This window comes from Gymnodraco acuticeps, unplaced genomic scaffold (genome assembly GCF_902827175.1).
Source record: "Gymnodraco acuticeps unplaced genomic scaffold, fGymAcu1.1, whole genome shotgun sequence".
Classification (NCBI taxonomy): domain Eukaryota; kingdom Metazoa; phylum Chordata; class Actinopteri; order Perciformes; family Bathydraconidae; genus Gymnodraco; species Gymnodraco acuticeps.
The window spans coordinates 1,079,111-1,201,006 of NW_022992351.1; the positions used below are offsets into that span (position 1 = coordinate 1,079,111).

The 121,896-nt window shown below is 41.7% G+C and overlaps 4 protein-coding genes and 1 long non-coding RNA gene across 10 annotated transcripts; 1 reads left to right on the forward strand and 4 right to left on the reverse strand.

The window, feature by feature from the left end:
* Nucleotides 1-2,338: 2,338 nt before the first annotated feature.
* hoxc12a (homeobox C12a) lies at nucleotides 2,339-4,450 on the reverse strand. The gene is given in 4 exon segments (XM_034209510.1): nucleotides 2,339-2,494; nucleotides 2,496-2,537; nucleotides 2,540-2,593; nucleotides 3,820-4,450. Coding segments are annotated over 4 exon segments (861 nt in total). The 5' UTR covers nucleotides 4,429-4,450.
* Nucleotides 4,451-11,351: 6,901 nt separating this feature from the next.
* hoxc13a (homeobox C13a) lies at nucleotides 11,352-15,475 on the reverse strand. The gene is made up of 2 exons (XM_034209364.1): nucleotides 14,669-15,475; nucleotides 11,352-12,433 (listed from the first exon to the last, which is right to left on the reverse strand). Exons 1-2 carry the CDS (start codon nucleotides 15,330-15,332, stop codon nucleotides 12,177-12,179), a joined length of 921 nt encoding a protein of 306 aa, XP_034065255.1. The 5' UTR covers nucleotides 15,333-15,475; the 3' UTR covers nucleotides 11,352-12,176.
* Nucleotides 15,476-28,199: 12,724 nt separating this feature from the next.
* LOC117541972 lies at nucleotides 28,200-70,168 on the reverse strand. The gene is made up of 3 exons (XR_004568360.1): nucleotides 69,947-70,168; nucleotides 29,237-29,318; nucleotides 28,200-29,068 (listed from the first exon to the last, which is right to left on the reverse strand). It is a non-coding gene; the product is annotated as an uncharacterized LOC117541972 (long non-coding RNA).
* calcoco1a (calcium binding and coiled-coil domain 1a) lies at nucleotides 64,192-79,364 on the forward strand. Of its 2 annotated transcripts, none has more exons than XM_034209360.1 (15): nucleotides 64,192-64,385; nucleotides 65,589-65,742; nucleotides 65,830-65,932; nucleotides 70,473-70,675; nucleotides 70,820-71,032; nucleotides 71,323-71,471; nucleotides 71,568-71,637; nucleotides 71,752-71,907; nucleotides 72,330-72,584; nucleotides 73,231-73,356; nucleotides 73,832-73,927; nucleotides 74,811-74,898; nucleotides 75,070-75,383; nucleotides 75,586-75,677; nucleotides 77,310-79,364. In XM_034209360.1, the coding sequence occupies exons 2-15, from the start codon at nucleotides 65,611-65,613 to the stop codon at nucleotides 77,335-77,337; spliced, it is 2,025 nt and encodes a 674-aa protein (XP_034065251.1). In that variant the 5' UTR covers nucleotides 64,192-64,385; nucleotides 65,589-65,610; the 3' UTR covers nucleotides 77,338-79,364. The 2 variants fall into 2 exon arrangements, with proteins under 2 accessions (XP_034065251.1, XP_034065252.1); XM_034209361.1 differs by having other exon boundaries at nucleotides 75,070-75,317.
* A 3,110-nt stretch (nucleotides 79,365-82,474) lies between these two features.
* On the reverse strand, nucleotides 82,475-120,946 carry rarga (retinoic acid receptor gamma a). Of its 5 annotated transcripts, XM_034208973.1 has the most exons (9): nucleotides 120,749-120,946; nucleotides 113,348-113,714; nucleotides 89,072-89,220; nucleotides 88,540-88,681; nucleotides 87,395-87,582; nucleotides 86,796-86,972; nucleotides 85,660-85,864; nucleotides 85,313-85,471; nucleotides 82,475-85,150 (listed from the first exon to the last, which is right to left on the reverse strand). In XM_034208973.1, the coding sequence occupies exons 2-9, from the start codon at nucleotides 113,514-113,516 to the stop codon at nucleotides 84,795-84,797; spliced, it is 1,545 nt and encodes a 514-aa protein (XP_034064864.1). In that variant the 5' UTR covers nucleotides 113,517-113,714; nucleotides 120,749-120,946; the 3' UTR covers nucleotides 82,475-84,794. The 5 variants fall into 5 exon arrangements, with proteins under 5 accessions (XP_034064864.1, XP_034064865.1, XP_034064866.1 ...); XM_034208974.1 differs by lacking the exon at nucleotides 120,749-120,946 and having other exon boundaries at nucleotides 87,395-87,558; XM_034208975.1 differs by lacking the exons at nucleotides 113,348-113,714; nucleotides 120,749-120,946 and adding an exon at nucleotides 102,138-102,732.
* Between the last annotated feature and the right edge of the window lie 950 nt (nucleotides 120,947-121,896).

Here is a 121,896-nt window from a genome sequence, read left to right on the forward strand (position 1 = left end):
AGGCTTGTAGCATATGATAGCAGTGACATTGATTATGTTGAACTTCAAGGGAAACGCCTTCAAAAGACTTAAGAACATGTGAAAATAAACATGTTGCTTAAACCAATGTAGTTGTATAAAGTAGTAATAATATCCAATGCAAGACGGGGTTCAATATGCACCTGGCCGCCATTTTGCATGTACAAATATTATAGCCTACCTTTGTATTCGAGCATAGAACAAGACCAACCTGTGTGGGCTCCTATTGATTGTAGTTCAAAGCGTGTACAATTATGTGCCAACAAAACACCCTCTCAAATACTTCCAAATGTCCCATTAATATTAATTTCATTGCGTTGGACACATGTAGCCTGTTTTTAAACTGTGTTACAGGTCACTAATAAAATAATCCCACCAGTCAGCACTCAGAAAACGGATTTTTAAAGCAGGTCATTCACAGAGGCAACCTAATGACAGACTGAGGAACACCAATAAACGTTTCAATATTCTGTTTATTGAAGACCTTACGCATATACATTCATATCATTATTACTTTTACAAGACAATGTAGCAATCCTTACAAGCGCAAAGAAGGGAATGCAATGAGGGACGAAATGAAAGAACGACAAACAACTACTACACTGAAAAGGGGTTTGTTTAAATGCCATGTATAGTGACACTTCGTCCATACTATTTCTTATATCAATTTTATCATAGAATAATAGTATGATATACTAGGCCTACATTTCCAATCCTTACAACCACAATGAGGTTATATGGAATGCGATGTAAAAGACGATCAAAAACATAAAGCACTATTACATAGCGATAAGGGATCCTCAGGCTGGATGCAACTAGTAACATATGTAATTTAATTTTACAAAGTTATACACGAGTACAAGTTAATGAAAGAGACAACATTGAGCACATTGCAAGGAGCAAACACAAAGGCCTAAGCCCTCCGTCCTTTCATCTTAATAATAATAAACATTATCATAATACATTCTTTGTAGACATTTGTGTCAAAAATGTTTAAGGTTTTGTTCGATCTTGGATTGTTTTCAGGAAAAAAAAAAGGTATAAAAAAGTCACCTACAGAAAAAGTGGTCCGCAGAACATGACTTATAGCTATTTCACATCAATAACATGCTCATAATACATTTCACTGTTATATCTTACTCGTTATACATTACAGATGATGCACTGCATTCGCCCAATATTAAGAGAGCACACACGTAGACCTATGATTAACTTTTTCTAAATGTCTAAATATTTATTTTTATAATGAGCACCAAGTTTCAGAAATGCTCTCTCGGGCTTAAAAACGTATCCCAACCCCAGTGCCCACTATGCGGTTTCCTTGTTTAACCGAGTTGGCCTAAAATGTACTGCTGAACATTTCCAATACAGATCCTGGCGGGTTTAATGTTTAATACGCTATTTTAACGGACAAAATGGACATAGACTTTTAATAGCAGCTCAAAGCCGTATTTAAACGATGACCTCACTCAACTAAAGAAATACAATCCATGCAGGATTCTGGGATTGTTGTTAATACAAGGTAATACAAGGATGAACAAATACCTTTAAACTTGTTAGCACATGAGCAAAGTCATGGCAATTCATGTTTCAATGCGCAGTCATGACGATATTGATACGGATTACATTGTGGTTTCAGCCCTCCCTCTTCTAATGCAGACTTGCAGACTTCCTGCCCGTGACCGCGAACGTGCACAAAGCCTGGAGAAAACTATAGGAGGGAGATAAGGATTATGTTCCTCTTACCCAACACATTGTGGCAGTGGAAGTATTAAGCAACCGGGAGGGAGATTTTAATTATAAATTCATAACCTCAGAGAAATTATTGCGCGGATGCAACTGGGCTTCTCTGTCTTTCTGGCTACACTGTTATTTCTAGGCCTATTTTTATTTTATTTTACCAAGTGGCCTCCCTTCCTCCTAATTTCTCTGACAAAAAAAGTAACAGAAAGGATGTTTTCATAATTTGTCATCCAAAACGGAGCTATTGCCCCGACAGCATATTTCTCATGGTTTGCATGTGACTAATCTCTTGACCAATCAGGACACGCAAGAGATGTATACAATAACACATTCTCACATATTTGTGTGCGATTATACCAGACATGAAGGCAGTCTCATGACATGTAGATTATAGCTTTGATATTGGCTGTTTGTGGATTTACGCAGCCCGCACCTTTGAGAAGAAATAATATCAGAACATTTCGTAATAATTGTTTGCAATCTAAAAGATGGATGAGTGCATGCATTGAAATAAGACCTAAGGGGGCGTATAAAGGCTTGGCTTTTACTGCCTATCGATTCTCCTTCTGCCGCATCTCTAAAAGTAGGCCAAGGCTTGCTCCCTCATCATGAGTCTCTTCTTCTTCATCCTGCGGTTCTGGAACCAGAATCTTCAACGTTGTTGGTCGGGGTGAGGTTCAGACAGGTCGGAGAGCTTCCCTCCGCCGCTGGCACTGGTGATGAACTCATTCATGCATGAACTCAGCCTTCAGCTCAGCTAGCTGAAGTTTGGAATACACGGTTGCGCTTCTTTCTTCTGGTCCGAGTGTGCAATCGGGTACCATGGGGCAACCTGGAGGAGAGGGGGAGGAGGAGGGGGAGGAGGAGGATGAGGAGGAGGATGGAGGAGGAGGAGGTACGTAGTGAGTTATAGGGAGTCTGTCTTATTTTCTACGTGTGTTCGTTACGGCATGTCGTCTTAGTTCGTAGCTGCTCCTAGCTTCTATCTGTTTTGCTGTGTACTCTCTTCTTGCCGTCTGGAGGAGCAGGAGGAGGAGGAGGAGACGGTTAAGTCACCACAGTTGCAAAATCACGGTCACCTCCAAGGTTACCAGGAGCCTATGGGGGCGTCAGTTGTCCAAGCTTGGGTAACAGCCATACTTTGCAAGTGAATTGAACATTAACTTGAGCAGTAAGCTGGAGGGCAATATAACAAAGATATCTATAGGTCTGATTACATTATGGAGATAAAGCAATTCCTAAATATTTCTCAGGGAGCGCAAATGTAGACAGTGTGATCCCTGCCAAATATCCCAGATGTAGGGATATTATGATTCAGAGAACTGACGCCCCTGGAAGCTGTCACTTCCACAAAGCCAAACTGGATTTGTTTTGTTCTCTGCCTTGACATATCTGACATATCAAATGCATCAGTGCAACCAGATCTGGCCCAATTCTATGCATTTTGTTTAACATAGGAGACTTTAGTGCATTTTTCAGCTCTCTATTTAGAGAGTAAGAGTATATAACGACTTGTGTCTCAATACTTTGTATTGTAGTTAAAGTAGCATTAACCTGATAATTAAGCCTGCTTGCAAACACCCCTACATATTTGCGAGTTTCAGAGCATATTAAATGACTCTTGTGTACACAGCGACATATATTAATTCTGTTTACGAGTCATTAAAAAGAAAACTCTCTCTACTTAATGCAGTCAACCAAAGCGCAGCTCCTCTTTAAATCACAGCGCTAATTTGTTTATATAAAGTATAACAATTTACCAACCATGTATATGTCTGAATCACATTTTTTTCGTTTAAGGGATGGACATGCAATGAACGGACAGATCATGTATTCATAAACTGGTGGGCACTATGGTTTGGTGAGGTTATCTGTAACTGTATACAACCACATGGTGTGTGAGGCATTTTAGGGTAACCCCTAGCGGTGTTTGCACACCACGCAAGTACCCTGCAGACTAATCATGCTGCAAATTGTGCATCAAGATAACGAGATCTAATCACGACGTATACGCAAGTGTGAGATATGTGCAAGTCTCTAATACATATTGTGAACAACAAAAAAGGATCACCCACCTCCGCCTGCAGCTATGTTGCCTGAATGGCTTCCCGGTGACACCAGGGTCTGTGTGTCGGTGGATGGAGGCTTGCTGCCCTCGTTTAGCAGAGAGGAGCTGGAGTCGGATTCCAGTGACTGACAGGATGGCGGATCTTGTGTGAGCTGCTCGGTCCCATAATCGTATTTGGAGAAGGCGGCTGTGTTGCCAATTCCACTGTGCATCCCGTGGTCAGATGTTAATGATGATGTGTCTCTCGTCCTATCCTCTCGTTTGAGGCTGCTGCCACCTGAACAGGTCTCCCTGTTCCCGTTGCCGTTGTTGTTATAATAACATTTGCCATCTTCTGGTCTGCTGATTTCACACGACCGATTGAAAGAGGGGTTGATAGAAACGGGGCTGCCAAAGTAGGATTGAGAGTATCCATTGCACGGCTCCGAAGGATTCCACGGGAGGGAGCAAACATTGTCCCTTCTCGGGTAGGAGAGCGACGGTAGCCCCGCCAGTTGTCCCCCTGAGGCTCTAAAATTCGGAAAGTAAAATGTGTCTCCAGTGTGGATGTTTACCAAAGGTCCCACAAACCCTGGATTAAGGAGATTATGCTCGCCCATTTCCGCGGGCCCGACCAACAGCTTCTAGTTTATTGCAATCTGACATTTAACATAGTTAAACCTGGAGGGGCTCCTGATTGGTCCGCCCCAAACCACGTGTCCAGTCGAACTCCTGCTACACATGGTACCACCCACTCGGTCCTTCTCAGACAAAACAAAACATTAACTTCTGTAATACAGAGGTTTATATGCTTTTTAAAAATACTATAAACCTTTTATTAAAAATGTAGGATCTTGTTTTTCTGCACTTGAATCACGCTGAGTCCAAAAGGAGCCCAGGCTGCTTCTCCCTTTTCACTCGTGGAACTGTCCATGGCCTCGTTTAATATCTTTATAAACTGGCAACAGTTTTTAAAATGCTATTGCTTATGAAAACTATTTTTCTTGAAGGAGAGGGTGCATGTGACATCTTGTTTTCTATCAAATTATGGTTGAATCCCATGTCATATAAACCTGTGATGTCCCAATTTTACAAGCTTGTTTTAAGAAAAGACTGATGCTCATTGCCGCACTCTACTCATATTTACAGAAACGGGGTCAGCAGGTTGAAGCCACTGGCTCTGTAAAAGTGAAGGATATTCTACAAGGTTACTTTAAGAGGGTATATTTCACATAATATTCCCTAGTACACCTCACATGAACAACTTTAACAGATACCTCCAATAAACGTTCACAGCCAAACTCTGGTGGGATTGTTATACCTCTCACAATTCTTTTATATGAATTTTACAAGCTATCAGAGGGCACGTAACTGATTCAATCAGTCGAGAGTCTCCTGCTTTATATCTGGCTAATTAGTTGATTTGTAGATGCAGCTCTGAAGACACTAAACAAATATATTACACTGTAGTCACGCCCTTGTTCTGACAAAAAGGCCTATTTTTACCAGACTTTTTTTTTCAGGGACAACAGCACACTTTGTTTGCAGAAAACTTCTCCGTGATGTGCAAAGGATTCAGGCATGTTGCCAACAGCTGGCGCAAGAATTTCTAATGTGGTTTTTGGTCATCAAACTGCCCAACCATCCTCCTCAAACATATCCCTATGTCTGACCCTTGCCTTTTGCATTCCTCCCTCTGGTCTACAGACTTTGCATGAAATGAAAACAATCTTGTTTTTTTTCACCCAATCTTTATAACTTTCTATTATGTTATATCACTCCATATTTTGCTATGCCGTCCCTCTCATTTTAAATTCATTATTTAACACATCCCTCCTCTTGACTGCATAAGAAAGACAATATCAATGTATCGATCTCAAAAGTTTCCACAACTCAGCAGTGCAGGGCTGCTTATGTCTCAATTATGGAAATAAAAAAAAGATCGTCAAAGATATCAATGCACGGTTTCCCAAATATAACCATGCACACTTATAAACGAATATGCCGCCTTCAATCCACCCAAGTTCACGACACAGTCACGGTGGGTTGAACTTGATATTGAACTCAAATACTCCATTTAAATAAATGAAAGAAGAAAAATTACAATAAACAAAAATAAACCTATTAGTTTGTGGCAGGTTAAAGTAAGTGCTATCAGCACGAGTTAGGCATACGAGTATATTCCAATATGCTCACCTGGCTATTTCACTCGTTTAAAAAGCACATATCATATTCATGAACATGAAACTCTGACAATAAAATAATTGAGAAGTTTCCAAGTACTAAAATTAAACAAGCTGTTTAAATTAAATATTAATGGATAGTGTGGAGTTAGGTATTAAAAAATGTACAGGGTTACAGCTGCTTGCACATGCGTGCTGACGGGCGCTGCGTGCAAATTCGCCAATGAAGTGTTATGTGAGTACATTCATTTAAACATGGGTTTGTGAACGATTTGCAAGTCAGCCGATATTTGATAGCTGCACCCGTCACCAGTGACCATGTATCCTAGTTTACCCAAAGGCACCGAACCTTGCTCCAGCCTTAAATAGAAAGACAAATATCAAATGTTTAAACTGGAGAAGCTCTCAGGGATCCATTGCGGCTTCTTTCTGTCTCTTTGACTCATTGCCTCTCATATCACTTCACATTCTTGCATCTAGAGCCTCGCAATGCAGTAACAACAATCCAATATAATATGTTATGCTTTATTACGAGGAGCAATGGGGTGTCGTGGCAACACTTGTCGTGATATTATAACGGCAACTACAGCAAAGCATTGCAGTGTGATGTTTACAACAAAATGACCCGGATGCTCATCCAGTAACGTGAAGGCTTAAATCGCCACTTTACCTCGGAGAAAGAGGCCATGTGTTGCGCCTCCTTGCCTCGTCTCCCCACGCCTCCGATCCAGTCCCACAGATCCGCATTTCACATCCAAACAACTGATCGTCTGTTCAGTGCGTCTTTAGCTCAGCTAGCGATTATGTCATGTGGTATTGTGGTATCATTTAGCAAAATCAAAACCTGCTTCTTTAAAAAAAAATAGTTTTGTAAAGCGAGCACTGTCAAGGTCACTGTCTAGTACACCGTCTGCTCTATATTGAAATTACCCTCCTGGAATCCACTGGTCCTGTCCAGACAGGGCAATAGCCTAAACAAAGGGCTTTTCTTTCCCTATTCTCTCTTTGATTCTCTGCAGGCAGGTTGCCACAGTTATGGCCTTGTGCGACCCTTTTAAAGCTTCCTTCAAGGAAAACACACCGCCCAGGGAAGCTTAAAGAAGCCACAAAAGTGGTACCGTTTAAGTTGAAAGGGTTGGCTGATCTTTTTTATTTGTTTACTACAGACAATATTTCATTCGGCTTTGTGTCATCATTCATTCTCTAACAAAGTTCAGGAAAAAACATAAATGAAAATGAAAATAATAACTATACTGTTTATAATAAAAATAATATACATTTCTTAAATGTCAAAGAAACAATTCAAATATAATAAATGAAAATAGCCCCTCACTTTGTACACTTTCTATGTCTACATGACAATGTTTATAGGCTATGCTAAATATACATAGCAAACTATAGCATTAGTAAAAACCTTTGCGTAATTTGAATTTGACGGTTCTTAAGTAAGAACACGTTATGCCATGAGCAGCGACAAGATTTGCCAACATATTTAATTTACTTTATTAAAAACAATTTTGCAATTCCAGAATGAAAAATGTGTGTGTGTGTGTGTGTGTGTGTGTGTGTGTGTGTGTGTGTGTGTGTGTGTGTGTGTGTGTGTGTGTGTGTGTGTGTGTGTGTGTGTGTGTGTGTGTGTGTGTGTGAGCGTGTGTGAGCGTGTGTGAGCGTGTGTGTGAGCGTGTGTGCGAACTGTTGTCCGTCAGATTGGATACGTTTTATAACCCTTTCACTGTCACTTTTCAAATTACAGTGTTTTCAATTGTGTTAATTATACGTGTATGACCTAAAGCCAGCTATACGCAAAGACATCAAGGAAAAAATCAAAACATAAATAAATCAAATTTGAAATCGTTGTAATCTGTGTTCCCTATCTCCGACATTTGATCCCACAATATCGGATATATTTCCACAGACCACCCATTATATATAAAAACAATGCCTTGATTGCTATAATGTACAATTAAATATAAATAAACAACTAGTTTCAAAACAGCTGAAAACATTTTAGGACTCGTGTTTCAGTTGTAATTTATGTATTTTATGTATCATACACCAAGCAGGCCTTACTGTAACCGATGTAAAACACTTTCAGAAATTATTAGCATTGTCAACTCCATATTTTATTTAAAAATATATATTATCAAAGGCACTGGGAGAAAAGAAATCCACCACTGAGCTTAATGAGTCGTAACAATGCAACAACAAATCAACGAAACGACAACATCCCCAATTGAGAGACTGTTGCAGCACTTCCTGATAGTTTCCCCTGGTCACCACCAGAGGTTATCAGCCCCCCGTCTCATGCGTCTGCTCACAGCGGCCATAACGCCTCCACACACACAGCCAAAAGCAATACAACTCTTCATACATTTTACATTTCAAGGTACAAATCAGCAGCTGAAGATGCGTCCAAAGAGTCTAAAAAGTTTTGTTAATCTTGTGTTTGTATTTGAAAAGATGCTGTCCAGTTTAGCATGAATTCCGTGTTTTCTAGTAACTGTTAATCCCGGGAAAGTAGACCATTTCCTTATTTTAGGTGACAGGATAAACCATTAAAACATTACTTTCTGGAAACTGGTTATTGCAGTGCTGGGATAACGGAATATAATTCTATATTTCCTTTTACCATTGAATATAGAACTATTTTAAAGATGCGTATTTGGATATTTTTGTGATAACCCGTTGTGAAATGTTACAATTCTAAATACCTTTCAAATTTAAATGTAATATCCATTCAAATTTAAAATGAAATGTGACATTGTAATTATAAATGAAAGATCATTTGCATATTCTTACAGTTTTATCTCATTGTTTAAGATTATTAATGTTATGTGACGTAGGTCATGTTGGACGCCATAAACACAATTATAATGTATGCTCTAATATCGTTAAATGTCAGGAGTTAAATTGTAATTAAAGCTGGTTTATTTTATTTTTCTCAACTATCACCGCATCGCGCTCTTTACTTTGACAAAAGTAATCACTTGTAACATGAAATACAAAATATTGCTCTAAATTAATTGTGTTTGTTCTATGAACAACGAATTGTGTAAGCTAAACAGCCTAAACAGCCAAAACTATCCACGTAGGCCTACCGCCAGTAGGAAGAAAACGGCCATACCTTTAATCGTTATATTGTGGGCGACGTCGTATTATAATTTCCTCTCGCTGTGCAGACAGTATGGCTGCTTGCTGTGGGATTACTGGTGTTGGTGTGAGACGTCAAAAGTCCTACCTGTCCTCCGTGGTCAATAACACACACCTCACGATGTGTGCATGAAACCATTGGCGGTTCCAGAGTGCATGGGCCACAGCAATAACTTTTTGGCAGACTTCTGCAGAAAACACAGAAAAAGAACAGAGCCCAAATGTTAATGCAATGCTCTGAGAGATGGTCAGAAATGCAGGTCAGAGGATATCGCTACCCTTCCCCTTTGTTATGTATTTATGGCATGTCATTAAGCTTGGCTGTCTAGACAGGGAAATAACACCTTGTTTGCCTACAAACAAACAAACCGCCAACGTTGGTGTCCAGCCCCCTATTTATTATTCACAATCTGCTGTGATGTCAAGGTCAAAGTGACTGCATAGTCATGGTCAAGGGTAAATCAGGAGACCCAGAACTTTCCACAATGATTGAAAACCCAGAAAGCAGACAAACAGAAACTTGAAGTCCGACGGCTTGGATTCTAATCAACAACCGCAGAACATCCGAAGAGCTGGACAAAGTGATAGGCCTGCCAAATACTGACCTATAGAACAAATTCAACTACAAAAACACCAGCACACTTACATATATATTGCAAATGATACTGTATGATGTTTTCGAAAAAAGCTACAACATTAGACCTGTAGTATGGCTAGGCCTCAGACGTGATTCATTTTGACAAAAGCACAGGGGCCGTATTTATTTGTATTTACATCTAACCTTAAGACCAATCTGCGTTTATTAGGAATGGAAACAAATTATCATAGACTTGAGATAGATAGTCCTATAGTCGGTTAAAATGAACCATCTTGAATTTGAATCTCATTTTTAAATGTAGGCACATTTTCCCACATAGGCCTATATTTATTTTTTAACTTAAGTAACCCAACTTGCCTTTAGGACTATAAGGTCTCAATACTCAATAACACTGGTCGCATGCATTCAAAAACACGTCCCGCAACCACAAACACACACAATCTGCAAATATTAAATACACTATATCTCTAAACCAAACTAGAAGCTCAATCTGCAGTGCTGCTTCGGACCGATATGTGTACTCAATGTGCTTGATCGTACATGTATTTCCGTTATTAGGTGTTTAGATTATTACAAATAAGGGGTTCATAACATTATAAAATGCATCTTCAAGTTCATTGCTAAACTTACCTGCTTTTTAACAGTGATAACAGGGTCTAACTTACATCCAAATACGTGCGGGTGATGCTACACCAAACAGGCATTGTGATTCAAAATGTATGAAAATGCTTTGCCATTTTAAATTGAGCATTCATTGTTTATAAATGCAAAAAGCAGAATCAGCTAAATATGTGTGGGCCTTAAAGCGGACAGGTAAGTGCAAGGAGAAGTCCACGTGGAACTCGTGTATTGTGCGGGAACAATTCTCGTAATTTGAACAAATAAATTGTACCTATGGAATATCAGAATATATGAAAATAATATTGTGCGGTCACAAGTTACACGTTTCCGTGATAGCGGACAAACCCGTCTCTTTTAATTGTGGTTTGTTTGTGATGATTCTGAAAACTGCAAAGTACCGCAGGTAAAACACCTCTGCCATTCACTTGGATAAAATACGTTTGGATGTCAGGGAGGATAGATTCGGACAAACAACACGAGTTTCTCTCAGCCACCGACTGTGTTCCTCTTAACTGATTATTTTTGAAAGATCCAACCCTACAAGTCTTCATATATAATATCTGGAATATAAGTTTAAATATTATGATCCATTTTGTATATTGCAATGTGAGAAATGCCGCCATGCTGTCCACCAACGACGCGCAATTACTACATCGTCTACTTTCGCCATTAACAACACTCCGTGCCAATAAGTCTTAATCAAGCACTCTGCAGCATAAAATCCGCACCCACCCATCCGCTGCTGATGTTATGAACCTGAAGAGCAAAGACGACATTGCTTCGAGCTTCTGCTGCTTAATGACACCAGTGTAACTTGAAACGAGAGGAAACGCTGCAAGGATGGTTGATTGACTTGAATATTTAAGCATTTTCATAATCATCATTTATTTATGAAACACGTTACCAGTACGTAGGCTAATTCAACACCACAATACAGTTCACATACTGCACGAAAGTAGAAATAGACAGGCTTCGTACACGGCGTGTGATCAACTAATGCTACACTAACATTAAACAAAGACAAAAAAGTAATAAAACGATTGTGCATTTATGTGTAATACTCACTGACTTTTTAATGGTTTACAATCATTCCAGTTGCATGACAGAATCCTTCACTGACAAAGGAAAAACATACAGGTCTTGGGATATTCCAGTTACAGTTCCGCCATACAAGATAATATGAATTAAATAAAAAGGCATTGCACTATACAGATTAACAACATAGGAGCCTTTGTTTTATCACAGGCTTATTAAATGATTCCCCCGCACGAGAAACATAGCGTTTAAAATTAAGTAATATTTTTAAAAGAAAATCATTCTCTCTTTCGAAAGTCCTCTTTGTGAGATTTTTGTTGAAGAAGTCTCAAAGTCAGCGCGTCATTGCTCCACAAATTATGTCCATGTGGCGATTATCTTTCTAAAATGACAGCAAAAAGTCTCCTCTGTTCTCATATGCTCATCGCAAGTTTAGAAATCAGTCCTTTTTTGAGATTTGGCTTGAAGAAAAAAGAGAAGAAGAATAACACGCAATACTTGTCTTTGAAATACAGATATCGTTTTAAATATTATATATTTATATATGTACATTCATATAAAACAAATGTGAAATGGATTTTCAATATTTTCACAGTTTTTAGAGCATGTACTCTAACTTGAAAACAGGGGACGTGGTAGCATGGTCGATGGAGATGATGGAAGTTAAATAAAAAAGCACTGCCAAAAATGTTCTTCAGCCACGATTTTATATGCAAGAGGTAAATATATGGCATGATGTTGGAAGGTATGAGTTGCAGTTTCAAGAAGGTCGATGATCTTATCAAGTGGTGTGCATGTGATTGCTTTTGGATTTACTGACAAATTTCTTCTCCTTGACTCGCCGGTTTTGGAACCAGATGGTAACTTGACGCTCAGAGAGGTTGGTGCCGGCCGAGATGCGCCTTCTCTTGTCTTTGGTGATGAACTTGCTGGCTGCATACTCTTTCTCAAGCTCCTTCAGCTGCATCTTGGTGTAAGGGACACGTTTTTTACGCCCGCGGCGGTAACTGCTGACCTCAGGCTGCAATGGCACAACATCTAGAGAAAGAGGGAAAATGCCAGGCAAAATGTTAATGTTGCGCAAAAACACCGCAATGTGCAACTTCACAAAATCAGCAGAAATTGTATTTGACAAAACTGGTCTATTTCTGAACAAACAGGGTTGATATATAATTACTGACTTTAACTGATAATAAATAGGAAACTAGTTGCACGGTAATTCAATTTTCAAGGTCGAAACTCGAAGGTGTGTGTGTGTGTGCGCGCACGTGTGCGCGCGCGTGTATGTGCGTGTGTGTGTGTGTGTGTGTGTGTGTGTGTGTGTGTGTGTGTGTGTGTGTGTGTGTGTTTTGGGGGGAAGGTGGAGGGGGTCATAACCAAAATGCAGTCAGGATCTCAGGTGTACTGCACCTGACATGTAAGAGGACAATTATAGAATCGTGGCATAGTTCACTATGTACAATATACTCTTTTGTTGCAGTGTTGAGCAAGCCTATATTTTCGTACATGTACAATCAGTATCATGTTATAGCCACTACCATTGTCCTTCGTTTCAAATGAAAAGTGATCAATGTTGTTCCTTAGGTGCATGTCGATACTTAATCTACTATTAACTATCTACTACACAACCATCCTTGTAAACGCTATCTTAGGTCAGTCTCTCACATGTGTAATTGAACTGGTACGATTGTGCAAATATAAACTGCAATAAGTCTCAATATGGGTGCATTTCGCACTAAAAAACGTTTTGAAAATAGAAATCACAGACCATAATGCATTTAAAATGTGTTCTCTGAATTGTCCTTTAAAAAATAGATACATACAGAGATATTTTTGTTCCACTATGTGTTTTAGAAAGCCCCAAAACCGTCTGGCAGTGGCAACGGTTTTTGTTCAGGTAAAGTTCTAGGATTACACCCTTTCGCCAAGACTGGAGTTTAGTGCAAGACAGCCAATGAAAAACATGACAGGACAAGCATGGCAATACCTTGTGAAATAGTGGCAAGCTGTGACTCATTAGGCTTTTTAACCCATGTCATTTTAAATTCAAGAGTTGTGGATATTTCACCAGTTTGTGTGAATACAACATTATGGAAGTTCTTAATTTGGTAAATCATAATTCAAACATTATCTTCAAGATATTCTTATTGTTCTTAAATATTTAGTTATAAGTACGTTAAGGATATCTGGGTTACCGTTTTATTATCTTAAAGCAAAAATAGTGTAGGCCTATGTCTGTTTTTGTGTATGTGGTTTGTGAAGCAATACAGAAATACATGGACAGCGCGCTCTTGTGTTTTTGTGCATGTGTGCGCGCGCATTTGACTGCGTGCTCGTGCTTTCGTGGCTTGCTCTTGTGTATTTTCAGGGCAAATGTCGTGTGATAGAGCCAGTAGAGGTCTGAGAACTTCCCTGTTGGAAATAAAAATTCCCACAGATTTCACATACTTAATAAACCCTTGTGGTAAAGGAAGCAGTGTAGTAAAACTCTGTAAACTGCATACTGACCGGGCCTGTGTGTCTATTAGCATATATCGTGCATGTATGAAAGTAAGCAAGGCAAAAGGAGAGCTTGAATATCAAATATTAACTGATCAGTGGTTGTGAAGTACTAAAAAACGGATGTCCTTGCAATGCAAATATTGAATAAATGAATCCTTATACAAGCAGAGGACTAAACAGGTCGCTGAGATGTATTGGCACCACCCAAACACTGTAGCTTATAGTCACTATATTGTCAAACAGGGGGCAAAGGTATGCACTGTTGTACCTTCATTTTCTACGTGACTGAAACTATATTCATCATATGACTTCCGAAGAATTAGAATACAGGCTGTTGAAAGGAAATGCTCCGTTTATAGATGTATTATAAAAAGGGGCCATTCAACTGACATTTCCTTTAACTCACAATTATGATTTTTACGCACAGTTCTAGTAGAATGCATATTCGTTTAATGTTAAATGTAAGAATAACATTACCTCTCTAACAGAGTAGGCATGGACATATGATAACTGACATACGACTTGACAGCTGTATTTGTATTCAGCAAACGTATAGTTTCCAGGGAGGTATTTCATAAGTAGATATTGGCCCTTTTACGCAGTAAAATAGATAAACTAAGCAATAACATCAAAGCGAAAAAAAAAGTCTAACTACATTTAAATGGCTATTTGGACGTGATGACACGTGTATTAAAAGCATACACGCGGTGGGACTAACGTGAATAACAGCCTAAAGACAGCTTTAAATAACTTAACTGAATTTGTACATACCTGGAAAGGGTGATTTCCAAAGATGAGATGACTGCGTTTGTTCTTTGGAGCAGTACACCTGCCCATCCCAGCCATTGGAGAGAGCCCAGTGTTGGTAACCATCCATGGGGATCAGGGCGTCGTGCCTTGGTTCGGGATGGGCACTGATACCGGGCACCACTGACACGTCGAGATATCCAGGGACAGCCTGATATGAGCTGGCGAAACTCGGGTAGAAGGCAAACTCTTTTGCCCTGGTGGACAGTTCTTCCGTGGGCAGCGCTGTGCTGGTCTCGGCATATTTATCTGCGGGATGGTACGAGCAGGGCTTCTGCTGCAAGTTCACGTTGTGCGAATGAGACAATCTACAGCCGTAATATGGGTTTCCAAACGGATAACCGTAGCTCAAAGATGCACTGGATGACGTTTGAGGAGCGGGACACTGACGGCCGGCGTCTGGAGAAGAAATATCCGAGTAGACGGAGCCCTGGTGGGTCGCTATGGAGCCAGAATGTCGTCCCAGCGCGGGGTGCGACATTAGGTCCCTGCAGTGGGTCGCAGGGCAATTACCGCTCAGTCCCTCCATTGTTTGGCTTTTATTCTGGTTGTTTTCATTCGGGCTTTTTTCATAAACGTACATCAAGGTGTCCGCCCAGCGTGGATGCAGAACCAGCGAAGTCGTCATATCAGGGGCTGCCGATGCTTTTTAAAAGTCGACTACTCCAAGACGGACACCTCATTTCCAACTACATTTTACACCAAGCGCATGCGCACACAAGACCCCCGTGTGTCCACTTCATTAAGAATCTGGCACGTGATACGCTAACAAGTCCTACGAGATCGGGCTTGCGAGTTGGGGCAGAACAGCCCTTTAAAGACCACTGCCGTTTTTTCCTACAGAATATCGAGACATATCATTGGTTTAAATCACCTAGACCCACACCCTTAAAGGGGAGTATATGGACACTTTTAAGATCGAGGCAAACGAAAACAACCTGTGAATTTTAGCCGACTCCGAAGACTGCCAGATAATATGATAACATATGAGACATGTTAGTTGTTACATGGAAAGGAGAACAAATAATATATTTCAATTGAATCGCTCAACTGAAATATGCGTTTGTGCAGGCATTTTGTGTTTCACTCGTGACAGGGATATGTTCGGCTGAGCTTAAATTTCACTATTTCATGTTATACATATAACGTGATTTAATCTGAAATGCATGCAATGTAGTCAATTGGATGTATATTATATAACAAAGTATTTAAAATTAATAAATGCAGTGCTCTCAACGCATATGTATCCTTCCAATCTTATCCAAACTCCTTTTTGAAGGACGCATTTCCTTTAAACCCGTATTACACTTCCATGGGTCAACTATTAACATCCTGAGATGAGATTATGTGACTAGTTGTGGATTATTACTTTTCCAAAAGGACTAATATTTATGTTTTCTACTAATCTTGCCTTTCAGAGGTTGATATTGTGTAGCCTAAATATAGCGGAATAAAACTCTTGCAAGTGTAACCATTCAGTCAATCAGAAATAAAATCTACTTTTCTACAGGGTGTATGCGTGTGTTTATGTGGTATAACCAGAACTACGACTTTGACAAAGATAACTGTGTTGAATGGTTGTCGTTCCACCTTAGCATTAACAGCCACAGGACGAGGTGAAAGCTCAGGTAAAATACTGTCATTTTTATTACCGTTCAGTAGCCTACACAGTATCTTCCATGTGAAGGGATAATTACAGTAATCAGCTACGATGAATCATATATTCTTCTAGTTTATACAGGTTACATCTACATGTGAGCGAAGACATTTTCAGTAGTATTCTCGATTAGGCCCTAAAGATTTTTCAGCGACAACGTGACCAATTTAAATGAGGATTAAACGACTTCATGTGATGTTTCTGTATCACTAAGCTATTCATTCATAACATTGAGTAAGAGGACGCTCTAAAGCGAGAATAAGAACAATGGTCGCTTTCAGCAGGAGTATATTTATAGATATCACTCAAAAACACTTTAATTGAAATGCGGACCTGTTTTCCATAAACTCCTCTTTTATGCACGCGTCGTCCTTTAAATTTGAAAATCTGGTTATTGGTCTATTTTGAATCCAAAATATATTTGTAGTTCATCTAATTTCCGGGCGTTGTATCACAATAGTATATCCATCTCCTTTTACAATAAACACTCCTAAGCTATTATTTAAACTGTATTTTTAATTGAAATTATTAGATTGCACAGACCCAGTTGTCCGTCAAATTGAGTTTTAGCGATGCCTATCCTATGAGTCACTCATAAAGCAGGCTATAAGCTGCCCTGCGAAGGGTTTATCAACGTTATTGCACTGCTGAGTTTCCTTGGGAATAATCAGGCCACCGTTTAGTATGTGTGTACCAAGGAAGCTAGACCCCTGTCCCCCCTCGGACAGAGACTATAGTTCTTTTGTCTCAAGGAAATTACAACTAAGAAGGGCTCATCCGAACGGCAGCTGCACGGAAGTCCAAGGTCAAGGTAAAAAAAACGCAGACAAACAGGGTCGTAATCAGAGTCTAGACAGACAAGAATGAACTTCACACTAGAGTATGCATGCAAACTAGCTGTTATTTAGAGACCCTTACTCTAAAATATCTTCTGTGTGTGAAGAGAGAGAGAGAACTCTAAATAATGCCTTGTGGGTTGATTTTTGTCCAAGGATCAGGAATTTGACAGCTTTTGTGCTGCAGGAAACCGTGGCTCTTTCAAAACAAAAATGTTCAATGAAAGCTCAGACCTCAACACAAAGTTCCATCATCGTTTACCAGTTTTTAAAATGATAGTAGGTCTATATTATGTTTAGTTTGTTGCATTTTTTCATTCAGCTTAACTTCCACATCAAGACAAAGTGCCTGTGGTCATAGTTTCCACCCGTGGGATATACGGACCATGAAGTTTTGGTCAAACAGGCGGCATAGTCTTAGTTATAAAGTTGTTAAATACAAATAAATACCAGGATTTGATTAAGTCAATTGTAATGTTGCAATGATCATAAATGACACGTCAAACGTCTTTAGGAATCTCCAAATCTAAGATTGAAAAGATGGATAAAAAAATACATTCTCATAAATTATGTTTTACGAAAGAGAAATACAATTACAAGAAAGTACTATCCACTATAAAAGAGACAACTAAATAATTCACAACGAAACATTTTCTATTTTGCAATAACTAATAGACTATAATTATTCGCGTTGGAGCCAGCAAATTAATGATTAGCCAAATCTTAAATATTTAAGCGTCTGGCGCATTTCCACATTAGGCCAACAGCAAAATGAGCACTGCAGCGGCCAAATCTAAAACCAAATATATTCATGCGGCGCTATTATCGAATACACATCCTGCTAAAAGAAATTCACAACTAATTCTAATACATCCAACTAACTACTGCTAACGTTAATTATTTTCTTCATTAACATGTTCAAGTCACACAGGTGCATTCTTAAAGGATGTTTTTCTTTTCCAATTTTCACATTCCAGGGCTGTTTTGTATTTTAATGTTACCACCTATATACTGCCTATCAGGATGGTAATTAATAATGCACCTAATCGCCTATTGTACTTTTAAAGGCAGCCAATGGATATGTAAGATTATATTTTCTAACCATCTAAACTATTTATTGATGCAGCGTTGGATGTTGGGTGGTGCCTTTGATGTGTATGAATTAAAATAGTATGATGCGTAAACCGAAATGTTATTAATTAGAAATAATTAGTTGGGTTTAAATTTAAATGTAACTGTATACAAATTCCTAACACTCAAACAAGTAGCCATGGGCGAAAGGACACATAATATTCGCGTGCAGCCGTCAGTATTATTTAACCACATTCGAAAATCCAAGTCCACTAAAATGAACCAAAATCCAAGACAGGAAGGAAAATAACTGCACACTGTTACCCTGCGTAATTAAAGGAAAAATACATCACCGACAGGTTTCACATAATTAAAAAACACTGCTGCAGTGTCAGTTTGTGCATTAGAAGTGTTTAAAACGTCAATATGTTTGCTGGTTATTACAACTATTCATACAGTGCTCTGGTAAAACTTTACTGGAAAAGGATATGCTTTTAACGAATGTGTTCACATTTCACTGTTTTACGCTCTTAAAAAGCGTAAAACAAATCTACCAAAATGATTACTTTTTCGCTGCAGTTTCACTTATTTCAGGAATTGTTAATTGAAACCACTACCAATATCTCCACAACCAGCCATGATGTGCTGCTGTAAATATCTTGACAACCAGACATCATGTCCTTCCAGACAGGCCCTGTCAGACTGAGAGAGCCCGTCTGAGGCGGAGGTTTGTGGGGGAGGGGAGAGCACCCATCCCCATACAAATACTGTCTACCTGCGGCTTCCGCTCTCAGGAACTGACTGCATATGCACATGAGTGAGCCGATGGATTTTATGTACTCAAAATATGCTCTTCTATACACACACAACGTGTATACAAGTAGCATCTGCACAAGCCTATGCTCCACCCTATTGCAATCATTCAAAAATAGTTCCTCTTTTCCACATTACTACAAAAAGACTCCAATGGAAACTATTCAACATTGTCATTTCTTTGCCTTAATTTAAGGGAAACCTTTTGGCTACACTTTCTGCTGTGAGAGCCCTCCATCAAAAGGACTCCGTGTTTTGTTAAACGCCGCTAAAAAGCAATACTATCACTTGTCAAACATTGTCTCACCGGTCTTGAGAATGATGCAAATCCCTGGGCATAAAACAGTCTTTGAAGAGGCGAAGTAGCGATCCAAGAATGTGTTGACAGCTTGCAGGTAGACTCTGCGCCATGCATGCTGAAATCAGGCTGCGTTTATGTTTACGAGTTTTCAGCCAGCTTCAGGCTTAGCTATGAGAACTGTTTTTTATAATAATCAAAGTACACCAAGTGGTAACATTGACAGTGGACAAAGTGAACCAAAGAAAACAAACAAATATATTATCACAGCAGTATAAAGGCCAAGTGTATTTTCAAAATGAGGATTGGAAGATTTAAGTGAATGAACATGTCACATTCAATGGAATAAACGTTGGACCCATTAAGTGTCTGAATTAATTAAATGGACAAACATCTGACTGTAGTGCATACATAAATTTCATAATAAATCAAGGCTGATTTGAAAGTTGCGCATGACTCATGTGCGCATGGTCTGGCGTAACATGTATTTTGCATTTTGGTTCATGTCCTGCAACACTTTCCACAGCAAAATATCAACTTTCGCTTCTTCATACTTCACGTGGCGTCTGTGTGCGTGTGTGTTTTAAAAACAATTGGCTTGTTGTCCAGCACGATGGAGGGAGAGCAGAGCAGTCCACTGTCATGAAAACATTCCTCCAAAACTAAACAGCATCTGAATCTGGTGTTTTCCCTCCGCCTGGCTTTAATTTCCGATTAGAAATGTTCATAATTGCATAAAGCAAGACCACTTGCCTTCTATGCCAGCCGTCAGGGTATACGATGTTGGCAATAACATACTAAAATGTTGTCTACAATATACATAGAGCAGTGCAGTGTTGATGCGTAACAAACAGGAAGAAATGGCTTCAACCATGCACAGAGAGACATTTCAACACAATCGTTATGCGTAAATAGAGTACTAGGGACAGTTCTGTTTTCCATTTCGGCTAGCCACAATCCTAACGTATTTTCTAGTTGTCACTTTACTCACAGAATCTCACTGCATCTGCAGGAACGCATTTCCAACTCAGGACTGACACAAGCATGCACCATATTGGACTATTATACAACAGAAACTAGAGCAAGGCAGCCCTCAAGTTAAACAAAAAACATCTATTGCAACTGTGCCACTGGTTGAAAGCTGTGTTTGCAAACCACACCGACATTATCTTAAGTATTCGTGAAACGACACAAAAAGTATCGAGTTTTAGCGTATGGAGGGAGTAGCCCCCCTCACACTCATTTTACACCAACACTTTCTTATATCACTCTTCTTAATGTCATCGAAGATATGCAGTGCCGCACATTTATCAAAGTAGATGCTTTAAATTAAGACATTAGGACTCCTTTAAAATTCAGGAGATTTCTGGATTGTTTCTGTATGATAATCATTACGAGGTAAATACATATTTTCTTATTTACCACTGATTATATTAGTCTATATACTAGCTGTTGAAAGCCATGCATGAAATAGATTAGCTTCAATACTGTTTAAGGCTAATTAATGTTGGATTAACTTTGGATTTGACTCGTTTAACCTCATCCAAAGCAGGTAGACTAGAGGATTGCTATGGCTAAACCGCAAAATGAAGCAGGCAGGCGGAGTCGCGCCCACAGGACGGAGGGCAGGCTGGCACCGCTGCAGCAGGCCAGACTGGATCTACGAAATACAAAACAGGCTTTACAGCTTTTATATTCAGTGCACTTATCATATTGTTATTACACCGTCAGTTAGTCGTTACTCGATGCGCACTGCCAGATTTGTACCAAATTTGAGAGCAAAATATCTATGTGCGTGTCTGGTGGAGTATAAAGTGGAATATCACAATTTCGAGTAATATTAAATTACAAGCTAGTACTAGAATAGAAGTGCGGATCACTGGCAAGCATTTTACTCTCTCACCCTTGCAATTAAAGCTTACGTAAATAAATGATTGACTTTAAGATGAGTCTTATTACAATTTTTAGACAGCAATAGACAATTTTAAACAAATACATATATGTTTGTATCCTAACATGAAGTTGGACATGCGCGACTGCATGAGATAATATGCACTAAAGGACTGTGCATACAATGTTCATATTCTAATGTTTTGAGGTTGATACCTTATTACAATATATGTACCTTTAATAACATTTTAGGCCCTAGCAACAATTGAACAACTCATATCTTGACAATATTGTGGGCCTCAGCATACCCGGTCTAATATCTTATCAATAAAGAACGTGGCTTCTTATTGTTTAATTAAATGGGGTCACGTTAACACGTCACGTTATCCTTCTACAATTAATCATAACGCAGAGGATTATTCTTGCTGCAGTTCGGTTGGTAAACTGGTGAGAAGCAGACAAAAATAAAACCACAGTTGGACACGTCTCGTCGGAAGTCCAAGTTCAAGTTAAGAGAGGCGGTCGCTCCATCCGTCCAGACAGCAAAACAAAAGACCCACACGTCCATCGTTAATCATCTCACTTCTTCTCTCACAGAAAAAACAACCCTTTCAAAAATTTCAGCGCATATTTCAGACAATGTGCAGGCTTGCCTAAACGGTACAATCATGCGTTGATGTGCATTTTAAAAGGTTTTGGGCTTCAATGGAAAACTTCTTGTGATGAGGATGCATTTCTAGAATTAGTTTGAAAGTTATTTATGGCATAACATGTGTATTTTAAATGTGATTATCAGTTATACATTGATAAAAACAGGGTCATTTAGACCATGTGAATTTTGAAGGTCACCCCAGTTTCCATGCGTGAGGAAAAAAATTCCCCTAGAAAATACAATCTGTATCACAATAATCTTCTTCTAGGATATCTTCCTAAATCTCACAGCTTAAGTTTGGGTCATACTTCAACGCCACTTAATGTGAATTACAGCCTGTAACACAGTGCAGCTTTCAAATGTTCACAAATAGAAAATGTGTCAAAATGCTGAGGACACGCGCTTTGCATCGTGTGAGCTTAACACATCGCTATATCTCCAACTGAAAAACTCTTTGGACAATGAAGTTAAATTATAAACTTGTTTTATTATAGTATTAAGTACAAAGGGCAAATACTATACGTTTAAATCATGCCTGAAAAATGATAGTGTATGCATGTGAACGAACTTCAATTGCAGCATTACAATTCTTTCTCTATAATGACTACAATTAAAATAGCACATTTCTCGACTCGTTCCTGAAATCACATTGTAGATGTATGGCAGGCACATTTACACCTTATTTTATCTTTAAAAAAAGAAAAAAATGCGTTAATGTTCTTTACATTTAATCAGGCCAAATTAAATTTACGTAAAGATTCTAAGGAATCAGTAAGATATATTACTTTCTTTACACTATCCTTAATAGTTGTTAATAGTGCAACACCTATACGAGCTGTTTTGCTGTTTAAAACGTAAATCATGAAGCTTATATATTTGGTTTAGGAAAATGGTTTATTTATATATCCGACGCTGTTAAGACCACTCTGCTCAAGGACCTCCGAGAAATGTACAGAAAGTGAGTTTAAGGACAACAACTTCCTCATCCTGCAGTGAATGGAGACCCTAAAGTCAACACGTTTTGCAGGGGGGAAATGCAACAAATAGCTAATATGAGAATCTTCGAGAACACACTCTGGTGCAAAGAACAGCACTATAGGCCACATCAATGTTTGGAGCTTTTAGCAAAGCAGCCATGTTATGATTTAAGAGATTATCGATGTTTTTGGTAAGTAGACATTTCCAATCAAACGGATCAGAAGAGCTGCTACTGGAACTTGCAGACCGTGCCTTAGCCAACAAAGTATACCATGGTGAAACAAATACAACTCTGGGGCGATGGGGCTCTAATGTCTATGTTGTAAACTGACAGTGAAGCTAAGCAAAGCTGAATTCAGTCAGATGAACATTTTATTTTAGACAGAGTCCAGAAACAGAAGTAACGGCATGTGTTCTACTCTATTTAGCGAAGAAGTTTAGAGATGGCTGCGCTATTAAGTTGATAATGTAGGTCTAGTCCACATTGGAGGGTTATTACAAACAATAACAAACAGTTTGACATAGCTCCAGTACTTTGTGTGTGAAATGTGATATTTCTCAGTGCACCTATACCTGCAATCAAACACATGTGGTACTTACGCAACGATTGGCTCAAACCTCTAAGACCACGTCACCCGCAGGATGTAAAACCAAATATTTGTATTCATGCATGTTCAAACATTTGCCAACTGCTGTCCTCACATCGGCCCATTGATGTCGTTTTCACGCGATATTTCCATCAGAAAAGGTATTGATGTGAACTTAAGTATTGCAAAGAAGTCAAGCTTAATATGAAATACAATACATGTAATGATGTGAAAATAGCATTAAGTGAATCCTAATATAATGAACACATTTTAGAACACTTATTAAAAAAATACAATATTATTAATTGTGTACAAAGTTTCAGCATATGTTAGAGGTATCATTTCTGGATTTAAAGTAGATTTGCTCAAGTGTAAATTACTTCCAAGTCTAAAATCCCTCCCATGGTCTTTTTGGACCTATTACATAAACACGAGTTCTTGTCCTGAGGACTGAGTTTTGGGCTTAAAAAGCGAAAGCAAACATAGACCTACATTCTTCCGTATTTTTCAAATATCTCATTTAAAAGTCGCCCGGTTCACTACTGTTACGCAAAAAACAAAGTAGCCCAAAGCAACCAGAGCTCGAGTTAAATGAAAGGCCGAGAGGAAAACCAAAGTGGGATTATGGTGAAGTTTGTGTGTCGCCTGCTCTCTGGTGAGTCACAGCTCATTCTGCTCTGGATGTCTTTTGGTCTAAATGAACGGAGATTGATAGGCCAACGAGGCGCGTTTATACACGGACTATAATTAGTGCAGGTTCACTTGTGCCAGTGAATTGCAAACATTATGAAGATGAGCAAGGCGAAGTTCAAGTTCAAAGTTGCTGCTCAGACAGAGCAGGGTGAGCAGAGGACTCCCCTCACCTCTCTCACCTCGGCCATAAATCGAAAACAGTAGCCGTTTGCATACACGGGGTCCAAATCCAATTCTAATGAAAAAATAGCCGAGACTCCGATTCAACCTGTGAGCCAACAACGAAACATAAACTGTGAATAGTCTTATCAACCTCTCCAGAGCGAGTTCCAGTTACTGACAAATCACCAGGCATCTTTTTTTTCAATTGACTCCCCATGAACCAGCTTTACTTTAATCTATAAATAATAATGTTAAAGCAGTTGTCTGTCCACAGATCGGGCTCTTTATTAACACTGCGCGAAGATGCGTATCTGGTCTTGTGTTTATTTAATTGTGAATGACACATCAACTATATCATGTGAGATTTCCTTTACTCGGGAAAAACGTAAGCAACAAAGCATTGGTTTATAAATCCGATTAATTTATATTTGTATATCTAAGTGTTGGTAGGCCAACCCAAACTGTTGTGTGTTGTTGATCACCGGAAGAAAGGGATGTGAAACTGCGGCTTGACTGTAGATTTTCCTCTGAATTATTCATACTAATTAATTATTAATATTCATATGGATCTGGACACACATCTGCCACACATCAATGCAAGAAAGACACAAATTCAGTATTTTTTTGTTGTTATTTGAAGCATAACAATTAATAGAAATACTCCAGATTTCCAAACCGGTCCCGGCTGTTCCGTGTTTTCTATTTTGTTAGTGCTTTTGAAAAGCTTTGCAGGGTTTTTCTCTGCATATTATTCTATAAAGAACACTTTAGTACAAACCAGCACTTTTATTAACATATTCAGAGGAGTAATAGGGCGATGAAAAACCTCATTCTCTCATTTTTTTCTTCCTGCGTGGGATTTTATGGAAAAGCCAACAAAACTCCAAAACTTCAGACCCTGACTTGTGATAGGCTAATGTACCACCAGAAAAGTGCATCGGCGCTTCAGAGATTTAATTAATGTTCTATATAATTGCATAATTAACGATTGAAGGGGCTGTAAATATTCCGCATCGGTAAAATATAAAATGCGTTAGAGGGTTTTACATGGGTACAAATTAATAAGCAACATCGAGCAATCCTGACCGGACTGAACAAGACAACAAAAACGCCTTTATTAAATAAAGTCAGATATATCAATATAATATAATATATAATAATAATAATAATATAATCAGTACATTTCTAGTGGCATAATACCAATCAAAATAATACAAAAGATGAATACTCATCATCAAATTTCTACAGTAGCCTATATTTACACAACATTACACAATTTGAGGAAAAGTTTGCATTATTGACCGTTTAGACATGCTTACATAATAACAGTGCATCTTTTAACGGGAGATATGTTGCCATGTTAAAAAAAAAAATGTTTTTACATCATACAAACAATGTTTCATATACTCGATAAATCCTTCTTAATGTGAGAGGTTGTTATAGTTGTACATTTTACCATATTAATATCCTAAATGGCTAGGTGTATATTTTCAGATTAAAGGGTAATTCAATATAATATTTTTGCATTTTTGCAGCAAATAACATATCTAAATGAGAGCAGCTGCATAATTTGATTCAAATCATCTATTCAGGGGTCTTATTAACATTTAAACATTACATTGACAAAGTAAACACTGTCACAAAATGGAGAGCAAATACAGAACCTTAAGTAGATCAAATGTTTTAATAAATCATAACCTTTTTCAAATGAATACTGGTGGTCCACAAAACACCTCCCTGGCACAACTCCCATGACCGTTGTGGGATCCGGGAAATATCCAAGTAGAAATATTTGCTCATGACCCTGCTTAAGGTCACAATTAACACAAAAAGACCATTTAACTTTTGCAGAATTGGGCCAAGAATCTGGGTAAATCCATTCCAAGAACTGGTAGTTGGGGGGGGGGGGGCAGTTTTAAGCTCGAGCCAGATGTGACCCGCAGGCTGCTAAATGAGCATCACTGTTTTAAAGCAATTATGCTGCAGTTTGAAGCATTACTTCTCACTGCAGTTAAAACGATGTCTTATATCTATAACAGCATTTATTAAAAACACTATTAAGTTGTGTTGAGAATTGTGAGTGCACATGAAGAACCTCTCTGCTGCACCCAGACCCAGTATCATTTCTGTAGTTTTACATTTTTTATTTACTTTGTTGGGAGTGCTGTATACCTGGCTAAAGTTATAAAGCTATACAAGTAATCAAAGGAGTCATTTTTTCATTTATGTAATTCGTTTTAGCTGCAAAGTTATAATATAACAATCGAATATCATTTAGAAAATAAACTAGTTGAGGCATTACATTTTATCAATATTTTTAGAGACAAATCTTGACCAAAATATGATGTGATGTAAACATGTCACCATGTTTCTCATAAAAAGGTAATCATTGTTCTGTTTTGCCTTGAGCCTTAACGTTATGTCTCCTGCTAATGAAAGACAGCAAACTCATGAAAGATATCACATAGGATTCAGTTCAATAGTGAGCATTAGTTAATTTGTTGGAGAAATACTGTTTTTTGTCGCAGATCTGGACTTTGTTCCTGCATCATCTAATTAATGCAACACGCGAAACTGAATGAGGAAACCTATGCGAGACAAACAAATATTTGAAAAATGTTTCTTTAGTGTTGAAAATAGTTTCCCTGATCTGGCATACTGGACGCAACATCTGTAAAAAACTAAACCCTAGGTGCCTCTAGCTGCATCCAAACACTCTCCAGCACCATCATCATTAAAGACGTATAGCAGAAAATGTGAAATTAACTTGAAGTTTTAGCATAGGATTAGAGCAGCAATTATATATCACAAAAGAAAACAGTCTATGAAGACTAGTTTTTGTATTTAATGAATCAATTCCGCACGAGAGAACTGATTTGTGAATGTAGGTCAACTGTTCACAGGAACATCTGTTTTGTTGCAAACTATTTACTATTTTACTTCTTGTTAAATCAAACATTTTCAGAACTTTTATAAGTAAAAGAGAGGATAATTATTGTTGTTAACTGTTGATATCAGATTTTAATTCAATAAATTGATGACCGTCTCTTTGACGTGTGTTGCATAAGCATTACAGCACATTGAAGTAATTTATTCGAAAGACAACTAATGGGATCTGCATAGATTCTCAGTCCTCTCTTTTCAGACTACGCTCTCGTGCAAACGCATCGACTTGACTCAAAGCAGTTTTATGGAGAGTGATGGATACTCTGGGCAGAAAGATTTTGTTTGTGTTTATTTATGCATACTTAGGCCACTGAGCGAGGAAATGTCACTTTTATAACTCATTCCCATAGTGCTTGTGGGTATAATAACCGCAAGAGAGGAGCTTTTCCAACACCGGATATCTACCAATTGGAAAAAGTCTCACAGTCTCAATGTCTCTGAACATGTGCGATTTTCAAGCCGAGCAGACCAAAACACCACTTCTTACAAGTTAGGACCAAACAATAGTTTTTACCCATGATTACTTTCGTCTGTTATATTTTAAGAAGATCAAAAATAAGTAATTGTACTAATGAGTTCAAGAAAAAGAGGAATTATTTTACACTTTAGACAAAAACATTTGTATATGTCTTGTTCATTTCCATCCTTCCCATGTTTCATGAAACTACTATATCTCAATCTTTATTTATTTATAAAGCACATTTAAAACAACTCAGTTGACCAAAGCGCTGTACAGGGAATAAATATAATATAAAATAACACAATGGGAGTAAAATAACAAAACAATGATTAAAAACATGATAAAAGCACAATAACTAGAAACATATAAAAACACATACAAATGTTCAAGGTTCTTTATTTGTCATACAAACATAGCGAGTAGTTATGTCGATGAAAATCTTAGGTCACAGGTTTCTCCAACAGTGCAACACAATAATACAGAAAAATATAGTGCAAGTATATGTTATGTTCAACTAGTGTTAAAAGCCAGTGCAAAGAGGTGCGTTTTTGGCTGAGTGTACTTTGTACATGATTTATACAAAATCCTTTTTTAAATAATTGTTTTATTATATTACAGTAGGAGTATATATTTTTCGAGTCTATGTCTGTTATTCGCTGCTATAATTTATTTTTCAAGATCATTCATGTTACATCTCATGTTTTCTTATGATTTGGAAATTATAGTCTATCAGAAGTTGGGGGAAATGAACTTCTAGTTGCATTTCACTAGACAAATTACATCAAACTTTTAGGTACTACGAGCCACGCTGAGTCAGGCTTACTGACAACAACTTTCAAGTGGCTACAGCATGCAGGTTTTACATCCATTTTATGGCTAGAAGGCAAATAAATCCTGAATGATTTCCCCTTCTCTTCACCTTTCCTCCTAATCCTTACTCCAATGCTTTGGATTCTTCTCTCTAATAGATGCAGATGCTTCAAGCTTGCAAGTCTGCCTTGTTAGCCACAGATTTTCTGGGCTGTGGAGTTTAAGGGGGGGATTTAAAGACATAGCTTTTACTACTAAAAGAATACCCCAAAAGTAGAATTCTAGCCACAAAGTGTTTCTAAATCCAGGACCCTGACTTCAGAAACTGTGCAAAAACTCAAAATGTTTAAATTAAGAGGCTTATGCTTTATGTTAGTGTCTGGAATTAAACAAATCAACAATTTATTTCCACTAAAAAAAGAGATGTGAACATGAACACATACATACAAAACTAGAAGTTATCCAAATTACGCACACTGAGACCTTAACAAACTTCTTTTTTTTCCTGAGACTTACCATGTAGTTACACCAGGAGCAGCATGTTTCATTCATGTGATTGAACAGAGGGAAAAAAACACATCAAAAATGAATGAGAACATCTGCATTAATCCGAAAGAACTATCACTGGATTGAAAATAACTTAATGGTTATAATTTAAAGTAATTTCAGAGGCAGTTACCTGCAGGAGCTGATGGGAGACTACACACATGGCGTTCCAGATGCCCATGACTGGCCTTGGACTTCAGCAATAACATCAGCAGCTAGGAGACAAAATCAAGAAATTATTCAATGAGTACAGATTTATATATTTAGATTCTTGAACTACTGGGACCCAAAAAAAAGGAAGACAGATATGAACATATGTGTTTGTTTGGCCTAAGCAGAATTCATTTGCAACAATGCAAAGAAAAGGGGCAACCTCAGCAACTGTAAAACAACAACTAAATAAAGCAAATTAAAATATTTTAATACAAACAAATCATGTAACACGCTAGAGGCACCTAGGGTTTAGTTTTTTTAAAGATGTTGAGTCCAGTATGCCAGATTAGAGAAACTATTTTTAACACTAAAGAAACATTTTCAAATACTTGTTTGGCTCGCATAGGTTTCCTCATTCAGTTTTGCGTGTTGCATTCATTAGATGATGCAGGAACAAAGTCCAGATCTGCGACAAAAAACAGTATTTCTCCAACAATTTAACTACAATATAAAGTAAGTAACTTAGAGCAGTACAACTAAAACAAACACACAAAAAATACTAAACAGATGACAGCCAATCGGCAGCGTCTTCACTTATGGTATATGTACATTCTTCTGGCTTATTCACTCGCTGCTCATGGGCATTTCCACTGTGTGGGTACAAACCAACAATATAAGGTTTCTGCTGCAGCAGGACTGATGCCTGAAGGTGCCCGTCTGCAACAGAGCCTTTACAGACTCATCTGTGATTTGGATTTTCTTTTTTTCACTCTTTAGATGCTGTGCTGACATTTATCTAACAAACAGGAACCTCAACATGATCGCCCCTTTTTCCTGCGCCATCAGTGCTGCAGTAAAGCCAATCTATTAAACGCGGTTTAAGCGTGCCGTGCCCAGCCCGTTTTTGGTTGCGTTTCCACTAGGGGTAGTTCCGGCTAGCGGGTACTTTTTCAGTTTTCTAACTCTCCAAAATCGAGGTTCTTTCCGGGCCAACAACCGGCCTGAGTATGCTAACTAGTGAGAGAATCGCTGGCAACTACAACAAAATGAACATTTTTACCGTGATTTAATTGTAATACACGTTTCAAAATGATGCCGAAGTAACAACATACTGATACCGGTTAGTAAACACTCCATGAATTAATGCTTTGACAAGTCTGCAGACAAGACAGCAGGCGAAAAACCTTTTAAAATGCATGTTTTCTGAATGGAGATCGGCTAAGCTAACGCAGTATATGCTCCGACCGTCCACACTCACAACAACGGCCTATACAGACATAAATAAAGCAGCGACTGTATTCTCCATGACACAGACAGTCTGTGGTTTGTACTTGTTTAACTTTTGTCTAGTTTCTGAACAGATATGAGGAGCTGTGAGCTCTGAGGGCTAACAGCTAACGGCTGATGTTGGTTTTGTGTTTCGCATTGAAGATGACGTCACGGCTCCGCCTACACTGCGTTCTATTTTGTCCCTACTGACCGCCAGAGGCTGTGCTTTAGCACTGGATATGTCCATTGCGCGCATGCGCAGCTCGAGTACCAATAACAACAGTCACCTGTGACCCACGTGACACCGGCTATATCAGCCTGTGTCGTCAGAGGATCTGTTCCTTTCATCTTCTCGCTGCGCGAGAGTACCGTGGCTACATTTTTGTAGCCTACAGCGTTCAGGTTTGAACGTTTGATCTGAGGGATTGCTCTGCAAGCAGCTGGCCGCGTGCAGCTTTGCGACTGACAGTCGGAGCTACGGGTCGTTAACGCGTCCTCCAGGTGCTGTGGCCGGCTGTGCAGAGTCTCGACAGACAGGTTTGGGTCAACTTGTTGCTGGTGATGGCTGTGTCACCGCACCCTCTCCCAGCCAAGTTGTCCTGATTGCCGTCTTGTTTTTTGTTTGGCTTAGACTTTCTGGTGACGAGTGTTCCCGCTTCCTCTCCTATAAAGTTGCCCTTATGCTCTTTTGAAAGTTCTGCTTGTGGCGTTGCGCCCGAGCTATCATTAGCATTTGAGTCCCAGCTAATTATCTGGTCTTAACATTTGTGTTCTGACTTGGTCGCTTGATTGTTAGCATAGGGTTTTGATTGCAGTAGCGCTATATCGTTGTATTACTGCTCCTAGTACTAGACTCCTAGCACTAGGATGATATGCAGAGAACAATATTCACTGAGTGTGCTGTGTGCTCTGCATGTGCGTTTACTACTGTAACCATGGCCTACGGTTCTTGCGGGCTGTTCTCTCTCTTAGAAGCTAATTATCTGGTCTTAACATTTGTGTTCTGACTTGGTTGCTTGGTTGTTAGCAGCAGCCGCTTGGCTAACACCTTGCATGTACTGTTAAGCTTCATTATTTAACTCAGCCGGTGAGGGCAGTGCTCTCGCTCCCGCTCCCGGTAACGCATGGTTTTGATTGCAGTAGCGCTATATCGTTGTATGTACTGCTCCTAGTACTAGACTCCTAGCACTAGGATGATGTGCAGAGAACAATCTTCACTGTGTGTGCTGTGTGCTCTGCATGTGTGGCCATTAAAGAGGATTTCATCCTCCCAATATTATATTATCTAGTGGGCAGCCGTTTGGCTGACACTTTTAGGCACCGGCTACTGTAACTACGGCTCTATGCTGTGTAAGTACTGGCCATAGTTACTACTGTAACTACGGTTCTAAGCCATGTAAGTACTGGCCATAGTTACTACTGTAGCTACGGTTCCAAACCGTGTAAGTACTGGCCAGAGTTACTACTGTAACTACGGCTCTATGCCGTGTGAGCACTGGCCATGGTTACTGCTGTAACTACGGCTCTGTGCTGTTCTCTTCTTTAGAAGCTAGTTATCTGGTCTTAAACATGTGTGTTATTTGACTTGATCTCGCTTGATCGTTAGCAGCAGCCGCTCGGCTAACGTCTTGCGTGTACTGTTAAGCTTCTTTATTTTACCCAGCTAGGTGAAGGCAGTGCTCTCGCTCCCGCTCCCTCTGCCGGTAATGCGGGTGTAGCTACATCCCTTTTTCTGTTCGGCGAGTAGCAGCACCGCTCTACTCTTCCCGTTCAGCAGGTAGCTGGTGAAGGCTGTGTTCCCGCACCCGCTCCCGGTTACGCTGCATCTGGCATTCGTCTCTAACTCAACCAGTGAAGGCAGTGTTCTCGCCCCCCCTCCTGGTAGACGCTGAACTGCCTTGTTTTTCCGTTAAGCAGGTAGCTGGTGAAGGCTGTGTTCCCGCACCCACTCCCGGTTACGCTGCATCTGGCATTCGTCTCTAACTCAACCAGTGACGTATTTATTAATCCAGCCAGGTGAAGGCAGTGCTCTCGCTCCCGCTCCCTCTGCCGGTAACGTGGGTGTAATTACATCCCTCTTTCTGTTCAGCGAGTAGCAGCAACGCTCTACTCTTTCCATTAAGCAGGTAGCTGGTGAAGGCTGTGTTCCCGCACCCGCTCCCGGCTACGCTGCATCTGGCTACCTACATAATGGCTCATTCATGTAGCGCCTGTATGGCTTCTCTTGAGCCCGAAGACGGCCACGACGGCTGCCCCCTCTTGCCTCGGCCGCAACATTCGAGCATCTGAAGGAGGTTCTCATGGTAAACGCCTGCATGAGCTGTAGCTGTATGCCTCAGGCGCTCAGAGTGGCTAGAATCACTGTTGGCTGCTGCCAGACGTTCCACCTCAGACATCTCTCCTTGTCACATCCTCCTCCAGATCAGTTCGGCCGTTCCCGGAGACTTGAGGGAGCGATGGCTATGGGTGCTCCCCCCAATAGGAGGACTAGAAACAGGCTGTCCTCTAAAGTGGATCAGCTAGCTGCCGATATGTGCATGATGAAGTCGCCTCTTGGCCCTTCAGCCTGGGCCCGGTATAGGGGCTGCTAGCGTGCCGCCTGCCCCTCCTTCGGTTGACGCCCCTCCTTCGGTTGTCGCACCTCTGTATGAGGACGCCTTGTCGCTAACGGCTTCGGGCTAAAACTCTTCAATGAAGAGATGGAGGACGAGGTCCGGCTCGAGGAAGCTTCCCTCTCCTCTGCTCAGGGTTCTCTGCAGGGCATAGAGGACGACTCCATGGCGGCCACTATTCGTACGGCCCTGGCGCACTTGCAGATTCCGGTTCTGCAGGCCGACTTGGCTCAGGCTAGCGCCTTCGGTCGTATCGGGAACTCCCTCTCCCATCTAATGCTGGCTGTCTCCACCTCTCTGCAGAGCCTTCTTTGCTGGGCCTCAGTGATGCATCACTGCAGGCCTTTGCCCTAATGGCTAGGGAATTGGGACGAGTTATGTCCTTTCTGGTTCCGACTCGTCGCCAGGTTTGGCTGGCCCAGTCACCACTAACGGAGGCATATAGGAGAGTCCTCCGTAGCGTACCAGTCGAGCCAGGGGAGCTGTTTGGGTCAGCTGCCCTGGAGGCACTGGAGCGTGCTGCCCAAGCTAGGCAGACCAGGCAGCAGCTCTCGGGTCTTCGCAGACCTGTGCCCACTCCCAGCAGGCCCAGGGGCCGCTCTAGCAGCCGCCAGATTAAAGGGGTGGTCTGCAGAGGTCCCAGCGGCCCACTTAACCGCCTTCCAGACGGCCTCGTGCCCCAGAGCCTTACCGGCGCGCCCCAAGGGGCTCCAGGGGCTGGGGGGGGCTGGGCCCTGAAGTCCCGGGGCCGGTCGTCGGCTGCTTTCCCAGCAGCAGCTCAGTTACTGGACTGTCTGTACTTCCGGCCCTTGGGTGGTTTTCACCTGAACCCAGGGGTACGGACCGCAGCTCCGGCCCCTAGCCTTTGGCTGGATCGAAATGACAATCGTCAGCGATCCGGCAGAGGCCCTAGCTCTGGCCCAAGAGTTGTCCGTCCTTCTGTCCAAGGACGCAATCGAGCCAGTAGATCCTCTGCTTAGCCCAGGGGGTTCTACTCGGCGTACTTTCTCGTGAGCAAGAAAGTCGGCGGATTTCGCCCGATCTTGGACCTCAGAGGAATCAACAGATTCCTGAAGGTGCTGCCATTCTATATGCTGACCACAGCACATGGACAGGTGGAGTGGTTCTCAACCGTGGACTTGAGGGATGCCTACTTCCGCGTGGGCCGGGCAAGATGGTGCCTTATATTCAGTTCCTCCGGCCCTTGGGCAGACTGGCGGCTGCCGCGGCCGCTGGGCCCTGAGGCCTGCTGTCGTTGCGCCCCATGCAGATGTGGCTGAACAGCCTTCACTTGGACGCCAAGGGGCACAGGGAAGTCAGGGTGTCTCAGCGTTGCCTCCACTCTCTGTCACGCTGGAGGGGCCTATTTCCTGATGGGTGTGCCCATGGGCGCCATCCCATCCCGCCAGGAGACCATCACCATAGGTGCATGTCTCTCAGGGTGGGGTGCAGTGCGGCAGGGCAGGACCGTTCAGGGTCAGCGGTCTGCCCAGGAGGGTGCGCGCCATGTCAACGTGCTAGAGCTTCGGGCTGTGCAGCTTGCACTCACGCACTTTCTACCCCAACTGGGGGGCAAGAATGTGCGTGTTCCTTGGGACAGCATGTACGTTGTTGCTCAGACAACAGTCCCTTCTAGTTAGTGGACGTTCTCACTCCACTCTGAATTTATGTGGCTGCTTTTTCTGCCCAACATGTTCGGGTCTGCGGCGCCACGGCAGGGTGCCACAGGTCGGTGTCCCTCTTTATGAGAGGGGCTTTACGGCAGCGTCCCCCTAGCACCCCGAGGGCTCCGGCTTGGGACCTGCCCCTGCTGCCGGATGCCCTATCATCTCCTCCCTTCGAGCCCCTGGCCCAGGTGGGGCTTAGGTGGCTGCCCACGAAGGCAGCATTTCTGCTTGCCATAGCCTCAGGGAAGCGAGTTGGGGAGTTGCATGTCCTCTCCATAAACGATACATGCCCGAGGTGGGACTCTCAGGTGTTGCCCTTTGGGCAAATGTGGCATTCCTGCCCAGGGTCCTTCCACAAACCCACTTCAATCAGCCTGCCCAGCTGGCATGCTTTGACATTCAGGAGTACGGCATGTCGAAGTTGCTGTGCCCTGGGGGTGCCCAAAGGGCGTATATCGAGGCTACTGCCTGTATACGGCAGTAGGAGCAACTCTTGATTTTGCCATGGCGGCACTAAAGGAGGTTATGCCCTCTAACCAGTGGCTGCCCCACTGGGTATTCGATACCATCTCACAGGCTTACGGGGCCAGTGGCCGCCCCCCTGCCATCGGGCTGAGATGCCACTCTACAAGGAGCATCTCAACATCTTGGGCTGCCCTGAGGGTGGTGCCCCTGGAGACCATCTGCGCCGCGGCGTCATGGGCGTCTTCCGGCACATTCTCCAGTTGTCATCAGGTTAATGTCGCCACTCCCCATTCTTTGGGCGTGGTCCTTTTGCTGAGCTCCGCTGCTTCCAGTGGTGAGCAAGGGCTTGGATTCTTCATGACATGGTTGGTATAGGTCATCCAGTGCTAAAGCACCGCCTCTGGCGGTCAGTAGGGACGAAATAGAACGATAGTTACGGCTGTAACTACGGTTCTATGAGTCCCGGATGACCGCCAGAGTTTCCTGTCACTCAGAATTATTGTGTGCTCGCGAGAAGATTCTGGGAACAGATCCTCTGACGACACCGGCTGATATAGCCGGTGTCACGTGGGTCACAGGTGACTTTGTTGTTATTGGTACTCGAGCTGCGCATGCGCGCGATGGACATATCCAGTGCTAAAACACCGCCTCTGGCGGTCATCCGGGACTCATAGAACCGTAGTTACAGCCGTAACTATCGTTACTATAGATCAGTGACCACCAACTGGCGGCCCGCGGGCCACATCCGGCCCGCCAGACATTCTCATCCGGCCCGCACGACGGGGGTGACTGTGGCGTTGGCGGAGTGGTTACTGCGTTCGCCCCCCACCCATTTTTTTTGTGTACAACGTCTCGTGAGTAAGGTGCAGTACCGGAGTCCAACAGAGAGGCAGCAGCTGCAGGACAGTAGACTGCGTACTGCGAAACCTTCCCTGCCTTGAAGAAGACGTGATCCTTCGTTGTGAAGTGTCTGCTTTGTGCTCTCCGCACCACAGCAGTAGTCCCGCTGCGACAGAGTCCAACAGAGAGGCAGGAGCTGCGGGACAGTAGCCTAGAAGCAGGGTTGGGTTGTAACGGAATATATGTAACGGCGTTACGTAATCAGAATACAAAAATCAAGTAGGCTAACTGTATTCAGCTGCCGTTACATTTGAAAAACGAGTAATCTGATTACAGTTACTTTCGTAAACCTGAAGTGAATACATTTTGGAATACTTATTGGAATTATTGGTGGAAAAGTTTCCTCACAAAATGTAATCTTCATTACCGGCAGAACTGTGTGCACACTGCACAGCGCTGCAGCATGTCTGTGAGCGAGAGAGAGATGCAGCGTCGGTGAGGCCCCACCCCCGCACGCAGATGAGAGAGAGATCTCTTTTAAAATATATTGAAAGTTAGAAACGGAGATGGTTGGATAAAATGTGCAAGATAACGTTTATGTAGCATTTATTTATTGTCGAAATTATGACATTTCATAACGGGATCAAATCAAAGTGAATGGCCTGCTGCTGCTGAATGCATGGGGCAAGTGACTGTAAAAAGTTATTACATCGTTTCAGATAATAATAATGATAATTCATTCTATTTAGGGGTGCCTTTCAAAGCACCCAAGGACACCTTACAATTCATAACATATTCCAAGGAAAGGTTTTAAGACAGTACAAAGAATGCAATCCGGGTGATGTTTTTTATGTGGGGTGCAGATGAGAGGGAGCTGTCCAGAATGAGTGACACCAAGATGTTGTGTTTGAGTTCTTGATAAGCCATTAAAACAGTAAAATAAGTGTCTCCTGTGCACCAAAACATACCCATCTGTTATGGAAAAAGAAAGTATTCCAAAAGTATTCTAAAAGTAATCTGAATACGTAACTGTATTCTGATTACTTTCAGAGTATGTATTCAGTAACTGATTACATTTACAAAGTAACCCTCCCAACCCTGCCTAGAAGTGATCCTTCGTTAGCGTGAAGAGTCTGCTAAGCTCTATGCAGTCCACACTAACTGAGCGTGCTCCACTAGCACCCCCCCCCCCCCCCTCCCTTTCTGGGCTATATAAAAATCGCTGGCCCGCGATAGTGTCTATTGGACACATTTTGGCCCTTGGACAAATGTAGTTGTAGGTGATCCCTGCTATAGATACTACCCCAGTTCCTAAACTGTAATGGAAATGCAGCATAAAGTGAGCCTGGCCTACCAAGGCTCAACTATACCGTACTAAGCCGTGCGAGGCCCTGCAGTGGAAATGCGCCATTAGTAAACAGCACTTTGGTACAGATTGAAATATCTCAACAGTTATCAGATGGAGTACTATGACATTTGAAAATAGATCCACGGTATTTATAGGAGCCCATCAATCACTCTTGTGTTAGTCTGAGTTTTCATATAGCCCCAAGTTTTGAATTATCCACTGAAACATCTCAACATGCTACTCAGACAATGAATTCCAATAAATGTTAGCTCACGTTTGCTTTAAACAACTCTGCAGATAGTGGTCCATAAATATTATTAGAGAGCATTGTAATAAATTAATGTAAGCGGTAGAAGTCTATATTTGTCTATTATTATGGTCAATACATCTCCACTAATACTACCCACAAACCAAGAGGAGTTTGTCAGCTTGGCATTTAAATGTTTTCCAAACGGACACCACTATCATTCCCAATTTCCAATATACTGCAAGAACATGTGCTTGGTGATAATCCTTTTTATTGGCATTGGAAGTGTTTAAAAAAAACTTGGCTCCACTTTGGTTACCACATCTATCCCATAAAAATAATCAAACATTAAGATAATTTGCATATCAACAGTTTTCAGTTTTCACCACACTTTAGGATTTACTAAATAAAGTAAAGACACTTGGCAAGAAGCGCTGCAACTTTATTAATCTATTAGTCTTTAAACATAACACATCTGCATCTTTATTATGCATTAAGTATTGGAGTCACTTTTCAAGTTAAAATATGTACATGTTGTTTCCTTTCACTTGTTAAGTAAACTCAATTCTTCTGTTTAACCTGTTAAGCACTGAGCCTGTTTTTCAGGTCTCAGGCTCGAAAATTACATTTCCAGAACAAATGACCATAACTATACTTCTAAAAGGGGAAAATGAATAATCTTTTTTCTCAAAGTAATGATAAACCTGTGAGTTGGATGTAGAAAAGTCAGAATCAATATAGATGTTTTTTATTTTAAAGAAAATTCAGATTGAACATAGTAAAAAACTGTAAATTAGTGTGCGTCCAAAAATTATTTTTACTTATAGTGAAAACTACCCTTGCATGATGGTAAGGTAGACTAAAAGCTTTAGGAATCCAAAGTACAACATATAATAAGTACCCTGTATCAAGATTGATGCAAAACAAGTGACATTTGACCTTTTTAGAGAGGTTTAGCTAAAACAAACTCCACCTCTGAGGTGATTTGGGTGGAAATGGCCGTTTTTACCGTTTCTCTGGAACCCATTGGTAGATTTTGGTGATTTACATCTCTTTTTGACCGTTAGAGCCAATAGAATCGAAGGGGAATTTCCACATACACACACATGGTAAAAAAAAAAGAAGGTGGGTGCTTTGCACATGCAGGTTTGCATCAGAGCGAACCTGCTGAAGTTAATCCATAGGCAGGGCCGGCCCTAGACTTTTGGGGGCCCTAAGCGAGCTTTGGCTTGGGGGGCCCCTCACTCTAGCGCGTTCTCACTACACACAACACTGAACCAACTTTTGTCTTATGATGTTAGCATAAGCACACATATTGTATAAATAAGCATGTAAACACGTGGACCTAACCTCCTCTAGGGGGGTCCGGGGAAGATTTTTTTTTTTTAAATGTGGATTTAGCAACATGTAGTTCATGTAGTTCTCCATGTCCACTTGTTGCTGATGGTTGTGGTAGAGGAGCTGTAGATGTTGCACTAACATCTGTAGCAGCAGCGGTGGGGCTATGGCTTCATCGTTATCAGGAAATGATCGTATAGGACGTACACACAGAGCTGTTTGGCCCCCCCAGAGCATTCCGTCCGCAGATCTATTCACCTTGGGACCCGTTATCGTTTTAGGGGTCCGTTTCCGCGGTTCCGTTACGGCCTTGTGTGAACGAACGGGCTATACGAAAGAGAAAAGTAGCGGATACAACCCGTTCCGTTCCCGTGTAAACAGCATAGAGCAAATCTTTAACTCTCTGACCATTTCAGTATTTTGCGCTTTTAACTAAAGATTAATGCATTGAAACAATTACTTGATCAGCATTTTATGGTCCCCACATCGAGGCTAGCACAAGCCTTTTAGATGTTAATTATACACAATTATACAACTTCAATACACTTACAATCTTCTGTCTGGCATTTTTTGTAATTAAAGTCTTTATGCAGCCTTAACAAAAACTCATTTTCATAAACAGTGCTGCTTCAAATGATCACAGCAGACAGCCTTTTGTATCTGATTCTACAGGAAAGGCGAGAGCCCCACTGTTGGAGTAATACTTTGTAATGGTATTAGGAGGGCTATAAAAGTGTCGGAGCCCTGTAAACAGGCAATAAGAGAGTGAGCCATGGTCTGTTGCTTTTGCAGGCATCAATCACTAAGTAATGTATATGAAGTCTGAAAAAAACTGCTGGGCAATTGGCATAATGTGATAGGACTACTTTGTTTGGTATTACTAAACAATAAAACTCTTATTCGCATAAATGCACAAGCATATGTGTAGATAACTATGACCCAGAAAACAAGACATCCCTACAAATACTGATATGAAATTCGGAAGGAAACCGTGTTATCGAGAATTCTTGCAATTCCTTTGCCTTACGCAACACATTTATGAAACATCAAAACTGATCAAACAAACAATATTGTTATATCTAAAGATTCACCGTTTCTTGTTTGACTTGCAACAATTTGGATTTGAAATGAGAAAAAAGCAATTACATTGATTGAAGTATATCTAGCTGTGTTTCCGGTGATCTATCACAAGGAAATACAGTATAGAGATATATAACGATAGAGATAGATATAACAATATTTAAGCTGCAGGGGAGAATTCAGAAGTGATACGAGATAAGAGCGCATGGATGGGGATGATAAGAACACCCAAACCGGGACCTTGTACACATTATGCCAACTGAAATTGAAAACTGAATTTAACTAATTATGCTACTACTTAAATGATCCTTTGCAATCACTGATATTGGATTTTCTTCTCTCATTGTAAATAATTAGATAACTGTTTCTTAACTTCCATGTCAAACACTTTGGTTTATTACTAAATATCTGCAACATTAATGAAATTCCCATCAGCCTCAGTTGTTTTTGTGTTGCCAATTAATAAAGGTTACCGTGCTTCCATACTAACTGATATGGTTAACATGCTAAATGTTATTCCTGCTTAACATCAGCATGTTACCATAGTCATTGTGAGCATGCTGTTGTGAGCATGCTGTGCCTCAGTACAGCCTTACAGATCTGCTAGTGTGGCTGTGGACTCTTTGTGTTGTTAATGAATGAGGCAACATCAGACCTGTTTATTGGGCAAAGGAGATACTGGAATTATGAGTAGAAGCACTTTACTATTCCGTAGCGGTGGTGCTAGCTCCAGTTGTGTAAATGATTTGTGTGCTCCACGCACCTCTGACTCAGTGATGCAGAGGGTGGGTTGGCTGACTCAGTTTCAGAAGTTATGGAGGACAAGACATTTCTTGAAAGGTTTCAGACCACCCAAAACATGAATATATCTGAAAACAGGTGCTTGGGCTGCTGAAGAAGAGAAGGAACATTTTCCAAACTACCCATGCAACATAAAAGGTACATACTTCTAGCTACAGTGTGTCACATTCCCTTTGTGTCTCCTGACTAAAAAACATACTAAATAACATAAGGTGGTCTCAGATTGGTGGGCCATCTCTTTTCTAAAGATGGTAAACAATGGATCTTTGAATAAGTCTTTGAATTGCAATAAAGTGAAATACAATAAAATCAAATGTCCAATGATCCCTTTCAGACACTTTCTATCAGCTTTGTTCATTTCTGCTTCTCTGATGCATGCTTTTGAAATGAGACAAACTTTTCTATTGTATCTATTGAGTTTCCTTACATTTTTTAACTGAAAAGCAAGTGTACTAAAGGAAATACTTTGATTATTTTCCCACATTATTTTTTAAAGGCTAGTTTTACTTGAGTATCATTATAACTGTTTTAACTGTAAGGTCATAATAGACAGCTTTAGTTTGAGTACAGAGTTGAAAAAAAAAGCTGTAACTAAAATGTTCTTCCAACGCTGTTTCCGACCATATACCAAACCCACAGTGGAAGATCTGAGTAAACGTAAGGGCACATTAAGTTCAAGGAATCTGCAATACAGCAAAGCAGGGCGATCATGAGCTTTACTGTATGTACACACAAAATGACTTTAAAATAATGTTTTTGATGTAGTTCAGCTGAAATGGCAGTGAATAAGCTGTCTTTTGTTAGTTTTAGTCACCAGTCTAGCATCAGAATATCTAATTAGTTGTAGCCTCTTAATATATCTTTAGGAAAACCAGTGAATAAAAAGCATAATATATATAAAATGCAAGACAAGAAGATTTTAATCAGATTCCCTGCATCTTGATGGCGTAGGAATGGCCGTGTAGGTGGAGCTTAGAGCTAAAAGCTAATGTCAGCATGGCAACAATGTTAATGACGCTACACTGATGTACAGCAGCCATAATGTGATCCATGTTCCCTTTCTTAGTCAGGATGCTAGCATGTTTAACCAGCCGTAAACAGTAACCTATGGATTGTGCAGAATTCCATCGTAAGAGTAAACGTGAATAGCCTCAATGAGTGGCTTAAAAAGCCATCTAGCTTGAAATCATGGAAAAGTAGAGTACAATTTTATAAATAAAGGAATTATTATGTACCAAAGCACAGACTCACACAATGTTGCTATTTTTAGCAGCCACAAAGGCGATGTGTATGGGCTCAGAACAGTCTCATAATACACACATGCACACAGAAGGATTCACACTTATATTTCATGATCCGCAAAAGGATTCACACTTGTATTTCCGGATCCACACTTGTGTTTGTCAATGCACAAAAAAAATGTCATAACACAATTTCCCGATTTTGGATCAACAAAGTACATCTTATACTAACAGAACTACACCATAAATGTGTACAGCGCCCATAAAATATGGCGCACCCCCCCCCCCCAAAATCATGTTGAACTGCCCCAGCTCCAGTAAAAACCAGGGGTTTATGTGAAATTGTTCTTTTTTTTAAATAATGGTTTTAGTGTGCAATTATAGGTTTTAATTTTGTATTTGTGTTAATTTAAAATAAATCAAACTCCCAAAAAACGTATACAGCTTCTGTGTGCTTTTATTAACATTGGAATTTACTGTGTAAGCGGCCGCAGGGGGGAGAGCTTTAGAGAGCTCTCTCCTGAAAGACTGAGAGGCTCTGATAACCTCAGCTTGAGGTAAAGGCACACCTTTATATGCTCATTATAGTTATAAAAAAATAAGAGAATAGATGAAAAACAGGTATAAAATACTATATGACAGTACAACAACAAAAAAGGGGAGTGATTTGTAAAATATCCATAAAGAAAAAATAAATCTGCTTACAGTTCTGTTTCATATGGATGTTGAGAGATGTATCCATAGATCTCCTAATGTTGCTCTCAAAGTGCACCAGATTGATGCTTTTAACTTCAATATTAAAAAAATAAATCTTCCCGGGGGTGCATGCCCCCGGACCCCCTAGACTCGAGGATGTTAGGTCCACCCCCCACTTAAATCATGTTCACATGGATAGGATACTAAATACAGTTGCACACATCTTGTGTCCATATCTTTCTGTTTTGGTGGTCATGCCACAACCGTGCATTCACGAGTCATAGTCAGTGTCTGCATTTGGGGGGGGGCGCTAAAATATTGCCTAGGGCAGCAAATTGGTCAGGGCCGGCCCTGTCAATGCACACACAAATGTGTTCCGTTTCATATACATGTAAATAAAATCCAACTACAGAATTTTTTTTACATATGTATTTTTGATCCTCACATATTTGTTTTCCGTTTAAATCCCCTGAACCTGCAAACACAAACCGCTTTCTGTGCATGGATCGCTGTGCATTCGTGTATGGGTTTTTTTAGACTCCCCTGATGGTCACCCGATTCGTACTTGTAATTTTTTCTATCTATAGCCAATCAGATGTCTCCTTCATTCTAAGCCAATCACATGAGCGCGCCCCCACGAGGGTATGATTTCTTGCGTTCATGACACTTCATGTAGGCCTACGCATTTTGCGCTGTCCGGTCAGCTTGCTAAACAGAGGGCGGAGCATCAAGTGATTATGCAGAGCTGCGTGTCTCCGTCAGACTCAGCAGCTGATCTGATCTCTCTCTCCTCCGGTTATACTTCACTCGCGTTTATGTCCATATCGATCAGATCCAGCTCTCCTGATCGGCCTTTATAGAGAGCACCGATCAAACTATTAAGAGTGAATATCGGCCGATAATGACCGGCCGATAATGACCGGCGGGGCTTCCCCCGTTGACAGTTCACTGTCTAGCACTGGCTTCGTAGTGCACTGATCGTGGGGAGATTCCCAGTCGATCGCGCGATGTGTCTAAAAATAGAACAACAACATTCTGTTTTATCGTTAATGTCCTGTAACATAATCTTCCTGTGCCAGAATAATGCACTTGAACGCATCAAAGCTTTGTGATTGGCCAGCGTGACCCCGTGTCGGGGCGTGGCTGGTGGGCAGTGGGCACTAGTTCGCTGACGTTGTCCGTGTCAACAGGAGTGACAGTCCGCACACACACAAGACCGCAATTACGTCAGAAGCAAAACAAAACAAAATATATAATGTTCACTCCGAGTGGGAGGATGATTATTTTTGTATCTATTCCAATTCAAAGTCCATCTGTCTCATCTGCAATGCGAGCGTGGCTTTATCGAAGAAGGGTAATTTAGGAGCGGCATTTCAAAACAGTGCACAAACGCTACGAGACGGAATTCCCTCCTAATTCTGCCCTACGCTCCAAAAGGGGAGGGGCCTGAAAGGACAGCTAAATGCACAGCAGTCCATTTTCACCAGGCCCAACAACAAGAGCAAGGCTGCTACCATAGCATCTTATCGTGTCAGTCACGTTCTTGCGAAACACATGAAGTCTTTCAAAGACGGCGAAGTTGTGAAAGAAGCATTCCTGGAGGCTGCCAACTCGCTTTTGGGGGACAGTAAAAATAACAGTAGCATTTCAACAGGTTTTTGATATAATAAAAACTCAAGTTAGATACCGTTATTAATCAGCTGTAAGTTTTAGTTTGTTTGAACTTATTCATTATAATTATTGTACAAAATGGTATAAAAATGCAAACATTCAGATATGTTCTGTTTAAATTGATTATAGTCTATTATCAATTCAGGTTAATAAACTAGTGTTGCTTGCATCCTATTTTAAAAAGGCATTTCTTTTTATACTCTACTAAAATGCTACAAAAAAGGGTTTGATTCTATTAATTTTGTCTTTTTTATTGCACTTTGGCAGCAGATTCCTGTGTAGCTTCAGATCCGAGTTGTCTTTAGTAAGCCTAATTTATACTTTTGTAGCAACACTATTTTTATATAATGGCAAATAAAGTGTTCAGAGTCTTTTTTTTTCTTCCTGTGTCATATGTGGCAGCACTGTTCAATGTTTCTTGAAAACATTACCCACTGTAGTGTGACGTGTGAATAAACTCCAACTCTGTATCAACAACACTGTTGTGTAACTTCAGTTAAATACTTGTATGTGTGTAGATTAGAAAGAGGTAAGATAAAGGATCTGCAGTATTTTATGAAGTATTAATCGTACAAAGGTCAGTTTTATACAAGTAGAAGTGTGTATTCACCTGGTAGTAGGCTGTCAGTAATGGCTACGCCTCTATTTGGACTGGTAGATCTCGGCAGACTGGCAACTTTGAAAGTAGCTCTCGGTTAAAAAAAGGTTGGGCACCCCTGGATTAGGCTAAACTAACCTGTAGCTGCTCCCTCCACACTCACAACAACTTCATACAGACATAAATAAATCAGCTGTATTCGCCATACAGGAAACACACATTTAAAACGGTTTTGCCTGCCGTTTTTGTGTACACAAGCATTCATCAATGGTTCGGAAAGTGGCGCTGTACCTTAATAATATAAAGGCTTGTATTTGCGTGCATTTCCTGTTCGGAAAGTGGCAATGTACTGTGGACTATTATGTACTAATGACTAATGTCATGTAATTAGTCTAATGGACTAATGTAGCCTACTAGTGGAGGTGTCCTGAGATTAGCGCCTGCAGGCAGGCTCCATGGACCTGTCAGCTCCGGACAGCGCAAAATGCGTACATGAAGCGCTACGTCATGAACGCAAGAAATCTACCCTCGTGGGGGCGCGCTCATGTGATTGGCTTAGAATTGAGGAGACATCTGATTGGCTATAGATAGAAAAAATTACAAGTACGAATCGGGTGACCGTCAGGGGAGTCTCAAAAGACCCACACACGAATGCACAGCGATCCGTGCACAGGAAGCGGTTTGTGTTTGCAGGTTCAGAGGTTTTAAACGGAAAACACATATGTGAGGATCAAAAATACACATGTAAAACTTTTTTCTGTATTTGGATTTTATTTACATGTATATGAAACGGAACACATTTGTGTGTGCATTGACAAACACAAGTGTGGATCCGGAAATACAAGTGTGAATCCTTCTGTGTGCATGTGTGTATTATGAGACTGTTCTGAGCCCATAGGTGTCGGTATTGTTTTCAGTTTGTGAGTCATAGTGGCAAAATGTGGTCCTGGAAGCACCTCCTGTAAACTGAACTACCACCGCAGCCTTGTTGAGTACTTTGCCAGGTGTTTATAATTCAGTGTGTGGAAAGATGTTATCACCGTGAAAGCGTCCCAACGATGCAAGAAGCAGTCCCGAAACTACACAGGCTTGTAGTTCAGATCAAAATGAAGGCCGAGTTTTAAAGAAGGGCATTGTCCCAGCAAGGGGGGGGGGGGGGGGGGGGGGGGGGGGGGGGGGGGGGGGGGGTGGGGGGGGGGGCGCAAGGGGGCATTGCCATCCTTTACTAAAATAAATGTTCTCTAAAAAAAAGAGTCTCCCATCTGTGATACATAAAAGTATTTGTTCCTTAACATAATGTAATGTTAACCAAGCCGTTAACAGTTTATGTTTTTGTAATTTGAGGCGTAGAGTTCAAAGCATAATACTACAAACTACACTTGTTTTGGCCAGGACAATAGTGACATGAACATTTTCAAATTATCTCATGGCTCTCCATCAAAAATCATCAAGACATTTCACTAAAAGCCAAAGATGTCAGTTTGATGGTGGTTCTAGACATTAACAAAAATCACTAAATTCACAAGGAGTCGCAAGGACTCAGAATTTCACAGTAAACAACTTGATAGTGGTTAACATACAGTACTTCAGTCTGGACCAATGGACAGACAGAGCCGTCACTAGAGCCATGCCACTTGTATTGACAAAACTCTAGAGCTCCACACTGCATGTGAAGGATTCACTTATTCACCTTGTAACAAAAGAAAAGTGTGTGGGAGAGAAACTCCCTCTGGAGCGGACTTTGGGATTTTAACCTTTGCAAACCATTTACATATACAATACATTACAGGAGAGGGAAAACCCCGTAAAGCATCATAGTAGGGACCCTTTAAGAGGAAGAGTTCAACATTTTGGGAAACTTACCGACTTGCTTATTTATAGCTTGCCAGAGATCGATGAGAATTCAATGTCATTTTCACTCTCGTTTGGTTAATTGGCAGGTTAGCAGAGGATTTTTTAAAATGATAAATGCATCTAAAATCATATTTAGTCTGCCACATCACAGGTACAACTATTACATCTGAAAACTTTTATTTTTATTGTAATGGATGTCACAGAGAAGTAAAATGTGGGTTGGAGTAAGTCTTTCAAAAAGATCCCGACAAACGCAACAATTTGCCAAAAGACCATCATATCGCCATATGGGCCAAATAACAGTAGTGCCAGTACTTCAAATGCATGTATACATCCAAGCAAGACTACATTATAGAAACAAATCAAGACGTACGCACACAAAGCAAGATGCCCATAAATGCACACAAGAGGACTCAACCGCAGTGACAATCATAAACCAAGAATAATGATTTAAATGGTTTGCAGTACAGATAGCAAGACATAATGAGATCAAAGAAACAGATATGGAATGAATGAACTCCCTATTTTAAGGCCAGTTTGCAAAAATATACATTGGCTAGCTATGTAATTTAAATGCTACATTTATGAAAATGGCCACTCTCAATTTTGAGAAGTGATGCCGTTGCAGAGGGGAGGAATCCCAAAAACAACAACATAATGCAACAAAATACATTATGATCCAATTTCCATGGAATTTATTAGATGGAAAGGTTACGTTTTGGAATTAAAATATGCTTTTTAGTTTTGTTTATTCAGATCAAATGAGACTTCTTAAACCAAAACAAATAAATGTTCTCTGTTCGTACTAGCTTAGGTCTTTAGTTGTATCTTTCTAAATGAAAAGTGCTTATTTTATGTATGTCTATTTATTTCTATAATACAAATGAATCGAGCAATTGGTGGCATATGTGCAACTGAAACACAACACTGATTAACATTTCAAACTTAAAGCATCACATTCATTGCCTACTGGGTGCTTTTCCCTCAGGTTTGGGATCAAGAAAGTATAAATTATCTTATTTCTCTTATAAGTTTCTGTATATTTAAATGTCTACGGAGAAGCACAATATTGTCTTCTTCTGCAGTGATTGAGCAAATGCTAAGGAGTCCATTTGATTGACGCATACATGGAGTATAACTTGGAATATGTGTTTTATACGTGTTCTCATTTCAAATTAGGTGTAACAAAAACTATTATACAAAGCTTGGGCTCCAAAGTTGGCTATATTATGAGTATTTATAGATATTTCATGAGCCATAGCTTTTCACAGTTTTTTCATCACATCGTAACTCAAAAATAAAGGTCTTCTTTACTAGACCTTTTACAATCAATAAACAGTTTTTTTAATCTTGTTTAACAGTCACTTTCTGTCAGTTTTTGTATAAAGAAGTCAGGCTGTAAATTTAAGAATTAAATGTACTCAAATCGTTTGTTTTAACTTTCGGTGGGAGGTTGTCTGTTTATTTATGATTGGAGTTGGCACGGTTCCTTAAATAGTCTAAGACTGCAGAAGCTGTGACTCTGATTCACTTTCTGTGGTGCATCGCTCCCGACTGCCACTGCTGTACCTCTACAGTTAACCACATACGGTCATTTGACAAGGTCTTTAATTCCCTTCATCTAAGCAGTTTTCCCTCTACTTCTCTGTTTTCCATGTCTGCATGAGCACACACCCATGTCTGGAGCCTTAGTGTGTCCCTGTGAATAATTACACAAGTATATGCATATATCATTGTCATAAAATCCTTGCAAAAGGAAAAAAGTATTATTTATAATCAGACCACAAAACCCTTTGCTCTGCATCAAAAGGAAGGTGGAGTATAGCGTGGCTTTTGGGACTTATTTGGTCATGTGGGTGGAGTTCAAACTGCACTACAGAAAAGGAGCCATCTTTTCTCGTCCTCTTCTAACCAAATGGAAAAACTATCCCTCTGCACAACATGGCTCCTCCTTTCCTGCCTTCCTTAACAAAGTTTCCATATCAATTATTCATAAATGTTTCCCGTCTTATTGTGACATGAAGGAGTTCAACCTCACATTCCATTAGGGCAATGACAGATACTACTTAATTACACTTAACATGTTTTCAGTTACATATGCGGATGTCCCTCTTTTTCACTTAAGCCTTTAACTCTACGTCTCCACCACCACGTAGTATTTCAGATCCACATAAAAGCCATTAGGTGGCCTCTCCTCAAATAGCCAAAAGCATTTGTCCCTATTCATTTATGTGTAGATATTGAATGGGTTCCATGCAAGGACTGTACTTATAGGTTATAGGGCAAAATATTTTGCAAAATGTCAGAAAGTGTACAAGTTTCCACCAAATTGTACATTTAAAAAGTCCTTATCTAAAGTATTGTGGATCCCATGAACATGGTAATTTAAAGCTTGAAAATGTTACTGTTTTTCAGTTCTGATGGATTTAAGTGATGTGATTACATCTAGGAAATGTTTTATCTCTCAGCAGCTAATGTTTTGTGAATCGGAGATGCTTGTCTTAATCCTTTTTCCACATGTTAAGCTTTGCTTAGGTACTGACATCTGGGCATTTATAGTGCTGGCAAGTACTGACTGCTGGCTGAGGTTGAACATACTTCAAGCCATACCTTAGAGGGCTAAGCAGGGGTTTGCTCAAACAGACGGATATTACAGCTCTAATTTGAGCTAAACACAAGCCAAAGGTTTCCCAGTTTGAAGTAAACTGGTTGAGATAACAACCATGTAGTTATTGTGCAGAGGTCTTAGTATGGTCTTTGAAGGAATTGCTTTAACTGTCAAAATGTAGAAATATCCTTGTAGTCAGCAAAAAGACTATGTGGATTCAGCCATACATTAGAGATGCTTGTGTCACTTTGTCATCAGAGGGAAAACTATATTTGTGTTACTTCAAATTCAAACTTGGTATAGATACAAAAGAAACCCTGTATTACACAGTGCAGTTGAAAAGAACGTACTTCTGATGAATACTAACTATCCAAGCTCATACTAAGAGCAAGTCATATCATTGTTGGTTTAAATAATTCATCAGAATTGTGGCATTGGCTTTGCATCTTATTTTAAGGTGTAACTTAAATATCAGGAGATGAAATAAAAAAAACAAGTATTTGTCAGGGGTACAAAAAAGTCGGTGAGTAAGGGAAGACTTTGTGTGACTCATTTGTGTAATTTGCTTATATTGCGTCAAGCTTCTGTATTCCACCACATTGAAAAAATAAATCCTAAATGTTGAATAAACTTTGACGCAGACAAAACCATCATTTTAACAAAGATGTATGTTCGCTCTAGCTTTTTGTCGGATATAAAAACCCTCTTAATGGCACGACATTCATGCATAGCCTCTACTGTTTTCTTTATTGTGGTGTCAATCACTGTGTCATCCCCACAAGTGTATAATATAACAATAAATATGTTTATGGCAAGACATAACATTTGAATGTATACATGGCCAACACACAAATAAATGGGTATGCCAGTTGACTACCATATGCAACTAATTATGAAGTATTTTCTTGTGTGTTTTAACAAGAAAGTGAGGGAGGAGAGGAGAGATGAAGGGGGACACAACAGTTAATCTTTCGCTGTTATTTTACTTGGCAGTAGTTTCAATGTCTAACATGTGCATTCTTACAGCAAAAAAGAAAATAGAAAGTAAAAAAGAAGCAGAACGATGTGCACGCAACTTAGTTACTGTGATATTAAATAACTCGGCATGCAAAAAAGATGATGCAGTGCAGGAACCTCCACATATTCTTTCATTTCCATATACTGTTTTATAATTACCCTGACAGCTTTCCAAATCTTACTCTGCCTCAATGAGAACACTTTGTTCCTGTGTTTAATCACTGGTAACTGGCAGCGAGAGACGACTGTGGTTGTGAAATGCAGCCAAACATTTCAGGGAATGCACCAGTGAGGAATAAAGGCTTTAGACACTCTCCTTATTTTACATGTTAACTTCAACGGTATTCAGATTCCTTTGTGCAACAAATAACCAGTCAATCATTAATGAGATTACAAACTCAATTTTGAGACTTCTTTGGTGGCTGATTGAGTTGTCCTTGGTCCAAAGAAACAAAAAGACCTAAGGGTTAGCAATAAATCAATGCAGACCTCGTTTCCCCTGGGCTATTCAGCCACTTGGGGTGTAAAACACTCAAAGGCAATGAACACTTGAAAGTCTGGAGCTACGGCCAGTTTCTGCCCAGCAATTATCCTGTCGCCGTGCCTCCTAAACACTGCATACCAGATATGTTTGGGCCTCTTCAGCAACAATTCCAGTTATGGAGACACAGATACTAATGACACCATATTTTCAGAGCTGCAGAGACAGAAGGCCTCTGGCCATCACTTCTCAAACACATGCCACACAGCCTGCACCACCCACACCACACAGACCTGTTATTGATGACCATTGACGGCTCCTCTTCACTTGACTCAGGGTGGCCGCCATAGGCAACAAAGCAGTAAATACAACTTGTCTACTAGGTAATGCAACTTATTCGTGACTGCTTATCATTTACTTACACGTGTCTTGTTAGTGAGGATAGATATCCTATAAAGATGTGTTTCTATTTTGACACATTAGCTCTTGTTTTATTACTGTTGTGCTGTCTAACACTTTGTGTTTCCTTTTTGGGATGCTGCCCAGTAAGGAGCAGACTGACAAGCACCTGTCACATGGATTGATGTGTCCAGCTGGTGAGCGAGAGGTGGGCTAAGAGACACAGGAGCAGCACACATTAAATGCTATGGCCGAGACCAGAGGGGTGTGGTTCAGGCCCAAGCAGAAGGTTTGAAGGTGATAGAAATATGAGGTAAGATGGAAGGGTGGAAAAGAGGGAGGGGAAAATCAATGAGGGAGAAGGTGACAGGAAGTGACTCTACCTTGGATACCTTCAAGGTGACTCAGTACGACAGAACATTCCCAAGGGTTTACTACTGCAAAGAGAGACAGTCAGGGAGGGAGAATTTCAAGGTGCAAAAGCTCTTTGCAGATGTCCAAATACACAGTAAATCACTCTAAGGACCTGAGGGTGCTCAAATGCTTTTTGACTGAATCTGTCTCCCAGCCCAGCGGCTCCAGAATGACTAAAACATTAACAGGAGTCTTCAGGGTAGGGGTAGCAGCAGCAGTCCACCCATCCCCCACTAGCGCATGCACAATCCCAAGGCTGTGCAAACATAAGGCCAAACCAAAATGGCCTCCATTCAGATGTCCAAATGCACGTTTTGTTTGAAACCAAAGGATTGCTCAACGAGAAGATAGGCTAGTACACAAACTAGCTATTTAGCCGTGTGTCCCCATACGAGTGAGTCATAAAGTTGCCCCTGGCATTTGAGTAGAGAAGTCTGTGTGTCGAGTTACAGGTGTTCTTTTTAACACGGTTGCTCGAAGAAAAAAAAGGTTTATGACTTTTCTTCTATGGAGGGCTGAGGAAACAGAAGTGACATTGGGCTTGAAAAACAAGTTTAAGCCTGGGATATAATCAACTTTATAGCACAATAACAGATAGACCTGCACAGCATGCTATGCAACCATACTTTTGCAATGAAAATACTTTTCTGCAAACACCCGTTGAGCTAAAGAAGCACATTTTTAATCACACGGACAGTCAAAGTGCTGAGAAGCAGGAAACAAATTACTTGTGAATAAAAACAAACAGCAACATTTTATTTAACTATGTCCTATTATAAAACACATAAGGAAGCATTACAAGAAATATAAATAAGGTTGCTTTCAAAACTTCATCATTAGTGGCCTGGAATCATTACTTGGTTTTACTTTCCTTGGTTTTGAATAAAAGGAAAAAAACAAAAACTATTGTGTGAATGTTCAGGCAGAAGTTTAGTACAGCAGCATTATCCTTTGCAATAACATTAATGTATCTATTTCGTATTGCTCATAAATGGGCTGTGTAGAGAAATAAATGAAATTATTTTAACAGTTTTATGGGCACAAAATTACAACTCCACATTTTGAATTCATTGAACTGTAACTGGCAAGCTTACTTGGGAGAGTGAATAAATGTTCTTTTTATGTACGCCGTTTAAACTTTTTAAATGCTTTAACATTAATATGTAATAGTCTTAACATTTCCTTTTTCACCAGACATCGTCCTATAGATAAGAACTTTTCGCTCCATTCCTCATTTTGCCTCCTCTGACCTCCAAAATAGAAAATGACTGACATGATTTAATGCTAATGAAGAGAACATTAATGGGGGATATAAACCAGTGAGTGCTTATAATTACAGCAGAGCTTAACAGAACTATATTCACGACTCAAAATAATAATTCAAATAGCAGCAATAATCTCAACAATGATTCATACAACATTACACAGATATGCTTAATTAGCAACTTGCTTTATCTTCTGATAGAATGACAGAAAGAGCAATCTTGCCACAAAGGGAGAAAAGGAGATCTGCAGAGGCAGGACTCTCTCACTCTCTGCTGCCTTTGTGTGTGTGCTCGACTGCCCCCTGGCAGATGCAGCTGTCATTGAAAACTAACATTTCACCAGAAAGAAAACCACTCCCTACAACAGAAAACCAGAGAAAAATGCTGCTGCGCCTTCTCATTTCTGCCATCTGCATTGTTCGGAGTTTGCTCCTAGAGACAACGCAATTGACCGATGATCCAAGAAAAATGCAGGGAAGCACCCTAACACTTTACTCAAATAAAAAACATTGAGCTTCCAAACATTAGTAACCCAATGGTAGTCAGAGCTTTGTAAAAGTGTACGCTTAAATGAAGGCCAGTATGTGGCAGCTCCCTCTTTAAAAAAAACTACACATTTAGGCTGAATGAATGACAAATTAAATTAATGCAATTTATGGCAAATTTCCAGATTTTTGGTCTTGTGTAATAAAACATCAAGGTGATCCACTGCTGAGCGTAGCATTTCCTTTACATTCTGACTTTTCTAGCAATGGCTCACCAGATTTTGGCTGGTTTGCAGTTACACAGTTTACATTAGAGAACAGTATTAATATGAGCAAAGGACCACTGTGTATAAACTTTGTGGAGAAAAGAGCATTTCCACACATTTAGCAGCAACACAAATAGATAGCAATAAGTAACATTCCACGGGTAAAAAAGAAAAAGACACCCATCAACACATATGTAAAGCAAAGTATGAGAATGGTAAGGGTAATGCCGTATAACTGCCTCAAATGCATGGGAACACAGCACTTCCTCACGGATATCATGTCTAGTTTTTAAACATTAACAGAGGGTAGAAAGCCTAACCGCAATTGGACAGTATATTTTTGTAACAGTCCATTTTACATAAACCCTGCATGTTCACTGGTGCAGTAGCTTTAATGCAGTAAGGTTAGATGTGTTGTTAAACTACCCTCTGTCACAAACACATGCTGTGTGACTGAACTGCAGAGCAGCCCACCAAAACTGACGTGAGGATTGGATGCTGCATTACAGTACCTCAGTCTAACTACGGGTGGCAGCACAGCCCCTACACAAGACTTCGCTAACTTTGATCAACATTAACTACCAGGACCACAGAGTAACTTCGGCAAACAAAGCTGGCGTTGTGGCAGTCCCAAATGAACATTATAACATAATTTACTCATCAGAACTATTACGACTAGCTCTGTATACTTAATCAATTGTCCACCACTGCCACCATTTTCATGTGAGAAATACAACGTTGCCACTTTTCACTTATTAAGGGCTGCTTTGTGCTCAGTAACACCTTCCCCTGATAAATGGACACAGGGCAGGATATACTGGAGGGGCCACTGCAGATGAACATACATCACTGCAACCATTTTGCAGTGCTTATAGTCTGCTCAGTGCAGAATGACATCAGTCAACCAAGACTGGAGCCGAGGCAGAGCCTGTAAGGCTATTCAAATTAATTAACAAATGACCTTAGATTAAAGGGGGAGTCACAGATCAGACAATGAGGGCATTTATCAATTCAATAGGCAAGGCTATTCTCACATAATGCATTTATCTCATTCCTCCATGCTACAAGCTAACACTCCTTTGCACTGAACAAGACACTCACACACACTGCATTATAGTAAAAGCTAAAAATAAACAGCTATGTGGTATACACAATTTACGCTTGCCTCGCAGCCACTTTAATGAATCTGCCTTGTATTCAAATGCCTTTGGATAAAACAAATTATCACCGGTTGTTTTTCTATTTGGGGAGGAAAATGCCACAATAAAGAAGCAACCAGGAATCATGTCACAGTGCTGGCTGATAAAGTGTGAATTAAGCATCAGCCCAAATGGTATTTTCTTTTATTTCAAGTACAGACTATATCTGAACCATCTCACAGAGACGAGTCAATCTCAAGGTTTGCTAATACAGTCCCATGGACAGGGGATAAATCCATGGTATGCAACAAAAATCGGATCAATAAAGAAAGCATGTAAACAAACCACAGTGGAAATGAAGTTGAGATGGATGGAGAGTGGGTTAGTGAGGGTGGCCAGCATGTGGCTGGGGACTGAAAAAGGGAATTAAAAAAGGGCAGAAAGTCAGGGAGGGGCATCAGGTGGGGGAGCAATGGGAGTGCAAATAAGGAGAGAGAGATGCACGGCCATGAAGGATAAAAATAAACAGTGAAAAAGGGAACGAGTGGGTGAGGGAGATGAGGGAAGCGAGAAAATGAGGGAGAGAGAAAAACGGTAGTTTAGAAGTGATTTATGCTAGTTGTATAATTTTCTACAACACCCCCAACCCACCCCCACCTTCCCCAATGGCTCTCCTTTCCTTCTCAATATCCAACCCTCCCACCAGGGTGTGCTCCTCCTCACTGTCACACCAAGGAACAGTCCCTGGCCACACCAACCAGTGATTAAGATTCTGCCGTGATGCGACTGCAGCACTTCGCAAATGGAAGACTGGACATAATTTCCCTAAAATGCTGTTTTTTATCACCTATTTCCCCTTCATCAGCTTGCCGCACACGATTGATAGCTGATGGCACCTCTGACAACTTAACGTTTTTATGGCTAGATTTATGGGCGATCTGCTCCTCTCCTTTTACAGCTCAAACTCTGTAAAAATGCTTATTTCTCAGATAAGGAGAGGGAGGGTGTGTGTCTATGTGTATGAAATGGTATCACACCCAACTAAATGTATGTATGAGAGAGAAGGGCCCCCCTCACTGCATTGCAGTCCAGACCTTTGCTAGGCTGCCAGGGCTTTATAGCAACTGAGACTGAAATGACCTCTGCATAGCACCATGGATTAAATAATACTTTTCACTCCTTGGATCGTATTCCACCAAAATGTCACTATCTCCTTAGGATCAAACATTTGCCATCATCGTCTTTTTAGGAAACACTAAACGGATAGTCCTCTCCAGGAATACAATGTGTAATAGATTTCTATACTCTCCCCTACAGATATAGGCATAATTTCAATTTGTTTTTACAATAGAGAAAAAAAGACACATAGGCATAAGGGATCGACAACAAAAATAACTTCAATTTCAGCTGCGAAACATGTTTATGCCTTTCCTTTATAGAAAATAAATGTCCTGTATATGCATGCTGGTTGATTATGTGAAATAATTGTAAAGCTATAGAATAAGAGCTCATTATCACTCTCAGGATAAGACAAGTTTAGCTAATTGCAGTGACACTAAGATAGTTGAGCTTTACTGGCAGTGAACACCTGGGTGAACACTACCTCTGGGAGTATTTGTTGTCATGTGTGTCTGCACATGTTGATGCAAGTACGAGCTTTTCAGTGTATTAGGGGGCTTCTGGACTAGCTGGTCTGCAAATGTGGCCACTGCAGGTTCTCCTCCCTCCCTGGTCAGATTTACAGCCAGGACGGACTCCCAGTTAGCTTCTCCCCTCCTACACTGATGATCCTGGCAGATCCCAGACAGACGCCCCAGGGGACTGGTGTGTGACAGGGAATGGGGGAGGGGAGTGAAGGAAGGGAGGAGAACGAGAGATATGTGAAGATTAGGTAGGAGAGAGAAGGGTAGAGAGAGAGAAGGAACCCGTCTGATGAGATCAGTGATTCATAGACACCCAGGAGGACACACCCTGGAACGGGGTAATACCACACATGTTTTAACTGGGCTGGCCCATAATTCATTAGGGTTACCAAGGCTACAAGAAGCACCTAAGAAGAGAGGCCCCAGAAATCATCTCTGCATGTTGTTAGATGCAGCCCGTATAGGGGATGGGGGTTGGGATTAATATTCAGGGCTACAGTATGTTCATCTCTCAGTGGAAAAACCAATCTGTTGAGTAGGGAAAACCAGCCCATTTGATGTCTGCATATTTCCACTCCATGTTGCTCTGAATTTACCCAGAGTCTTTAAGTCTTGGTTCCGTGTCTGCATCTGAGGGTGTCAGTGGAAATGTTATGACGTAAAATACCGTATGTAACTGGAAAAAGTACAGCTATAATGTGCTTAAATACAGAATTCCTCCCGGCGCAATAAACCCAGTATGGTGCTTACCTCTTCCAAAATGTTAAAAGTATTAAATGTTGCAAGTCCCATTGTGCCCCATGCTTTATAAAGGAGATAAATATAGTAATCACTGTGCACCATATAAAAATAAGGCTGGTCCTGATTACCAAGTAAAAGGGAATTACACACCATCATCTTTGTTTATAAAGGTCTTCTAATAAAGCAGACTTAGTAAATCACATCTCTTTTTAAATGTAAAGCTACCACACCAAATCTCCAGACTATTTATCTGCACAAATAGATACTGAGTTAGTAAAGAACGGCTCCCTAATAATATTCTCTTAATTCTTAAAAATATTAAGTCCACAATGGATTTAACACCTTAAACAAGTCATCCTACTGTGGGATCCATGTTACCGAGAGTTTCCCCCAGGTCTTTCGTTTCTTCAATAAAAGGTTTTGTATATGTCTGGATTAAGGCCATTTTCAAGGATCTGACGATACACATCATATTACAGGGTTAGGATTCATTATATTGATATATATATATATATATACGTTTTTGTTTTAGGAAAACTACAATAGTATATAGAAATAGAAATAAAAATGTGGGATCTGCATTTGCGTTTATCCCAGTCCCTTTAACAGTATATCAATATTTTCTTACACCATTAGTTGGAATTACACCAAAGCACATTATAGTGAAGTGGTGGATTCATGAGTAAAACTGTGAAGTACTTCACCTAAATTCAGAGTGGGTGTGATACGAGTGCATAGGAGTGTGAACAAAACACTGTACTTCAGCAACACCCATTCAAAGCCTTTTCCCATGAGGCCCAAAACAGCCTTCCGCTCAGAACTTAATTATTCAGATTATTCCCTGTGATAGCTGTAGCTTTCTGTCTTGAGTTTTAGGAAGCAATTAACAGGTATGGTAAGTCAGTAAGCACAGGTCAACACATAAATGCCCCACATTTGAGATAAATGTATCATTTATGTATCATGCTTTGGTTCACTCATCAAATTAATTCCTCATGTTCATTTACCTAAAACAGGATAACGCACTAAAAGATGGCGATAGTGAACGAGGCCATTAAAACATTACTCGTCACCTGGGAGGTCCTGTATGACTATACTGCTCTGAGGTTTATCATCACCTGTTTTCTACCACAGCACTGCTGACATAATACTGTGAAATTCTGAACATATGTGAAGTACTGAAACAAATTGAGAAATACCAGGTAACAACATGACCTCAGTGCAGTCATAAAGAACTCTTCATCATCTAAATACAATTTAATAGACGCCTATTAATCATATAATGTAAAGCATGGTCTCTTCTAAAAGTCCACAAACTGGGTTATCCATTGAAAAATGGTCCCTTTTTGATTAAGCAATCACATTGCAAGCTCACGCTGGCCAGTTTTCATAAATCACTTCAAACATACATGGCATTTGATTAGAACCCATTAGCAATGAGCAACAGTGTGTGTATGATGTGTATGTGGGGAGGCATGCGCATGCTTCTCATCTCACATTTTCCATGGCCTGCTCTTTAGGATGTTCCTCATTAGTGGGAATATTAATGCGACCAGAAAGGGGGAAGAGAGGAAGAAAAATGTATAAGGAATTTGGAAGAGCTTTTTAAAGGGGCCATTTCATCAGAATCGTTATTTTTTGCGGTTCTCTGAAGGCTCGTAACTGACGGTCTATGAAGAGAGACATGCCGCAGTGGGGCTTAATTTAAAACCAGAAAGGTCACTGTGCTAAGAAAGGTCCTCAGCTCAGCCAAAAATATAAAATGTGGAGGAGAAAGAGAAAGCAGTGGGGGAGGAGGAGTGGGCCAAGAAAGAAAGCAATATGAAAGAACATCAGAGGGTGCCGATTGGGAAGGGGGGGCCCAGGCGGGAGGAAATACGTTCAAGTAATTTGGAAAGACAGTGTTATGGAAGAGTGTACCAAAATACTGAGGAAAGAGTAAAACAGAGAGGATAATGAACTGAGTTGCATTGAACTGGAACGAGCCGAGCATCAAAACAGATGCAAGAGGTTTTTTGTTTACTTTAATGGTGTTTTTGCAAGTAATTTGTTATAATGGCCAACAATTTCAGGGGAAAACACTGCATCCATACACAGTGAAGGATTGCCAATCTGTCCAACAATCTGTGTTGGCATAAACACAACCCTCCCTGAGCCTTTGCAGAATTGTGCTTGGTACTGGACCAGAGTACTAATGGTCAGATGGGAAATTAGCTTTGCCATATGCAACTCAGCACAAAATAGGTTCAACTTTGAAAACAAACAACAATTCCCCAGATCGGTCGGTTTATACAGTGACAGTTGATTTGGCTGAGAAATGTGTGTCATGTGTTGGACTTGGACTTGTTAACAATAGTAAAACGTTCAACAATGAAGTTGCCCTCCCGCAACTTTACCTTACATTCCACAAACGAACATCCCTGTCTTAAATCATTTGTTTATCTATCAGCTCACTTTAATTGTCCGCTGGGTTTTTGACTGCACCACATTACATAAAAGCACACAGGAGCCTCATGGCAGCAGCACGACAGCCTCTGATGTAAAGCCTCACGCTTTGCACAGATAAGACGGGTTCAATTTTAATGTTGCTAGCACACCGAGACGCACCAGGCTCACTTGTAAAACAGAATGCCCCCTTTGCTTGTAAACGCAGCAGCCCAGGAGGAGGGGAGAGATGGGGGTTGGGCCGGCTGAGGTGGGGCTGAATTAAAAAGGAGGAGAGGAATTCCACTTGTCCAACTCCTGCAATCCATCCAGTGGATCAATTTCTTCACTCAAATTCCCAATCCATTCCCCATCTCTTTTAAAAACGAATACCCAATTCCAATCACAGCTGCAGTAAAGCATATCTTGTAAAAGGTCATAGTGTGACCTCTGAGTTCTCTAAATTGGATGCTGGTTGGCCCACTTTCCTTTGAAATACTGCACAGCCTGAAATAAAAAAAAACGGCCATGTTCACAATCACACCACCAGTGGGACCTGCATCCTGCCCATCAGTAGGTTCATGTTCATTTTGATGTGAAGTGTCACGGCACAGGCAGTTTAACAAGATATTGGTTGTCTGTGTTGAAGGGAAACAGGAACCAGAACTCAAACCTAAAGTAGAGCGTGGGGACCCAGGGATGATTTTGGGATAGGTATATCTGTGTGTGCTTGCCATAGGCAGCAGTCATATAGTGGAGCATATCTCCTGCAGCCAGCCAAGGGAACTGATCAGATGGACGATCAAACACTAATCATTCCCTCACGGCCCATACCGAGTAAAGCTGTCATTAATTTTGCGGAATTACATCAAATCTGAGACATTCTTTATGTGGCCCACGGCCTGTAGACAGTTATACGACAGGGACTGCTGCGCTAAGCAGATGGGGCAGCTTGGCCGTGCATACTAAATACCACCGTCCCCCATTTCTCCATCTCCGCCCTCCCAACACTCTGCTCTCCTTCCAGGCACTCTGCTCCCACTCCCTCTTTCTTTGTTTTCTACCCTTCTAATGCCTTTCCTTGACTGGATAGTCACACAGCCCTCACTGCTTACATCACTCACTACGATGATGGGTAATATTTAACTCAAAAGTGCTCAGATTGGTTTAAACAATATATCCATCATGGGAAAATTCATATCTAAAAGCTCTGTTTACACACTAGACACATTACACTTTAATTTATCATGATGAGAAAATAAATTGTTTACCGACATAAATCTTTTATGTTTGTCTCTTGGAGGTTGACAACTTTAACAGTTTACTTGCCTACACACAACAGAAGGTCATAATCCCATTTGAGGTTTCCTTGGCAACTGATTACTGCTGAAGGCAAGTTACAATTTATGACTAGTGACACATACCTGCCATTCCCTTTGAATGAGACATGTGGTAAGCTATATTCAGACAGACCACCTCAGGTAATAAAACTGCAGTAGCACTCAGGGCTATACCATTTTCTTATATTGAGAGGAATTCCATGCCAGGCTGTGCGGAGTAGTACTGCAACAGATAAAGAAACAGCCTGCAGAAGCTTTTGCCAGAACAGTTGTAGTGGGTTTTTCCAAGTAATGCATAAAAGTGTTGCTATTAGTCCAGCTTACAGTTTCCAAACTAAAAGTATGCATCCATATGGTGTGTGTGTGTGTGTGTGTGTGTTCTTGTGTGTCTGTGTGTGTTTGTGTGAATGTGTGTGTTTGCCTGTGTGTGTCTGTTGGGGTGGGGGGTTATGACAGACAGAGGGGCCATAACAGCAGGCAGCTAGGTCAAGATCAAGCAGTTTCATGGACAATCCACTTTGAGTCTAGTCTCTATTAGGGTGAAGCCTCACATTCCTTCAGCACAGCCATCTTCTAACAACTTCAAAGTCAAGGCTAACTGAAGTCTGCCTGCCATACCGTTTTCTAAAATGACAGTGGCAAAAATAACACCAAACAATTAGCATAACAGGAGCAAGAAGAAGACAAAGTAGTGAATCATTATATCGGTGTTTAATAGTGATGCAACTGGTTAACTGAAATAAAAGAAAGAGCAAGACACTTATAATAAATATTTTCCCACAAAACTAAAATGAAGAGTATTCTTTTACATGTCCTCACATTCTAGCCCTAAACACACATGCAAACAGTTGTCACTGGTCTGAATAAGCTATAGTCATTGCGGTACAAGCTATTTAATTATCCTATTGCATAGAGAGCCACTACTTCCAGCACCGCTTTGCTCACACAGGCTCAGCACACTATTAATCCACTTAAATACAATTTATAGGGTCTCAACATCGACTGTCCGTCAGCATAAAATTACATGAAGCGTCCTTATAGTGTCTTCAACAGACCAAATTAGCCAAACTGGACTTACTAATTGAGAAGAGTAAAGTACTATGTGACTGGATGGACTCATCAATGAGCAGAGATAAATAAAAAGGCTAGGGGAAAAACATCAATAACTTCAGTAATTTAGGATGACCATTATTGAAACTGTGGTTACTGAGGCATTATAACCTTAAATCTTAAATACTCATTTAAATGTCCACCTCTATGATGTTGGTTCCTGCAGCCAACTGACTCCTATTGAGTTCACTGCAACAGAGATGTGTGTTGACTCTCTTTATCAACATGTTTGATTTAAATAATTTGAAATATAATGTGTGTGTGATTAAAAAGCCATTATTTATAGTCAATACAAACTTTTAAAAATAGTTCCAAGACAATCAATTAAACAAATAACTGTAGTAGTATATCACTAAAGGGCTTTGCAGGGATATTTCCCTCATTCTGGGCTACCCACTTTTACTTTTGCTGTGCGGTTGCAATATTTGCAAAACCTTAGACTCCTCCAGAAGCCTGTGGGACAGTATGAGGAGGCTGAAGATCATGCACTGTGTGTTATAGATGCTAAGAAATATATGCTGCAGCCTGAATGTAAAGCATAGGATTATCAAGATGGTATACTGCCATCTGCTGTCCGGAGCCCAACCAGCAACTGCTGAATATTGTACCCCCACATGTTACGAGGCAATGTCTCTCCAAACCCATTGCCAAATTGTGACTTTCTTCTTTGAAAAAATGACTGAACATGACTAATACCTGAAGACCCCATCAAATGCAGAACATAGTTTTGTACAAGATGATAATTTAAGGTTATACACGTAATCAGTGGTGTTAAGTAACTAAGTACATTTACTCATTACTGTACTTGAGTCCAATTTTGAGGTATTTGTACTTTACTTGAGTATTTCCATTTCATGCTACTTCGTACTCAGGTAAATATTGTACTTTTACTCCACTACATTTATGTAGTAAGTTAAGTTACTTTGCAGATTAGTGATAAACAATATGATCAACACTTAAATTAGATTTGAGTTACATCTATACATTATCATTCAACCCAGCAGTAAATAAAGGGATTCAAATGAGTTCCACCTTTACAAGCTTTATAAACATATGAATACATCAGTAACTATAATTAAAACATATCATATATATATGTATTTATATATATATATATATGATTGCGAAACGGGCCAGTCTCAATAATAAGTACTTTTAGAAATGTAAGTATATTTAGATGCCAATACTTTTATAATTTTACATGTACAGGACTTTTACCTATAGCAGAGTATTCCTACACTTTGGTTCTACTATTATTTAAGTACAAGATTAGACTTTTTGAACCTCTGCAGGCAACTATGAAAAACCTTCATAATTCACTTTTACAGAACATCGATTCATATGTTTAGCAAAAAATTAAAAATTAAAACATTACATTAAATACCAGTCGCAGAGAACATAGTATCTTACTGTGATTCAAATTAAATAGCCTTATAGTTGAATAGGAAATTTGCGAAATAATAAAGTTAACATTCAAAAGATTCTCTGTAATATATGAGATATAGCCTAAGGTTGCAACAACAATAACAACAACAACAACAACAATTACAACAGAAATGTAAAGGATCAGCTTGCTCTCTCTCATACTGCTCGCATCCGTTTAGCTGCATCAACCGCTAATCGTTGTTTTCCTCCTCGCAAACCGGAGATACTAATTCCCATTGGTCAGTATGCACAACTCTGTCAGACAGCCAGTGGCTCTCTGAGCTTTGACAAGCGATGAGAAAAACAACGACAGTCGATGAGAAGCATCATATTACGTCCAGTGCGACCTCTACTGTTCTGCTCTGAGCCTGGGAAATGTAGTTTAAATTCGGTGTTTCAACGTACATATAGCAACATGATGAACAACAGCTCCCATAATTCGGCAGTGGAAGTGAAGCTGTCATGCTTGTGTTTTGCTTTGGTTTTTTTGTTATTGTTTCGGGTTATTGGAGCAACTGAGCCTGAAGAGGAAAGTGCGTGTGTATCGCTCATGTTTTTGTTGTTGTTTATCCCACATTGTGACTCCTGTATCTAATAGAGAGACGGCTCGTCTAGACTGTTTACAGAGACGCGAGGGCGATAAAGGTAAGCAGGATAACCGGCCGAGACGGTGGAGCCATAATGTGCGCAGATGTCTTTGTAGTTAACAAAGCCTGTTATTGTCTTGCCTGACGTGCACGCACAGCCCACTAACTAATGATACGTCGATAATAATTGCGAGTAGGCCTCCAGGTTCAGATCCACCTTTAGCTGCTTTGTTGACATGTTTGTCTTCCTATGTTTTCATCGACGTGCACGGACACTGTTTTCACTACATGTGCTGCTACTGTTGGGCCTCAAGCCTCGTGCCCTGTAATGTGAACCCTCCGAAAGCTAGTGTATATTTTTGTCACCGATCCATGTTTTTTGAAGACATCTGCAAAACGTTTTTTTAAACAATATAAGTTGTTTTCCTTATTGCAAAGTTTAGGAAGATGCATTACAAAAATAGAAACTGTACACCTCTATAGTTATTTTTGGCTTATACAATACAACACAGCTTACTTTAAGTACTTTAAAGCCTCCACACCAAAATGATGTACAGAGAAACAATTAAATGAATAAAATACAAAAATCTAACAGCTCAGTTCCCAAACCATACAAATAAGTGAAAAACTAAATTAACAAGAATACAAATTGATGTAACACGAGAGAGAAATATAAAAAATGGGAAAGGTACAGTTAATCTACAACTGCAGCATATGTACACTTTAGGCCCAAATAGTGCCTTTAGAATCCCCTCTCAAATTTAATTTATTTGCAATTGTTGTCACCTGAATGTCTGTCAGGATGACCGGGCGCATGCAATAGTTACTCACACTCAACATATGGTGGATTGAACACCCCACACAATACTAAATGAATAAATAATGCCTTCTCTGAGCCACAAGTGGTTTAATGGTTAACTGCAAGCAGGAATTCCTCAAAAGTGCATTTGCCAGTGAAATTTGAGCCCTATACAAGCTGAAGGTTCTAGACACCTTGTCCTTCATGCTTACACGTGCACGGTGTACAATAGCAAATTATGTTGACGATGACTGAAATAACCCTTGTGACAAACATGTAATGTCATGTTGCTCAACAGCAGTGCTGTCACTGAGGTTACGTTCTAATGTTCTCTCCTCAAGTTGGCACAAATTAAGGATATCCACTTACACAAAATAAACATTCACAGACTACAGGCTCTGTCTTGTTTGTCTTCCTAACAACATTGAACATTGTGGTTTTTTTCCTGCATGTGAAAAATAGCCTGCCTTCCTTTAGTGTTGCCATGGAAAACACTTGGCAGGTCGAGTTCAGAAACGTGGGCTGCAGTTACTTCCCTCAGAGCAGAGTCGATTGCCACTACACACTGAGCTCACAGCACAACTGGGCCAGCAATGACTGGATAGGACTCTTCAAGGTACAGTTATCCTAAAGACTGTCAGAAAAATAATGTGGATGAAGAGTATTTAATGGCAAATAACATTGTGCATATTTTGCTCCTCAGGTGGGATGGCTGTCAGTGAAGGACTACCACACCTTTGTTTGGGCACTGGCCCCGGCTGACTATCAAGAGGGCATGGATGTCAACTGCTGTGTGCACTTCCAGGGTACTCATTACCTTTTTTTCTAATTGTATTTTATTTCCCATAGTTAGCCAGAATCTATACTGGTACAGTGTTTAGATCCGCATATAAAACCTTCACTAGGAGATTGATGTTTCTGTAAATTGAATTTCTCTCTAAGTCACAAAAGGCTAGCTTCTACTCTATGGAGTGGAAGAAAATGTTATTTGTACCTTAAAAGAGTGTTTCCACTGAACTTATCCTAAACAGAAGACAAATATCCCTCAACTTGGACTCTAACATGGGACGAGGCTGTATCATGGTTACAATACTGAGTTATTATGAGGATGATAAGCACAATGCCTCTGTTGAAGCCTGCTCTAACTACTACTAAATACTGAAGAAAACTCTTTGTACCGTTTATCAAAGGCAGCTGATAAGCCCATTCAGCGAGGGCCAGATGTGCAGCGGGTGCAGCATTGACAGCATTTTCACTAAGTTAAGCGTACTGCCAAGAGCAGAGGGAGAAAAGTATAAATAAACTTCAGATGTTTCCTTATCATCAGCATTGTGACCTAAGCCGGTGCTTTAAGATATAATACAGCTCATAAACTTTGCTGTATGTCATTCTTCCTTTTCTGTTTTCCATCAGGCCCTTTTACTGTACACATTTTGTAAAATGGCAAAGTCTAGATCATTCTAAACATGAAGCCTGTGTTAGATAAGGATACTATTATCTTAGCTTTATGGCCTGGAGGAAATCAAGCTGGCTGGCTCCTTACATTATGCAAATAAATATTCGTGCTTCAGAGCAAAATTAAAAATAGTATAATTTTTTTCTGATAAAAAAACAGACAACAAATGACGAGGCACCTTAAGTAAAAGCAAGTTAAAAAGATATTGGTTTTATCTTGCTTTACAGAGCAAGATAAAAAGAGCACTATCAACAAAGTAGTGCAGAAATAGACAAGAACAATAAAAAACTGAAATATTTGTGCTTCACAAAGAATAATTAAAAACAGCACAGAATAAACAGTAAAGTAACAAGAATAGAACATATTAAATCAAATAGAAAATTACATGTTTAAATAGAAAATGCAATGTTAAAAAATAAAGTAAAGTCAATGTTATAAATACATGGTACACAAGCTATAACAAATAGTATTAAACAAATTATTGAAAACAAATGACAAGGCACCTTAAGTAAAAGCCAGTTAAAAAAGATATTGGTCTTAATGTCTTAGCAAAACTAAAGTGAATCAAGAAAGAAGTTATTTAGTAGCCTCATCAAAGCTGGTAAACCTAATAGGCCTACTTTCTGAGAGAAACAGGAAGCATTCATTAAAAGAATGTTTACGTTTTCTTTCTTAATTAACGATTATCTTCCATATTCCAAATGTTTTTGATCAACCTTAAATAAATAGCTAAACCTTGTTGTCGTTTAATGAAGAATCGGCTAGTTGTAAAATAGAGCTATAGATAATAGTGCACATAACTTTTTTAGTGAGTTACTCAGATGAGTACCAGGAGACAGCGTTTGGTACTCACCCCACACGAAGCGTGGTCCTCCTCAGTGTCTCCTTCACTGTCCTCTATTTACACTTCTTGCGTGATAGATGATGAAGATGCACCTCCCTGTCTCTTTTTAAGCCTCCGATTTGCTTTCTCCAAAACTTGTTGCCAAAACTGTGAAGTCCTTGCATTTCCTGATGCCAAGTTGGAGGATCAAATACTAAGAAATTATCACATGACTTGAAGTCAGTTAGTCTACTGATATCCAAGCAACAGAGCTTCATTTAGCATGATACTTGTGTGGGTTGTACATGAAACCACTTGGTAATATATAAAAATGTATATGTTGAAGCCTGTTATGATCAATTGTGAGTTAAAACTTTATCTAAAAAGTAAAGCTGATGATGGATTACTGTGGTGGAGTTAAAATAACAATAGCCTATTTCTTTTTGAAATGTGATGGAGTAAAAGGATAGTAACTGTGATTATTCATGTTAAGTAGCCCACAAGTAACTAAAACAATTGCAAGTGCAATAAGAAGCTACAGGAACGTTAATCTACGTCGGTAATATTAACTTTATTTAATACAACATTTACGGTACAAGATTTACATCATACAGCCCATGTAGTGTAATATTTTACAAATGATGAATTACAGCAAACATGTGCAATATATCCATTATTACAGCTCCGTGGCAGTAAGGCGATATGGGTCCGTTCTTATTGTGCATCCATGGGTAAAGAGAAACTCATGTAGTACTGAACACGTAACATGAACGTGCCGGGCAGCGCGGTCCCGTGGGTTAGATGCACGTTCATAATGCCGAGGGAAATAACTCTCAGAATAACGTTATTAGCACATTTTTACAACTTGAGGAACGAATGTTTTTAATAAGGGCTATACAAACGTTCATACTGGGTAGTTTATTTAGTTTTAAAAAAATTATCCAACGAGTTACAGACCACTCTTTCCCAATGTAAGTCAATGGGAAAAAGTGTTTCTGGGCCCAGCAACCTAAAGGAAGTGTAGTACCGCCGTTTGACCAGCACGAATATTCTCATCAGACTCCGGCGCACTTCCTGGGGGCTTGGTTACAGTAGGTAACTTCAGTTTTGTTTAGATGTTTTGAGGTAGCAAAGGCGCGTAGTGACACAAGTGACGTTACGCAATTCAAAGATTTTTGCCGCGCATGCGTATCTGCGTACCAGTTATGTGCACCCCCCTGGCTATAGACCAGTGTTTCTCAAACTTTATCATACCAAGGACCACTTAACCAATAAAAAAAACACTCGCGGACCACCTAACTCCACAAATATCCAAAATCACATCGTTTTTCTAGAACAGATTACAAATCGCCTGAAAATGGTACAAACAAGTGAAACTCACGGCCCGTACACACAGCAGCTTTTGGCGATTTGTCCACCGCTTCCAGCGCGTCTCCGCCCATTGACTTTGAATGGGGATGACGTCACTTTCCCTCGCTTGTCGCCGAACTGCATTGTGGGGGGGCGAGGCGAAGATTTCCAGGATTTCCAGGATGTTCAGGATTCCAATGTTGAACAATGTTCAACTTTTGAGGCTGAGCTGGAAGCGACAGCCAATCAGATCCGTGTATGCAAATCTGACAGTTCAAGCGCTAGCCAATCAAACCGCGTGCAAGCTGGGAGAACCAGACCCGCAGTTCATTTCTATATTCCTAACAAAAATGGAGGAGAACTTAGTTATTGCGGTAGCAAATCACCCGGTTCTTTATGACCAGTCCCTATTTACTTACCGGGATACAAACCGGAGGAACCAGGCATGGAGGGAGGAGGCAGAGACAGTGGGGGAAACTGGTAGGTTTTCGCTTGTTTGGGGATTTTATATCCAGTTTACTTCGTTGCTAGTTTACTTCATTGCTAGCAAGCATAGACAGTATCATTAGCCAGCATGGAATGTAGCATAAAATAGCACCATAGACATTAATCTCATAAATGTTTAAAGAAATAGTGGAGAAGAACCGGGGTTTTTTGCTTTGTATGTCGGGGGCGGGAGATTCATGTGATTGGTTGTTGGTCGCGAAATCCCCAAGCTTTCAGACACGCCCAGCTCCAAGATTTTCAAGATTTTTGAAAAGCTGCTGTGTGGACGTACCGTTATTAAGCTTGTTCCATTGCGGAGATATTCCCGGGAGAGTGCGGAAAACTGAAAATAAGTAATTAATTAATTTCAAATGTGAAATGTTACCAATATACTCACGGACCACCAGTGGTCCGCGGACCACACTTTGAGAAGCACTGCTAGACAAACATCCTGTGTAGGCCGCTCCTCAGATTACCTGTCCTCACAGAGACTTGTTTTACTAACTTTATGAAAGATTAAACTTTATATTCTCATCTAAATTAACAGACAGAATAAACTCTCATCTGACGAAATGTTAGTACTTTGATGACAACACCTGAAACAGCCCTCAAACGGGACAGATTAATTTACCTGCATAGGAAAAGCTATCTGCGTTCATTAAGTATAATAAAGGTAAAAGAAAATAAAATAAAATGAAAACGTACTCAAGGCAAGGTAGACTTCTTGAAGATATATCAGGATGGACAAAGTATTTTCCAAGTCGGTGATCAATAACAAACCATCGGTTCATTCTAAAGGAGCCCGCTAAAGTGTTTGCGAGCGTTGTGAATCAAATGTTTTGCTCTACGCCATTTATTTTGGCGCTCACCTGGTCTAATTGACGGAATGCTGCCGCTCGTGGTGGGAAGCTGTATTGCAGCAATCTGCTCATGAATCAATGTGGCGATACAATACATTTTTTTCTTTTTAAATTGCATTAGTAAATGATTTGTTTTATGCATATACATTTACATTTAAAATCTAAACCCTTTAAATCATGGTATACTATTTTTCATAAAGACTGTTATTATAAAGGAGATTTGCTCTCCCAAAATAAGAGGGAGTTAAATTATCTAGCCATCTAAAATGCATTAAGCCTCCTATGAATATCATAATGGTAAAAAAAACTAAAAAACACTGAAAACTGAAATGTAACATCTCATGTCTCATCTTTTTACTACCACTTCTTAGCCTCCTACCTACCCAAGACCAGCTCCCAAGATTATGAGTTTGTATACATCGACGCAAAGGGGGAAGTTTGCTCCCGCAGCTCCACATTTAGTTTCTGCGCTCCAAAGCCCCTTGAGGATCTGGTGACCTTTGAGGAGGAGCCCCATGGTGAGGAAGGAGGCACAGGCATGCTGCTGGTAGTGCCCAGGGCTGAACTGCTGCAGGTGAGCATAACAATAATAGAATATATTTACAAAATAAGGTAGCAAAGTATTTTTGTTTTGCTAAATTAATGAGTGATGATAAAACAAATATGCTGGAACATTTAATTTTTTATTTCCCATCCGCTTCCTTCTGTCTCTCGTCAGAGTCGACTGCAGGAATGTTTGCGAGAGCGCGCTGAACTGCTGCAGGCGCAGGAAGCAGAAAACAAGCACAGGGAGAAAGAGATGGAAGATTACAAGAGGGCCAGGGAGGCCTGGGACAGACGACGCAGAGGGCTGGAGAGTGAAACCGCCAGGCTGAAGGACGAGCTGAAGCAGAGTCAAGGGATGCTAGAGGAGATGGAGACGGAGCACAATGTATGTATAGAGCTAGGCAAATGACGAGGGAAAGAAAATTTACTTATGACCGATTCGCTTTTGGACGTTTCCATATTTTTCTTCTGTATCTGTGCCTTTATTCTCAAAGCATGTCTTTGCTCAAACGATGTCATGTCTTTTTCAATTTTAAGTACTAATGTAATTTAATAAAATGCCTGGGCTGTTATATTAAAATATAAAATTTAATATATTTTTATATGGGTTGCCTAGTGTATGTCATAATAAAATACAATTCCTCGTAAAAATTAAAAATGCCTCCGGTCTGTTAGGAGAAGCAGGCTTTTGGAGAATCACTAGCCCAGGAGAAAAGTGCTTTATTGGATGCGAGGGAGGCGAGCAAAGTGAGAATCAAAGAGCTGGAGGAGGATATGAAAACCCTGACACAGAGAGCCGTGGAAAGAGAGACAGAGTTGGAAAGGTATGACGTTTTTTTCCGCTTTGTCGCTTCTACATTAAGTTTTATGTGGGTTTCATGAGTACTTTTGATCATCAGTAACCAACTCTATGTGTGCAGGATGAAGGAAAGAGTAAAGAGGGCAGGAGCTCAGAAAAATGAAGAGGATAGTGAGAAAAAGAGCCTGCAGGTAATTTCAATGCAGATGAATATTGCTGTACATCATAATAAAAGCGGTGTCTTAGTTGTTCTTTCTTAAACATCGCACTCTCTTTCCCCATCTGTGTCATGTTTTTCCTATAAGACCAAGCTTGAACAGACAGAAGGTGAACTCCGAAGTCTGTCGAAGGAGTTTCAGGTGCTGAGGACTTCGCTGGCTCAGAGAGACACGAGTGTTCTGCAGCTCCAAAACAGCATCACCACCCTCACCCAGAAACTCACCACTGCACACAGGAAAGAGGTTGGAAATGAGGGTTGACAATAATATACGGTTTGATCATTAAAGCTGGAATCGGCAAATTTGTATGCGAGGGGCATTAAATGTCTTTGTGTTCACAAGACAAGAATAATGCTTCACTGATGTTCAAAATACATGTTGTCCTTTTTTAATGCATCACCTCCTTTAAGCACCGGCAAACCAAATGTATCTTAACACATGGGCTCAATTACCTATTATACCTCAACTTATACATGGGTGCATTTCCTAATTAACACACATAGCTTTAAATAATAATGAAAGCACATCCTAAAGTTTTACCAGACATACTTGAAGAACTACTTTGGCTTGTCATATTCTGTATTAGTTATAACCCCAACTGGCATTATTTGGGAAATCATCTTCAGATATGTAGCCAACATGCTTTCTTTTCCCGTTATTTCCAGGCAGAGAACGAGGCAACACTGAAGGAGATGTGGAGCCTGCGGGAGCGTCTGAACATGAGCGAGCGCGCTGCAGAGGGCTTAAAGAGTGATCTAAATGCCATGGTGGCCCAGAGGGATCATGGGCAGGCGGAATTGCATCAGGCTCGTCTGCAGGCTGCACAGCTCACACTTCAGCTTGCTGATTCCAGTCTGGCCATGAGAGAGGGAAGAGCCCGCTGGACCCAGGAGAGGCAGCATCTCCAGCGCATTGCAGAGGTACATATAGCTGCTAGAATAAAGTGCAGATTTTAAATCATTTGTGATGGGGTAGAGTTAAAGTTTGAATGTAACTTCAATAGCAATGTTTTAACACAAAATATTATGTATTTAAGATCTATATGTTCCTGTAGTGACTTTTTAACCTTATCTATACTTAAGCCACTGAGGGATAGGAACGGGAGAACTTAGTTCTGACGCATGTTCCAGATGATAAAATAATGTCCATACGAGTGTATATCCTTGATTATCCTTTATTTTGTGTTCCATATATTCACCATATTGATTGTATCCATATTGCCTTTCTGTTACCATTCAGATGAACAATATGCCTGCCTGTCATGCTCTGATACATACAGGTTAACACAGCTCATATCAACACAGCTTCTGCCGACATGCTCAAAAACAGTTTACTTCTGTCCCACACACCTGAATCGCATCACCCATTGATTACATATATATACACTCACAAGTGAATGCTCCATCTTGTGTTCAATGTTGGAACTGCATGATACATTCAACATGCAGATAAAGTATTATCCAAAATACATTATGGTTCCAACAGTTCCTTAGCTCATACATGTTCCAGTGAACCAATGAAGAATGTTATATACTGAGAAAGTGTATGTGTGCTCATCCCTGACAGAAGAACCACGAGAGTCTGGAGAAATACAATGCTGAGATGCAGAAGATGGAGGAGAGGCTGCAGGACGAGAGGATGGAGAGAGTGAAGCTGGAGGTCGAGCTCGGCAGGGAAAAGGATTGCAACCGGGTGGGCAGACCACTCGGAACTTACTGCATTCAGGGTTCCTTGTAATATCTGGACGGAATGGCTGTAGGGGTTCCTGTACACTTTGGCACTTTTAGGACTGTGTTTTATTTTGTCTGTGGGTGAATGTCCTTTTTGTCTGTAACTTTATTTTGTATTGCTGCTGTTTCTTAACCATGTTTCTCTTTAGCATCAAAACCTGTGTCTCAATAGATTACTTGTATAAATAAAGGTTATATAGCTAATATTTAAAACACTTTTATTTTGTGTGTTTGCAATAAACACAACGACATTTACAATTAAACAGTAAGATATTCTTATATAGTTAATTTCTAAGTACAGAAAACGTAAGCTATTCTTTATATATATATATATGTGTGTGTACTGTGTATATACTTTGTTTGCTACACAGTTGTATTTTGTAGAAGAGTATTTGTTTTTTCTGACATACCCTGTCCTGTGTTCTCTGTCCTTGCAGGTTCAGCTGGGGGAAACCCGCAGGGAGCTCCAGGAGCTGAAGGCCAGCCTGAGGGTCGCCCAGAAAGAGAAGGAGCAGATACTTGCAGAGAAACAGGTCAGAAACTCACTTTAATTAAACATAGGGGACAACTTAAAGCTGAAGCCTACCGAATATGTCCAAAAAGGAGAAGCTATACTGTTTTGAAAACACGTGCCTGTATAGTGTCACAGTTACTAACTATATGTGTGCTGTTCATTATCAGCTGACAAGGTCTCAAGGCCAATAAATGGCTATGGTATGGTATAGATTAACAAATAAAGTGTAACAGTTTTATCCTAATCAGCCCATAACTGCAGTACTTTAGTCATTATTAGCTTTAAAGTTAAGTTACAATTTGTACCTCTCTCCAGCTTGAGTGCATCTATAAATACGTTTTTATTCCCTAAATGCTCGTTATTATTAATGTATTCATATCCTAAAGCTTACCGATGTAACATATATGCAAGTATAGGGATTGTGAATGTCCCAGGTGTTGGGAATCTTCGTCTGTTGTTGTCTTCTTGGTTGTTATTGTGCAATATAAATGGTTTATAGCGTAATATAAATCAGTGGATTTCAGAGCAGTCAGTGCTGACGCTGTTAAAGTGCCTGCAGAGTTTTTGTTGGATAACCACCATCACAATAGCCCGCAACTGGCAGAGTAGATAGTCAATGTTTTTAAAATCAGTGTCCAGCTTAATTTTAACATCCGCCACATGGGAGCGAAGCGGCCAATCTGTGGCACATGATAAATCAAACTAATGTTTAAATGTTTATTGAACAGAGATAATGATATTTATATAATAACAAGTGTTGCGGCTGTGCATTTGTTACCATTTTATGTGGCTTTGGCTGGAAGAAGTGGAACATCATGAGGGTTACGAGGGTGATGGCTGCTGAAGCCACGATGAAAGTCCTGCCCGGGCGTGTGATATGATGGCTGTATTTTCCACTACAGGAGTTGATGGAGTACATCTGTCAGCTGGAGCAGAAGATGGGAACAATGGTCAGAGCCAAGTGGAGTGCTGCCCCGATTGCCTCTACAGGTGAATGGAGCCACACATTAATCTACTATATGCCCTGTAGATAAAAGTGTAAACCATCATATAACAGCAGCGCTAAATATTCCTCCGAACAGCCTCTGTAGTGGGGGCGACAGGAGCAGTGCTTTGAGGAAAACTGAACACTTTTTCTTTGTCAATTTCTCTATCTGGCAGGGCGGCCTGGTAGTGCATTATCCGACTCTGAGGACGAAAACCCAGAGGCTCTGCAGCCCCTCCGCCCAGCAAGACCTCTGGGTCACTACAGGTTGTGTGAGCAGGGCCAGTCAAACTTCCTGCTCCTTGCCCCCCCTCCTTCCTCCCCAAGGGAGGCAGAGAGTTGTGCGGTGGTCATCAACCAGCCAGCCCCGCTCTCCTCGCCACACCAGGTCGACGCTGACACTTTGCCGCACAGCTCTGATTCGGTGAGACACGCTATTCGAGCCATTCAGCGTCAACATAGTGTAATTGCATGCGATACTGAAAATGAGGTATGTCTTCATGCTGATAGGCGTGCACACCAGTTAATAATGGGCAGTGAATCGTTTGATACGGACATTATCTCCTCAGAGCAATTAGGCCACTAGTGTGCCAGGAATTAGACTGTAATATCTGCTCTGTGTGCGTGTGCGTGTGTGTGTGTTTGTCTTTGTGTGTGTTTGCTATGTGTGTGTATTGCTCTCTGGTGTAAAGGAGGAGGAAGCTGATACACTTCAGTGCGGAAGGCTCAGCTCTGAAGAGGAAAGAGCACTTTTGCTGCCAGAGCACACTGCCACTGTTATCAGGTAAAACACACACACACACACACACACACACACACACACACACACACACACACACACACACACACACACACACACACACACACAGGGAGCATTACCAATTGGTATATACTGTAGGTATTGCTATTAAAAGCTTTAGGGAGAAAGTTATTTTCGCCTGTGCTTAATATAAATGATTTAGTACGGTACAGTTTTAAGGTAATTGTGCTTTACTATTACTATTAGAGGGCATTGCCTGAAGCTTCCACTTAGCGTGTTAAAGATTGTCAAGTGTTGTTAATCAATCCCTATTCACTTGTGACCCTTTTACAAACAAGCAGTGTTTTGCTGAGTTCTTTAGTAATTGTTTTAATGTCTATAGTTGTCTCTGAGCCTTTACTAGTAATGGAATATTTGTGTCTTGTTTAATTGGTGTTGAAATCTAAATGTAGGTTTTAAGTGCTTCCACCAGAGCTACTTATAACACTGTGACACATGCAAGAATCAAATGTTGCTAGAAATGTTAAAGCTTCTACAAATAAAAAAATATATTTAGATGGGCACATTCATATGAGACTAGTTTTAGATAAACAGGTTGTACTGTAGGTAACGCACATCCCAAAAACTTTAAAGGTGCTACGTTAAAAAAATCTAACTATGGCATGAATCAGACAAAAGATGAAGCTTCCAGAAATTTAAATTTGACAAACATTTGATCAAACAGACCAAGATATCAGTTAGATCATAAAATATCACAATCAAAATAGCTAGCTCATAATACAGTATGCATATCTTTTTACCTAATAAATAAACTTGCCTTCCCTTGAAATATATTCTAGGATTTAGGTTAGATTAATGCAGGGTAAGGCAAGTGACGACAACACAATTCAGCACAGCTGAAGATTTGATGTTCAAAGATGGGGCTCTGCATTACTGCCTGCATGTTAAAAGGACATTTTCTTTAAAGGCCAAACAAGACAACACATTTCTTCTTGTCATACTGGCTGGTCTTAAACTCTAGCAATGCATCATATTTTATGAGCTCATGACTTGATTTGTGTGTACAACCTTACTCTGCAGAGCAATTAGTGAACACAGCAGCCAGATAACTGCAGTCTGGCAAAAAGTGTCATATTTCTTTCTTAAATGCAGAGAAGTAAAAGCCCAAAGTATTTAAAAGAGAAAGGAATGAAGTAACTGTACTCGTGCATAGCACCTGAGTGCAGAGTTTACCCTTCAGGTCTCAAAGATAAATGGTTTCAGGCGCACACAGTGAATTCAAAGCTTACTAATGCACCCAGATACATGTGACCAATTATTTATGGTGACAGGGTGAGTATGGCTGGAAGATGGAAGTTTTGAATATGTGGTCGTAAAAGAAGTTGAGTCAGGGTGAGGCGGGGGGAGACTGTGTGAGACAGAGCTGTGATGTGGGAGGGGCGAGATGGGAGGACAAGGGGACAGATAAGTTGACAGCAAGCTGTAGGAATGATTTACCTGAGGGTTGTACTGCAGTCACGGGCCAATTTTCAGCATCATTAAAGCTCTCTCTCTCCCATTCACCCGCTCCTTCAGTCTAACCTCCTTTTTCAACCAGAACGTGTGTTTTCTTTCACCTTTTCACACACGCACACTCTGCTTTGTCTCATCCTGCAGTGATCTGGCCGACACCTCGCTGTGGTAACCAGTGGACACTAAGCCAAGGCGGACGATCAAAAAGAGAAAAAGGGTTTTTATTTGAGTTAATGTGGTTCCACATTACTTCCACTAACAAGCACATATACAGCTCACTCACTACACACACAAAATGTTAATATGCAATTATTGTATCTGCAGTGAACCTTGAGTTTCCCCTCTTAGACTGTTGTGTTATCGCCCTTGCTGTTAGTTGTTAGGAATGACATAATGCTCGTGGTGGCAGGTCAACACCGTGTTTATGACGGACATAAGGCTGGTGCACAGTATGAAACGGCGTGCTTTTGGGCTCAGGCGTTTGAGAGTTTGCAGGCTGTAGCAGAATGATTTCTGTTGAATCATTGCTATGTTGAGGGCTTTACGATGGATGTTATGTCGTTTTTATGACTTTTGTGATTAGGAGTCATGACAGGCACTGTAATTATGATGTTTTGTGTGGGCCCGGCTCCTCTTGAAATCATGGCAAAACTCTCTTCCAGCATTAAATTCTCCACAGCAGCTTTGAACGCTATTCACGGCAGCATAAAGTTATGATACAGCATCGTGCCAGAATTATATTGCAGTAATGTAGGTTCATGGCATCATATTTCTCCTCCATTTACCCAGAAGTAAGATTTTATATGCACTTTCTTGTACGCCGTAGAAGTTGATTGTTTTCATGCAGATGCAGTTAAGGAGATATAGTGATGCAGACGCGCTGTCGGGTGGAGATGCATTTGAAATAGAAAGCCTATTGAACAGATTGTGTTTAAAGTCTATTAAATAGATGCCAGATGCAACTTTCTACTTCAGTACCTTTATTTCACCATTATTATAATATTAATGCTCATAAGCTCTTTACCATTTATCAGCTGCTGTTTTTACTTTGTAATGATCTTGGATTCCGTAATTATTTTAATTAAATGCTAATTTACTAGCTGGCCGTTTAGATATTTAGTGTTTGTATTGTACAGAAATCATGCAGTTCTAAATTTGTGCCTAGAATAATTTTTAAAATAATCAAAGAAAAAAAGCTTTATCGATCCCGACATCATGACATGGTGTTGGTATATTTCCCCTAGCCCTATGGCAATATACTGCCTAATAAAAATCGCTGCATACCTTTTAATCAATACTGTATACATTTTTCATGATTTTTCTATTTATAATTAACTTGGGCTATGCTGCAATGAAACTATGCAGGTTTAGTTTGACAAAGTCTTTCACGCAACTCTGTGCAATGTGTGAAAAAGTTTTCCATGCTTGGCTAAAAATATTTGCTAGACACTTTGATGCTTGATGATTTCATCAGCTAAATTTGCACCCTATTTTTACTATAGAAGAGTTTTTAGATGAAAAGTAGATTTACGGATACTTTATATGTCAGTCGTGTGTCCTTTCATCATTATCTTAATCATTACCATTGTGTGTTGTGTTTACGTATATTTTATTTACACATTCTATTCTTACATTCTGCTTTTAAAAACGTACTTTGACTATAAAGATTTGAGTTATATTGTTTCGAGATATTGGTGCTAATGAAAGGGAATGAAACCGGCATGTTGAGTTTAAAGTGGAGGAAATTAATTGATTGATTAAACAGGATTATGAAAGTACTCGAAAGGAGTTAATGTCTGTCCAACCTCTCACTTACCTTGTGTCACTGCGTACTCTGGTGTTGCAGTACATGTTGATTCTCCTTGTAAAGAAGTGGGAATGTTTTAAGGAGCCTGGTATTCTTTCCCAGAAGATTGCACACTACACTACATGTATCCTCCATAGTCCTTGTTTGTGGTTGTAATCTGACTTTATGTTTTAGGGAAGTTATTCTTTTGTTATCCCACTGAGAGTTTAAGGGACGAGTGCTCTTCATCGGGACACGTCTCCGGTTGCAATAAAGCTCCAGTGGTTATGGTTTGTTTTGAAGTTTTGTGTGTGAAGGTTATCCCACATGTACATCGCTGTGTATTTTCTTATCAGTCATGTACCGGGGTTTGGGTGGGGTTACGTATAATAAAGAGGTTTATGTATCCATTATCGTGTCTAATGTGTCTTTTTCTGGCCAAAGATCATAGCAATATTTGGATCCTCACATGACATTTCACTGGTAATTAACTATGCCATTTCTTTTCACACAGCTATATAACCTATATTCCCCTTTGGCTCATTGCCTGTTTCAGATATATTTCTCATTCTGGAATTTCTCTCCATTCACCTTTGGCTCTCCCTCACTCTCCCCTCAGGCAAGAGCTCCTCATCGTCTTCATCCTTGTGCGTGAACACTCCTCCGGCACCACACTCCCTCCATCTTAAGTCTGGGGTGACGATAGCTAATTATAAAATCAATGATGCCGGGCTGCCTAGTTTACAGCCCCCTAAAACCTTAACTGGGAAATCACTGTGGGATTGATGACTCCCTCACTCTTTATCTCTTTTAATTAGAAATGTAAAAGATATGAAGACCCAGAGGCCAGAACACATCTCCGAGTTTTTATGACTCTGACACCCGCCTTCCACAGCTCTCGCTTCCCTTTCCCAATTCACTCCTTCCTCTACCTGGCCTTGTTTATTCCCTCCTCCTCCCTTCTGTCCCACCCTCCATTCACACTCTTGTCACAGATACCTTTACCCGTTTCTTCATCACGTTCTCCATTACCCTTCCTTTAAGATCGCCCGCCTCCCTTTCTGTTCGCACATTGAAAGGTGTTATAATTGATGGTCTTTGCACTTGAAAACGTTTGTCACCTTCCCTTCACCTCTTCTTTCTTCCCTTGACTGATTCCCAAGCCTCCATGGATTTGCTGCATATGTAACACATGAGGAAGATGTCCTTTTTGTCCGTTCTGACCCAGGTAGGGGACAAATAATGTGCTGTGTGGCCCCACTTCCAACTCCATGCATCCTGCACATGACACGTACGCCTCTCTGTCTCGTATATAGCTTTAGGTCCACGTAGAAAGACCCCACAGGTTTTTTTTTTATCACAGCAAACCCAGGGCACATGCACCTCCACTCTCTGCTTTTATCACACCCTGAGCCCAGGCTCTCCCCCCCTAACTGCTGCCAGGAGCACTTGGGTTCAGTGAGCTTTATCCTCCCGATCACTCTCTGAGGAGCGAACCTCTCCTGCTCCATTATCTCTCCTGCGTGTTGACAAAGGTACCGCTGCAGTTTGCTTATGTTCAGAGCAAACTCAGCAAATGTGCTCTCTCTATGTTTAAATATTCAAATGAAACTATTTGGTATGCCACACTCATGACCTACTTCATAGATTCTTTACTATTTTATTTGAATAATTGATGTCCTGAGGCTACAAGTATATTACATGAGAGATTTTTACCCTTTTATTTATTCATTCAACAGTTATACCTTCTTTTCCAGAGGCCTTTCATTACATATTTTCATTTTTTTTTTAAGTTCTAGGGAATAAGACTTCCTTACTCATGTAATTGGTTAATCCAGAATCATTGATGTGGAAGAGTGAGTATATAGAAATCTGGCCTGGCTCCTTTAAATTCCCTCAAGCACACCCAAACCCTCCCTTGGGTTCCCATGGCAACACCGTCCAGGAGCTCAGTATATGGGGCCATTTGATTGTTCCTTGTAAAATAGTGTATAATGTATGGACCTTATTTTAATTCCAGTCTGCCGTTATTGATCTGTCTTTAATGATAGTTAATTAAAGCAATCATATAATTGATAGATTCTCATCTCTGTGTATCACCCTCCTCTGATTCTCTCTCTCTATTCATAAAATCAAGGTGAGGCAAAGTATCCCACACTGATTCGTGTGATGAAGAAAAAAAAGAAGCTGTTCAGTATCAGTGGTCTTTTACAGAGAGGGTTCCTGTTCTTTATCAGGATGCCAGGAGAGCTGCTCTTATCAGTGACTGATGCACTTGTGGTAATAAATGTTGGGACAAACGTATAACTCTAGATTTGTTGTGACATTTATAAGGAAATTGCTTATTTTATTAATGTGCTTGTTTTAAATGAGTTAACTTTGAGTTGAGTTACCAAACTCAATTCAGTTTTGGATCTCTTTTCTTTGAGATCTAATATGGCATGAGTCCAATACATATTGCGGCCATGTTTGACCATGAACATGTAAGTGTTTATCTGGAAGCATCACTTTCATTTTCCTTAACAGAAGTTCAATATAGACATGACTAATATCTTGGGTTTATCTAACGATTTTCCAAAATATCAATTCATCTGCCAGCTATCTTCTTGATTAATGGCTTAGTCTATGAAACATAATTAATTGTGGAAACTCAGTTGCACAGTAGGAGAGTATCTTCAAATCTCTTATCTAAAAGTCGAAAAACAATATATATTACCTTTACAATAAGATGGAAAGAAAACATAATTTCTACTTGAAAATTAATTTTTAATTGACAACTTGTGTGCTATTTTTCATTCCTTTTCATGTTTCTTTAAATGAGATACAATAATTATATCTGATCTTTTTGTTTTCATTTGTTGTGTCGTATAAGGATTTTCTGATTAGTCCACCTTTTCTCAGTTCTATAAATAAATCAAAACAGAATGATTTACATTGAAATTGAAAAACTATATGTTCTTTACCTCCTATAGTTTACCTCCAACTGCAGAGTGAACAGACCTTTATCTGATGTCCTTGTTCAGCAGCAGGCTGTAATTTATTGGCCTCTGCACCCACATCCCCCCGTGACCCATCAGGCCCTGCTTTCATCCTGCATGCACGGTGAACACTGCTGCATGCAGAGCTCCCTGCAGTCATGGTGCAAGAGCTCCCTCTACTGATACATCTGGTACTGCATGGTTATACTGACTCAAAGCTACTAATTTACTGTGATTGCATTCATATCACCTGGTTAAATAAAGGCTACATATTTGTTCCCTTGCATGAGTGACAATTCTGGTGTCACTTCTGATGTAACAGATTATTTTAATGCATGAAAATAGACTACACTTTACTTACAACCAACAATAAAACGTGATGATTAAGGTTGCATAATCTGGATGCTTCAATGCGTGCATCAGAAAACTCTATGTATGTTTATGAGCTATGAAATATTATATATGCATTATAATGCACTTTGATTACCCTCTTATAAACAATGTTACCAATATTTCTGCAGAGAAATGTAATTAACAAAGTCCAGTAATCTCGCAAAAGTAGTTTATTGTGCCTTACTGTTTATATGGCTTTTCTTTGTATGACAAGAGTTGACATAAACAGAGGGTAGACAACACCTTGGCCATGTTGAAAAACAAAAAACATGAAACAACATCATCTCAATGTTCTGCCTGAATTACCATCATTGACATCATGACAGGTTAGCAGAGAGAGAGAGAGAGAGAAAGAGAGAGAGAGAGAGGAGAGAGAGAGGAGAGAGAGAGAGAGAGAGAGAGAGAGAGAGAGAGAGAGAGGAGAGAGAGAGAGAGAGAAGAGAGAGAAAAGGGATGAGGTCATCACAAAAGATCTTCTGTGGGACAGCACCGTGCTGAAGACATTCACACAATGACTCACAACATGTTAAAGCATTCACACACGCACGCACGCAGACATACACACACTGAGGAGACCTGCACATATTCAGAAAATGGGATCTCTCACTGCTACAGAAAGAATGTTCATATTGCTTCAAAGAGAGACAGAAAAAACCCTCTGCGCTGTAAAGCAGCCAAGCTCCCACAGCTGATCGCCTACTGAGACATTTTGGCAATAAAGAAAGGATACATGAGAACTCGTAATCCTCCATAGCTTCTTTAAAAAGAGTTGACGATATACACAAGAAGACAAGATGATATAATGGCTTTTGGGATGAGAAGGCAGTTTGTTTGCATGGAAGCCAGCGCGAGCACCGGCGGGGCAGTGATGATGACCATGATGATTCGTCCCCCTCTGGGAGAGTCACGCTGGCATCCATGCTGTTGCTCAGACTAGTCACCTTCAATGTAATGAGGGGTTGAGCTGATCAAAACAGAGTCAAGAATACACACATAAATATTGCCTTTTTCTAGCTTGCTGAAAGCAGCTAGGGTTTGGTCCTTACTGAAAAGCCCTGAGTCTGATTCCAAAATGTCTTCCATAAAGATTCCTGCTTTTTTTGTCTTGCATATGTTTTTGTTCGTTGTGTTGATGCATGATGTTGCTACTGGATGTTTTTTTCTCCGTGCTGTAAGTGTGCATTCTTCTATTGACATCATTGGGGAGTGCTCTAAGTTTGATTGTATTCTGTGTGTTGATGTTGTCATCAGTTTGGACATGCTAATGGAAATATTGTAAGCTCACAGACAGTTCACTCTCAGTGGACAGGATGTGCCTTTCATTGAATTGAGGCTCACAAAAGTGCTACATATACGGTCTAATGTAAACCTCTGATGATGCCAGGTCGGCGCATCTGCTACAGCTGAGGGTAGAGCCAACGGAGTGTGTGTATGCTTGTGTGTGTGTGTGATATCAGGGTGTGTTAGTGCATGTTTGAATGAGCGTGCTGCTGTGAGGATTGCTGGATCAAGGCTGGTGTCCCTGCCAGTACTCAAACTCATGCTCCAAAGATGACTTTTCCTAACTTTGGCACAAAATTATTTCAGCATTGACAGCACAAGTCGGCTACAATGAGAGCTTAATATAATAATGCCAATTCCCTGATAACAGAAACTGATTAAGTCGCTGCAAAATAACAATAGTCCTCTGGGTTGATTATCATTGACATCCACATTGAGCCATAGTGCCCCCAAAAGCCCCAGCTAAGCATATGTAGCTGATGAGGAAGACCCAGCCAGTTCAGATTACCCTTCTTTCCTTAAGAATATCTTCTCAGGAAAGCTCTTCAAAGAAAACAATGTCTAAAAGGATTCATATATAAAAAACCAAATAACAAACAAAGGCAAAAATATAATGGTATATAGATATGTATGGACTTATTCATAAATTGAAACAAATAAGAAAAGTAAAACTGAAAACAATATTCAAAAGCAATAACCACAAAAACAAAGGTTAGCATACTCGATTTGGTTTTGCCCTGTACTCTTGTTGTCTTTTCAGAAATGTGCTCGTTGTAATCCATTGGAATCAACTGCTCAGTTCTGGTGTCTGGTTTGGCCGTTCCCCTATTCAGATACAAACTACAATAGTGGGAAAAAAACGGCGTTAAGCTTTCTCAAAGAGATTCTGTTCTTATTGTCACGTTAACTTCCCTCTCGGCCAGGAGTTCATATGGTCTACTGTCATCTCTCCTTTGCTTTATTTTCTGTAGTTCAGTTGTCATGGACCATGAGGCCTGAGTTAGAAGTGTCTGTACACATAAGGCTCTGCTGTGCTCCGCTGAGGAGGACACAGTGATGTGCAGTAAGGAGAGACAGGGGGAGGGCCAGCATTTTGTTGAGGTGGAGAGTAGGTGAGGTCGTGTTGTATGTCTCTATGTATGTTTGTGTTTTAACCTGTATGTGCATGTGTATATGTATGAAATGCTTGGTTCACTGCGCCCTCCCAACAAGGCCTTTCCTCGCCCCATCGATGGCATCCAGAACCCCCCAGGGCTCCCCATCACTGTCCGAGCCCCTGTCTCGATCTTCATCGTCATCATTGTCTTCGTCTTCCTCCTCCGGCGATGGCTCGCTGCCGTTCTCTGTGGCCCAGCTGTCGTCCTCATCCTCGACCTCCTGCTTCACCTGGGCGAGCGGTGGAGGTGGTGGTGGCAGAGGAGGGGGGGGCGGGCTCTCTTTGCCCTCTGTTTGGTCTTCAAAAGCCTCTGGGTTCTCCAGCATCTCCCTGATCAGAGGAGGCATTGGCCCTGGGATCTCCATCTTCAGAGTGATGGCTCTCTCTGCACCTGAAACAAAGGGCATGGCGATGGTAGATCATAAGTATCTCGTCTTTAAAACAATGCTCCCCTGCTACAAAGAGGATACAAAATAAACACCAAAAGATTGAATGTGGTATGATTACGTTAGATTCCTTAAATCTTTCTAGGAATAACTCTCTTTAAACTTACCCTTAGTGCTGATGCCCCTGAGGTCGGTGATCTTCATCAGCATGCGGGGGAACATGTGGAGTTTGTTGGGGCGCCGGCGCCGGGCGTAGATCTTCAGAGCTTCAAGTAGAGGCTCTTGTAGCTTATCTACTTTCTGTGGCTCCTCTAGATCCATACGGTCTAACCAAGAGGGCAAACAAATAATATATTTATCAGAAAAGTACATTTTAGTAAAAAAAAATGTAATTCAACATTTTTACAAAATCACAAATCATGTCAAATCAGAGACATGAATGCTGAAACACAGATTTACTAAACCCACTTCCTCTTTATTGATATTTCCACTGTGTATGTGAATGCTGCAGTACCTCCACAGATGAGGCAGATGGCGCTGAGGAGGCCGGTCTCTGTGTCGTCCATCTCCAGGGGTAGAAGCTGGCCAGCGAAGGCAAACACCAGGTCTGTGAGAGGTCCGAAGCCAGCGTTGTGCATCTGGGTCCGGTTCAGAGTCAGGCCATCTGAGAAGGTCATAGTGTCCTGTTCTGGGGTGTAGCGTGTGCAGATTCTCAACATCTGTGAGCAAAACAAAAGGGAAAACAATGTAAGCATTTAGCAAAACATGACATAATGTTGATTTAAGGTTTTCTACAAATATCTTCAGTAGATAAACACATGTACTTGAGCTATATAACTAATCTCACACAGCACAGAATAGAGTAGCGAAGTCACGCCCATCTACTTCCGACCCATGGGACCTTATTTCGGAAAAATTATGTATTGAAGTCAATGGGGAGAGAAAGATCATCTTTCGATCTCGTTTGAATTGTGCCACGAATTACACATATGATGTTTGTCAATCTTACAAAATCATTTCCATGTCAAAAAAGTCACAGTTTGTTGTAAAACTGTTGGAATATAAGACTATGAAAAATACGCAACTAGAAAGACTACAAATCCCAGAATCCCGGTCCCGCATAGTGGCTCTTACGGAACCAACTAACTCCCCTTTTGTGTATGTACAGCTCTCAACACGCCCAGACTTGTAGTGATTTTCACCTGGTTTAATACTTTGCCTCATTCTGAAAGAAATAAGTGAAATGTGCCAACGTGACGGCCGTCTTGGTGTGTGGTGCGAGACGGGAGATGTAGTTCATTGAGCGGTTTCACACAAAAAAAAGTGTTACTTTACATTTTTATTTTTTTTGACTTGCAAAATTATCTTTTAAATTGACAAACATCATATGTATAATTCGTGGCACAATTCAAACGGGATCGAAAGATAATCTTTCTCTCTCCATTGAATTCAATACATACTTTTTTCGAAATAAGGTCCCATGGACGTCCCCCGGAAGGGGAGGGACTTCGCCACTCTATAAGGAGGCTTAGTTGTAAATTCTGCACTACCTGTTTTCACAACCAGAGGCCAGTATTACCTCATGTGTCAAGTTGTATTTGTAAGAAGTGAAGAGGACAAAAGGGAAAAACAAAGACCATAGCTTCTCACCAATATTTCCAGGCAGGCCGACTTCAGTAGAGTGATCTGGTCAGCGATGGTGAGGGTGGTGAAACCCGGCAGACGTTTGGCGAATTCCACAATCTTGATGATGCATTTGGTGGAGAGCTCACTGAACTTGTCCCATAAACCCAGATCCAGCTGGACACGGGTGTCTGAGCTAGAGTTCTGAACACACACAGAACAGTTTGTTGGTACAAAGGTGGTGTGCAACCCTGTTTGCATCAAGGATGAGCGTGTCCGAGCCCCACAACACATTTACATTTTACATCAATCAAGGAGAAAAAAAGCCATTTACATGTTACATCAATCATTCAGAGGCCACACAGATGGCTTAATGGGGAACTGAATTAGTTAAACCACCACTATGTTGGGAAAGCTACGGTAAATGTACATCTTTGCATGCAATCTGGGAGACCTTAGTGACGGCATAGCATGAAGAATGTTGCCACATTGTGTGTGTGTGTGTGTGTGTGTGTGTGTGTGTGTGTGTGTGTGTGTGTGTGTGTGTGTGTGTGTGTGTGTGTGTGTGTGTGTGTGTGTGTGTGTGTGTGTGTGTGTGTGTGTGTGTGTGTGTGTGTGTAACTTACGGTATGGTATTTGCCCAATTGGATAAGTGACGGGAAGGTTTCTTGGTGAGCTTTGCTGACTTTATTGACCAACTCCTCTAGCTCTCCGCTTAGCTCATAGCTCTCTGGAAGCACCAACTCCTCCTTCACATCCTTCTTCTTCTTGTTTCTGTCATTACGCACCGCTTTAAAAAAATAAAAACAAGATGCTACACAGATCAGTTACAGAAAGTTCCTCTTCTCTATCTGTGATCACATGAAAAAACATCCACAGCACTCATGCTCTGTGTCTTTCACCACTGTCAAGGACATTGTGCACGCTAGTGGAAACCAGGGCACGGAAACAGCGGAGGTTTGCTCTTAACAGTATTAACATATTTCCTTTAGCATGGGACGGACACTAGCAATCTCTTTCTTATCACCCGTTCTCTTCCTTGTCCATCTCTCTATCCACTTGACCGGTGCACATGAGCCAGTCTTCCATTCGCTCCCTCCTCTCCCTCCTCCTCCCATACTTTCCTTCCTCTCAGGATATCCAGTAATAGCAGAGGCACAATGTGATCCCGGTCTTAACACACATCCCACACAAACATTACACCCACATACTTGTCCCATGGGCTCTGTGAAGGGCAAGAAACTGCCACTTACACACACAAGGTCAAAGTAAAGAGGTCACAAAGTGGGTGTTGGATTAAACCCACTGCATGAATCCTGGCGCCATTAGTTTTATCAAAACCCCAAATCTTGTTTTGTGCTTGGTTGTCTTTATCAATGAAAGCAGTGTCTGTGCTGGCCGGAGGGGCGAGGTACTGTGGTGAAACATTATTTCGTAAAGTGATTAGTCATATGATTGGTACAGTGCCCAGCCTCGCCCGGATCACCACCCCTGGTAGGCTCATCATCTGCTCGCGTCTCTCTGCTGCATAGTTTCCCAGAGTCTCTGTCGCTGAACATTAATAAATCAATACGTTCACCCTGTGTGACCCAGGGCACATCCATACTTTGGTGGTATGTTTGGAACTGTTTGCCAATGTCTCCAAGGCATTCTGGTATATTATACTATGTCTTGATCTATGTCTGAAATATTTGAAGGCTGCCTTGTGATTTTTTGTGTGAGTAAATATCCATGTTTTGGAAGTGGGTCACTCCAGTGTTGGAGGGCTCACCTTCCTTGGACATGCCGACCTCAAAGCACTTCTGCAGCCTGCAGTACTGGCAGCGGTTGCGAGTGACCTTGTTAATCTGACAGTTCTTGTCTCGGTGGCAGGTGTACACCATGTTCTTCTGGATACTGCGACGAAAGAAACCCTGAAGCACCAGGAAGAGAGACACAAAAGGGGAGAGGGCAAAGAAAGCATGTTTTAGTCAAGTCATCAAATGTAGGATGTGACTTTTAGTTTGTCTTTCATAATCAATCTTCTTTCCTCTTTTTTTACAAGCTTGAATCAAGAAGAGAAAAGCATAATATTTTAACTCTTTGCGTTATTATGATTAGACCTGTTCACTTTATTGATTCCATTTTTCATACTACGATCTAACCCATGTTGTAGAAGTAGCTTGCCTATTAGGCTCCTTTATTCTCACCTTAAAGAAAAGGCAGGTAACTAAAAGTGATTGAAACCCAGCATTTTCCCCCCAAATGTATGATATGAATTCAGACAATGCAGAACTCAAAATGCTATGGCAGGTTCTTCTCACCTTGCAGCCCTCACAGGAGCTGACCCCGTAGTGGTACCCCGAGGACTTGTCCTGGCACACAAAGCAGGGCTTGTAGACACGAGGTGGGGGAGGTGGAGATGGAGAACTGGGTAACATCTCCTCTGAGCTGGTGCTCTGGGTCTCCACCGCTGTTGGAGAAGAAAAAAAAGATAGCGGAGCACATGAGCACATGATTTGTCACAAATCATTGTCCTACGGCTAGTCAGAAATGTCAAATGTCAAAACATGTAGCAGATGCGGGTAATCGAGACTTTTCAACTGTATTCAAACAGGACATGACAGCTCACAGCATTTGATTCTTCCATTTGAGTTGTGAGGCCAGCAGGAAATGCTGAGTATTGGTTGTGTTCAGTTTTCCTGGAGGTGGATTTAGATTTCTTTAGCTTTTCTCTCTGTGGGACAGAACTGATTACATAAGCGGTGAATAGATTATGAACAACACACAACTGTTTCTGCTTGCAGGCAGCAATTACCAGGAGCAGCATTCAGGTGACTGTTTGGTTAGATTATTGTTTCGTGTGACACAGACAAACAAAGGACGTATGACTGCCTGACAGCAGAGACAAAACTGATTTTTACAGCAGCAGCTCCTGATTGACAGCTTGTCTGATAAGGCCGGGTTACAGAATGAGCTGCTGCCAAGAGTCCAAGCTGGCTCTTCCTCATTCCACAGACTGACGGAAGCTCATGATGACATCTTGTACGCACAGTAGACAAATGTCAAACACACATGCGTGCAAAGCCCTCCTTCTACCTATCAAACTGGAACTGTGATGTCAGCGCAAACTTGAGTCACATGCTTGCTATGGTACATTAAACTTCACTTTATTCCTAACAGGAACACAAACAGGCTCTTTTGGACATTTAAGTGTGCTGTGTATGGATTCCATACTTCCCCTGAGAAACATAAGCTGCAGCACACACAGGACCAGACCCCTGGTCACACATGCTAGCCTGCAAAAGCTCACAGACACACATGTTGCTCGAGGTAAGTATGGAATCCATACGCTGCACACTTGAACATCCACTTACCCAACAGCACCTCTTTCAACTTTCACCCTTAGTTACCCTCAAACTTCAACCCCCAACTCTGCATCCCAGCACCCCCTGACACACAAACCCTATTTTTCTCTTGTTTCCTGGCCCTAAATTCCTCAGTGCAGCCCTGCCAGGTTTTAATAGAGGCCTATGCTCGTAAGGCGGCCTATAAAGGCGGTCCCATGGCTGGACTGGAGGCCCCAGCCCGGCTGGCCTACACTTTATTGGGACTCGGTCACCTTGGGCAGCTATTCACACCACCAGCTGTAGCTCCCAGCCCGTAAAAAAAAGCCAATCATAAAAAAAAAAACAGGGAGGCTCTAAAATTCTAACTTTTACTACCCCCACCTCCCCCCAGCACCTTCAATGGAAAGCACAGAGGGCTAGCCTAAACTTAACCTACACCCCTCCTCCTCCCCTCTCTCACACCCAAGGCTGAGGCAAAAACCACCAGCTTGGCTTTTTACAAGAGAGGGGAAACTTCAAAAAGAAGAAGAAGAAAAAATAGGGGGCATATAAAAAAGAGGCATTTGATAAAAAACAGAGAAAGGGGCAGAGGGGGAAAGGGGGGGGGAGGGGGACACAGTTGCTCTTGAGGGCAAGTCTTGTTCAAGACCAAGATGACCATTACTGCCATTTCCTTCTACAGCTGCTGCGACTGCCCAGCTACGGCATTTTTCATTTGTTGCCTGCTGCTCAAACATCTGTTTTTCATATGCATTTTTATATTTAACTATTCAGAATCCACATTCAAATTCCTGCTTTGAAAGCCTAACTTTGCTGGAGGCAAAGATGTTTTCCATTCGTTTTTTAGGAGCGATCTCAAAGCCAAATGTGCAAATCAATCTGAAACCTGAAGTTTACACCCGCTGAATGTTTCTACAGCAGTTCTCATATCTTCCTGGCCAGAATGTAACAAAGCAGCAGGGTCAGTGGGAGAGCAGAAACCCTCTGAACGTGCCATGAACCTCTGTGTTTATGCAATAATAACAGCGGCAAATGAGGCTCCAGAGCAAGCGCTGACAACCCCTTAGAAAAGGACAAACCATATGTGGCGTCAAGTAACCAACACTGACTGACACCGTCTAAATGGAGGAAGAAAGCTCGCCAAAGAGAGAATGGCCATCCCGAAGAAAACTCGGACAGCGGTGAGAGAGAAAATACATCAGGCTCCATCAACACGTTGAACCTGGTTCCTGCCAGAGAACATGACTCCTGTACCCGCCTCCCAGACCTCACCTCTTTCAGCCCGCTCCGTCCAAATCCCCCGCACCCCAGGGCGCCAGAGTGAGAGGGCCCATTCAGGCAGCCCCTTTCCCTAGTCTCCTCAACTCAGCTCATCACTGTTTAGAAAACAAAGCCCTGTGAAATGAGAGGCCCTCCTTATCAGTGCTCCGAGGCCTGGGGCACCATTTGCATGACAATCCGCCGGCCAAGGCCTGTGAGCCGATGACGGACAGATGAGAGGAGAGGAGTGGGATAGGTGGGTGGCTGCTGTTGTTGGGGGAGGAGAAAAGGAGAAGAGAGGCAACAAGGAGGGATAGTTGGGTTACCAGTAGCCACTGTTCGTTTCCTGCCCAGTATCAGTTTACTCCCTAATCCCCTTCTCTCAATGCTCTCTGTACACAAGTGGCCCAGCTGCACTGACCAGGCATAATCCCCCGGTCATATACACACGGATACTATTCAATGGCTACAAACTAGCAAACACACTCACATAACAATCTGCCCTCCCCTACATTACACTAAAGTGCTTCAGCGTGAGTGGGATGTGCAGTACATCATTCTCCACAACCTCATTAGATCTGAAATGTTACTGCACACGACAGAAATAGCTGTTTAGCTGAAGGTGACTTCAACTAGGTCAATTACATTTAATTCTAGGTCAGGTCAACTGGGCCAATTGACGTCCCTTTAGGTTCAACAGATACAGTACAATAAGAGAGAAAAAGAGTGAATAGGAAGAGATTATAAAAATAAAACACTAAAGCTGCCTGTTGTTCACTCAACTGGAAAAGGGAGTGTTCCTAATGTATGTGAGTAAAGGCCGTGACTATGTAGCTCGTGTTTTGTGTTGCAACACACTCCTTTTAACTGAGCAGCATATGACATTCTGGCAGGGTAACAAGTATTCTTTCACAATAGGCCTGCAGAATTTGTCTACGTGACTCGAGTGTGATTGAATCTTTAGAAGGACACTGTTCCAGAAGTCTAGTCTTAACATGTGGCAGTGAATGCACAGGCTGTGTGAGGACAGTGTGTGTTCAATATAGTACGTAAGGCTGAGACATTTCTGTGTTCATGTTGTGTGTGTAACTCCAGCCAGTGCCGCTTGGCCACTCTCTGAAGCCTCAATTTGATTTGCAAATTCAGGACTGTTCATGGTAGTTTGTATATTGAGCCTTACCCCATTAAAATATCTTCTTGTCTGCGTTTGTGTGCGTATTTTTTTTCCTGTTCATGTTAAGCTGCAAGCAGGGGCATGTGGGGCCTTTGTCTGTGTCTCTACCTTCATTAAACAGCCTGTAAAGCTTGCGTGTTCTTGTCAAATGCACTGAGCAGTAAAAGAGTGTGTGAGACTTGGAGGCAGTGTGTGAGAGAGGGGCACACAGTAGGCCTCACTGTGAAAAGAGGGGTGGGCACTGGGGCAGAAAGCAGGGGCAGAAGGGGAGCAGATTGAGAAAGGATGGTGAACAGTGGGCTGGAAGACTTGCTGGCACACTAGGAGGGGCCTTGGGGGGGTGCCTTTGGCCCTCTACCCCATGGCAGAGGCTGCAGCACTACAGGGAGCTGACTGAGTGACCAGCAACACACCGAAAGCTTTCTGTGAAGAACTGGGTTTCATGAAAGAGGAAAAGAAAGTACCACACCCTTGACAGTATTGCCAGCATGTTTCACTCTCCTTCTCTGTTTCTCTGCCCACGTCTTCCTCTGAGGCTTCTGTTACAAGGTCCCACACAACACGCTCGTTTCCTTCCTCTTGTCAGTACCAGTCTTTCCGGAGGATCTCCGTCACTGCTTTTGTGGCCACTTCTCGAAGTCCCTCGCTACTTCACCTTTCTTACGTATGCTGTAATTCCCCACAGGACGAGTGATACTGCTGCTCTGTTCAAGCACTGTTGCACACAGTTGAGTCACCTGCTTTTAGGTGGGAGGTCTATCAAGTCCCCATTGTGTTGAGTTACACAAGCACTCACAATGTAACCTGCCTACTACGGAGAAAGAAATGGTTTATATGGTGGGGAAGTCGAAAGCTGGGAGGAATGTGTGTGTGTGTGTGTGTGTGTGTGTGTGTGTGTGTGTGTGTGTGTGTGTGTTGACAAGGAGGGGGGATGCTTTCATTAAAAGGTGCTGAGCAGTAGCAACGCCTTTCAACAGCTGTCAGAAAGCTCATTACCTGGGCTCCTACAGACACACACACATTCACTCACACGCCTGTAAAGAGGCCCCGCTAAGCTGCCTTTAAAACAAGGTCTATGATAAAACTTGGCTGCCGACCAGGAGATTGCTCAGGTTTGAGCGGTGAAAACACAGGAGTAGTGAGAAACCAGACACACACACACACACACACACACACACACAACCCTCCAGGAATTGACACCTTTCTGTCAGAACCAGCAGAAAGCCATGAAACACAGAGAGAGATGGACACATGTGAACGCACATGCTGCAAACATATGATCCCAGGCCTGAGGGATATGTTGAGTAGAACATTTTGGCATGTGTTCATAGCTGCCACGAGTTCTAATGAAGAAAACTCTGGACTTTTGAGGGTGACACAACGTGACATGTCGCACAAACTCTTGCCAACACACACTTCGCACTTCTTCATCTATAGTTCCCCCCCGAAGAAAGCGTACAAACAGAGCAGAGCAGGAAAGGCAGCAGGTGGGATAAGCCTGTATCCTCAGGGCACATTTTAAAAAGTGGAATTACCCTTGCAGTCTGGTGGCGCTCTCAAAACACCCTTTCTTCTTTACAGCACCTCATAAAGGGCCTTTTGATATTTTCTTGATGGAGTTGGCCAAGCTAACATTTGGCAGCAAGCACCCCCCTTTTCCTGCACCACACAACCCTGTCAAGACACACACAAGTTGGCTTCAAACACACAAGCTTGCCCACCACGCTGCCTGTCCCCCATGAACCCGACAAAAAAAAGGTTTCCTTCAAATGTCCTTGGAAGAATCCTGAGGAAGGAGCTTTTAAACAGAGAGGGGAAGTTAAAGGAAACATATTTTCAATGAAGAGATTTTAAATGGTGGCCCTTTTATGGCTAGTGCAGACAAAATCTGACAGTCAAGTGCAGATCTGTGGAATAAATGTGCCCCCTCATCCCTGTGGTGAGCTCCAGCTGACTCTTCATCTGCCCACCAGAAGACAGAGAGAAACACAGCTCTCCTCCGCTGACTGCAGAGTGAACCCAAAACCTGGCAATCTGGCGAGGGCCTGGGCGGCCATTGATCATGTCAGGAAGACAGAACAACTCACGGGCAGGCGAGGAAGCAGACAGAGAGCGGAGGCAGGCAGACAGCCGAGGTGAGGAGAGAAGAGTCATCGAGGCAAACCCTGAGTCCTTTGATCCTCAGGTTGTTTCTCGTCCTCCCAGACTTCCTCTCACCATCTGTAGCCCTAGCTCTCACCTGTCTCTGGCAAGGCCACTAGCGCTCGTTCAATTGCTATTGCTTCCTCCCCACAACAATAGAAACCTACAAAAGTAGAAGTAGCCCAGCCCCAGCTGCAGCCTTACTCTGTCAGAGGAAGTGAGGGGAAAGGAGGATAACGTAAACAACAACAGTAGTATTCACTCCAGCTCATTGGGGAAGCACCGCAGACCAGAGTGTAAAAAAGCAAACCTCTTATTGGAAGGAACAAGCACACCCACAAGTAGTAGCACACAGTTCATTCCCACTCAATATGTAAACGCACAAGCATCTGCACACACTATGCTACGCGTTTCCCTTTGCTGTATTCCTCGGCCTAGCCGTCTGTCTAACGTTACAATGTAACTATTTTGAATTTACAGCAACAATTTTCCTTTATATTTTGACTTCAAAGGCAGCACTATGAGAGACTGGCTCAACAAAGAAAATGAGTGTGGCTTCCTGAGAACTGAATTATCACAGTGCGAAAGGATGTGGTGATATTTGTAACACTGCAACACTGGCACACTCCCTTCAACAGGTACAAATTCCCCTAAACTGGCACAAACTCACAGTCATACCAGCGCTGAGAAACTTCTGCTTTTAGTGTTTCATGGAGCAATCATGCATATCAGAGTTTTTCACTTTTGCCTGGCAACCGACCACTAACAGGTTGCCCAACTCTGCTTCTAGGAGGCTGGGTACTGACAAGAAATGTAGATTAGGGGCCTAGAATGATTCATTTGCTTCTCTGTCGGTCTCGTGATGTGTTGGAAGTTCCATTTATATATATTAAACAATGTGTCATATTTTTACATTTACACTATCACCTGTTAGAGGATACAAATATGTCACTTAGAGAGCAAGCAATGCGCATTCAGCCCAAAGCAGAAGAGCACCCTGAACTCATTCAGCATTCCAAAACAAGGCATAAATCATCCCTAGCAGCCCCCAACTCCTCAGCCGGATTGCTTCCTGTCTAACTGGCTGGCTGGCTGGCTGGCTGGCTGGTTCTCTCTCAGTTTTTTCTGGCAAATGTGAGGTGCTCTAACAGTGGAGAAGGAGCTGATACATCCAAGCCTACTGACAGGAGGACTACAGCTGACTCTCATTCAATCACAGGACATGCTACGGTGAAGACAGGGACATACTATCTGCTAATGAGAAAAGAGCTTTGGTTTCATGCATACTGTGTGTGTGTGGCGTGTAGGGAGAATTCATTGAAAAAGTGGGTGTTTACACACATTTCAGTAACCTGGTGATTGTGAGTTTTCTGAAGTAACCTGATTTATTTTCGTTTACAAAAAAATGACTTAATTTCCTTCATTTGTAGTGAAGGGAAAACTGATTTCATAGCCGTGTTCACATAGGTTTGTAACAGGGTGCCCACAGCAAAGAGTCAGCATCAGGAAAGTATCGCTGTGATTGCAAAGCTATGGAATAAAAGAAAGGTCATTACTGCAGCTGTTTATTCCTTTATCCGACATACATACATACAACATCTGGCTGAAAACAGAAAGCAGTATACAGAAGTCAGTTTCCAAAGGTGTACAGTAAAATGAGAAAGTGTGGTCTGAGTCTTGGTTCAAAAATATGGCCATAAGTTAGATTGAAATCTGATAACTGACCAGCTGTATGTAAGGTTTTCAAGATGTGAACAACTTCTCCTGTTTCCTGTCTTAACCTGATTTTCCAATAACCTGGTTTTATGTGCGCGTGTAAACATGCTCAGTGAGTAAACACAGAGACACACACAAACACAGACACACATGCACACAGGGGCCTCTGTGAAGTTCTTCATGGACATTTATGTTTTCCCTTTTAAAACTGTCTAACATTGCACCTGTTCCCTTTCAGTGATCACAAAATATACACACAAACAAATGGATTAACGGAAGTATATACAAATGAACTGATGTACATATTTCAGGAAGAGTGGACATGGCAGTTGCACACATTGGCAGAATTTGACTAATGTCCAAGTGAAAACAACACCAGCGGGAGTCCGCCCCCCTCCCCCTCCCTCGGACAACTTCTCTTCCATCACTCTCCACCCCTGAGCCCAGATAATAGCTGCACTTCACCAGCCGCCCACCACTCCCTGCCAAACACTGTCGGCTGCGTAAACAGAGCCCATTCACACATACACACAGGGAGGACAGTCGGGCTCGTCTGGGTTTCTAGTCCCGGCTTGCCTGTCCGAGCCCTCCGCTTCTCATAACAGTCAGCCCCTAGCAACCCTCGAGCCAAGCCGTCAGTCAATAACATGGTGGTACCAGAACTGCTATCTTCACACTCAACTCACACATGGCCCTGAGCTGACATACACACACTCCTATATATACGATACACAAACACACATGGGCAACCGTACATTGCGTGCTCACCGGTGGAATAAACTCTCACAGGTGCATGCACGAGTACAACACGCACACACAAACGCCAAGGTGCGCACACATAAATACACTACCTGCCAAAAGCCCACAACTTTATATAAGGGAAAATGTGCCTGGCAGGCGAAGAACTGTTCTCAGTAAACAGTTACAATAGTAGCAGTCAGACATGAGTGTTAGGGCGGGCAGCCACAATACCCCTGTCACCAGAGAACTATTGTGAGAGGACTTACGAAATTCCATTTGTATACACTGCTTATGAAACAAATGGTTCATCTTGTTATGAGTAAGCACTCTTGTGAAATACCTACTACAAATCTCAAAGATGGACAGAAAGTCTGAGGTGACAGATTCAGCCGCCACATGGTGTTAGGTGAGTTTTATTTACAGTGGTGTGACTGACGCTGCTGAGGGGCTATAAACTGCTATTAGAGCAGAGCTGGATTCCAACACAGGCCTGTGGAATCACAGGCACATTGTCCGTCTCTGGATTTGACACAGCAGTCTGGGTGCCCAACGCCAGCCAAACAGGCACGCAAACACTACATACATTGACATATAGGAATTCACATACAGACTCCACACTCGCAAGCGCAGGCTGACATGCTCATATTTATGTACAAGCAAAACCACACATGAAAAGGGGGCTTGTGGAAATAACTTTAAGCAACTGCAGGGATTCAAATTGTTTATTTATAGGCGGCACTGCCTGTTAATGGGCTTGGCTCTTACTGCAGAGCTGAGACAGATCTGTTAGCAGGGAGGTGTGATACTGCAGCACAACTCGTCCCTGTAGTGAAAATGGCTCCATGCTATGAAAATGTTTTCCAAGGTATAATGTAATACAATAAGGTAAATATCTTACAACTATTATATGGTTAGAATTAACTTCATTTTCATTTCATATTCAGAATTCAAGTATGAATAACTACACCTGTCCTCATTGCCAATTTTTATTATCAGTAGTAATTATTATACCTAATTGTTATATTCCTGTAAAACAAGATGCTGCCTGAGTTACTGCAAACTCAATTATTAAGATATAAAGTATACACAGACACAAACAAACACACTTTTTATTCTCTAAAGATGTGCATTGTTTTGTAATTTATTGTATGTATGTAACCTGATTTTATCTGGGTAAATAAAAGGTAAATAAAATAAATAACAAGATTCATACATATCAGCTTTCGCATACACATGTATGCATAACAATTCCTAGAGAGTAATGCATCTTTTCCCAGTAAGCAGCTTAACAAAATAGGGCTTCTCATCCATGAACTGCACTCTTGAATGAAGTGCGTTTTCGATTACAGTTTGGAATTAGAGAACAGAAAAGGTTATTCTCATATTTTCAAACAGCTCATTTAGTTGCATTGGCATAATTGTTTTTAGAGACAAGTGAAGGCCCTTCCCTCAGTCGTATCAATTACGATTCACTGACCTTGGACCAGCTGACTACTTAAGCCTTTTAACTTCAGCACATTCATTTGACATTATCTTGAAAGGATCAACAAGGTTTATGTATATATAACAGCACTGACAAGTCCTCATTAGAACTGCAACCGTGGTGCTATAAGTCTCCTTCATATTCTCACACACACACACACACACACACACACACACACACACACACACACACACACACACACACACACACACACACACACACACACACACACACACACACACACACACACACACACACACACACACACACACACACACCACACACACCACACACACATCACACACACACACACACCACACACAAACCACACACACACACACACACACACACACACACACTACATAAGATACCACTATCTATTCCCAGTCCTGCCCCCTCAGGCCTTCTAATCTTTTAATTGAATCTTTTGTAATTATAATGAAATAACTGCGGACTTCCATCAGAGAGAAAATGATCGGGGGCCAGAATGTGCCAGCGGTCACAGGAAGCTCTTACTTCTCTGCCTTTGCTGCCGAGATACCCCCATTTTCAATTAGCCCCTCAATTCACATTTGAACAGCACATTAAGGGAAAACAAAGAGGCGTGTGTCTGTGTGTGTGTGTGTGTGTGTGTGTGTGTGTGGGGGGGTGATTGCCAAGTGATTGATCACTCGAGCAATCTCTCAGTATGATGTAACCCTCTTGTATGTATCACTTGCAACATCACAATTAATATCCAAACAGTGATCAAAGAGATTGAAAATAAGAGTGTATTTTGGTGAGAAAAACACACTTCTCCTTCTTCTGACCCTGGAGAACTGCTAAGCGTAATTGCCTCATTCTTCTACGTAAATGAACATTGACAGAGGGGGGATCGGTCTGCATAGGCTCTCTGAAATGGCTTCCCTGACAGTTGACTAATTCAGTTCTCATTGACGTATGACTAAATCAGTGTCCATTATCCTTACGCGCAGGGCAGCTCAGATGTAGTACCAGCTCCGTGGTATAAGGCACTTAAGAGCATTACACAAGCAAAGCTGGTTGAAAGGGTCTCCTTTTCAGCAAGCTGACAAGGCCGCCCGCCACACATGGTGTAGATCTGACATTGGCCAGGCCGTAGCCTCTCACTAACCTCTGACATTGAGCTCTCCCACTGGTGAACAAAAAAACAGGAAAACTGACCACACACTTTCAAGTCCTCTGACTGTCCCGGGCTAATGGCCAACAACAGTGACACTTATCACCACAGGAGATTTACTGCCACGACAATAGGATGTACTCATTTGGTGGAAGATTTAGGGACACACACATTTTCCACACATTTCTTAAGAAATAGTGTCCGTTTTGATTTATTTTACAAACATTCATGCTTTCACGGAATTCCCCTCCAACACACATTTTCCCACACTATTGAACTATTGTTTCAGAGATTAAAAGGCGTAGCTTGACCACAGTAATTCATTGTTGAGTATCATGCCAGAGCCAGGTGACTATTTATTAACCCTGTGGTTATTTTGGTGTGCAGAGTGCATGCTTGTGTTAGCGCGTCTTTAGAAGCGAGACAGGTCCCTCTGTTGTGCAGCTGGGGCGGCTTAATGAGATATCAGACTCAAACATCAATTCATCAGCCTCATTGATGAGGACAATGAGGGGCAACTGCTTCTGCAAAGAGAGGCATTATGGCTCCTCATGTGGGGATAGGGCTGCCTTGTTTACAAAGGTTATTGGGCACAGAGGGCTTGAAACAGTACACCACACCAGCCTCCACTTTGCTCTGCTCTGTTAGTCTCAGCTCCCATACCCTCGGGGCAGCTTCTCTGGACTTTTTTTAGCTCTTTGATTTTTTTGAAACAAAGAGCCAATGGAAAATGTTCTTCTGGAATCTGGAGGCCTAATTTTCTAAATGTGTGTGAATGGGCTAAAAGGAGAGGCCATAGAAGTGTGATTGATTAAATAAACAAATCTCATCTTGTTATCATCAGGGCTTCCCTAGCTAACAGAGCTGAGCAGGCTGGAGTCCCCCCTGGCCTCGGCCTCCAATGACAGGGCATCTGTCTTCATTAAAGCTCAGCCAGTGTGCATGACAGCCACTGAAACGCTGGTGTCTTCACGATTAATGAAGACAGATGACTCCCCCCAAGAGGCAGCGAAAAGGAACAAAAAGCAGGATGACGAACACACAGGAAAATACCAAACAAAAAATTCAGAACTAAATTCAAAAGTCTTTCCAAAAACAACAACACAGTCGTGCTGTTATTCCCACTGCTCTATCTCTTCTTGTGTTCTTGATTGTTTTTCCACTGTCATCTCTGGCTTGACTCTCTCCACACTTCTCCCACCATACCATGCATACACACCCCCACTCCTTTTCTACTCTCACACGCTCTCTCACAACAGTTGCGGCCCCCTGTAAGTGTATGGAAATGGACCCCAGTTTTGTCTGTCCGGAGACAGGCCTGTTGTTAGATTCAGAGACTTGTCTAAAGTCAGAGGCGGAAGCAGAGCCAGGGAAAATGAGAGTCTGACAGAGGAAACTGGAGAAAGAAAAGCTTGCTAGAATATCCCTCTGCTTATTTAGACTACATTTCTAATTTATTCATTTATACTTTAAATAATTCATCTACTTATTAATTCATGGCTCCAGAGGAATATCATTATCCATCTTGTATCCAGAAGCATAAACAATTCTCTGGCCTATGAGGACTGCGGCAGGCTGAACAAAACTTTCAACATATGTATTATTAAACAGGAAATATTTGCCAATAACTTTCTGTGAGAAATGAATAGGAAACCAAACTTTGAAGTGTCAAAGATGAAAAGATGAGCCAAACCTGTTTGTGTATTCAAAACGTCAGCGTTTTCTCTTCCTGTCACACACACATAACTCTTTTACTCTTTCATCTGGGTACACTCATAGTTTTGTTTTTAGTATACAGCACCTGGCAAGGTCAAACCTCAGGTGGCTTCACATTGTCATTGAAACTTGACTCCATATGCTTTAACCCAGAAGTCACACACATACACACACCTACATACAAGTACACAAACACACACACACACACACACACAGTGCATATCATATCATAGCAGAGTTTCTTTCAGATGGCTGAGCAGCTCAAACTGGCTTTGGGCTGTGTGTGTGTGTGTGTGTGTGTGTGTGTGTGTGTGTGTGTGTGTGTGTGTGTGTGTGTGTGTGTGTGTTGCGGGGGGGGCTTGAGGAGGAGAGGAGAGGAGACTGTCTGTCCCAGTCTTTTCCTGTGCTGCTCTGTAGCCCCTGACAGCAGCCCCCCTTGGTTGAGCCCTGAGGGGTAAGCAAGCCAGCAATAAGGCAGAGAGAGAGAGGAAGAGTGTGTGTGTGTGTGTGTGTGTGTGTGTGTGTGTGTGTGTGTGTGTGTGTGTGTGTGTGTGTGTGTGTGTGTGTGTGTGTGTGTGTGTGTGTGTGTGAGTGAGAAAGAGAGAGGGAAAGACAGATAAAGAAAGACGTGACGGTGTCATACAAGAAATCCAAACAGGATGCCACTTACACTGAACACTGGCACTGCCCGTCCAGGCGAAGGGGTCCAGCCCGGTAAAGAAGGGGCTTGCCTTCCGCAGCATGCATGCACCGCGGCTGGTGACATCATAGAGCTGACGGGGACCCATTCCCAGAGCCTCCATACAGTCAAACATGGCACCCCCCCCCCCCGCCCTCAGCAAAAATCACTAAGAGCCCTCAGTCCTGCCTGCGTCCTGCCCTGCTTCCAGCGCTCACGTCACTCGCTGAGGCAGTGACAACAACAAACAGCAGCAGCAACAGCTAGCCGGATCTGCTACCTTCCCTTCCCTGCCTCCACTTATCTCTGGCTGTCACTCTCTCTGCTGCCCTTTCCTGCCGATGCTGGAGTTTCCCCTCTCTCCCTCTCAGCTGGAATGCAGATCTGGTTCCTGCCTGGCTGAGCTGAGCGTTACTCTGACTCTCTCTCTCTGACTCTCTCTTCTCCCCCTGCCCTTGGGTGAGCTGCTCCCTGTGTGCTGTAACAGACCTAAATAACAGCCTCTCACAGCTCTCGCTGAGCCCCAGACACGGCGGAGCGAACCAACTGCCTCGGCATGACGCTCTGAAAGGGGGTGGAGAGAGAGTGAGAGAGAGAATGCCAGAGAGGGAGGGCCAGAGAGAGGGACCCAGGAGGCGGTGGGGGGAGCAGGGAGGGAGAGGGAGGAGAGGGGGCCGGCCAGCGGAGCCTGCACTAGAGAAAGAACTGATCTGGTTAGAGGACAAAACTCTATTGCTATTCTTCTTTTGCTTTTTTTGTCCATGCTGCTTTTGTGTTTCATATTTCAGCACAGAATGCAAACAAACACGGTCCCCCTCCCCTCGTGTCCCATTCAGATCTGGTCCCTGTCTCTGTCTCTCTTTCCATCGCACCTCCCCCAATTCCCCTGCAGTAAATATGAGCCCCCTCCCCTGAGCCCCCGTCTCTAATCATAACCATATTAAAGTCCAGCCACTGGCCGGGTGAGTATGTGTGTGTGTGAGAAAGAGAGCCGGAGAGAGAGAGCGAGACAGAACATTGTGTCGTGGTTGAACCCAGAAACCAGATGCCAGGGTAAATCCCTCCTCCTCTCGCTCTGTCTGTTTGAGGGAACAGAGGATGGGAAGTACGCTCCGTCTCTCCCCCTGGAAGTGCTTTAACAGTGATGAATGAGGACTGCCTTGCTCAATCCCCGCAGTGCATTTACAGAGACAAATACCCCCAATATACAAACACACCATGTGCTGGACACACTTCTCACAGGTTCTCTTGACCTTGTTTGTGATAAATCTCTGAGCAACCATCATGAGGAAATACAGATGCAACGATTCAGATGTGATGTTGTTGTGTAAGTATTCATTTTAATGTGCCCCCTTAATGTATCATTGAGCCAGAAAATGTGCCCTTCCACATTTAGCCCTTCTTTAACACAGGCTGTTCTTTGTATATCGAAAATAATTCAATTTAAAACATAGCAGTGGCAGTAAATCAAAGTAAATCAATAGGCGGTCTGCGGTCAATAAAAAAGCCTGCCACTGGTCCTAACTGTTGCTCAGCAGACGGATAGACTCTGGCCGGGCTAAAGCAAACAGCTTGATACAATGGGAGATGTATGATAATAGAATGGCTTTGGTTTGTGTGCCTCCCACATTCATCTCCCCCCTGTCAGGCAAGTACAAGTGGTACAGCCCAGCAGGCAAAAAAGACAACATTTCCTGTCAATCTGTGCTGCTGGCTACGCTCTCCATAAACACACACTGCCCTCCCTCCTCCTCGTCCGTCTCACACTTCACTCTTTTTCCTGTCTCATGAAAAAAACTGTGCCTTCACATTTCGGGCTATTTTGAAGGATTTTGATCAAAATGTTTATTAACCTTTAAGCTTTTGCTTCGGTTGGGATCTTGTGTTTATTTTGTTAGGCTGGCACACTCATACACACATTCAGGTTGATACAGCTCACACACTCACTCACACACACATTTAACAGCTCTTTTGTTGCATCAAACAGTAAACAACATCAGTAGTTTGATGTGTTTCTTCATACAGCTGTCAGGTCATAAAGAGGAAGCTTTATGACAGCAAGAGAGAACAGTGGGTCAAGAAAACAAACTGTTATCTATCAAAGATGCCCCTGCTAACAGTTTGTAGTTAAAGGTTACTCTCTTCCTTTTCGCTCTCTACCCAATTACACAATAATTCAAAAGAATGTACTGATCTTAATGCATTTCAGATTAAATCATCACTGCCACGAGTCACATTTTTATGATCCACAGGCATTCTTCTCACACTCGTCTTTCGTCTGTTTCCTGTGTTGTTTTTTTCTTTCTTTCTCGCAGCTAGTTTCAAACAGCATCCTGGACATTTTAAACTGGCTAATCCCCTGGTGTTCAAATGTTCCTTGTAACATCAGTGTTGTTTGCCAGGGCTGCTCTCTGGACTGATGAGGCCAATACAATCGATTTATAATATCATGTACTTACACTTGAAAATTATTTTGTTTTTGTAGATTTATGGATACGACTCTCGTGGTTTTTACATTTCATTGTTACTGTGTTTGAGACTGTAATTCAGACCACTAACCCCAGGTTTCCCTCTTATTGGCACAGCACTGTGAGCTGAGAGTCTTCCAGTGCTTCAGAGGGTTTGCAGAGTGAGTTTAGACATCTAATCTACACATACTCCATACTGCTGCTGACCCAGGCTGGTCCCTGCCTCCCCTCCCTCCTCCTCTTCCTTCCCCAGCCAGAGAGGTTGAACTCTAGAAGAAACCCCCACTGGGCCACTAACTTTCCCCCCAAACTTATCCTGCCCTCCCTCCCTCTCTCGCTCACTCTCTGGCTCACAAGTCTCTTCATCACTCTCCCTAATACTCTCCCCCATTTCATCAAGTTTCCTATGGCCATTTTTTACCCATAACAGCATGATTTGTTTTAGTTGACAAAATGCTCTGCTTTTGTTTCTGCTTTTGGAAATGTTTCATTTTCAGTGGCTGCCAACTCACTGGCCCTTTTTTGAGACTGCTGCATTTAATCAAATGTAATTGCTCCGATTAGACCAGACTTCTGCTCTCATTCAAAATATTTGAATGTTTCTTTTGTGATATGATGTTTCATGTCTTTATCTGTACAGTAGATAGCTCAATCAGCTGCTCCCAGACTGCTTATAGTTCCACGTGGGCTGGAGCCCTGCAGGAAAATAAGGCTTTACTACTGTCTGACACTCTGATGCCGATTACAGATAAGACGTATACAACACATTGTTGCCACTTCCTCTTCTAGGTTCTAGCCAGGCAGTCAACAACACAGTGGTGTGTGAGGCAATAAAGACTGCTTGTTTATAAATGCCTATGCGCTAAACGCAGCACGGTGATTTTGAAAGGAATGTAGAGCTTTTGCAGCGCTGATGTGAACATATGTGCAGTGTGTGGACGTGCTGAAACAGATTGCCGGTGATGATAGAGACACTGAACACCAGCACAGAGCGCCCTCTCACTGCAGACAGTTTCAGGTTACTCAGAAACACAGGCAGAGGTCCATACACCCAAAACCAATTTCCGTTTTATAAATGATGAACCTCTTATGAAGATGAGTTATGTTTGTTAGAGCACAATCCAAGCGTTCTCACTCATCATATCCATCAACTGCTCGACCAACCGCGGGTTTTACACATGTTCAGCTCTGACAAGACATGTAACCTTATCCACTCATCTACTCACTCACAATCTCATATCTCTGAAGATACCTGATGTGTCACAGATGAGGGATGAGAGGAAGGTGAAGTATGACATGGGGCGGTGGCCATGTTGGCCTCTGTTCAGGTGCTGGTCCCAGCGAAGGCCTAACAGAGCTACTTTTCAGAGCTCTATCACTCTTGGCCATCTTTCAGAAAGTGTTTTTCACTCTCTGTCCCTCTTTCTCCCTCTATCTGCACTGTCATGACATTTTGCTACCCGTGTTTTGTGGGAAAAAAACGAAAGATCTGTTAGTTGTGCGGCCAAAAATATTCTACCCCCCCCCCCCCAAGCCTGTCTTGTTCTCGTAGGCCCGCCCTGTGCCTATGCGCCCTCCCACGTCTTCTGAGAGCCCACCCCTCATTTCTCGCCATTCCGCGCTCTTTGTCTTGCACGTGCCCATGAAGACACATCTGAAAACAGACCCCTCCCATTTTTAATAGTAGCCTCTTTATCTTCATCTGTCATCATGTCAGAGCTGTAGTAAACTCTGTGGCCTCTCCCTTACCAGCAACCTTTGCTGACTTTCCACACACGCAGGCATGCAGGCACAAGCAAGCGTACACACACACACACACACACACACACACACACACACACACACACACACACACACACACACACACACACACACACACACACACACACACACACACACACACACACACACACACACACACACACACACACACACACACACACACACACACACACACACACACACACACACACACACACACACACACACACACACACACACACACACACACACACACACACACACACACACACACACACACACACACACACAAACACAAACACGCAAACTTTCAGAAAGTTTCCAGCACTTAGGGCAAATTGGCTCAAACTTGCACAGAGGGATAACGAGAGGAAATCCAAGGTGGAGGCTGAGGAGAAAGAAAGTATGAGAAAAGAGCAAGGGAATTCAGGAGAGCATAAGCCTAAAGGGTTTAGGTGGATATCATCGGAGGAGCAGATATTCCACCCAGTTTCACAAAACCTCTGTCAGTTGGTGCTTTAAATTGACTGGGAAACAAAGTCAGCCTTTGTGCTCAGCTCATTCCCCCCTCATCTATTGAATCAAGGCCAGTGCTAGATACAAAATAGAAAAGAGCAATGTGAGGGGAATCGATTTCCAAAAAGAAAGGGGAGCGCCTTGGAGAGCTGTCATCTTGAAGCGAGCAGTCGCCAAGGGAGATGAAAGCGGGGATGTCAGATGATGCAGGGCTGTTTATTACAGCAGTGGAGGCTCCGGTCTCACTGATGGATCAAGCCAAACAAGCGCTGAACGTGCTGTCATCACACACAAGTACACAAATGGTCCAGTCCTAGCGATGCTAATTTGCTATTTGGATCATGGTCACAGGAGCAGAGGTGCCAGCGAGCAGATGGCTCCTTAATGGCCCTTTTTTTACTAATTATGTTTTTGACACTCGTAATGATGTACCAACTGGATGGTTCATCATTAAATGTAGTAGTATCTTTACATTGATTCAAATATACAAACCCGTTGAAGGATAGAGATTATATTTGTAGTCTTATCCACAATTGTACCTATACAATAAATCAACAAATGTATGTATATACTTTATATTTAGACTAAAGATGTTGTTCTTTGTTAAAAAGAAATACAACATTGTTTTTATTATTATTAATCACTTCCAATGTTTTATTTCAGTCTTTTAAATGATTGTTATCCATATGCAACGAGAACATAATAGGCTACTATTAATCCCAAATATATTTCTCTCATTCCTGAAATTCTCCTGAAATTCTTTGAAATCCAAAATGTTTTCACCCCAAGCTCAGCCCCCTTCAATAAATCTAACAGAGATCACAAATGACAGAGAGATGGAAAGAGGTCAGAGATGGATCGGCTTTCAAACAGAAAATCAAACTTTCAGGTGTCTCTGAGGGACTTTCACAGTTTTTAAAAGAGCAAACGGGGAGAGAAAAAATGAAAGAGGGACTCTTTCTGTGCTTGTACGGAAGCTTGTGACTTCAAGGAAGTGAGGGCCAGCAGGGCTGAGCTCCTCATTTGAATATCCATACACAGCTCACTTTCTCTTTCGTCCCCCTCCCTGCCTCAAATATACAGTATACCCACACTCACAGTCAGTCACGTACCCACCTACAGCACCTCCATCGAGGCTGGGCTGAAACCCCGCACTTCAACCTTTATGAAAATAAATACAGCCGTACAATGTGCTGTTTGTGCTCTGCCCATATCCAGCGGAGAAGGCTTCACTCTGCTGATGTCCCTATCCTCCATTTAAAGTTTCGCTTTAACATTCCCTCTCATTCCACATTTCCCACCAAAATGGCTCCTTTACGCAACTCCCCGAGCCCCCTAAGCCAACATGACCTCCTTGTGTATGTGTGTTTAAGAATGCAATGAGTGTTTTTAATTATGTCACTCTGCATGAGAATATTCTTTTCTGCTGGAACATCTTGGTCCTTTTCATAGTCTGTCTGACTTAATGGTGTGTGTGTATGTGTATGTGTATGTGTATGTGTGTGTGTATGTGTATGTGTATGTGTGTGTGTGTGTGTGTGTGTGTGTGTGTGTGTGTGTATGTGTGTGTGTACATATAGATGCATTTGGCACGGCAGCCAGTATGCTAATGTTTGTGTGCATGAGTGTGTGCGCGAGTGTGTGTGTGTGTGTGTGTGTGTGCGTGCGTGTGTGTGTGTGGTTTAAATCCATTCCCAACACACACTGTACATAAACTAAACATCTGTTTGCTTTATCTCCAGCAGAGGCACAACTGAGCAGACTGAGGCAGCGTTTACACAAGTTTCAACATGCTATTCATTCCCATCTATTAATACAATGCTTTTAATTTCATCTCACTGTGATGCAGCCAAAAACGTTCACAGCTGAGCCCCTTATGAGTTCATCACTCAACATAATGCGCAAAATTGAGGTCTGGATGTGAAGTTCAAGCACAGAAAAGGACTGCAGATTTTGGTCCAAGCCATGTGGGCTGTAGGAAATGACCTACTAGCTTTTCAAAACATCCCTGTGACTGGCTTTGGGGCCAGAGCACCAGCCCTGATTGGTGAAAGCTTATAGAGGTGTTTCAGGGCTCAGGGGTGATGTTATCACATAGTAAGTGGCCTTAATGGGCTTCCAACTGTTTGTTTGAAGGGCTCCCATAATGACAGGGATCAACTGATAACAGCCTATGCTACACACAGAGAGCGGTCAGACCCTCTCATGGATGAACAAACTCCTTTGAGAATTTATAAAGACATGGGTGGTAAGGGTGGGAGTCTTGCAGGACACCCACATGGTCAGTGAGCCTCACCCACACGTGTTGAAAATAAAGCACTAAGGTTTTCTAGGGCCACTTCCTCCATGTATGCATTAAGAATAAAGACAAGCCTTCTATCTCTTCATGTGCAAACACAACCATCCCTCCCCTCTCCTGTCTCTTACCACCTCTGTGCAAAACAGGTATTTCCAAAGACACTCTGGTGCCAAAACACAGCGCCGCCGTGGGAGGCGCTTCAACCTGTCGGCACAGCAGGCACGCCCAACAAAGGTAGGTGTCACCTGGGCTGCCTTTCTAACAAAAAATTACGCAAAGAGGCCTGTAGCCGGGCAATAATGCAGTCCTATTTACTGCACACACACAAACACACAGACAGCCCTGACAACAATGAGCAGGCCTGTTAACTCATGGAGGAGAAGTAAAAGGAGAAGAAAAACAGGGCCTGGGGAATGTCCAAACCAAGGCCTTTTGTCTTCCCCGATAACGTTTAAGAGAGTGGGGAACAAGACTGCTGTCAGTAAAATAACTTGTAACATTCCTCTTAAAGCGATACACCAAAATAATGTTTTAAAAAGGCGATACTAACAGCTGATAGTTTTTGGTCCACTGGCCAAACCCAAACTAATATTCACACATATTTATAATATATAACAACTTTAGCACAAAATAAGCTGTGGGCATGTTTAGTGCCAAACAGTTAGTCCAATAACTGGTTATTCCAAAATAAAAAATCTAAAAAGCGTTAAGAACATCATTTTGCTCTGTGATCTTGCATGTCTCACTATTTCTTAAAAATATTATTACTCCAATAATCAAAACAGCTATGATTAAGAACTTATTAGTCACCACTCTTGATATATTTTTTAGAGGTAATTAAGTGTGTAAAATATTAATTATTTGAGACTTCTAGGAAAATAAAACTGTCTTTATATTCACAGTATAATATACGTCCAATATTGACATTGATTTGATCAGCCAAAAAAGAGGTCGAACGAAGAAAAGTCCACTACAATACACACAGATAAAGCTGAGTCATCACTAATTGTCACTATGATCCAGACTTAATCTTTGACCCCAGCCTTGTTTAAGCTCTGACACAGAACTTAAACCAAATAATTGCCGTCTTTAACCCTTGTGAACGATACTACTGCCAGCGTGGATGTGTCAGTACAGGCAGTCATGTGTGCGGGCCCGGTGCAAGTGGTTGCTTGCGTCTGTTTATGCTTTGATGCTTGTTTTTGTTTTAACTCATTCCAATGTAAAAAACAAAAATAATCCATCTGTCAGTGCAGTGGGGTTTCACTCAGCGTCAGAGGTATGTTTCTAGTCTTTAGATGAAAGAAGGGCCCTATTAGTGTACGGGGGGGGGTGTGTGTGTGTGACGGAGGGACGGAGAGAGAGACAGAGTGGGAAGAGTCTCTGGTGGTGTGTTTATAAGTGTGTGTCTGTGTGTTTTCCTAGCAGGGTGTGTTCTTGGATTCCACCACACTAGGACATTACCCCCAGGTTCTCTCTCTCTCTCTCTCTCTCTCTCTCTGTGTGAAAATACCTTGAGGATTAGGTGGGCAGCAGCGACGAAGAGGAAGGGGGGAGGGGGTGAGGTAGTGATTGACGTCTGTAAGGCTGGAGAGGTGCTCAGGCATGCTGTGGTAGGGGAGAGAGGGGGACTGCACACACAGGCAGGGGGGCTCTCAGGATCTGCACTCAGCTGTTGCCACCCACACCCATTATAGCCCCTCCACCACCTACCACCCACCACCACCTGCCGCCCCTTTAACACTGCGCCCAGATAACATTTCAAATAACTTCCTGCTTACCTTTACCTCACACCCTAACCTCAACGAAAGTCTCTCTCTTTCTGTTCTCACCCTCACAGCCTCAGCAGCAGTGGTTTTATGAGAGGATACTCCCTGACCAGAATCCTGATGCTGATCGAAACACTGCCTTTCGAAACTAGCAGGTGTTTCAAACAACGAGCAATGTATGTCCGCAATGTGTCAAATCTGGCTAGTTTGTCTATGATAGAAAAACGTTCTCAGTTGCCAACAATCTCCTCTTTGTACTCTTATAGTGTGTAACTTCCATCTTCCCTTTCTTATACTCCTCACTTTGCATACAACAGTGCCCCCTGTGGTCAGGTCTGAAACAACTAGCCTGACACTGCTGAAGTTTGCTGCTGGTTCATCTGGTTGTTTGATCTCACATTTCTTTCTATAATACGGTGAGGGGTATGATAATTTCTGAATAAACAGTCAGATAAGTCTTTGAATTGAAGTAGTGCTCATTTTCAAATATTTGTTGATGCTCAGAGCACTCATCACCTCACACTGAAAGAATGTTGTTTTCTCTCTAATTGCAGACTTGTGGGTTGAGTGCCGCACAAAAGCACTGTGAGAGGTCGAGATATACACACACACACAGAGCCTGAGTTTGTGGTCATAACCACACCATCTACGAGCATCTATACGGAAACCACAGGAGCAGAGTAATCATTGTATTGATGAAAGTGGCCTTTTTTCTTCATGGTCTTTTGGGGGATTTTTTATACCACTTTGTCCTATATCACAAACAGACCCTAGGGTTTTCCATTTCCACAGAATTACACATAATGAAGTGCAATTTAAATAGCAGTATTTCCCTTTTCTAGTGCTTGTTTAAATTGTATAATGTGGCTTGACTTAAAGGGAGGTATGGACCTGACAATAACCTGTATGAACAATTTCAATCTGGTTTCCGCCACCATCACAGCACAGAAACAGCACTGGTGAAAATCACTAACGACCTCCTCATGGCAGCTGACTCCGGACTATTAACTATCCTCATCCTCCTTGATCTTAGTGCAGCTTTTGACACCATTTCCCACAGCATCCTCATTGACAGACTGACCTCCATCGGGATCACTGACACACCCCTCCTCTGGTTTAAATCATATCTCTCTGGCCGCTCTCAGTTCATCCAACTCAAAACCTTCAAATCACAGCCACTTCCAGTCACAACCGGTGTTCCCCAGGGCTCTGTCCTGGGGCCTCTTCTTTTTATCATCTATTTACTTCCTCTTGGCAATATCTTCCGTAAACACAACATCCACTTTCATTGTTACGCGGATGACACCCAGCTCTACTTGTCCTCCAAACCAACCACCATCCTCCCTCCATCCTCCCTGTCTGACTGCTTACAGGAGATCAAATCCTGGTTTTCCTCTAACTTTCTCAAACTTAACGACAGTAAAACCGAGGTTCTCCTCATTGGCACAAAATCCACCCTAACCAAACCTGACAGTTTCTCCATTACTATAGACAACTCTTCAGTCTCCCCCTCCCCTCAGGTTAAGAGTCTGGGTGTCATCCTCGACGGCACACTTTCATTCAAATCTCACATCAGTAATATCACTCGGTCTGCCTATTTCCATCTACGCAACATCAACCGCCTCCGGCCGTCCCTTAACCCTAAGACCACCGCCATTCTTGTTCACACCCTGGTCACTTCCCGCATCGACTACTGCAACTCCCTTCTCTTTGGTCTCCCTCTCAAATCCATCCACAGACTTCAACTGGTTCAGAACTCTGCCGCCCGCATCATCACCAGAACCCCCTCCATTAACCACATCACTCCTGTTCTTCAGCAACTTCACTGGCTCCCTGTCAAATCCTGTATCGTTTTTAAGATTCTGCTCCTCGCCTTTAAGGCCATCCATAACCTCACTCCTCTGTACCTCTCCGACCTCCTGCACATCAACACACCCATCCGCACACTCAGATCTTCTGCTTCCCTCAGCCTCACTGCACCCCCCTTCCGTTTAACCACCATGGGGTCTAGAGCCTTCAGCCGCTCTGCACCCCGCCTCTGGAACTCCCTCCCACCTGACATCCGCAACACTGACTCTCTCCCCATTTTCAAATCACGCCTCAAAACATATCTCTTCACACTCGCATATCCACCCTGATCATTATCCATCACACATCCTCTGTTTTATTTATTTGATTTGTTGCATTGTCTTGTTTATGTTTCTTATGCTGGTGTTAGGTATTGTGTATCTTGTTTTTTTATGTGTTTGTACGGTGACCTTGAGAGCCTTGAAAGGCGCCTATATAAAATAAATGAATTATTATTATTATTATTATATGAAGTAAGGGTTGAATTCGAAAATGATATGTTAGAGGGAGGAAAAGTCAAACACACAGAAAATCACTTACAGAGAGCGGCCATCTCTTTGGGCAGGTCAGCACCGAATCTCCCAAACAGGCTGCTGTTGGCCAGCAGGTCGAAAGGGGAGTGGCTCCTCATGGAGTTGAAGGCAAAGGGGTAGACAGCAGGTGGGAAGCCAGTCATGTGACCCACCTGCTGTTCCCTATTGGTAGCCATGGCGACAGAGCACACCCAGGGGTCCGCAGCAGGCCGCTGGGTGAAAGTAACAGTTCTCACGACACCTGGAAAAATCCACGAAAAAAAGCTGAAATCTGTGTCCTTTAGTAGATTCTCAGGACGTCGGGAATGGATGAGTGATGAAGAGGCCTCTGGTTTTAGTGTCTCTCCTTTAGAAGGGTCATCCAATTCAGTTTTCTGCAGAAGAGAGGGCAAAGGGATGTGTTACCACATGTGAGTTGGCATGATAATACAATCAGAACAACAAACACAATTCACCTCATTTCAACTCTGAGACTGTGATCCATTAAATTCTGGGATAGTTAACAATTCATCTACCGCTCTAATTTAAGAAGGATGTGCAATTTCATAGCATCAGGTATGAGAGAATGGGATGGAAAGAGGAAGTGAGGAAGGGCGGCGAGAACCAAAACAGATAAAGACGTTCGAGTAAAAGAATGAGTGAGCTGTGAGAGGAAAAGCCAGAAAAACTGGGACTGGGCGAGGGGAAAAGAAAATAAGAAAGAAGTTTGGAAAAAGTTATAACAGGGAAGAGCGGGAGGGAGGCAGGGAGGGGGGAAAAGTGAGAGAGAAAAAAAGAGAGAGAGCTCTTGTTCTTGCAGTTTTGAAGAGCTTCCAGACGTCTACAGTGATTCCAGGCTATGCCATATGATTTAAATCACCAGAACTCTACTATAAAGAGCTCCTCTGTTCCTGCTGCCAGCCTAGCACAGCAGCCTGCCTCTCTGCCGCTCTCCCCCAGGACCAGAGGCCCAGACACGGGGTCCAGAGCATGGAGAAGGGGAGGGGTGGTGGTGATGGGGGTAGAGGGTAGGGAAAATGAGATCCACTGATTGCTAACTGCTGCTGTCACTTCCAACTATCTTCTCTTGAGGCTCCCATCCCACAGAGTCATTTTGGTCCTAACCTCCTGCAGCCCGCTCCTCACTTTGACTCCACACAGTAGGCACAGACAGGCTTACGTGTGGACAAGGCTGCAGTTATGCCCCAGTGTTGACTGTTAAAACAAGAGGGGAACAAAAATCCCAGAAAAGCCTCCCATTTTCTTTTTCATGTTTTCTTTTTTTTGCCTTTTGCTTTTCTAGCGTGATTTCACGAGTGGGTGGTGTGATCTGCTTGTTTTTTAAATGTGGCTTTTGAAAAAGAGCAGAGCCAAGGAATTTGGAACTGCTGTGGCTTGTGAATCCGGGAGAAAAGACAGTTAAAAAATGTTTGGTAATGAATTCGATATAAACAAAGAAATGAGGGGGGGGGAAATATCTAAGGCTGAACTGGTGAACTGCTGAACTGAGCGAAAAACGCACTGAGGAACAGTGACAGGGTCTGGGCACTGGGGGGCACTAAGAGGTGGCGCCGTGCCCAGGAAAAAGATGCAGAACTTTCCAAGATGCACACATATGAACCTCATAGTTTGAAACACATACACATGCAATCAGGGGAAAAAAAGAAAAACCTCTACACATGTGTGAGCGCACACACACACAAATACACACACACCTCTCACCCCTTGCCTTTTCCAGGGCTCTGGCTCCCTCACTGCCTCACTTTCTGGCTCTTTCTCTTTCAACAGAGCCAGTTAATTACACCCTACTGCTGCAGGCAGCTTCAAACCACCACTAATTTAGAGTTCCATTACAGTAAACTGTTCCACATGTGCATTCAGGGCCCAGGCAGGCTCGGGTGGCCACGTTTCAGGAAGGAGCAGCCGCCGATAGGCACCAACCCCCATCCTGCCAACACAGCCATGCTGCCATCTTTCTTTTTCTTTCCTTCTTCCTCTCTGCATTTCTTTCCCAATCTTATTCAATCTATCCTTCATCTAAACTACTTGTGATTTGTTTCCCTTTTCTGACCCACACCACTATAATCATGTCCTTATACTCAATCCTTTCCCCCCCACCTCCCCCAACCCACACCCCATTTCCATCTCTCTACTGCTTATACAACTTGTACCATGACCCTGTGCAGCGGTTCCACTGTGTGGTTAACACACAAAAACATCACTAAAGATTTCACAGTGGGCCTAATGGGAGAAGAGGTATAGACTGGAAAAACAAAACTGCCAGAAACTCAAAGACTCATAATGTGGTGTGTGTGTGTGTGTGTGTGTGTGTGTGTGTGTGTGTGTGTGTGTGTGTGTGTGTGTGTGTGTGTGTGTGTGTACTTGGCCAGCATTTGGCCCGTTTGGGTATCTGCCTCATGAACTCAAACCAGACCCCATAAAGGCAGCGCAATCTGTCTATGAGTGCTCAGAGAAGAGAAGGAAGATGTGTGAGAAAAAGAGAGTAGCCATGTGATTTTTGTATTCCCATACAGGGAAACGACAGTATATCAATCAAAAGCAAAGCCTTTAATGAGTTCGAAAATCCTAACTCGGCAAAATAAACCGCAGTGCCACTGTACGTTCGCACATGTCATTAAAGGAAAGAATCTGAGAAAAAAAACCTTAAGAGTACTGAGAGACACATTCAGCCTTTTAAAATAGAACCCAGTAACTTTACTCTCCCCAAACACAATAATGAATTAATAAAAGAGTTGGCGCCAGTGTTTTTTAATGAGTCACATCAGTCCAGCAGCTTTTTACAGAGCCATTTATTTTTTATGTTGGGTCCTGTGGTAGGTTCACTTCGCCAGCCCGTCTGGGGCTATAAGGGGATAAGGGGAATTTGGAGTGACCTCATCCCCTGTTAGCCAGGGCCAAATGGGCATGGAGGGCCTCCCCACTTCCCTTGAGCCTGGGGGGCACACAGGAGGCAGCAGGCGGCCAGGCAGGCAGCACCACGGCCAGCTATGAGCGCGTTCCCGGCTGCCGCTGGGACTTTCCATCATTCCCTAAGAGTGGCGCTGTAGCAATTTAAATGTACTTTGGTTGTTCCTGTAAATAGTGGAGTGTCAAAACTCACAGTAGTTCATCATCTTAAAGCACCTCGTTGGTTTCTTGAGATAATCCATTGATGTTATCAGTACAAAACGCTGTGTAGCAAATGAAATGAGATCAATCACTTTGGAGATGGCACTACAAGACGAGGCACGCTTATGGAGAATGAGATTCTCTTGTTTGCTTAAGAGTTTAACTTTCAACATGAAGACGAAGCAGCAAGTAGAATCGAGCAAGAGTGAAAGAGACTGGAAGAGAGAGAGAGAGAAAAGTTCCCACAGATTGAATGTCCGTCAAACAAAGGGTATCAAGTCCTCTGTGAGCCAAACAACAATTGTGCCTTAAACGTTGTGACGGAGTGAGGCCCCTCAAGCAATAAGAACTGCAGTCAAACATAACAAATAAATCACGGCATCTCAGGAAGCGCTGCACCACACAGCCGAGAAAGTCAGTGTGTTTTTAAGCCAGCAGAAGAAACCACAGGTGATTACTCTGCGTATATGAGCAGGATTCTGGGTGCCATGGCCGACCTGGAAAACGTATTCTTCTGTCAGTTACGGAAACACAACTTTCTTACAGTAACTGTCTGTGATGTTATATTGAGTTATAATTGTATGTTTGACTTTGAGGAAATGTGCCTTTGATGTCAAACTCTACTCCTCACTCTCTGACTCTTGGGAAGACTTTTTGTTTTATTTTTTCTGAGCTTGAGAAGGCTCACACATTTTCTTTGGGTTTTTCTGAACTCCCCAGAAAACCACAATTTGCAATTAAAAGACATTTACTGTGAGGTCAATTAAAGAATCAGTGCAGTGCAGTGCAGTGCAGTCAGTGCAGGTTGAGCAACAAATCAAAACCTTTTACTGGAAGGACTGAATTGTAAATTAACAGCCACCAGACAAATGAAGTGTACCATGCATCCTGGCAGGGGAAGCTTGGCAGAGGTTTCTCACTCTTTTTCCACCTCTGACTTGCCCACTCCTGCTCATATTTTGTAAGAAAACTGTGCATGACTTCCAGGCACTGTCCTTTAATTAACAACATTATAAAGTGATTTATTTTAGCAACTTTGTAAAGGAACCGACTTGAAGCAGAGCAGCGTATGTTTGAGTTTTGGGTCGTTGGTGAAGTCATACTACCTCAGCAGTTTAACAATAATTCCACATAAATCCTAAACTGACAGACTAGCTTTTCCAAATGTAAAACACTTAGTGGCATGATCACGGCTTAATGTGCCGACAGCCATCAGAAACTGTGTGTGGACTGTCAAGATAGAGAACCCAAATATTCATATTGAAACATCAGGAGTGTTATCTGATCTTGTTGCTGGCGTCAGCAGTATCTTGCCTGTGAAAACAATATCCCTAACACTATTATCTGATGCAAGGCTGACAGCTCCCAGTCTTTCAACAAGTGGCCTGCTAATGGCTCTGCGAGAGACAACTAGTGACAGACGTCCAGAGCCTCCAAACAAACTGGCATTCCTTTGCCTAAAACCCGTTTGACATCTGCCTACGCTCGGCATCTCACCAACACATATTTGCTCACAGCACCTCTGTGTAATCATTTGTCACTTTAAGAGGTATTGTTTTTCATGAGTGCCACCGGGGAGTGTCATCAGGCAATCCTTGTTTTTGTATCTGTTAAACATCACACGTTAATCCCTAAATCGTCTCTTTGTTTAAACATAATGTCACAAAACTGTGTTTACTTGCAGTAGTGGAGAGAAGTATGGAAAGAGTGAGAAGTCAGTGAGACATAAAACACTTTGTGACATGATGAAGTCATCCTGACAGCTTGCTCTTTCCATGATGTGGTACAGCTCTTTGGAGAACCCAACATTAAGACTTCAGCAGTGGGTCCAGCAACAAGAAAACAAAGCACAACAGGAAAAGGAAAAGGCAGAGGATGGCTAGACATTTAGAGAAACACATAAAGAGAGAGTCAGAGTGAAAGGACATAAAGCAAAATAAAAAGTTAACAGTGTGATGGCTACTTCTCTAGATTTAAAAAGTGCAACTTGTAAGTCTTTTTCTGTAACTCAAAGAAGGGATTCTGACTGAAGGTGTTTCCATTCCTTAACACAGGGAGAAAACAATCCTTTCTCTGTATAAAGAGATGCATAATGGATGGGATCATCACCGCCTATTTTAGCCTCAGGAGTCAAAGCAACACTCAGACACAAGCAGGCCCAAACACACACATGCAAAACAACCCACATTCAGTTTAACGTTGTGCCAAAACATTTAATGAGAGCTTGAAGGCAGGTTGAACATGTAAATCCTCACAATCGGAGCAGAACACCTGCAAAAATAGACATAGGAAATGGTTTGCAGATAGTTTCCTTGTTAATTATAGAGTGTTAGCAGGAGAGCCCCTCGATTCTCCTAAAACCACCTGTCCAACCCCTCCCTACTGCTCGGCCTTAATTGCTATAGAAATTCCAGAAAAAGACAGGTATCAACAACACCCAGATGTACAGCTCAAAGTCATGTCACAATGAACGACTGTTTTGCAATCCAGAAACTTTTAATGGGGCAAATGTTGTTACAGTGGTTCCCACAAAGCCTCATCTCTACACCTGGAAAGTTTCATCACATAACATGCAAGGGATTTGCTATTTGGTTTAAAAAAAATGTATGTAACAAATATTTAACAGTGTTGTGAGATTTTTTTTAACTTTTATGGTTTAATTAAAAAAACGAAATCGTAGAAAATGTAATTGTAGTTATTTGTCGTTGTTATTATAATCTTCTCCCGGTATTATTATATTGTGTATCACTATTTGTTTATGATATGTCTAAGACTTAGTTAAGGCACTGAAAAGTACCACTAATCACAAGTCTTTTTTAAAACACTCTTTTGTGATTCTGTTCAAAAGTAGTTATTTATAAGATATTTAACAAGTGTAATATTCCTGATCTGTAGTCTGAGGATTGACCAAATCATTTTAAAGCTGGTCTGTTGCCTGATAAATATTTACAACAACAAAAATTAGAGAATGTTTTTGGTGAGGCCCATAAAGCTCACATACTCATGATCACATGCATCATGATTAATGACACATTCCCATCTGGATCACATAACAGCAAGCACAAATAATAATTGATTCCAAACTGTCACAGAAGACAAGCAAAATGCTGTGACTGAACACTATGAAGGTAAAGCTGTTCTGCATGGACAGCCTGTCCTCGAAAAAGGGACCCACGAGTCTGGAGGAGGAGGACAGCGCAGTAATATTACTCAGAGAGGGGCTCCATTCCTTCCACTCCAGATGTCACCGACTGAGACGTGAACTGATGGACCAGATGACAGCGGAGGACGCCACAGATATCACTGTGGCCTTCAAGCCGGCATCCCTCACTCCACCGTGTGGGTGTTTTTTTTTTCAGTTCCCTTCAATCAAGCTGTCCCCCACACTTATGTCAAGTCCACCAAGGGAAATAAGCGGTGGACAGCAGGTGCAAAGCCAAGGCAGTCCAGCTGCAGCAATTTACCTACTGACCAGTCACTGCTGGAGCAATAAACCAAAAACACTGCAGAAAGCTACACTGTGACATCAGGCGCATGATCATCTGATATCCAAATCAAACAGCACTAAATGCACTGTGATACACATGGCTGTAACAAGTAGAACCTGTTACCCTGGCACGTATGCCAGCGTCAATAAATAATCTTGACTGACACGATGCTTACTATGGGAACACAATGAATAAATGTTGACCAGAGTTTCAGGCACACCTCACGCCACAGGAATTAGACTCTGCTGTTTAAAAGGTGGAAAACAATGCTTCTCTCTTCCAAGTGTTCATATGTTGCTTATTAAAAAAAAAAGGTCAAGGACTGGTGACTCCTCCGGTGACACATTCATACACATCAAACACATGCAAGTGTGTACACACTAACACACACACATATGCTAATAATAAAGAGCTCCACAGGCACTGGGTAACACTCACTAATAAGCACATATGTGCACCCAGGCACACATGCTCAAGAATGTTTTCATATAAACTCAGTGTCACTCTCACATTTATAAATCAGAAAGGAACAAAAACACTGCATGCAAACAAACATGTGTGTTAGGACATTTTAGTGTTTACACATGAGAATCTGGTCGGATTTCGGGGAAAACAATGATTAATAGTCTCAAAGCCTCTCAAGTGTTTTGCACACACATAGTCTCTGTCTTCAATTAAAACAGTCGACCCCTTCCCAAAAAATGCAGTCTCTCTCTCTCTCTCTCTGTTAACGGAGAGGGAGAGGGACAAAACAGAAAACAAACAATGACTACATTTACAGTTTTTGAACTTTTTAAGCACAAATTACTCACCCCCTCTGGTGTTGATGAGGCCGACGGACAGATGAAGCTGCTGCCGGAGCGGTCTGATGAGCGGAGCTAGCCGGGGAGAAGGAAAAAATATGTGTACGTTCATCAGAGTCCTTCTGACAGCAAAGACAGAGTAGCAGTGAGCCTCTCTCTCCCTCTCCCTCGCTCCCCCTCTCGCTCTCTCCTCCTCCTCTTTCGCAGTCTATACCTCTTAAAATCACTCTTTCACTCCCCAAACACAGGCACATACTCACTCTCTCACTCACTAAGAAATAATTATACTCTCTGATTCATAAAGCCTTCCTTTGTCACGTGACCCAACACTTCAAATATACAGCACATTTTTTCACAAGCCACAAAATGCCTGGGGGGAGGAAAAAGGCCCAGAGAGCTTAAGTTTCTGTTTTTAATTCTCTCTCCCCTCTTTGTCTCTCGGGTGAAATCTTTTTCTCTCCTTCATCTTCTTGGCTAAAGAGTCGGTTTACCCACAAACTGTTTGCGCATGTCAAAACGCGGCGCCATGTTGTGATCCTTAGATCGCTCATGTTTAATCAAGGAATTCACAGTTTAATAGGAGAGGATATTTCAGTATCCTAAACACACACTAGAATTTTTTTTGATTTAACAAAGATGATGCTTTAAAGGGTTTATTCTGAGTATTTTCACCTAGTTACTTATTCCCAATGTGATCACTTTATGGAATTATCATAAAGTCATTTGTGTTTGGCGTTGGGTTTTATTGATTACAATGTTTGTGGGAAAATCTTCCCAAAGCTGTGGTAATAAATAACTACCATTATTATGAATACTGATAGGACTTCATATTAAAGAAAGTATGAGGACCCTTGTGAAAATAATTAAGTATTGGACACAAAGAGAACGGATACAATATGAACAACATCCTCACTGAGGATAAATGAAACCAGAAATTGGCATTCAAAGCAGGAATCTAACATTTCTGTCAACATCCTGCTAAACATTAAGCAGTTAGTAGTTTTTTGAGGGGAAATTCAAGCTTGTTTAAAAGAAAAACAGAAGATTTCTATGTCTAAAGTCACTTCAGTTCTGAAAATAGTAGTGGTGGCACAGGAAAGTCCTGTGAGAGATGGCAGAGCTGTGCAGCAGCAGCAGCGTTGGGTGTGCCCCGGAAC

Bases quoted from the DNA above. Each gene is read 5' to 3' on its own strand.
- hoxc13a (XM_034209364.1), bottom strand. From the start codon at position 15,332: ATGACGACTTCGCTGGTTCTGCATCCACGCTGGGCGGACACCTTGATG. The intron at 12,434-14,668 runs GTATGTACAAAT...CTCTTTCTCTAG, and splicing joins TTGGAAATCACCCTTTCCAG to ATGTTGTGCCATTGCAGCCT.
- calcoco1a (XM_034209360.1), top strand. From the start codon at position 65,611: ATGGAAAACACTTGGCAGGTCGAGTTCAGAAACGTGGGCTGCAGTTAC. The intron at 71,033-71,322 runs GTATGTATAGAG...CCGGTCTGTTAG, and splicing joins AGATGGAGACGGAGCACAAT to GAGAAGCAGGCTTTTGGAGA. The intron at 71,472-71,567 runs GTATGACGTTTT...CTATGTGTGCAG, and splicing joins AGAGAGACAGAGTTGGAAAG to GATGAAGGAAAGAGTAAAGA.
- rarga (XM_034208973.1), bottom strand. From the start codon at position 113,516: ATGGCTACCAATAGGGAACAGCAGGTGGGTCACATGACTGGCTTCCCA. The intron at 85,865-86,795 runs GTGAGAAGCTAT...TTTTGCTCACAG, and splicing joins CGGCCTGCCTGGAAATATTG to ATGTTGAGAATCTGCACACG. The intron at 85,151-85,312 runs GTAAGTTTAAAG...CCTTTGTTTCAG, and splicing joins CAGGGGCATCAGCACTAAGG to GTGCAGAGAGAGCCATCACT.